General features: G+C 41.0%; 2 protein-coding genes across 4 annotated transcripts; one reads left to right on the top strand and one right to left on the bottom strand.

Annotated features, from left to right (window-relative positions):
- Positions 1-24,680: 24,680 nt before the first annotated feature.
- Positions 24,681-64,503, bottom strand: LOC137257843 (ubiquinone biosynthesis protein COQ9, mitochondrial-like). 2 transcript variants are annotated; one of them, XM_067795322.1, is made up of 9 exons: positions 64,366-64,502; positions 51,295-51,385; positions 50,385-50,497; positions 48,811-48,961; positions 43,380-43,464; positions 37,098-37,202; positions 36,449-36,604; positions 30,692-30,745; positions 24,681-25,032 (listed from the first exon to the last, which is right to left on the bottom strand). In XM_067795322.1, the coding sequence occupies exons 1-9, from the start codon at positions 64,412-64,414 to the stop codon at positions 24,994-24,996; spliced, it is 843 nt and encodes a 280-aa protein (XP_067651423.1). In that variant the 5' UTR covers positions 64,415-64,502; the 3' UTR covers positions 24,681-24,993. The 2 variants fall into 2 exon arrangements, with proteins under 2 accessions (XP_067651423.1, XP_067651422.1); XM_067795321.1 differs by lacking the exons at positions 24,681-25,032; positions 30,692-30,745; positions 36,449-36,604; ... (3 more) ...; positions 50,385-50,497; positions 51,295-51,385 and adding an exon at positions 57,758-59,805 and having other exon boundaries at positions 64,366-64,503.
- A 10,091-nt stretch (positions 64,504-74,594) lies between these two features.
- On the top strand, positions 74,595-117,547 carry LOC137258718 (cysteine-rich secretory protein LCCL domain-containing 2-like). Of its 2 annotated transcripts, XM_067796411.1 has the most exons (9): positions 74,860-74,960; positions 88,358-88,488; positions 90,037-90,258; positions 93,009-93,109; positions 112,828-112,913; positions 114,601-114,633; positions 114,795-114,896; positions 116,539-116,664; positions 116,954-117,031. In XM_067796411.1, the coding sequence occupies exons 1-9, from the start codon at positions 74,915-74,917 to the stop codon at positions 116,974-116,976; spliced, it is 870 nt and encodes a 289-aa protein (XP_067652512.1). In that variant the 5' UTR covers positions 74,860-74,914; the 3' UTR covers positions 116,977-117,031. The 2 variants fall into 2 exon arrangements, with proteins under 2 accessions (XP_067652513.1, XP_067652512.1); XM_067796412.1 differs by lacking the exon at positions 114,601-114,633 and having other exon boundaries at positions 74,595-74,960; positions 116,954-117,547.
- Positions 117,548-125,956: the final 8,409 nt, after the last annotated feature.

Here is a 125,956-nt window from a genome sequence, read left to right as displayed (position 1 = left end):
CATCAAAAGTTCATTTATCCATTGAAACAAAAACAATTGCAAGAAATGAAAATATATTTTATGGCACTAGTAATAAACAATATTACATGTATTGATGCAGATTATGGAATGAGGGATAGATGTTGGATCTATTAAGAAATGTATGATTTCAGTGGTGACCATTACAATTTTTAAAACAATTGACCAGGCTAGCTTCAGGACAAGCTGCAAAAATGACTCCACTTCATGTTTCATTTCAAATACAGTACAACCATACCTCACTATCATTTCCTCATAGTTTTCAGCAAATCAGAACTACACTTGGTGACTTGTGAATCACTGTATCAGTTTTAAACCTTTCTTGTTAGAACTGAGCAATCATCAGTTATAATGATTAACAACATGTTTTTTGCATTTTTAAGGTGTTGCCTATCAAATTCAAAGCATCTTTATGATCATAATAGGAAATGTCTTTAATACATACCATTGTTAAATGCAAATTGGTTTCTTGTGAGTATGTTTGTGTAAAAGTACTTTTAACATATGTGATTACATATTGCTGAATCTGTGTTTATATATTGGATCGAGGTATCTGTTATTGGTACAGGTATGATATATGGATGGTTTCATGTTTACCTGATACATATCTATGGTGATATTGGCTGGGGATGAAACAATACAGCCATTTTCAGAAGTGAATTTGAAATGCTAAATATGATTCTATTTGTGATACTAGATTGAAGTGAATGTTTTTGATTGCGGGTCATTAAACAAGTAAAATTTTAGAACTTGTATCATTTTGTATCGATTAAGTAAAAATATGGTATGCATTGTTTCATCACATGAAAATTCAAGATCCATCTGTGTATCGTTACATCCCAAGTGTTGAAGGGACTCTGGACCAGTACAGTGTTTTCACTGTCTACTGAGCCTGCCACGGTCTAACACCTTCCACTACAGCTCTCCTGCATACATTAACGGCAGATGCAACCTACCAAGGACCAGTATAGCCTGTGCAAGGCCAATACAGCCTGCCCTAGTCCAATAAGGGCCAGTACAGACTGCCGGGGCTAAAAAGGGTCCATACGTGAAAACACTTAAGTAATGTCATCTCGCTTCCATCCACTATCTTTGACTCAAATGAACGTTGGAGATCTCATTCATCTGCAGTTACTCACTTCCTCCCATCAAAAGCTCTGTTTAAAAAGTCAATATTTTAATTAACTTGTAATGTTTAGTAAGTATGGTTATATCAACATGAACATGGTATATTTCCTCAAAAGAGTATTTTGTTTTGTTTGTTTGTGTGTGTAATTTTACTGTTAAGAACCATCCATCTCATCACATCGTTATATCTAGGACTTTGTAACTGAATATTTGTTTGTTTTGCCCATTTGCAGCATCTGTATTCTACTCCAGTTGACTATATTTAGCATGTGCCAAGGTATAAATGGAATGATTAGTTGTTTCATAAACCAGCTCTCTTTAATGTCATTTATCATACTAGCTATATCATGCTGGTGGTCTGACATCAGGGATGTCAATGCTTGCATCAGGGATTCAAAGACCCAGAATCAGTGAAGTCAACAAGGTGTTTTGTCACTTCTCCAATCAAGGGTACATTTCTGGAATACTAAATACATCATGGGGTTTTGTCAGATAGTCACTGTTACTCTCTGTATTTAAAACTGTTCAGTGGTTGGCATCTCAATCATGTGGTACTGTAAAGTGTATCATCTAAATCTGGACATGGGGAAATTCTTGACATTAAGCACTTACGCTGCAAGTCAAATCTTTAGAGTCACTTGCCCCAGATCTGTGACAGTTGAATGTTGCATTATAGGTGGGGATTTGGTCATAAAGCTGGTAAAATGTATCCTCTGTAAGGACAAGTAAGATGTTTTCATTAGTATCACATACATAATTTTGTAGTTATGAGATATGACCACCCATGAACCATAAGTAATGACAATTTGATGATAACTGTAAGAAGCCCAGTTACACACTGCTTGAAGCCCCCTGAAGTACCAGTATGATATCTTTGTTGTTACTTATTACATTAGGGGTACATTAGGTCCACTGACTGGACTCTGCAGATCCTACTGTGATAATTGCGAGAAAAGATAATGTATTGAGGTGAGTCTTTGATTCTGAAAAGTGTGAGACTGGGACCACATCTACACATTGAAGTGAAAAGGTCTTCTCATCTGTTACTAGGAAAGGAATGCAATGTGCTAAGCATAAAGCAAAGCATGTTCTCCGAGATGAGAGATGTATATAGCCTGCACTGAAAATGTTCATAAGACAGAATGAATGATTGTAATATGGTGATATAACCAAACATGCCAATAGCATCATTATGTTTTTCTGTCTGTATTTATGAATTAATAATCAAATCCATATATGTTAAATGAACATGGCAGTAAACTGTACAATACATCAAACTGTCTGAACATGTATCATTACAGGCACAAAGTAACAGTCAGGCACAAAAGGTTCACTAGCAATTACATGATGATGTCATCACTCTCAAATCATCAAATATGATCTCATAATACCTTACCAAATAGCTCAAGTACCAGAAGTCATCAGTTGCGAAATAGTGTGATATGTTGTACAGAGGTTTATGAAAAGTTCGGAGCCTAACTGTGATGCATTTAGATGCACCATATCATGTCATGTTGACAAAATATGTGTGCGCATTTTGTATTTTCACTGAGGAAATCCCCAGTCTGACCTTTCAGGAAGTTTGCTGTCAATGTGCTTCCTTTGAGAACCCAGAAAACCGAAGTCATCATCATGCAATGTAACTGGCACGTCATCATGCTTTGAGCATCTGGCTGCCCCCTTCAGTTCAACCCAACGCCCCACCTGTCAGATGGGGCAAAGAAAGGAAGGTTGAGCTGTTGCTTGATAGGTTGGACATACTCGAAGGCAGAGTGTTAGCACATTTTGTCTGCCATTATCATCTCAGATTACCAAGTCCCCTTTGGTGCCTGCAGCATTGTTGTAAATGCAGACAGACAGACAGACAGACAGACAGACACACACTTAAAATATGGAACAATGTATCGTTACTTTTCATAGTATCCATATATCACTAACAACATTAGCAAGGAAAATTATCCAAACTTCAATTTCACTTACAATCTGGATATATGGAATAATTCATAGCAAATTTAAACGCTAGGAAAAAAACACACGAAAATCTGGTTTATGACTTCCTGTGTAGTGGTAACTATGGTTGTGTGAGGTTACCAAGTGCAGTCATCTTTGGGATCCTGGCATATTATCCCCAACAAGTATCAGTAACCTAGTTCAATGTTAATATTTGTAGTAACCTCTGCAGAATACAATAACATTTAGTCTTCCTACCCTTGAAGATCCAGGTTAGAATTGACCTTGAGCAACCCATGCTTGTCATAAGAAACGACTAATGTGACTCGGTGATCAGGTGTTTATCACTTAATTCATTATGAATAGTCATATTACTGATTGCGGCGTTGGACAACAAACAAACAAGAAAACAAACCCTCCCCACTGACGGCATCGTACGTTGCTTTGATGCTGGGCGATTGCGTTCCATTCTTGATGGGGTACTTTTTCCTAAAGATGAAGATTCTGTACTGTTGGATCTCTTGGGTGATCTTTCCGAAATCTACAATGTGTCAAACATGGGATTTAGATCTGGACTCCAGTGGGTCCAGGATAGAGTTGCTACCACCTGCTCACATAATCACGAATCTGATCTGCACGACGTGGCCAGTGAAGACTCAGTTGTGTTCAGACGATTGTCATCGAAATGTGGTAGAACAATTCCGTTTTGGATATCAGAGAAGTATCATTGTCGACCTAAACGCTTGGAAGGGTGCGTCAAATCGCTGCTTTTGATTTCCAAATCAAGACATTTAAACTGATCTCTGGCATGGTTCGTTTGCCACCAAAATAGGAACGTCTAAAACGAATGTAAAGGATCATCATTTTGTTTGAAATTGGGATTTGTTTAAAGAGTATGCGTGCACTGATTTTTTATTCACTAGAATGTTTTTTTTATATTGGAGCAATGTAAAACATAAACACTACATCACCTTCGGTGTTATTTACCAGTTATCAGTGGTAATTATATATTATACAGCCATATCACTAGCTACAAGTTAATAATTAATATGGATTATATGAATCTAGTTTATAAACCACTAAATATTAATGACAGATGCTTGACGTAAAATGAAATGGAAAAATCAAGACCGCAAGAAAATAAATATTTTAAAGGACTGTCATACAGCTACCGATATGGGCACAACAGTTGTCAGAATTGAGGTAGGGGAGCCAAACGGGGAGAGGGGTTCAACGTAATGGAAACTGGACCAGTGCATGTTCAAGTTCGAAGACACGTCACATCAAAAGTGTGTATGGCGGCAGCTACTGTTGAACGACGCGAAAATCGGTTGTCTCATACGAGGATACGTGGCCCTGTTCTTGGAAAGCTGATGTGCTGGGATCCTCAGGCGATCCTTGGCATCTCGGAGTTCTATGGTTATATGTCTCCACCCAAATCCCGCTCACGTCATAATACCCCCTTCACCATACCGTCGGACGCTCGCTATCGGAGGGAAGCACGACTTTTTGTCGATTAATCATATCGTCAAAGATATCATGAAGACGTCACAGAAACGATTCCGGAGATGCAAAGTACGCAAGTACCTGCCTTCGTTGGGCATAGCAACCCTGGGTCTACCCGTTCTTAGCCTATGTGATGTCTGCCCAGGAGCAACCACGCGTTGCCACAATGTGGTAGCCATGACCTCTAGCTGTATCTTACCCAGGATCAGCTAGCGTTACTCGGGTGTCAGTCTTGACATTTCAGTGATGATTTCTACCAGGGAGACTGTCTCACATGCCCTCCCGATCAACAATATACCCTGACTGCAGTTTCCACTGCCCACGCGGCAACTGTTCACAATTTCTTAACAAACACTCCAAACATATTAAGCTTGGCGTGGATTTGTATCACTTTCTGCATGAAACAAAGTCGCGTTTGGATGTTATATTTTGCATTATACGATGGTTTTATGATGGTGAAATGATTAATATATCCGATCAGTATACTTTCCTAGGATTTTTGTTTTCAAATAGAATGAGTTTGTTTAAATGCACTCAGAACTTAGCTTTACGTGGAAAAAAAGCTTTAATACACGTTTTATCGGTTTTACATCAAGTTGGGACCATGTCACCCAATGTGTATTTTAAGATATTTAATACTCAGATCCAACCCATTCTGCTATATGGATCTGAAATAAGGGGTTTTTGGCAGTTCGGTTGTATTGAGAGAGTTCATCTTTTAGCCTGTAAAAAGTACCTCAATGTAAGCCTAAAGACACCCAATTGCATGGTATATGGTGAATGTGGTAGATTTCCTTTATATATTAATTCACAAGTAAGATGTTTAAAATATTGGTTTATGATTCTAAATATGCACGAACAACGTCTGCCTAAATTAGCTTATAATATGCTCTTAAATCTGGACAGTGTGGGAAAACATACTTGGGTAACTGATATCAGAAATTTATTATTTTCTCACGGTTTCGGTTTCATATGGTTGTGCCAGACAGTTGGCGATATGAATGGGTTCATAAATGAATTTCGCGTTAGATTAATAGATATGTATAATCAAGAATGGAAATCCACCTTAGATTCAAGCTCTTGATATGAATATTACAGGATGTTCAAAACGTTACTCCAACCAGAAAAATATTTATCAATAATTACAACGTATAGTTTACGAACAATGTTCGTAAAATACCGTTTAGGTTTATTATCTTTAATGATTAATGAGGGTAGAAAAACCTCTGTCGAGAAAGAAAGTCGATACTGTCCCTTATGTAACATAAGGTTAGAGAATGAAATCCATTTTACGTTAATATGTCCTTGTTATCATGAATTAAGACAGAAATTCATACCGGACCATTTTCTTGCAAAGCAGCCCGAATATGCTTATATATCTTTGTTACAAAGTAATAACGAAAATGTTCTTGTTCAGTTGTTTTTCATATGGTACTTTCATGTGATATTATAATATGGATGGACATGTTGCAGGATGTATGTAGTCCATGGGATATTTAGTCACGTGGTTTCTGGAAACTACAAAGAATACACAAATCGGTTATCACTATTCATTAAAAGACAAATTGCAAAAGGTTCCTACCTCAACACTTTCTAGGTATTGTATTCTCTTTCCCCAGTTTCTGACATTGTTGCATAAATATGTTGATTAATAGTAATGTCCTCAGATTCATGTTTGGCTACATCTGTCATTATTGCTGACCAGATACAATATCTCAAGTGTGGTGATAACCAATCTATGTGATCCGAATATGTCTGTTTCATCCCGTTCATGCGTATTGAGACAATAGGTACATGTGACCTCTTTTTTCTTTTCAACTACATGTCCGTGTGTAACTCAGCATAAACAGGCGACACAGAAATAGAGGAAACTGCTGCCTTTTCAAGGAAATTGGTAATCGGGTTATTCAGCTGCACATTTCACTGTTACGTGTAAGTTGTATACTTGTATATACACTGAGGCCGCTTGATAATGTACAATGGAGGATCCTGCTCACATAAACTCCATTATATATACACTTGAGCATGATAGGCAAGCTTGCTTCAAAACAATGATTGCAGTTGTAATACAGAATTTCTAGATTAAAGAGACAATAACAATACACACTGTTTTGTTTTCTGAAACCTGGACAGGTACTGGCATACTATCTTCTAAAACGATTGCATTCGATCATGAAGACAATGGTGCTTTCATCTTTATCTCCACGCTGTTCAGCGACATTTCTTGCTGGTTGGTAACGACAAGGCGTTGCTAATTTACCCGAATACTGAAAGACGCGGCATAAAATCCCTCACGCGTGTTCAGGGATTCCTTATTTATTGCAAGAATCGCCTTTCCGAGCTGACAATGAATGTGTATAGCAGTCCGAGCGAGTGGGTGGGTGAGTTAATATCGTCATGTCGGCAATATATGTATTTCAGCATAAAAATGCATAAAATTAAATAAAATAACAAACAATACAAATACTAGAGCATCACAGAGAAGGTAAAACAAGCATGCATTTATGAAACGACATTATTATAGAGAACAGTACAACATAAAACTGGGCTACAGATCACCAGCAACTAAAGGTAGATCACCATACTAATTTTTATAGTTTGATTTACATCATCACTAAAGCCGCTGGGGATATTAGGAACAGTTAAGTCCAATGTTAGAAGAACAAAAATACTTCGCTTGCAAATCTGGTAAGTTTAAATTTAACTTTGAAAGTTTTGGGACTTAAGTACCCTCGCAGGAGGACAATAACTTTACTGTTCCTTACCCCCCTTTGAGGATACAGCCTCTAACAATCCAAGCTGATAACCCGAACTAGCAATTATAAACCTGCATCTATTTACAAAACATATATCAAAATTCAGTTAAATGTAACATGCAACGTAAAACACAACTTTGCAGATTCTGGTACCTTTCGGTATGCACTTACCGAAACAAATCATCAAAAATGCCAATTCAACCTATAAAGTTGAAAAAATCGCGATGAAAAAAAAGCCCGCGAAATCGGAGTTCAAACTTTTCACTAAATTCCCCCCAGCGCTGGGGGAAAACTGGTTTCAATAGCTTTGCTGCGCTGCGTCCATTACGCATGCGCAGTGAATAGGTTCGTGGAGCTTGAAACAGTATGCATGCCCAGCGTCTGAGGTTGTGAGCAGTAGTCTAATGTTGGTTGTGTACACAAACAAGTAAATAATGTACTCGTTATGTAAAAAAAATTGTTGATTGTGGTAAGCAGTCTCTGTCACAGAGAAAGCCCAGTGTCTGGATTATTCACGCCTATATGTCTGCCTGCCCGTCTGCTAAGACAACATGCAATACACAGCTTCAATCATTGACCACGTGCAATTTGAACTTAAAGGGGCACTGATGCGAGGCAATTTCCGTGGACTGGTGTAAACTTTTGTTATTGTTTTTTTCCCCGTGAGTACCCGGATGATATCCCAGAATTCGTGACTGGTTCGTGACCTCTGCTGCGCAGTCCGTAAGCGCAATTGATAGTTTAATTATAGACAGATCAACTGAGGTGAAGTCATTTGTACTTCATTACAAATGTATTATGAAAACAAATGAAACACTTTGAAGGTTAATCATCTGCCAGTGGTAGAAATGGTAAAAAACTATTAGGACAGAAAAATAACGAAGCCAATGTACGTCTCTATATTTTGTCTCATAACCCTGATTAGTTTATTGTCATATTTGTATGATTCTGAAAATTAATAAAAGAACACACGATTTGCTTATACTCATAGTAAATTTCTAACATAACAGCAACATTTATACATTGTCAATGTGGATCCTATTTCACACACATGCGCGATCTAGTGTGTGTTTTCTGTCATACAGATTCTGCTGAATGCTACAACAAATAAATTAAAACAAAATGCAAATAATGAATGTAAAACAGACTAATTTTATAGCAACAATGTCAGGCTACTACCTTGTTAAGGAATGCATCCATCAATATCCACGTAAAAGAAATCGTATTCCATTCATCTGCAGCTGGTAAATAATCATGCTCTGTGTCGCGTCTTACAACTGTCTAGTTTGCGAAAAAGTAACACATCGTTTCACGTCTTTCGTTAGTGAAAACCAGATAAACCTCTCATTGGTCTCCCAAGATAGCACACCTGGCAACTAATTGTATGATGTCCACTATTCTAAGTAATTTAGTTAACCAATAATGAACAATCAATCAATGAGCGCAAGGGTGGTTAATTCTTTGAAGGGAGGATGTTGTTTTTGCACTCACTCTTTACGACAGGGTGTAGTCATCTACACACACTGCCTTTTGACAAATCCGCTAGGAGATAAAAGTAATTAATCAATCAGTGTGTTATCGGTTAATCCTTTGATCGATGTTTGTTTTTGCAACTCAGCTGATAAACACTCTTGCATCACTTACATGCACATATTACATAACATACAATACATTTGCAATTACAGACCTTAATTTATAATGTTGAGTATTTACTCCAGACAGGAGAAATGCCAAATGGGAACCTTTGTTGAGTAACCGAAGTGGTGTTACTACTAATTATACCTGTTATAAATTCGTTAATTGACCATCAAGAGAAGGATGACAAATAACACGTGTAGATTCAAACGCGAGTTACAGCAAGGAAGATGTAATCTCTGTGTCGCATGCAGCCTGAAAACACTTATGGGCCGAAACTGTTTTGCAGATACCGACGGAATTTCGTTACATAAGGAATACACACAGGCATTTGCTGTGTACTTGGGTAAATAGGTGAAATAAGGGGTTTTTACGTAAGAAAATTTTCAGATTTCTCTACCAAAGGCAAAGTCATCGTTTTTTGTTTACGAATTCAAATAAATCAACCGTGTGTTTTTATTATCATAAATAATAAACCATTGTAGCTACCATAGCTACCAAAATTGACGTATGATATTTGCTATCACAGCTGAACCAACACTCAAAACTACCTATATGTAAAGCTTTGCAATCTTCCATACTGAAACAAATGGCTTGCTACGTGCCTGTAGACATCATATTTTCATGTAACATGATTAAATATCGAGGTTAAAAACACAGAAATAGGATGAAATTGGATCAGTAACTATACCATCCAAGCATCCGAAAAGAACTACACTGCTGGGATATTTGGTTACGATCAGACAAGGAATACCATGGATGCAACATATGTCATATTTGGGATTTCACTTTCTTAGTAAAGTACAAATTCTAGGACTTTTTTCGGTTGAGTCCCATCCGGGATTCGAACCCGCACCCTCAGAGTCAGGCACCTAATCGCCAGCACACAAAGTCAACCGCCTAGCCCGCTCAGCCACCGCGACTTCGGGCTGACTGACTGTTTAGGCGAAGAAATTGTGCTAATATGGACAGGAGCCCAGTTCCTTTGTCCGTCACGGTCGAAGGAGCGGGCGCTGACCAATTTGCGGTTTGGTTTCGTAATTAGACCGTTGGCGAGAAACATTATTCGTTCCGCATCAGTGCCCCTTTAACACCTATCAGACTATACGACATAAAGAAAATAAGATGATTTATGACTCGTGCACCCGAGTCCCGTGTCAGCCACATTATGTAACTAGGCACGTGTGATACACATGACATGTTTTTATGTCTGTGGGTTGCAAAGAAACTACATTCATTTTTTTCGGATGACTGGATCTGACGGAAACTGGTGCAAACTCTTGTCAGCTTCAAGTCCTGCTTTGTACTTGGACGAACGACAGTTTCCAGTTCACCATCTCTGCTGAGATAATTTTTGATTGGATCGAACGAAAATTCAGAGAACATGTATTTTCCAAACCCAACATCTCTATATACATTCTTCATGGATAACGACTTCTTTTAGTGTATATGATTTTGTTTGACAACAGTGTATGTATCCATACTGAAACGACGCATCAAGTACACAAAAAGAAGTTGTTATCCATAAAGAATCTTACTTTCTGGTGACTGGCTATACTTCTAACATGCCCATCAAACAGATCATCTTTCTGTACACACAATGAACCCTCTGCATATCAGCAAATGGAACAGCCAATCGGAAGCCGTCGTTACACTTGAGTGCATATCCACCCGCTATGACTGGGTTCGGTCTCCCGAGGGCTTCGTTTCGGGGGAAGTAAGCCCAAGTACAAAATATTGCACATTTGAATCGCGATTGTACGCTTATAATTTTGTTTATTTGTTTTTTTAAAAGCAGCAATGTATATTATATGTCATGAATAAGTGAAAAATGTGTTTTAATTATGCTTGATTTTTTGGTTGCATGTGGCCTTTAAGAAAGCTATCTCTTTACAGAAAAAACCAATGATTATATAATTAATATTATAAAAAATGTCCTTGAATGTTTTGTAATATTTGTCCCTTGTGATGTATAGCATTCCGAATGTTTCGATGTTTATATATACGATTATTGATAACACCTTTCGTTATCATCATGCTAATACATATAATAAATCTGCAATTTATTGAACGTAATATATTTTTATGGCATGATGGATAGAGAACACAAATTACAGAGGCGAGATGACTGGAAGATGGTGGTCCGTGAGTACTTTGTAGATTGACAGGAAACAAGGGCCTTGATCTCTGTTTTCCTGATGACTTGCCTCGGAGACTCGGCTATCTGCATCTGCTAGTTTTCTTTAGCGATTGTTTTGAGGAAGGTTTTAAAGTTGTTCCAATCTCAGATGTTGAGACTGGGACTGTTACTGATATGGTCACTCAAAGAAGACTAACAGAAACAGCCCAGACTTTAGGCTGATGCCTGTTACGTGGAGCTGTCGGTCTAAACGCCTACAATGTCGACATGATCACTATCCTGTAATCTCCAAAAACAGGAAGGACCAGGTATCATTTACAGTAATGAAACGCAAAAGTAATGCGATAAAAACATATTAGATCCCATCACGAGACCAATCAATACCTGTAAACAGTCTCAAGTTTCCGCGAGAGTTCTATTGATAGTTGTCACAGGCCGTGACTTCAGTAGAAATCCCATATTGACACTGTTAGTACCGCCGGCCAGCTATATTCTGTAGCATGGAGAAACAGTGCATAATGACATGTCATCAGGTAACATCCACCTTCCTTGAGCAGGATGATTATATAATGTTTCTCAAAGGAAGTCTAGATGAAAATAAAGAGTTAAGATTTAGTAAATCAGAGACTGCTCTTGAAGAGGGCATAGACAATTTTAGAAAGTGTATTTCAGATTCGGCAGCTTGTATGAGGAGACAGTTTATATAAGTGATCTAAACCGTAAACCGAAATTCAACGAGGAGTGTATTGTAGCTAGATCGGAATCTCGGAAGGCCCTTAGGCAGTTTAGACGTTATCGCTCTGTGCAGAATCGTAGAAGGTATTGTAAAATCAGAAATAAGTGTAAGAGTGATTGTAGAGTTTTCAAGCGTGAAGTGCAAAACACGAGGCTATCTCGACTGAATAGTACCTCCACAGTCCAAGACTATTTTGGCAAAATATTCGCACCCTCCAAAGAGGCTCCCCACCCTTATCGGGTATATCAGAGGCAGAATGGTGTTGCCACTTCAGGGACTTGTTTTCTAAGGAAGATATTATCTATGATGCACATGATGACTCAGTAGATACAGATAATGGATGTGACGAGTTTAGTGATGTTGATAAGTCTCTACATGAATTTCCTATTGCAGAATTAGAAATAGTTAACGCTCTATCTCGTCTTAAAGCTGGGAAGTCTGCTGGTGCGGACAGTGTTATTCCAGAGATGATCAAAATTGCCTTGCCTGAGATAACGACGCTCCTTGTTAAAAGCTTTAACCTGGTATTTGACTCTAGATGTTTCCCGTCTGAATGGGCTAAATCAATAATTGTTCCAGTATTTAAAAATGGAAACACAAATGCCCCTGACAATTATCGGGGCACCTCTCTGACAAGTGTCGTTGGTAAAACGTTTGTATCTGTTATCAATAATAGGCTAACACAGTGGTCAAATATGAAACGCTTGATTCCAGATTCACAAGCTGGGTTTAGAAAAGAATACTCAACCTTTGATCATATTTTTACTCTATACTCAGTAGTTGAGCGATGTTAAACATTTAGGTAAAGAAAATTGTATGTAGCTTTTGTTGATTTTAGAAAGGCGTTTGATTCTGTAGATAGAAATAAACTGTGGAAATGTCTTAGAAATAAGGGTCTTAAAGGCAAAATGTTTGATATTATCAGATCAATGTATTCAAATGTAAAGTCTTACGTTCGATGTGATAATGTTTTCAGTGACTGTTTTGACTGCCCTGTTGGTGTACGACAAAGCTGTGTTCTAAGCCCCATACGCTTTTCATTCTTTATCAACGAACTATATTTTGACATTATAAACTCTGGCATCCAATTATCCCCTGATCTTGTTGAACTCTTTATTTTAATTTTTGCCGACGATGTGTCCTAAAGTCAAGCGCTGTTATGGGCCTTCAGGGGCAAATTAATAGACTATCACATTATTCAGATAACTGGCGACTTGATGTTAATCTTGAAAAGACCAAAATTGTTGTTTTTCGTAAGGGTGGCCCAACGGCAGCTATAGAGAAATGATACTTTAAAGGTGAAGGTATGACCGTTGTTAACGAATATGAATATCTAAGGATTTTGTTTACACATACACTAAACCTGAATAAATATATTATTAATTTGGCAAGTAGAGGGGGGAAAGCTTTACTACAATTGCTCTCTGTTATACCGAAGTTGGTGGTTGTTGGTCCCAGCATATTTTTAAAGTTGTTTGATTCCCAAGAGCAGCCTATTCTCCTCTATGGACATGAAATCTGGGGCTTCAGGGAATTTTATGTCATTGAAAAGGTTCACCTTCTCGCATGTAAAAAGTTTTTAAATGTTGGTATGTCTACGACAGTATGGTGAATGTGGGAGATTCCCTTTGTACATAATTTCTTACTCATGCTGTATAAAGTACTGGTGTAAAGTAATAAATATGCCAGAACGTCGTCTGCCTAAAAAACCTACAATATGACTGTTCATCTTGATAATATTGGTAAAAACACTTGGGCGACCCCTATTCGTAGTCCTTTGGTTAGATGCGGCTTTGGATTTGTCTGGTTATCCCAAACCCTGGGCGATGTTAATACATTTGTCAGACATTTTCGTACCAGGGCTATCGATATCTTCAAACACATCTCTATCTGAAAGTTCAAGAAATGTTATCGGGAGTTTAAATCTCCACTTGAACCTGAGTCGTATCTATATATACAACCTACGTAATGCAAACCTTCGTAAAGCTTTCATACGCCTGGTCTAAATGAGTTCATCTATTATAAAATCACAAAGGCTCTGTCCATTCTGTAAAACTGTTGAGAATGAATTTCACTCTTTATTTATTTGTCCTGTATATAATGATTTAAGGCAGATATATTTCCCGCGATGGTTACGATCATACAAGAATGCTAGAAACTTTAAGAATGAAGATTTTATGGATATCAACTTCTTTATATGAGAACACAACGTTTCGGAGTTAATGCTTACTGCTTCATCAGGAGTAGGAGTAAGCATTAACTCCGAAACGTTGTGTTCTCATATAAAGAAGTTGATATCCATAAAATCTTCATTCTTATGCATTTCACTTCTAAATGCCCTTCAAAGACTTGCTAGAAACTTTATTCAATACTTTCAAGTAAAGCATCCCTATTACAACATGAGGCAGCTCTATTTATTCACCACGCGCTCATACTGAGAAGAGATTCACTGTAACGTGTGTCATATGTTGTATGTGTTGTACATACTATACATATATATTTTGTATATGGGCTTGGCCTTCATGCAATAAACTGATTGACTGATTGATTGATTGAAGGTTGAGGGATGATCCTGAACGTTGTCCCACATAACAGGATGAAGGTGTGAATCAGACCTCTTAAAGATCACATATACTCTAGAGGGTGCAAATGCATAAATCATTCATTGACATCGTTATAAATGAAACCCCGTCATCAAAACTGCTCATTTCGACCTTTAATTATCTAAAATCGACCTTTTTGACAACAGTGCACAATTTTTAGCCGCAAACGAAATTCCAACAAATCAGAACGGCGCGTCTCGGTGACGTAATAGTAGGTATAGCTATGAGGGTCTGTGCAGTATTCATCTATATGTCAAGGGGTAAACTATTTCGTTTACAGGTTGTACAAACCTGAAATCGCGACAGCTGTTGTGAAAAATGAAAGCTTTATGGTCTCACAATCTACTATCATTTAGTTTTGTCTCCTGCTTTGCCTAGTTTCCGAGTTACAACCCTTGTTTTCATTTACGATTCTGTCAAAATCACTTGGTGTTGCTAGGTTGTAATCTGTGTTAGGTGGTATAAACCTACACGTTATTTGTCACCATTCACTTGATGCTCAGTTAAGGAATTTATTACAGGTATAATTAGTGGTAATGCCACTTAGATTAATGACAAAGGCCCCCATTTGGCATTTTGTGTGTCTGGATCAATCAAAGGATAACACCGATAACACGCTGATTTATTAATTACTTTTATGCGGATTTAAATGGGGATTTGTCAAAAGGTAGTGTTTATGTATGTACATTTACTAATCTATACTGAATACACTGTCGTGTCTGTGTCTATGTAAAAACGACACCCTTCTTTCAAAGCATTAGCCGCCAATACATTGATTGGTTGCTCATTATTGGCTAACTAAATTACTTTTTTAAAAGCATGACACACATTATGCAATTAGTTGCCAAGTGTGCTATCTTGGGTGACCAATGAGACTATACAGCAATGTGAAAAACCTGAAACGATACATCACGTTTTCGTATATTAGGAAAACACTTGGGAAATCTGCAGATGAATTATGTATCACTCGTTTTTGTGGATATTGCTGGATATATTCCTCGAACAAGGTAATAGCCTGACATTGCACCTATAACTTTAACTTTCCTAAACTTTGCTTTAATTTTAATGTTTGCATTTTGTTTTTATTAAGTTGCCGTAGCTTTCACCAGAATCATTGTTTTCGTCGTGAAGTGTAATGATACAGATGACACACACTAGGGCGTGCGTACGAATTATGATTCATATAGGCAAACTACAAAATGTCTACTTCTTTGATAGGTATTCTAGAAGTTGAGCAGATGAAGAGTGAGGGCTATGATTTATGGATATACAACTTTGCTTGACAACGACATTAGTATCTATGTGGAAACGTGCTTGACAACGACATTAGTATCTATGTGGAAACGTGCTTGACAACGACATTAGTATCTATGTGGAAACGTGCTTGACAACGTCATTAGTATCTTGTGTCATGCAAAATCCTTTTGGTCACGATTCAAATACATATTTAACTACTAGTAAAAAGTAGTTTTGCTTTTCTAACTTGATGAAAACAAACCATAATCTCATTAATTCAAATGGACTGTTTTCACTGACGTACAAAAGCAAAATTAATTACCTTCTACTGGTAGTAAAACATGTATTTTATTGATGGACAATAGGAGTTTGCATGACATTGGTTATAACATACCAATTTCACTTTTGGAATGCGAGGTGGAGGTCAATATAATATTACGTACTTGCAATATTAATGTCACTTCGACCTCCACCTTGCTTCCGTGAAAGAAGTCGTTGTGTTGCAAGTTGTGTTATGCAAAATCCTTTTGGTTATGATTCAAATACACATATGACTACTAGTAAAAAGTAGTTTTGATGTTCTAACTTGATGAAAAAAAAATAATCTCAACAATTCTATGTGACTTTAGTCCGTGACTTCACGATTTTCAAAAATGGCTGCGCCCTGTCTGAGGGTAAATGCCATTTAAGATTGTTTTCGCCGACTTACAAAATCAAAATTACTTTTCACTGGTAGTAAAATATGTATTTTATTGATGGACATTAGGATTTTACATGACATTGCTTATAACATAACAATTTCACTCTTGGAAGCGAGGCGGGGATCGATATAATATTACTTACGATAATATTGTCACTTCGACTAAACCTCGCTTCCGAGGAAGAAATCGTTAAGTTCATGCAAAATCCTTTTGATCAGCAATGTGTAGTAAGTAGTATTTTATAAACTTCTTTCCTGAAGTGGTAGGGGGCGAACCATTTAGTATATACCACAGGCTTCCACTATTCTTACAATTATTAGACATTCAAAAATGAAATGCTGTGCTTGTTGTATCTTTGCTCTAAGCATTTTTTTATACTTTAAACGGTTTTTTGTACTTATTAAAGTTGATTCAATTTTGGGATCATTATCAACGTTAATATTCAAGATGTATGTGTTATGTTAAATGTTTTGGATTACAGCGTTGACTCATCACACAGAAAATCCTGGTTGGATTCCATGGTGTGAAGTCCATTTCTGGTTTAAACTCCTGTCCACTATATTACTAAATACAATCACACGTGTTCAAGTGTCAGGGCCACTAAGCCTGTGCAAGAAGCTTGTTTTGAAACACGAATCTCGAGCCTCGAGTACAGAGATATGATATCATATTATCTAGTACATCTAGTTTATCTGTTATATCAAGGGTTAAGCGAATCTCCACTGTTATTGTCAGATAGTAGAAAACTTTACAAGTTAAACGACTCAAGAATCATTCACTGATAAGAATGAAACTTTGTACACGTTATTTGTAGGAATGATTGAATGTGTTAAGCTTTACGCCACATTCAACAATATTCTTGCTATTTTGCTGCGGTATGTAAATAATCGAGTCTGGACCAGACAGTCCAGTGATCAACATCATGGGTTATTTGTAGGACAGAGTCAAGATGGATGTGAATAGATGAATACTAGGTAATTAATCTACAAAAGAATGTTTACTTCATGCCTTTTCCCAGAGGGCAGTCTGGACACTCACCCTATAATCGACAGGTCGTTTTTACCTTACTTGGTAAATTGATAGCGAACTGAAATATTGGGTTAATATTCAAGAGAGATGTTCCTAATTGTTCGTTTTAATCTTTCGTTGTTGTTACCAGAGACACACTTGTCTTGTCTTGACTAAGCGTTGTATGGGTTTTGAACCACCATTATGTTTCTGACGTCATCGAACACATGCGTGACCTCATTTTCACAGGGGGCCAATGGTCTTGGACAACACCACGTTGGTGACTCGTCTGACTGACACCCCCATAGGAAACGGCTCTGGGGTGACTCATGAGGACTGAGGGGTAGATGACGCATAACTGAGATATGTGTTGTATGATTTGTATGAATGATTCCCCATTATAATTATTATTCGATGTGAGCATGAAGGCAGGCACAATGTGACTGCTATACGTCCAAGCTCTACTGTTTGAAATGCTATTTCCCCATTATCTTTTATGTATATGTATTTTGTGTATAATACATTTGACCTCACAATAAATGTTGAAACATCTCCTTGACTGATCACTGCAAGACTTAAGGAATTCTGCGTTTTCTTTTCAGATTTAAACTTGCTACCCCATAACTAGGCGGGTAACAATATATGTAAGGTAAGTATAATATTGCTCATTGGATATGATTGGAAAAGCATCTGCTTTCTTTCACCCATGTTTAATTGGGACAAACACTACGTGGCCAATGTAGATTGTGGTAAAAACTCCTGAAAAACACGCGCACCATATGGTCTGGCGTCGTGATGCTGGTACAATCTAACGTTCATGTTCTTGTGCGGTATGACGCGTTATTTGGAACGATGTATCCCTCGACTAATGTTACAGTTTGCTCGGCATTCTAGAAGTTGGAGAGTCAAAAATGAAACGACGTAGATTTGAAACGTCACTGTATGCAGCAAACAAGAAGTTGTCATCCATAAAGTTCTTTCATTTTTGTGTTCTCGACGTTTGTAGACACGTGGACGTTGTGCAGCGAGCCGCAGGAGAAAAAAGAGAACAAAACAGTCTTCCAACTGACGCATGTTAATCTCGCCTTTGCTTGTATCACTGCAGACGCAAGTATAAATGATGTGGGATGAGATTACTGAGTACCCCTTGTATTCTACCGAAAACTGATGCCTCTCTCAGCCGATTCTAACTGTCTAGTTGGAGATTCAGTCCAGGGATTTGTGCTGGCTTTGTGACTGCTGTGGTTCGATTTCGGGAAAAGGCACCAGGATGTATCGATCTTGTATCGACTGGCCTGTCACTATCAATTTGGGAATTGTTGTCTTTGGGCTTATAAAGCAGAGGTCACCTGTCTGGAAACGCCCTGCCACTGCCTGTTGCTGAGGCGCCCCAGTTGCAAAGTCCCAATTACATTATTGATTGAACTGGTGATCATTTTACCTGCTGATAGTCACTGATGATGCCCCATCAACGGACATGTGTAGATACAGATCATCATGATTGACTAACTTCTCTTAGGGTTGTGTTTTATGACCATACATGCAACCGTGGAGTAAGGTTACTACATTGTCTTCGCAATATACATGTATTAAATTCTCTAGCAACAACTTCATAGCATGAATTTTCCTTCGCAGGGGTCTTGTTGAAGAACGATATTTCCTTTTCATGGTATTTTTCATTTTCAAGCATTTGTATGGTAGGACCACAACTTTAACTGATTTTAGATGACATTGAGAATATTGACCTAATGTTAATGCCATGCGATGATATCAAAATTGGACACTGAGATTCATAGTAAACCAAATTTTACAACAGTCACTGTCTGTTACTTTGTAATGACACAATTGACGTCTCTTACTCTTCCCCCTTGGATACAAAACATGACTAGAGGAAAAAAAACAATTAATTTTTGATGCATGTCAAGCCACCTCTTGATTCGCCATGTCCTGTGCTGATTGTATCCACGACTAACGAAAATAATAACAATAAGAGTACTTACATGGCGTCTCATCCACATCACTAAGGGGCATGCTCCAAGCGCATAACATACTGAACATCATTAAGATATGTCGCATCTACAAACATGTAAACAAGTATATACCCACAGTAAACAATTTATTCACATAACTGCGTCATTTTCTTTCGACACCTACACAGCTGTTTATTCACTATTTGGATTCACAACTGGAGCAGTGATTATAGCCTAGCTCTCTTTGTAGACAGATAAAGTATAATAAATGACCTTCCGTGCGATATCATTTTTATTAAATGAGTTAATGATTTTGTATCAAACGTTACTAGCGAAAGCGGATTATTAAATCTGTATATATCTTATTCTTAAAAATCACATGACAATTAATTCGTCGCTTTGCTATATGAAACAAATATGAACCATGAAGCTCACCAGGAAGAAAAACTTGGTTTTTCATAATTTGTGCGCATTTGATAAATTAGTTTTGTTTTTATGTCTATGATCTTTCTACAATCTGAACAGGCTTGGGGAGCTCTTTGAAGATAATATTTCAAAACCAAGGTACTGGATCTCCTCGTTTTGCCAGGATACCTGCACCGACATTGCTATTTGTCAAGGGCCAAGTTCTTCCATTTCACCAGAAATAGGCTTCACATATTGTACCCACTCTCTTACGAGACACAAATTCTCAGAGACCTCTGCATCGGTGTTCTATTTCACCTCTCCTTGAACTGAAGATCCAAGACACCCCATCTCTTCTCTGGATTTTCTCTCACCACATCTGTTATCAGTAATATGCAGGTTCAACTACAATACTGTTGTCTTCATACACATTTGACTTGATATGCGACAGTTTAATGTCATTGGAATTCTTACTGATGATCGACATAATTTCTAAATTTTACGTCAACATGATCCACTTCGGAAGGTGAGTATTTTTTATTATCAATATAAACCCTAAGACTGGGTTATAAATATGATGGAAGTGGTAGAGTGTAATCAAGCTTGTAAAGTGTGACCTTCACAGCTTCAAATGATTTGACCCTAGTAAATCTATAACTCCTGGTGTATCTCCATCTCTTCTAGTCCTAGGGCTGTTCCAGAAAATATGACTTTCGTTGCACCCCTGTTTCAACATAGGTTTTTTGACATTTTCATAATATTTGGAGTGTATATATATGATTTTAAAACATCAACCAAAAATAAAAGTGTCTGTTCTATTAAAAAATCAGTTATTATTACTGAGGGCACAATACAAATCACCAACTGATGAAAAAACACTATGTTATATGTAAATCAATTTGCTAAGCATCTGCTCAGAGATTAGCAGAAACCTGTAAAATTAACCTGGAAACATAATGATAACATTCACACAGATGTTTAAAGTTAAATATTTGCAAAATAATTTTATTCTTCACAAATTCCTTGTGTTGTTACAGCAATTTGCTCCTGATGATTTTTCTTGTTTTACCTGATCAAATGTGTGTGGTTGCAAGTTATACCATATACTTATCAACATTTTCGCATATTCAAGAGCTATTGAGTAATATAAGAAGGTGTCTGCAGCTGATTTCCATTTGTGCAACACTGTGAATAGTTGGTTCGCTGTCTTTCTGAGAGGACTAATGGCAGCAAAAGTCATGTGCATAACAGTTTAGTGCGATGATTCTCAGTCAAAATCCAAGTCATCTTCAGATAATAAGTTGTCTTCATCCATATCTGTAGTCGTGTTTGTCTGATTCTGACATTCGTTGCTATTGTAGTGACAAGCACCGGTGCATCTTAGTTGTTTGACCCTGCATGTGCAACGAATACTGGCACAATTCTGACATTTTCAGCTAACACATTCAAGGGCAGCTTTTGGAGCTGCTCGGGTATCCATCCAGTGTATTATATTGTCTCCATCAATCCTCCAGCCATTCAAATGGGAAGAAACCACTTCTGATTTTGTTTCTAAACAATGCCGCCAAATAGCTGCCTGGTAATTGACACGTTTAATGTGTTTCTCACATGCATCACTGCATGGCGGCAAATTTGCTGGATCTGTTGTGCGTGACCCGAACAGCGCTAGCCGTAGTTTGTTGACACCAAGTTCGGGTTTGCCTCCACATAGGACACAAACAGCCAATTCACCCTCTCTCAACAGAGCTTCATCGGTTACAAGTGATTTACCCAATTGTGCCATGCTGTGAAACCTTGGTGAGACTTTACCAATTTTAGACCCTTCGCCTTGCCACGCCCAACAAAAGCACTTGCTGAACCACATCCACTGAATGCATGATAGCCTATCAAAGCTTCAAACACATCTCGCCCAAGGATAGGCCCAATGGATGTGATACTGATGTACCGAGTTCTTTGTTTTGTGCCTGTTTCGAATATCATCTGTACAGGTATGAAATGGCTCATGCCTATGGCAATAACGGCAGCATCTGTGTCTGGTGACTTAAGTACTACTGAGCTAGAACCACGGCTGGCTACATGTGCTGCATGTAGAGGTAAGCGAGTATCCACTTCCTCGTGGCTGCCATACAGCTCATGTATGCTTTCCGATGTTATCTGGTTTCTCTCATCATTGACTCGGAGTCGGTGACACTCTTCGCCATTAGTTACAAACAGTGTCCGTTTGTTTAGTTAATATGCATAGCTGGGGTTTTGCCATTCTGTAACCAAAAACTGTGTCAGTTCACGCTTGAACTGTGCATAGATTTTCTGATTCCTTGAATGAATGGTTGTCCCCAGCGATCCTTGCGCAGATGCAGTTCTGTGTTCTCTCTCTACGTTCTTGATTGAAATAGCTGGATATGTGTTCACAACCCAAGCAATTCTTGAACAGATACCAACACCTCTCAGAATATAGCTCAAGACTAGCTGTGACAACTCCCTGTAGGTCATAACTGTATCTAGCTTAAGTGCCTGTAGGACGGTCATTGCATCAATAATCCATGTACTATCACAAGGTACTACATTTACAGGTTCAGAATTTTCTCAAGCTCTCTCTTCCAGTTGATTTTGAAATACAATGTCCAAAGATGTTTAATGTTGACACTAGTTCCATGCTACCTGTGAGATGATGCACTGAAACAGCCAATAATACATGCTTTGGAGTATTGAGGCCCCTGCTTCAATATGCATGCCTTCTGGGACAATATCAGAAAATATCATCTCAGATTCACTTCGAGACTTTGGATGCCAGGAAGAAATTGTCTTTCCAAATGTCTTAATGATACGTTTCTTCAGTTTTTCTGACCTGTAATTTGGCTGATTGATGCCCACATCTTGAAGAATTTCAATAAATCTATCTCTAACATCTGACATCTTCCAGACTTCACAACCATCAACGATTCCCTTTTTAATTTCATTTGAAAGACGTTTGAATGCCTCATCATAAGCATTGTCTGTGGATGTGTTTTCTTGGACAAAGGTAAGACTAAATTTACTGTGGGTATAAGAACTACGACATGATCTATGCACAAGTACATCACCAGCAATACTATCGGTTCCTCCTCTTGCACCTCCTGACAGCTGCATGAGTACCCTATGTTCATTTCTAATTGTTGCAGCTTGCCGTAATGTTTCAACAGCTGAGTACAAAGTCATTGGGCTGGCAGTTTCCAATTTGCTGTCTCCACGTAGACGTTTGTCCTTCTGGCAAATGATACCATTCAATATATCTGATTGAGAAACACTGGATCGTGTCAATGGTGTTACTGTCACATCAGGCACAAAACCTCAGCTACACTTTGATGTTTCACTTTGTGTCTGTGACTGTTGTTGCTTTTGATCAGAGAGTTGAATACTCTTGCCTAAGGTGTATATAGCAAAACAGTTGTGATGCTTCACCAACTCAGTCACAGCGTTTGGTAACTCATTTTCGCCATCAATATACCCCTTCAACTTGATGTCAACAGAATCTTTTCGACGTTTTGCAGCACTTCAGAATGTGTTCCACGATGTTGGTGTAAATCTTTCCAATTTTCCCGGATTTCGTAAGTAACCATGGCATAAACATTCACTCGATTTGCCAGTACTTGCTGTACGACGGCGTTTATCTTAGACTCCATCATTTAGATCTTGAAATCACAACCAAACAGTAATGTAATCAAGATTCCATCCTTTTTAGTTCTGCAATGTTATCTAGCACACTTGCTGTAAATACATTGCAAAATGTCTAAATGTAGCATAAGTTGCGTTTGCTCAGATTCCATTACTCAGTGTTCTTGTCCACCGTTCACTCACATCTGCTGGTGTTAGGGGTAGGGATATTGAAATGGTAATTAATTTCTTCAGGATTATTGGATCTTGATGATGCCTTTTCTGTGTGATAGAGTTTAAATATAACAACATATGAATATGCATGTATCATGGTATAAAAGAAAAAAAGTTGTCATTATACAACAAACAATGTCACTGCTAGAGTTAAAATGAGAGATTCCAGACACAAATGTGCTAATTTTTCACATGTGCACTTGCAAACATTATTATAAGTATATAATTGTTGATGTTTGTTATATCCGGCATAAACTAAATGGTATTAAGGAAATATTTGTAATCAATTCATCATTTTTTAGCATGTTGCATGTTTTCTTGATATTTGGTAATTTCACAACAACCACCAACAATAAACACGCATTTTTTAACACAACAGACAGATTTATTTTTGGTTAATGTTCTGAATTGATAAATTTACTGTTCAAACTAGAAGAAAACACCAAGAAACCTATGTTGGAGTAGGGGTGCAGCTAACTCTAGATTTAAGGCCTATATGGGAAACAGCCCCAGGACTATTCCTGTATTTCTGTCAGTATCTTCCTTTCTTGAACTCTCGTTTAAGTTATTATTGGTAAAGAGAAACTGCAAGATATCTGTACTGTGACCAGAGAATGAACACAGAAGTTTTTTTCAAAATGCTTTATCATCCTGTAACAGGACACTCTCTAAGACAATCAGGGTTTTTTATCTGACTCAACCACTGGTCCAGTTGTACACCATCTCACCAACTGCTACGGTAGTATGAGCATTCAACCACTGATCCAGTTGTACACTATCTCACCAACTGCAGTGCTTTCAACCAATGGTCCTGTTGTACACCATCTCACCAACTTCTGAGGTTGTGTCTGCTCCATGAAATACAACTTTTGAACCCCTAGGCCCAGATTTTAGAAGCTCTTTTAGCGTCATGGTAGTTGTATGTGCTATTCACCAACATTAACTTACTACTATCTTAGCACTAAGAGAGCTTCGAAAATCTAGGCCCAGACCACTATCAACAGAAATACACAAATATATGACATTGGCTGTGTCCCTGTTCCGGAGCATCACACTTTCTTTATTGATACCTCATTCTTGTATGAAGCCAAATATGACATACATTTAATATTTGTTTTATTAACAATTATTATTGTTTATATACACAGTAACATTAAAAAAAATTCAATCTTGTACAATGTACATGGCAGCTCTTCAACATAAAAGTTTACCAAAACTAACATCAAAAGAACAGTTGACATTATTTGTCTACTGAAGACGTACAGAAGTTTATGGACATCTGTGACATCAAGTGTGCTTGTGATGGTCCAGATGTCCTGTTTGTCTGCTGAGGGATATCACCGGTTTCTGGAGTTCATACCAAGTATGTTCCTTCCCTGTAATACAGACAGAATATAGCACATGCCCAGTACGTTCCTTCCCTGTAATACAGACAGGATATAGCACATGCCCAGTATGTCCCTTCCCTGTAATACAGACAGGATAAAGCACATGCCCAGTACGTTCCTTCCCTGTAATACAGACAGGATATAGCACATGCCCAGTACGTTCCTTCCCTGTAATACAGACAGAATATAGCACATGCCCAGTACGTCCCTTCCCTGTAATACAGACAGGATATAGCACATGCCCAGTATGTTCCTTCCCTGTAATACAGACAGAATATAGCACATGCCCAGTACGTTCCTTCCCTGTAATACAGACAGGATATATCACATGCCCAGTACGTTCCTTCCCTGTAATACAGACAGAACATAGCACATGCCCAGTATGTCCCTTCCCTGTAATACAGACAGGATATAGCACATGCCCAGTACGTTCCTTCCCTGTAATACAGACAGGATATAGCACATGCCCAGTACGTTCCTTCCCTGTAATACAGACAGAATATAGCACATGCCCAGTACGTCCCTTCCCTGTAATACAGACAGGATATAGCACATGCCCAGTACGTTCCTTCCCTGTAATACAGACAGAATATAGCACATGCCCAGTACGTTCCTTCCCTGTAATACAGACAGAATATAGCACATGCCCAGTACGTTCCTTCCCTGTAATACAGACAGAATATAGCACATGCCCAGTACATTCCTTCCCTGTAATACAGACAGGATATAGCACATGCCCAGCATATTACTTCCCTGTAACACAGACAGAATATAGCACATGCCCAGTACATTCCTTCCCTGTAATACAGACAGGATATAGCACATGCCCAGTACGTCCCTTCCCTGTAATACAGACAGGATATAGCACATGCCCAGTATATTCCTTCCCTGTAATACAGACAGAATATAGCACATGCCCAGTACGTTCCTTCCCTGTAATACAGACAGGATATAGCACATGCCCAGTACGTTCCTTCCCTGTAATACAGACAGGATATAGCACATGCCCAGTATGTCCCTTCCCTGTAATACAGACAGGATATAGCACATGCCCAGTATATTCCTTCCCTGTAATACAGACAGAATATAGTACATGCCCAGTATGTCCCTTCCCTGTAATACAGACAGGATATATCACATGCCCAGTACGTTCCTTCCCTGTACTACAGACAGGATAAAGCACATGCCCAGTACGTTCCTTCCCTGTAATACGGACAGAATATAGCACATGCCCAGTACGTTCCTTCCCTGTAATATAGACAGAATATAGCACATGCCCAGTACGTTCCTTCCCTGTAATACAGACAGGATATAGCACATGCCCAGTACGTTCCTTCCCTGTAATACAGACAGGATAAAGCACATGCCCAGTACGTTCCTTCCCTGTAATACAGACAGAATATAGCACATGCCCAGTACGTTCCTTCCCTGTAATACAGACAGAATATAGCACATGCCCAGTATGTCCCTTCCCTGTAATACAGACAGGATATAGCACATGCCCAGTACGTCCCTTCCCTGTAATACAGACAGGATATAGCACATGCCCAGTATGTCCCTTCCCTGTAATACAGACAGGATATATCACATGCCCAGTATATTCCTTCCCTGTAATACAGACAGGATATAGCACATGCCCAGTACGTTCCTTCCCTGTAATACAGACAGAATATAGCACATGCCCAGTATGTCCCTTCCCTGTAATACAGACAGGATATAGCACATGCCCAGTATATTCCTTCCCTGTAATACAGACAGAATATAGCACATGCCCAGTACGTTCCTTCCCTGTAATACAGACAGAATATAGCACATGCCCAGTACGTTCCTTCCCTGTAATACAGACAGGATAAAGCACATGCCCAGTACGTTCCTTCCCTGTAATACAGACAGAATATAGCACATGCCCAGTACATTCCTTCCCTGTAATACAGACAGGATAAAGCACATGCCGAGTACGTTCCTTCCCTGTACTACAGACAGGATATAGCACATGCCCAGTATGTCCCTTCCCTGTAATACAGACAGGATATAGCACATGCCCAGTACGTTCCTTCCCTGTACTACAGACAGGATAAAGCACATGCCCAGTACGTTCCTTCCCTGTAATACAGACAGGATATAGCACATGCCCAGTACGTTCCTTCCCTGTACTACAGACAGGATATAGCACATGCCCAGTATGTTCCTTCCCTGTAATACAGACAGGATATAGCACATGCCCAGTACGTTCCTTCCCTGTAATACAGACAGGATATATCACATGCCCAGTACGTTCCTTCCCTGTAATTCAGACAGAACATAGCACATGCCCAGTATGTCCCTTCCCTGTAATACAGACAGGATATATCACATGCCCAGTACGTTCCTTCCCTGTACTACAGACAGGATAAAGCACATGCCCAGTACGTTCCTTCCCTGTAATACGGACAGAATATAGCACATGCCCAGTACGTTCCTTCCCTGTAATATAGACAGAATATAGCACATGCCCAGTACGTTCCTTCCCTGTAATACAGACAGGATATAGCACATGCCCAGTACGTTCCTTCCCTGTAATACAGACAGGATAAAGCACATGCCCAGTACGTTCCTTCCCTGTAATACAGACAGAATATAGCACATGCCCAGTACGTTCCTTCCCTGTAATACAGACAGAATATAGCACATGCCCAGTACATTCCTTCCCTGTACTACAGACAGGATAAAGCACATGCCCAGTACGTTCCTTCCCTGTAATACAGACAGGATATAGCACATGCCCAGTACGTTCCTTCCCTGTAATACAGACAGGATATAGCACATGCCCAGTACGTTCCTTCCCTGTAATACAGACAGGATATAGCACATGCCCAGTATATTCCTTCCCTGTAATACAGACAGAATATAGCACATGCCCAGTACGTTCCTTCCCTGTAATACAGACAGGATATAGCACATGCCCAGTACGTTCCTTCCCTGTAATACAGACAGGGCATAGCACATGCCCAGTACGTTCCTTCCCTGTAATACAGACAGGATATAGCACATGCCCAGTATATTCCTTCCCTGTAATACAGACAGGATAAAGCACATGCCCAGTACGTTCCTTCCCTGTAATAGAGACAGGATATAGCACATGCCAAGTACGTTCCTTCCCTGTAATACAGACAGAACATAGCACATGCCCAGTATGTCCCTTCCCTGTAATACAGACATGATATAGCACATGCCCAGTACGTTCCTTCCCTGTAATACAGACAGGATATAGCACATGCCCAGTACGTTCCTTCCCTGTAATACAGACAGGATATAGCACATACCAAGTATGTTCCTTCCCTGTAATACAGACAGGATATAGCACATGCCCAGTATGTCCCTTCCCTGTAATACAGACAGGATATAGCACATGCCCAGTACGTTCCTTCCCTGTAATACAGACAGGATATAGCACATGCCCAGTACGTTCCTTCCCTGTAATACAGACAAGATATAGCACATGCCAAGTACGTTCCTTCCCTGTAATACAGACAGAACATAGCACATGCCCAGTATGTCCCTTCCCTGTAATACAGACAGGATATAGCACATGCCCAGTACGTTCCTTCCCTGTAATACAGACAGAACATAGCACATGCCCAGTATGTCCCTTCCCTGTAATACAGACAGGATATAGCACATGCCCAGTATGTCCCTTCCCTGTAATACAGACAGGATATAGCACATGCCCAGTACGTTCCTTCCCTGTAATTCAGACAGAACATAGCACATGCCCAGTATGTCCCTTCCCTGTAATACAGACAGGATATAGCACATGCCCAGTACGTTCCTTCCCTGTAATTCAGACAGAACATAGCACATGCCCAGTATGTCCCTTCCCTGTAATACAGACAGGATATAGCACATGCCCAGTACGTTCCTTCCCTGTAATACAGACAGGATATAGCACATGCCCAGTACGTTCCTTCCCTGTAATACAGACAGGGCATAGCACATGCCCAGTACGTTCCTTCCCTGTAATACAGACAGGATATAGCACATGCCCAGTATATTCCTTCCCTGTAATACAGACAGGATAAAGCACATGCCCAGTACGTTCCTTCCCTGTAATAGAGACAGGATATAGCACATGCCAAGTACGTTCCTTCCCTGTAATACAGACAGAACATAGCACATGCCCAGTATGTCCCTTCCCTGTAATACAGACATGATATAGCACATGCCCAGTACGTTCCTTCCCTGTAATACAGACAGGATATAGCACATGCCCAGTACGTTCCTTCCCTGTAATACAGACAGGATATAGCACATACCAAGTATGTTCCTTCCCTGTAATACAGACAGGATATAGCACATGCCCAGTATGTCCCTTCCCTGTAATACAGACAGGATATAGCACATGCCCAGTACGTTCCTTCCCTGTAATACAGACAGGATATAGCACATGCCCAGTACGTTCCTTCCCTGTAATACAGACAAGATATAGCACATGCCAAGTACGTTCCTTCCCTGTAATACAGACAGAACATAGCACATGCCCAGTATGTCCCTTCCCTGTAATACAGACAGGATATAGCACATGCCCAGTACGTTCCTTCCCTGTAATACAGACAGAACATAGCACATGCCCAGTATGTCCCTTCCCTGTAATACAGACAGGATATAGCACATGCCCAGTATGTCCCTTCCCTGTAATACAGACAGGATATAGCACATGCCCAGTACGTTCCTTCCCTGTAATTCAGACAGAACATAGCACATGCCCAGTATGTCCCTTCCCTGTAATACAGACAGGATATAGCACATGCCCAGTACGTTCCTTCCCTGTAATTCAGACAGAACATAGCACATGCCCAGTATGTCCCTTCCCTGTAATACAGACAGGATATAGCACATGCCCAGTACGTTCCTTCCCTGTAATACAGACAGGATATAGCACATGCCCAGTATGTCCCTTCCCTGTAATGCAGACAGGATATAGCACATGCCCAGTATGTTTCTTCTCTGTAATACAGACAGGATATAGCACATGCCCAGTACGTTCCTTCCCTGTAATACAGACAGGATATAGCACATGCCCAGCATATTACTTCCCTGTAATACAGACAGGATATAGCACATGCCCAGTATGTCCCTTCCCTGTAATACAGACAGGTTATAGCACATGCCCAGTACGTTCCTTCCCTGTAATACAGACAGGATATAGCACATGCCCAGCATATTACTTCCCTGTAATACAGACAGGATATAGCACATGCCCAGTACGTTCCTTCCCTGTAATACAGACAGGATATAGCACATGCCCAGCATATTACTTCCCTGTAATACAGACAGGTTATAGCACATGCCCAGTACGTTCCTTCCCTGTAATACAGACAGGATATAGCACATGCCCAGCATATTACTTCCCTGTAATACAGACAGAATATAGCACATGCCCAGTACGTTCCTTCCCTGTAATACAGACAGGATATAGCACATGCCCAGTACGTTCCTTCCCTGTAATACACACAGGATACAGCACATGCCCAGTATGTTCTTTCCCTGTAATAGTGACAGGATGTAAGCTAATGGAATCACTAGAAAGGTATTTAATATAGAATGGAAAAATGACACTAACCAAAATATACATGGTGATATATAAATAAATGAATGGGGTGATGCTTACCACAATATACATCCCCAGCAAGCCTTCAGACATCACAGAAGTGAACTGTTCCATCTGCAATGTAACAGGGTATGCCCATAGTTGCACACTGATGAGTGGACATGGAGGAAATGTGATTCACTATTCAGCGATTCATCTTTCAGCAACACCTCCACTGACTAAACATCACCATTCACCAGCACCTTCACTAACTTCACATCACCATTCAGCAGTACCTTCACCAACAACAGACCACCATTCAGCAGCACTTTCACCAACCAGACATCGCCATTCAGCAGCACTTTCACCAACTAACCATCACCATTCAGCAGCAACTTCACCAACAACACATCACCATTCAGCAGCACTTTCACAACTACACATCGCCATTCACCAGCACTTTCACCAACAACACATCGCCATTCAGCAGCACTTTTGCCAACAACACATCGCCATTCACCAGCACTTTTGCCAACAACACATCGCCATTCACCAGCACTTTCACCAACAACACATCGCCATTCAGCAGCACTTTCACAACTACACATCGCCATTGAGCAGCACCTTCACAACAACACATCGCCATTCAGCAGCACTTTCACCAACTACACATCACCATTCAGCAGCACCTTCACAACTACACATTGCCATTCACCAGCACTTTCACCAACAACACATCGCCATTCAGCAGCACTTTCACAAACAATACATCGCCATTCCGCAGCACTTTCACCAACTACACATCACTATTCAGCAGCACCTTCACAAACGCCATTAGAGCAACAACTTCACCAACAACACATCGCCATTCAGCAACACCTTCACCAACTAAACATCACCATTCAGCAGCACTTTCACCAGCTACACATGCCATTCAGCAGTACCTTCACCAACACCATTAAGCAACAACTTCACTAAACATCATCATTCAGCAGCACCTTCACCAACTAAACATCACCATTCAGCAGCACTTTCACCAACTACACATCGCCATTCAGCAGTACCTTCACCAACACCATTAAGCAACAACTTCTCCAACAACACATTGCCATTCAGCAGCACCTTCACCAACCACACATCACCATATCACAGAACCCAGGTGACATCAAGAGCATGTAGTTCACTCACCCTAGTTGCCGTAGCCAGTGCTAGGAGAAAAAATGTCTTCTTAGTGAGGATGTAAAACAAAGTAGCATGAAGAGGTTCAAATGGTTTCTGTGGCAATAAACGAAGCACCACAGTCTGGTCCTAGACAGAAGACCTAAACTTGGCCCTCAAGACTGAAAGACTGCAACAAGTCTTGCAATTCTGGAATCTTGGACATCTTCCTGTCCTTAGGACCAAATTCAGGACCACCAAATACGTCATAATGGTACTGCCCCTGAGGTGTCTACAAGAACGCAAAAACAGAAGAAATTCAGCAAAGAATTGACGGGATGCAGACATCGCATCCTGATGTTTATCCCTGCAAAAACTTCAAAAGGACCTCCATTTGTCATCATATAACCCACGAGTAGATGGTCTATGTGGAATACCCCTATGCACTCAATGCCCTTTGCAAATAAACCAGGCATGCAGATGAAACTGACCTGGAGCCGGATGCGGTTACCTGCTTTGTGGGTGCACCAGTAGATTTGGCCAGTGTGGTAGCTCTAGAGGATCATGGGGGACAAGCTTTCTTAGATCTTGTTGGCCACCAAGGTGCGATCAAAATCAGAGCAAGGCAATGATGAATATCCCTGATTTTGTTGAGAACCCTGGAGAGAAGTGCTTCTGTAGAAAAAGTGTACACGCTCAGGTTTTCCCCAAAAACGCTGACTGTGTACACTACCTAGCTTGAGGATCCTGAATCGGTAATATGTAGGTTCAGATCTGGCAATTCTGACTGGTGACAAACAAATCTATGTTGGGATGACTGAGATGGTGCCAATCAATGGCGAACGCTTCTGTGTGTAGCATCAACTCTGTGGGCACCAACCTGTCCGGTTTGGATTGATCGTCCGGCGGAATGTTCCTGCAACCAGGAGTGAGTTGGATGATGAATTTCAGGTCCAGGCGTTATACCAGAAGAAAAAACTGAAAAGTCTAGCGTAGCAAAGATGGAGAGTGGGTCGTTTCTTGGTTGTGAAGACACCAGGCCACCATGGAGACGTCTGACGAAATGCTGAAGACCAATGAGACACAGCCAGAATCACTGCCTCCAATTCCAAACTGTTGATATGCCACTGGCTGAGATTGGCGGACCACTGCGGAGAAACCATCTCTCCGTCGAGATGGGCTCTCCAACCGTGGACAGACGCGGCGTAGTATAGACATTCAGTGGATGTTTACTCGGTCACAGAGACACCGCCTAAGATATTCCACTCAATCCTCCACCACTGAAGATACCGCTTGAGGTGGGATGGTAGCGTGATGGAAACTAATTGATCCTGTTTCCTGATGAATGGAGCCAGTAAGATCTGATGAAGAGACAAGATTCAGATTCAGTCCAGTAAGGACTGGAGTGTGCAAGACTTCTGCTCATTAGCAATCCACCCAAGCTGATGAAGTAGGCACCTGGTGAAATCCCCTGTGATGTTGCTGATTGAGGAGACAGTCGTTGATGTAAGAATCAAATTGGATGTTCCTCAAGTGTAGGAAGGTGCTATGGGTTTGTTTATTCGTGTGAAAAGCCAAGGGGCTGAAGACATTCCAAAAAGGGGTACTGCCCATTGGTAATGGACACCACTGAAAATGAACCTGCGGAAATGCCTGTCTCTGGGGTGGATCGGCACATGCAAATATGTATTCCAGAAGTCTAGATCAGGCAGTCATGGGGTCTGATTCTGGTTCTCGGCATGTTCAATGTAGTCATTTGAAAATGAGGTTCCAGGTAACGTTAAATTGTGCATCATTCTGAACTTGTCGGAGTCCTTTAGGGGAATCAAAAATAGCAGAAAAATCAAAACCTTGGTGTCAACAATGGCCCTTGCACCACCTCTATAGCCCTCTTGTGTAACATAATGTTGATATTGCAACAAGATTTGCAGTTGGTTTGAGGGATAAACCTCCACATAGCGTGAGACTGTTAATGGAGGATTGTCTATCAGTGATAGTTGATAATCGTGATGGAGAATGTTGACGACAAACTGGTCTCCTAACATCAGGTGGGAGTTCCCACTCGCTGCGGTCCAAAACTTCATTGTTTACCTCTCCGGGATTTCTCTCTACCTGAACTCCTGTCCCGGCAGGGTTCATAGTTCCCAGCGTGTTTCCCTCTCTCATGACCTCTACCCTGGAAGAGCTGGCTAGAATGGGGTTGCAGGAAGGAATGCCTAGGTTGATAATTTCCTGTCCTAGAAACCTTAAGTGCTGAATTCTTTGACACTTGTTCCAAGGCTTTCAGAGCCATTTCATCATAAGCATGAGCAGATACCCGCGAGTGAGTATTAGACACTTCGCCATGAAATAGGGATGTAGCTGACCAAGGTTGACATAGCAGACATTGTTTGAACTCTGATTCCCAATTCGACAAGGTCAATTACCCCAAATTGCATGTGACTGTGATTTCCACCAATGCTGCCTCCAGATGGTTGCTCATATGTTCAATTTGCTGCTGCTGAAATGGCATCATAGTTCGTAGATGATGAAGCCGATTCAGATTTGTTGATTGAATGTGCCAACAAAGTAGAAAAAAATATTTTGAGCAAACAGAGGCTCTGAGTGTATCAACAACAGATAAAGCAGCTGTATGATGCAAGGGCCAGGCAGGTAATACTGAAGCAGAGGAGATAATGTAACATATGAAATATCTAGGATATTACTTTGTCTGTAAAGTACTGATTCCAGTACTTTTGTTGGGTTGAGTCCCATCAGGGATTTGAACCCACACCCTCAGTCAGGCATCTGTTTATCAGCACACAAAGTCATCCTCCTAGTTAAGACTTTAGAGGCAGAATGAACTATGAAGATTGCACTTAAATAAACAGTTGATTTAACATTTGTAACCACTAAGGTTATATACACAAAATGCCAAAAGATATCTTACCCACCATGAATTATTTAAAAATTATCAAAGATATGTTATAAGGCATTAGTTTACATGACAGCTTAACAACACAGCTTTGTGCAAATCATGAAAAATGTTCTCAAACACATTTGTCTTTAGGTAAAATGCACCTTTTTCAGAGGATTAAAATGTACTATTTTTGAAAATGCAAAAATAAACCAATAGCAGTGATTTAGATGTCCAAAAGGAAGGTTAAAATAAAATTCTGCTTTGAGACAAAGATAAACTATTTAATGTCACCATTTTCCAACTATTAAAGCAAGAAGCAACTGTGGTAGAGTTTGTCAAATTGTAAAAGAGAATTATTCCTATGATTTCAGTCTTTCAAAAATATGTCTTTGATATTGTGAAGAAGTGTTTAGGAACTCTTGAAATTATCTTTCGCAACCTTTTCACTTGCAAAGTAACACTTTTCTATTTTCTGTTTTCACACTGCTGCCATATAGCTGGAATATTGATGAGTGTGGTGTAAACCTTAACTCACTGACTCTGTTTACACATAGTAATATCAATTGCCAAAACAGAAACATTCAAGCAGTATTCACTTCAATTTATCATGTTGAATGATTCTACAGGGTATAAAGAGCACCTAGAAAGTGTGATCTGATGCACAAGCACGAGAAATATGTCATAATTAACAGCTGAAGAGAGAGAAAAAGCCAATGGGATGTAGTAGATGGGGGGGTTGCCATACAATGCTGTTTGTGCTGCCACAAGTGACAGTGAAACCTTTACATATTTTTCTCTTAGGACTGTGCAGACGGTTTGTCACACCAGTGTTGATACCTGGTTTTGGTTTGTCCAGTACTTGCACATGCAAGCTGATTGTAAGAGACATTTTCTGTTGGGTCATTTTGGTCAATTTTTGTACTACCAACCATCAGCAGTGTAACTGTCTGTGACTTATACCATGAATAAAGGAGATGAATGGAAGCGGATTTTGGGGTCAGTTTTCTGTTGACAATGCCCTCAGATGCCACATGGTTATAAGACTTATCCAGTGCTACAGAGAGACCTTGAAAGTGGGTGTCCATGCATCAAAATGTAGCAGAAAGTTCACTGAGTAGATTTCATGAAATTCTTTAAGGAAGGAGGGTAACGTTTCTTTTGGCAGTTAGTGTGTGTCTAATTATAAGCTTTTGAATAATTTCAATGCACAATCAAAATGTAACGGCCAACACAAATGATTCTATTCTTGACACCTGCACACAATACTTCCACTATCTGCACAACTTCTCCACGCAACATTTTCACTATCTGCACAACACCTGCATACAACAACTTTCACTATCTGCACTACACTTACATAAAACACTTTCACTATCTGCACTACATCTGTATACAACACTTTCAGTATCTGTTCTACAACTACATACAACACCAATTTCACTATCTGCACTACACTTTCATACATCACTTTCACTATCTGCATTACCACTTGTACTATCTGTTTACACCTACATATATCACTTTTACTTATCTGCACTACAACTACATACAACACCAATTTCACCATCTGAACTGCACCTACATACAACACCACTTTCACTATCTGCACAACACCTACACACAACAACACTTTCACTAACTGCATCACACCTACATACAACAGCACTTACTATTTGCACCACATCTAAATAGAGCATACTGGTTTTGTTTCTACGATCTGATCTTTTCATACTTTTATATATGCCCTTATGATGACTGAAAAGAAATGACCGATGACTCACATTTTTTACTGTTTTGCCAAAGGCTGCTACATTATTCAAGCGTCTGTCTAGGAAGGCCCAGGTGTCTGTGTAATCCTCCGACCGATCTTGGATCATGAAGATCTCTGTGGCCTTGTACACTGCTGCCAGGGATGCCCGTTTTGTGTACCAGTTAAACTACAATGATAGACAGTACAAATGGTGTCAGGTGAACTACAGTTTCAGACAGGACATATGGTGTCAGGTGAACTACATCATCAGAACGGACAAATGGTTTCAAGTTGACTACAGTGTCAGACAGAACAAATGGTTCCAAGTGGACTACAGTGTCAGACAGGACATTGGTGTCAGATGAACTATCGAGTCAGAAAGGACATATGGGGTCAGCTGAACGGCAGTGTCAGAAAGGACATTGGTGTCAGGTGAACTGCAGTGTCAGAAAGGACATATGGTGTCAGGTGAATGGAAGTGTCAGAAAGGACATATGGTGTCAGGTGAACTATAGTGTCAGAAGGGACGTATGGTGTCAGGTGAACTATAGTGTCAGAAAGGACATATGGTGTCAGGTGAACTATAGTGTCAGAAAGGACATATGGTGAAGAGAAGGTGGACTTTACCAAGGTGAAAGAAAGGTGAAGAAAGAGTAAGACTAAGAAACAATGGTCCTTACATCTGTTGATCGATCTCCAACATGATACCAAATGTCATCGGTGAGAGTGGCTAGGTTACACCATGACTCCTTTGCGTTCTGGGGTAGCGCTTGCATAGCCATAGCCTAAAACAGGAATACATATGTAATGAAAGATGAAGAGCTGCTTTGCCAGCTTGACCCTGGTTAAACACAGCATATGTATCATGCAAAGCAAACACGGAAAATGCTAATGAGAGAGACGGAAGCACTAAACTGAGAAACAAGAGTCATCAGAAGAAGACATAGCCCCCTGGCCCCAACATATTTGAAAGGACAAATCATCTGACAGTTGCTTGACATTTTTTTAGACTAAGTTTGAATCTTTTCCATGTAAATCATGAAAAATATAAATGCCATATGTCTGTAAACAGCAAAAGGGACCACTTAGAGATCTGTCTCATATATCTGCCAAGATCTGTTGAAAGATATCAAATCTTCGAGTTGTGCGCTGGAAACGAAGCCCTCCCTCCATTTTGAGACTATGTCTGAATTGTTTCCATGGAGTGAGTGAGTGAGTTTAGTTTTACGCTGCCCTCAGCAAAATACAGGCTATATGGCGGCGGTCTGTAAATAATTGAGTCAGGATCAGACAATCCTGTGATCAACAACATGAGCATCGATCTGCACAACTGGGAACCGATGACATGTGTCAATCAAGTCAGTGAGCCTGACCACCCGATCCCGTTAGTCGCCTCTTACGACAAGCACAGTCGCCTTTTATGGCAAGCATGGTTTGCTGAAGGCCTATTCTACCCGCGACCTTCACGGGTCTCTTTCCATGGAAACCGGGAAAAATAAAAATGTCAAAACTTTGTAAATAGCCAAAGACACCACTTTTGGTCTGCAACAAATATCTGCCAAGTTTTGCTGAAAGACATTAAATATTGTTGTGCTCTGGAAACGAAGCCCATTCCTCCATTTGGAGACTATGTCCGAAACGTTCAATGGAAGAACAAAAAAAAATAAAAATGCCAAAAATCTGTAAATAAGAAAAGGCACAACCATAGCTTCATATTACTGTATCTATCAATTATAGGTCTAAAATCACTGAACGTTTTTTGAGTTATACTGCAGAAACGAAATTATTTCTGAGGGATGGATGAGGCGTCGATTATATCCTCTAACATGCTGGGGGGATAAAAATGAAGAAAATGTATCAGAATAAGTGACATAAAAAGTTACCTTAAGGTTCATAGAAGAAAATACACTCAATAATATCACAATTCAGGATGTTGTTTTGGAAAGTGTGTGAGTGAGTGAGTGAGTGAGTGAGTGAGTTAATAGTTATCGTCAATCGGCAATATTGCAGCATATTGTGACGAAAACAAGTAATAATGACATTGTAGAATGAACAAATATAAGAAACTAAAACCCTGTTGACAAAGAACAGTAAAACCACTAATATGTATCACAGATATCCATTTAAGACTAGCAATTGAATCTAAAACAGTTTAACTATAGTGGACAATACAATATAAAAATGGGCTATGGATTGCCAACAACTGAAGGTAGATCACCACACTAGGAACTGTTTTGGAAAGATATGAGATAAGTATTATATCACCTTCACTCAAAACACATTAGATGTTAGTTTTTCTGAATTGGAAGTGGCAAAATATAGCTGCATGTGGCAACAATTGCTAACAATGAACGTAATTTTTCCTAAATATGTTGTAAATGTTATGACTGACTCAATCCCATATAAAGGAGTGTGTCCTCACATGATGAATATAGGAATACCAATAATTATACCGCCATAGTCTCTATTAGGATAGCGATGACTTTGCTGACCAATATATAACATTGGCTATCTAAATAATTGCTGGGGTGCACACCCCCTGATTTGTCCTTAAATTTTGTTAAATGACCATTTAAACTCGGGTGAAAATGAAGTGTGTACCCTTTCTCAACAGTGTGCAGCCCCCTATCTCAAAAAGCTGTATCCTACCCTAAGAGGATATACCAAATGCACTAACTAGTGATAAATATTACTGGATAAAATTCTTCAAAGAGCTTCACTCTTCAATTTACTGTTTCCTCCCTCACAGTCCAAGATGAAGTCAGAGACGTCTCTCTGCAAGGGGAAGGGGAATCAGGTGGAGGTGAGATGCTCTGCTGCCACCAGAGGTCCCAGAGGATTGACTGACATCTTGCAAATAATAGGTGGAGTATGTATTGGACATTTTCCACTGGTATCCTGCAATACCTGATCTTCGATATCTCCAGGATATACGTTCCGATAACTCTCCACTATACCCTGGATGCATCTACAGGTTGGTCTGATAATTTATTACCTCCCTTACCTGGCTCTGCATTCTCATAGTAACCAATCAGCTAAGCTGTCACTACAACTGAACATGCCAGTGTCAACACAGATAGCAGTCACAGCTGCAAAGGTTTGTTCGCAGTGTGACTCAGATTTTTGGGAAATCATACACACAAATTGATAGGACTGAAACTTTAAAAAGATATATGCAAGAACTACTTCTACCACTTTAAGAGGACCTCTTTATGGTGTGTGTTGCCAAGTTTAATTGGTCAGATAATTGATAAAAAGTGAAAGTGAGATGTGATTGGTTCGCTCAACTTCCCTGCATAGACATCTGATTGGATAAAAAGCCAGGTAAGGGAGGTAAAAAATGACGGGGCTGACACATGGATGCATCAAGGGTATAGTGGAGACTTATTGGAATCCATACCCTGGAGATAGCTAGGATGGCAATACCTGATCTACTGGAACGGAGTGACAATGACCTCAAGGTCACAGCTCTGATGAAGACTAAGTGGCAGACTGTCTGAACCAGGATGAGACAGTATATTTTGAGATCTCTGTACCCATATTTGACTTGCACAAAATATATAGCAAGCAGCAATTATATCTGATATTGAGAGTACGTTGAGTATACCATCTCAGATCTAGGATAGGACAGAGCAGTCTAGTTCTGTCTGCTCTAGAGGCAGAGGAGGGTAAGGCAGGTATCTGGTACACTCTCTGGCCTAAATGGCCACTAGCAAAAACATGATTTATGGCAATAAATTCTGGTCAAGTTCTACATGACATCTGTCTATACTGTTCTATGAAGGTGATTGATTTAAAGTCTATGAGACAGGCTGGAAGCCGTAGTGAATGCAGCAAGCAGAACAAGACAACACTGTGTCCAGGGACACGGACGACCCTGCTGCTGTAGGAAGCATTCCCTACACTCAGTGATTAATTCTACTAAACAAGTTCATTAAACACCTACGCAGCTATGAGATGCAGACCTTTCGAGTCATAATGAAACACATGTATAAGCTTAATCAATTCTGTTGAGAAGATTTTGTGGAGAAGTGGATAGACTTCATCCCCTATATCACTATCATTAGAGAGATATTAAACAAAGTTTATCTAAGTTCAAATGTCTCTAAACATACAAATAAACTATATAATGTAGAATGATATAATAATATAATAAATAAGTTCAAAATATGAGACACACATTTTGAGTCTCTATAAGAAACATATGTAAAATAAATGAGTTTTGTGCAGCAGTTTTTGAGGAGAAGTGGATAAAGAACATCTCCTGTTGTATGGGATGAACACAATGAATAGAACCAAATTCATATTAGTTCAAACATAAAAACTGTCTTGAAGGATACACATTTCAGTGAAGCTTGATGCACAGGTTCATAAGGGGAATTCTGGAGTGACTGTTAGAACCTACTGCTTATCCATGTATATCACAGACAGAAGCAATAGATCTGTAGTCCTCTATAGTACTGTTTCAATTTCTTGACATCAGCTGACTGAGAAGAATGTGCCATAGTGGAAGACGCAGTGGTTTGTCTGTCAAAAGATGAAGAAGGATGGTGAACCATGACTTGGTCGACCAAGCTGGAGCCACTGGGTACATCATGTAGTGGGGAGGAAATATCTATGTCAATACTTCAAATGTCATCTATAAGAGAGGGAAGGCATATGCAACCATGTTGTCCCAAGATATGGACATGGCATCCATCCCCGATACTGAGGGTTCTGGAATAAGTTGAAAGCTCCCCTTTGCAGAGTTCATTCCGTGGAGATTACTCAGTTCTGTCTGGAGAGTGAGATGGTGAGAATGTATATACAGCCTGGGATATGGTGAGTTCTTACAAGATACTTCATGGTGTCTGTTGTCGAGGTCAAGTGTTGGGTCGTCTGGTCATCTGAACCTGGTTCCCCCTTGCTGGTTGTTTGTAGCTAGAATGATAGTCTTCCTGTGGTGTAGCCAAGCCCAATGGAAGAATACCTTGGTCATTTTAAACTCCCCTCAAGTGGCAAGATTGTTTCTATAGCTGTCAAAACAATGTAACACATTCACATAAGATTGATTGATGTCGGAAATAGTCTGGAGTGTGCAAGCGTCCCTTATGGTTGATGTGGCCACGCCGTTATCTTGCATGAAAAGATATAATCCTACAAGCCTTGGGGACAAAGCTGCCTGACACCCAAGACAAAACCAGGAAAGGATATCGATGTAGGATCTAGCTGCATGGTCTATATCCCTGATCTCTCAATGAATCATTTTGAGTTTTGGATAGTGAGAATCCCTATCAATTTCCTGATCACTGGCAGGAAACATCCTGTCACAGATAACATAAACCCTAGACAAGGACTGCTATGTCTTTAGTTTGGGCAATTTTGGGATTAAATTGTCCAGCGATGTTGTTCATGACTGTGGGATTGCAGAAATCATGCAAAAATAAAAAGATAATTATATTTTCTCATGACACAGAGAATTCTTACAGTATGTTTCTAATGGCACACTTGATTTCTAAAGAACCTACCTTCATACATCCTTATTTCTCCGGAGTTAATGTTTTGATAAATCTCCACTATCCCTTTGGTGCACATACGGTTGGACCCGACCTCTCTTTGCTGGCTCCTCATTCCCACAATCAGCTAAGCAGCCGTTACAACCAAGTTTGCCAATGTCAACATAGATAGCAGTAGTCAGCCAAATGGTTGATGCTATTAGTGTGCGATGAAAACTTTAACTGATGATAGAAATACACCTCCAAATGAGCTGATAAAATGCAGAGACCATAGGAGGTTGGGCCCCGTCTCTGTCACCTGGTCCCATTGGGGCACAGGGACATTCATGTGCTACCCAAGCTGCCCCGCCTCATGAACATGGTAGTCAGCTGTACAGTGTAGAGATCCACTGGGAACCATGGTCTTGGAATAGCTGCTGAAGTTGTAGGTGAACTTTTATAAACTTTTAAAAGGCTCAGATGATGAATATCCACAGCTTCCCTGTACAATGCATGTGAAACAGATTGTCGAATTGGGACAGCACTGACAAGTCCTTGACTTCCATATCTATCTATCTATCTATCCCACCTCTGACCTGTCCATGAGAGAAATAGTAGGTGACCTAGTGGGATTTCTATTTGTGGGATTAGCCGTTAACAGTGCCAGTGACTGAAGGCAGGGACCATGTGACTCAAGCCATGGGAAAATCCTGCCTTGTATTGAAGCTGTTGGCACAGTCCCTCCTGCTTGGAGCGTTCTGCATCTTCTGTCGTGGGGATCAGCCACCACCTTCAGACTGAGGGGCACACCTGACTTTACCAAGTACAGCATCACACCAGCCTATAGATAACACTTTGTGGCCTAGGTTCTTGCTGTCATAGGAGTCCATGCAGCTGACATCCAGCTGGCTAATTATCTCTGCCTGATTAAGTTGCCTCTGCATATCTATGATCATACTGCCTCATAATTCATGAAACAATTGATTAACTGATAATGATGCCAGAAAAGTAACTAGCAGTAGCAGCTGATTTATCCAAGTTTTGATTTTATTTTGAAGGGAACAAAGAGGGCCAGTAATGCTGGAGGCAGAGAGCGAGTAGGGTTCCTAATCTGCCATAAACCTTGAGATTGTAAAACACTTGCTTTTAGATATGGCAAATTTTGGCAAGAAAATATTCAAAGTCCAATAAGGTGATTTAACCACAATAAACAATCACAAAATAAACAATCTGATTGACAAACAAAGATCACTGTGACACTATATACCAACTACACTGAATTTCACTTCCAACTCTGTAAGGTATGTTGCCCATACTGAAAACTTATGGAAGGTTTTTCAACAAGGCTGTGATGTCACAGCTCAGAGAGTTAACTGTGTACCACTTTAGGCATACCATAGCTATGACTTTTCATTTCCATTCTGAAAACATAATCCAGAGGGAATGTCTATGACATAATTGTTTACTGGAGGAATGAGTGACTGTTACCTGCGGCCAGTGTTCCATGTAGGGGATGAGCATCCTTAGCCTGATCTGGACAGCCCTTGCAATGAAAGGTCTTGTTTGAGGTTTCCTGTGTAAGAAACATTTCTCAGTATGATATTTTTCAGACAAAGGTCTATACATTTTATTACATGGTTAACAGATCCACAAAATCAGCTTGACAGAAAGAACTTCTGTTGTTCTGTTCAGTAAATAAGCTCACAATCTGTTTCCCTCTCACAGATCAAAACAGCGTAGTCAGACACACCGATGTGGTTGTTTCATGACATCATGTCCCAGTTGCATTGATTTATGTTGATCACTAAATAGACTGGACTCAGCATGATTATTTATGGACTGCCAAAGATATAGCTGGGATATTGCTGAATGTGGTGTTAAAATACAAACAAACAAATAGAAATGTAATTTTCTGATGAAAATTGATATTTTATACTTATCCTGACTCATGCCTATTATACTTGTCTCCATCTTCAATCTGAACATAGTGGAACTCTTGAATCCCTTGAAGTTCCCTTCATTAAAGCGGACGTAAAATCATTACTCACCCATGAGTAGACTCCCTTGAGTCGGTACATTTTGGCGCCCAAACAGTCACATGCCATGCCATGCTTTTCACTCTCTGAATACTTGCCTGGCACCCGGATTTGTAGGGAAAGGGAGTGTCATGAGAGAGGAGGACAGGAGGGTTGACCTCATGAGTCAGGATAAGTATATAATATCAATTTTAATCAGAAAATTACATATTTGTCCTTATCCTGACTCATGCTTATGATGTGGTCATTCCACATCTCTGGATTCTCTTGTTGTCATGTAATTTACTCCCCATGGGAGCTTGAAAATGGCACTGTAGGCTTGCAAACTTTCGTTCTGTATCTTGGAGGTACCACAATTGTCAAAAGCCTATCCAAAAGTTTATTTATGACATCTTTCTGTGGTTTTTAGATAGTGTCCTACTCATTATCTTACAGCAACTTCATCGACTGACACATATGTCAAGTGAAGATGCGATCCCTTCTTCAAGTACAAGTATAGCATACAAGTACAGGGATAGAATCACTCATGATAGTCTGTTCTGAGACATGCGCATGGACTCTCAACCATTTTACTCCACGGAGTGCATTGGCATTGACAAACCACATAATAAAAAGGGTGAGATTTTAGGAATTTTAGGAATGGTTAGTTGTTGTGCTACAACTAGTGGACCGAATTGGTGAATGTCAGCGACAACTTTGGTTACGATATCTCCTAGGTACTGGTTGGCAAACACTGTATCAGATTTCCAAAAGCAGCCCTCCATTATAGTTGCTATTGAGCAGTTCCCATGTAAAGCGAGTGTTGAGGCTATCTCTCGTACTTCATGTGAGTTGGAGGCTTGTGGTGGTGCAAAGCCTGCTGCTTTCTCATCCACACCTATAAAATATTTCTTGAAACTTCTGTGGGTGTTTCAGTTGATATTTGGATAAATAGACACTTGAATGTCTGTCTCCTTGTTTTAATCTGTTGCAGGTAGATTTTCAATGCTCTGACAGGACACAAGGATAAATCTTACATGTCGTTTGGACTGAGGACTGTTGACAGTGCTGGGATATGAAATTGTCAGCTTGAATATCCTTGTTTCTTTAAACAAATCTTAGTATGTTCCATAGGTGTTGTTGGAATATTGACGGGTTTCAATGCGCTTGGTTGGATGAATTAACAACCATTCTCATAGTTTTCAGGCAGGATTTCCAAACTCTTGTAGGAGGTCGGGAAACCAAACCCTTGCTGGAGAGTAAAGCATGACCTAAATCAGTTGTAGGCACCTTGTCTGCGTGATTTTCGGTAACACTTGAGGTATTAGTACTGGAGGCGGTTTAGTCCCTCCCACGGTATGCCGAGAGCATCTGTTGCCCAGGTTTGTAGATCCTGTACTGATGACACAAATGTCTGTATCTGTTTGTTGAACTTGGTCGCAAACAAATCTATTATTGGGGCTCCTAATGTTGTTATTATGAGCCGGAATGCCTTTGGATGTAGCATCCATTCTGTAGGAGATGGCTGCAATTGTTTAGAAAGACACTCTCTTTCACAAACATGTTCAGCTTGTTGATGATGTTGCACAGGTGAAATGTGAGTGGTAACAAACTTGGTGACCTTGTTGACCCTTGTTTGTTTATATAGAATGCCACCATGAAGTTGTCTGTGTGAACTCTGAGTTTGGCTTTAATGAGATGACTTGTATATTGTATTGACAATGTTGTATTACTGTAATCACTGCTTTTGTCTCTAGGAAACTGATGTGTAAAGCCTGCTCTTGTCTTGACCACTTCCCCGAGACTACTTTGTTGTCGAGATGAGCACCCCATCCTTGGAGAGATGCATCTAAGAATAGATGAACTATGCATTCTGGTTCTAATTAGGTAAGTTCCCCAGCAGACATTGTCTCTGTGCGTCCACCAGAGGAAATATGTCTTGAGATAATCAAGTAGAACAAATGGGTCAGTGTTGTCCAGGCAATTGTTGACAAAATCTGTATAATGGGCATAATTGTAACCTCCCCTGTGTGTCATGTCTTGGGCTGATGTCAGTAGACTGAGTAAACACTGAAAACTTGTGAAGTTTCAACGGAGAGAGTATTACTTGTGGTATCATGGCTTGCATCGTATCTCATCAATCTTTTCCGGTAATAAGTTGTAATTCTGTTGCTGCCTAAGTGCTTCAATCAACTGAATACTCATGTAAATAGTTACTTGTGTAAACAGATATATATGGCTGAGGTAGAATCAACTATGCACACGCTTCATCTGTAATGAAGATGTTGTTACCAGAATCACAACATGCAGTGATGGTGCATCAGCCTTCGATTTCAAAATCACCTCCGATCCATGAAGCGATGCTATCGATGGAAGTCCATTTATAGTAGACCTTTATTATGCTGGAGACTGGCTGCTCAAGTTGCAGGTAAATAGCTTTTAATCTGCTGACAGAAGACCTCTTTGACCCGTGAAGACAGTCGAACAACGCTGTACACTGCTATGTAGACTGTAAATGAAACCTTTCTCATACTGAAAGAATGGTTAACCTCTGTAGATGACTTCTTGATCTATAAACTGTGACAGAGTTATTGTGCAGGGCATTGTCAACAGTGGACTAATCAGATTCCAGAAAAGTAACGTCACTGGTGTTGCAGTCAAATGATCATCATGGAATCTTGTGCGGTCACTGTTTTTTTAACCAACACTCTGCCTTGTCTGTAAAGTCACTGTACGGCCTGTCCTGGAGTGAACATGTGTATAGGTGGCTCAATGGAGGCGCACGAAAAAAAACATTTGCTGCATAGTATTGATGTAATAAGACTGTCTCCTTTGCAGTTGTGTTTGTTCTTCCACTTATTCTTCATTGAAAATAATGTGGTTGCCATCATATACAGATGATGTGAAGAGGTTTCCACGCATCCTAAACAATGCTACTGGGTGACTCATTGAAGCGACATAAAATCCTCTTTAACCGAATGTGTTATAATGCACAGAAAGGTTACGGCAGAGTTGATCTGTTAGTTGATCTGTTAGTCTGGCTGGTGACGACTGCTGAACTGGCCTGGTACTGTGTACAGGAACAATGCAGATGAAAAATGGATATGCACCTAGCTGCAATCTTGCCAAGTTGATACCATCTTCTTTATGCAGGATTACTTTGTGAAATCTGTCTGCCATCCACAAATGTGCCATTTGTAACAGCATTTGTGTGATGAGGATCCAAATTAAGTGTTTCCTCGGACTTTATCCGACATCGTTAGTTTCACATGTGCACCTACTCTGTCAGCCACACATTGATCCAACATAGCCAAAATCTATGTTGTAACATGCTTCGTGAACACGGCTGGGATGAAATGTGGGCCAAAACTTGACGTGATATAGGGGAAACGTTCCAAAAATGCTAAGGTGTAGTTGCAAAGATGCCAAACTCCATGATTTCATCTTAGTCACTATGAATTTTAACTTCAAACTACGCCAATATGATTCCACTAAAAATCCTATGAAATTTGAATAACATTCATTAAAATTCGGATACACAGACAAAAACATATATTTTCAACAATGAAATACATTATCGGACTTGACGTACCATGATGAGCGTATCAAAATTGTTGTCAGTCATCTTATAAGTATGTGCGTCATTACATTTCTTGGAAGGTGATTCTAATTCCAAATCATCAGCAATCCAAGAAATTACTTCTGTGTCTGGAAAAAAGGGCAATACCTTCATCCTCATAACAGTAGTAGTCTGTGTGTGCATGCCTGCATGTATGCCTGTGCGCCACCGTAATTGTAGTACTGCTACACTGGGTTGCTGACATCGGAGTAGACGACTGTGGAGCTCTGGTGGCCTTTTCTTCTGTGAAGTGTTGCTCTCCCATGGACAGCATCTTCTCCATAAATTGCTGCCTTAACAGACCCGGGTCGAAGCTCTGTGTTGAACCTTGTGGTTGTAACAGCTGTTGACTGAAGTCCTGTGTGAGAGTAGAAACTGTTGCTGTCGCACTGGCCGACATAACAGGTCGACTGAAGACTAGAATTTCAGCATCAGTTAACTAATGATTACTAGCGCTTCTATTAATATTTTCACCCGACATGACTAGGTTATTGCCTTCTATTATAATCTTTTGCATGCCTAGAACAACTAATATATAACTACTGAACTGTTGAATAGTTCAGTTTTGGTAAAGGATACAACGAAAGAGCAATCGTCAGTGCAAGAAGGACAATAGGAATGTGGGTCTACTGCCGACAACCGATATTTGCAATGCAAACAAGTTTTCATCAAATGTCATGAAACACATAATAATGAATACAAGTCAAGAGGCAAATAAATTGTGCACACTTATGTTATATACAGATCAAAAATCAAATACAGCTGTAATTTGGTGGCCGTAATTAGAAAAGGCTACTCGTGGGTGAGTAATGGTTTTACATTTGCTTTAATGAAGGGAACTTCAATTGATTCAAGAGTTCCACTATGTTCGGATAGAAGAAGGAGACAAGCATAATAGGCATGAGTCAGGATAAGGAAAAATTTGTGAATTCATACCACCAGTGTGTGAGTGTAAAGTCCCTCTCTCCATTTCTGATGCATTTCATTGATTTGTTGAACTTTCTAAAGAATGATGGCATTGAAAAACCATCAGTGTGCTCAGGTAGGATGTTGGTGTTAGGGCAACACATTCCTGTATCACTATGCTGCCTTGATGGAGATACTCATATCAAACAGATTTTGCAGCCAAATATAAAACAGAAATTCATGCACTATAAATAGGCCTCTGTGTATACCATGTAACAATTAAAAAAAAATAGAAGCAACATAGGCTGTGTCTAATTATAAAAATCTGGTTGCACCAATCATACAATAGTGGTCTAGAACTCTTAAAGATCACACTTACTCTGCACCTTGGGTGTGAAGTTCTTTCACTTCTGCAGCAAGAGTATTAGCCAGTTGCTGGTTAGACCGCATGTACAGGTAATGAACCAGCTCCACCCCTCCTCTGGGGAACATACCATGGGCTACTGGGGGCAAGCCCTCCATTTCTGCACCTGTAAAGACCACAAAATCATGTAGCTATGTGACATGTTGTAACTATATCATAGTTAAGTGACTGTGAAGTGGGAAGCAAGTTGTTCCTAGCTGACTGTTATATGAGAAGGAATATATATGTAGCTAGCTGACTGTGTAGTGAGAAGAAAGCTGTACCTAGTTGACAGTAATATGAGAAGTAAGTGGAGGCTAAGTTTTGTCTGTTGGCTTGCTGAACCTGCTATATAAACCTAAAGTGTGCTTCTCACTATACATTAGGTCATCTCTTGTTTTCCCAGAATAACCGCATTTGAGGTTTTTCTTTTGGAGTAAGATCGCTTCCTATGTTTTACTTTTTGTTAGTAAGACTGCGTGTTTGAAATCAATTGAAAAATATTGTTCAGGATTATAGTCAGAATACAAAGGTTTCCCGATGTGTGATTGGAACCGCAATTCTCTCATCCGTAGGCAGCCGCTCTACTGCACTGCCACTGGGCCAACGAAGGTGGAGGAGTTAAATTATCTAATTACAGTTACTGTCATTACATTGATTTTACACACACTTCAGTTATTGTTATGTAGCTTCATTAAATGATCATCTGTATTGTAATTACCCATCATTGACGATATATATGATAGAGAAAACACTTCTCCTCAGTTTTGGTAGACAATGTAAAACCATCAGGGTCGGGAAATCCGTCAGGGCTCCGCTCCTCGGCATTTCCCTCCCCATCTGGTTCTACATTGTCTACCAAAACCTCGGAGGCGTTTTCTCCAATACTTAATAACAGTTGAAAAACATGTAAGTATGTGTTGTAACCAAATATACAATATCATAATGCAAGACTGTAGTACGTAATGCTTGCGTAAATGTGATTGTCCATTGTCATGATAGATGATTGTTTTAAGGTAGTGTCCATGCAGACTCAAGATGGAAGATTGTTGTAGCCAAAGGATTGTGTTGAATAATGTATAGGATAGTGTTCATGCAGTGTCAAGTTGGATGTGTGAGTGAGTGAGTGAGTTTAGTTTTACGCCACACTCAGCAATATTCCAACTATATGGCGGCGGTCTATAAATAATCGAGGCTGGGCCAGACAATCCAGTGATCAACATGAGCATCAATCTGCGCAATTGGAAACCGATGACATGTGTCAACCAAGTCAGTGAGCCTGACCACCTGATCCTGTTAGTCGCCTCTTACGACAAGCATAGTCGCCTTTCATGGCAAGCATGGGTTGCTGAAGGCCTATTCTACCCTGAGACCTTCACGGGTCTCAAGATGGATGATTGCTGAATATAGAAGAGTGTGCTTTGTCATGGTTGGAGATAAGGTAGTGTCTGTGCAGTGTCCAGATGGAAGATTGTTGTAGCTTATTTATTGTGACATATCATTATACAAGATTATTGAAGCAGAGTGATTGTATGACACTGTGAGCCCACCTGCTGCTAGTGCATTCTTGCTCCAGCCATGTTGTGGGACAAAGGCAAGTGCAGCTTCAAGGATCCTCTGTTTAATCTGATGATCTTCCTCCTCATACTGGCCACTCCTGGAGCTGTAACAACATTTTCAGGTCTATTTTCTAAGAATTTACTGATTTTTATCATACGCAAACACCCTCTGACAAGGTCAGAAAATATGAAACAAATAGCTGCACTTTAATAAATGTAACCCTTGGCTATGAAATATAAAGGATATAGAAATAATACACGAGCATAGATTTGGATATATGGCCCGAAAAAACCAAGCAGTTCCTTGTATGATGAGAGGAATCCAGAAACCCATCTGGTAGGGCGAAAATGGAAAGTGAGTGAGTGAGTTTAGTTTTACGCCACACTCAGCAATATTCCAACTATATGGAGGCGGTCTATAAATAATCGAGTCTGGACCAGACAATCCAGTGATCAACAACATGAGCATCAATCTGCGCAATTGGGAACCGATGACATGTGTCAACCGAGTCAGCGAACCTGACCACCCGATCAGTTAGTCGCCTCTTACGACAAACATGGTTTGCTGAAGGTCTTTTCTACCCTGGGACCTTCACACAGCAGTTCAAGAGAAGAGGAAGCCCAGCAGAGGAACCGTTAGATGAAAATGTTGATATAACATAGATGATGACAGATGCTGAATGATGCTTAGAGCACATCAAACATAGCCATTCATAGTAGATATCTCTCGTGAAAGTAGTGAGAACAATAATATATGAACATGGCACGACAACATCAGTACAGGGCTTCCAAGCGTGATCAGATAAATCATCTCTCATAAGATTTGCCTTGCTTTCAAGCAGGTCCAGCTGATATTATTAAAGAATTTATTTTATAATGCCCCATTTATTTCAATACATACCTGTCCCCATTGTGTTGTTGGTTAGTTGTCTCCCCTTGACCATGGTTGTGTCTAACATGTCTACTGGAGCAAATCAAAAGACTTGTCCGAGCTGAAAAGAGAATACCTTGACATTGTATACATCTTTGGTCATATTGGCCACTACCAAATATTATGAATTGTATAAATTTGAATTTAAAAGACTTACTATGTCTCAGTTGTTGCATTTCTGTCAGTATCCATCAAGTTTATTCTCTAATGACATCTCACCCAAACAACCCATTGCAAATGAATCTTTCACATGCATGCAGCATGCTCAAGGAAAGCCTTGAGCTTCCCCAAATTCATTCACTCTCTTCCTACTGCAAAACGGCTCATTCCCACCAAACTGACTCAGAACAGCTCAGACAGCTCAGCAGAAATGAGTGAGCAAAAGGTTTAAATGAACTGAAAGTTTATTTCTATGAGACTATTGAATTTCATTTCATCTCATTTTTTGAATTGTCAGCTGGATGACTTGGCACAAAATTATGTTAATGAGGTGAATAGAACAATCTACAGACCTCGTTTGGTTGAAAACAGAACAAATAATGTGTTCTATTATGTGCAGTTTTAAGTAATATAATAATGTAATTTTCTGATTAAAATTGAAATTTTATACTTATCCTGACTCATGCTTATTATGCTTGTTCCCTTCATTGAAGTTCCCTTCATTGAAGAGGACATAAAATCAACACTCACCCATAAATAGCCTCCCTTTAGCCCATGCATTGGCATGCAAATTAGTCCCATGATCGGCCATGCTCTTCACTCTCTCCTTAATCGCCCTAGACAATGGATGTGAGTACACCTGGATCCCGATACAGCACCATACCTTCATACTTTTTCAGCTACAGCCAAAAGCAGATAACCCTAGACTATAACCTCACACCTCACTTTCCAAGCTGAACATAATCAGACAGATTGTGTTGAGGTAGCTGGCTGTACCCCAAGGAGGACTATATTCAAAGAATCTGATACCTCTTTAGGTTACTTTGATTCTTTTTCATTTATTCCTCCACATACACAGAGTATGTAACCCCAAACTCCAACTCCTCTCTCCCTTCTTTCTCCTCCATGTCAACCTCTTCACATACCTCAGGGACTGAAATTTCGTATTCAGGAGAGGTAGCCAAGGGTGGTATTACTAAGGCTGAACATGAAGGGCCCTGAAGGTCAAGAGGAGCCGAAAGTGTCGAGTCGCTCTGTCCCCTGGTAGCCCCATGCCAGGGCGCCGAGGTTGCATCACATGGAGCCTTTTTGAAAGCACCTGAACTGGATGAGGACTACAAGCTCATCAACAATGCTCAGACTCATACTCATAAAGTGGATGATAAACAGATGGTGCAATTGTACACAAATACCAGATGGACCTTTTTCAGACTTGCATGATTAATGAGACATGACCATCTCTTGCTTTCAGAATATGGAGAACAAAGAGGATAGTAGTATCTTCTCAGCTCTAATCACAAAAAGGAAGGATTAACAGTTTATGTCCAAGCACTTGGTCTCAACATCAGCTGGATTAACTCTCCTGAGGAGACAAGGCTTATTAGTGGCATCATCTTGGAGCAACAGGTTTACAAAGTTACTCACAAATCAGGGGAAGTCATTATGATCAAGTCCATTGATACTTTGGCCACCATCATACAACAGACGTCTCAGTGCTACTCCAACAAATCGAAAGCCAGGAAGCCAGGGAAGTATGCCAAGTAAGCGGCAAGGGATTCCTTCACCCCCGGAAACAACAAAAGCTCCCTGAAGAAAAACACGCTCTTCCAGCCATTCCTGTACAACCATCACAAGTGGATGGACGTCTGCAATGCTGCTGTGAAAGTTCGGTTATCCTCCATGATGACTATGTCTCTAAGACACAAAGGATGGGATAAGGATCAAACTAAAGGGCATACTGCCTCTCACAAGAGACCCAGCTCTCTTCAATTATGCAGAGAATCAAGAGGACAAACTAGCTGATGCCATAACGTTCTTAGAGGAAAAAGGCACAGTTGAAGAATTAAATCTGCAGGATCTTATGCCTGGATTCTTCTCCCCATGTTTTCTTGTACCAAAGAAAAATTCCAAGGAAAAGTTCAGGTTCACTTACAATATTACAATTCAACAAGGATAATCTACTCAGACCCAAGATGTTCAGGATGATCCACCTACGACATTTCATCTTTCCAGCGGATTACCTCACAAGCATTGCCCTACAGGATGTGTACTTACACATCTGGAATCCACAAAATATCTGCGCTTCCTATTCAACTGTCGCCACTTCCAGTAGAATGTCCTACTGTTTGGAATATCACTGTCCCCTTCAGTGTTTACTCTGGTAACCAAACCCATCATAACCTACCTACATCATCAAGAGCTATACAGTGCCTTTTACCTGGGAAACAGCATTCAAGTACATCATGAGATAAAGGCAGTTCACAGTGCAGTTGGAGTTCACCATCAGACTTCTCACACAACTTGGATGGCTTGTAAATCTATCAAAACCAGAGATGGAGCCTCCAAAAATATGTACAATACCAAGGGATTCAATTCATCACTTTATTGAACCGCACTGTAGTCCCAGGAGGACCAAGATTTAAGCTATGATTGAGAAAGCACTACTCTCTCCATTACCACTATGACAGTGGCAGTGTCTAAAACTCTCAGTCTTCTCACCTAAGCTCAGGATCTGAACCGAAGGGGAAGAGTGCAATTACACCCACTACAACAGTTTCTTAATACTCACCAGGGATTGGGAAAGGCAGGGGCCATGGGCCATTTTGCACATTAGAATACAAAATGGTCCATTAAAATTTTGAAACTTACTATTGATGCAAGGGCAGTGAACTCTTTTAAATTCTCAAAATGGCTAATAATCCTGAAAATGGCCCATTGTCAAAAGTCTCTTTCCTAATCCCTGCTCACCGGAACAGTTTGGATCAGATAGCCCTACCGGACTGGATTGGTGAAGAGGAGTCATTCCTATCCAACTCTGTGTGAGAATGCTTTTCTAATGCTCCATGTGGATTTGCTGAACGTCATCCTTGCAACTAATGTCAGAGTGTTCCTCTGACCTGCATGATCCTTTGGAGTGGTGATCATTCTGTTCATGCAATCGCACAGGCCTGTGCATGTGCTCCAAATCCTACAGCAATGATGATCAATATCTAGATCTGTAACATCCAGGAGATGCATGAGGTGAATCCTTCATGCTGGAACATGATCTGAGCATTCATGCACTAGCTCACTCGGCAAATGGTGGCTCCTCTGAACTTCAAGATGATGCAGCAGAATGTGAGGACTTCCTCAAACATGAGTGTTTGTCCAATGCTTCCTACAAGAGTGCATTCCCGCCTGCAGATCATGTGCACAAGGCTAACATCATCGCTGATGACTGAAGTCTCCTTTCCTCTGAGAAGTGGCACTCAGTGATGTTCATCATATGTTCCGTGAACCTGTGTCAAAGGTCTGGGGTGCAGATGATACATCCAACATGTTGAAGTTACAAGTTGAGGTTGCAGATGTCTCTGCATTGATGGAAGGCCATTCATTGAGTGAAGCGCTGATCCGGTGACAGTCATTGAAGGTCTAGTAGATACAGATCGATGAGAGTGAGATGCCTCACTGACGATCGGTACCTCGAGAAGCAGCAGAAAAGGCTCATCATATACATTTATTTAGAGGCTGAAGACTGAAGCCCTTGATGATGTAGATAACTTCAGCTTCTATGCTTGTGATGATCCCAACTCTGATGATGACCTTTTGTGGGACTAGGCTGATGCCTCTGTGCTGTCATGGCTCTGACCCCAAGGTATGCCAAACGATTAACGAGAAACATGTACATCAGCAGCAGTCAACACTCGGTTACTAGACGCGTTATTAACCGATTTACCAGACATGACTTGAAAGTGCCTTCCTGTTTTGTCCTTTGCATGTGTGTGAACAACAAACAAGTATACACTAAATTCAGTATCAGACAAATTCTTACAGAGTTGACAGCAAACACAGGAATAATATACTCTAGAGCAAGATGGATGTGCGGATCAGCCACAGACAGTCAGTTTTCACAAAATATTGATAAGAAATACAGACTGAAAGCCGTAACAACTACATTTTGATTAGGCACCTAAATATAAAAGGATATAAATGCTGTATAGGGACTCCAACATGAATTGAATCATCTTGCAGGGCAATGGAGGAGAGTCATGTGACTGATAAGGGTGCTACGGCAAAATTAGGCTACTCATGGGTGGGTGTGATTGTACGTCTGCTTCAAGAAGAACTTCAAAGGGATTTCAAGCGTTCCACCGTCTTCGCTTAGAGGGAGGAGATAAGCATAAAAGCATGAGTCAGGATACAGAAAAATAAGTTATTTAGTAGCCATAATATAGCAATTATTTATCAACTTTTATCAACTGCTTTTCATGTCAGCTTCATCCAAGACAAATGAATCTTTGGACCAAACTTAAGTGAAGAGAATAATTGTATAACGTCACATTTTACACTTGTCACCAACAGTATTTCATCCATAACATCACTAACAGTTATACAGCATTGTAAACCAAAAGTTACTGTGTTCTGTAATCTGATGATCAAATGGTATCAGATTCCCAGAAACTGCAAGACTGTTCACTGCGTATTGACATGTAAACAATTGTTTTGTGTCATCAACAGTGGTGACGTCATTCAAATCATATTGTGATGTAAAGTTAGAATGATGTCACAAATGAGCAACTCCAGATGCTACCATGGGAACCAGCTGAAACGGCCAGCTGATGACACTTCACTGCTGTACCCCTACTCGATGTAAACGAGTGCAGACAGTAAAACCCTTTTGGTTTACTTTTTTGTTTACAATGTCGATAAACATCATGTGTTGGCCAATTTCCGGCTGACGCCATCGGTTCCAAATGCATTCCTGTCCTTCAAATACTCAATAGCACCCAGAAATTGGCCAACACATGAAGTTTATCTCCTAAATATAATTATAGAGACTTTATATGAACCCATCATCGCCTGACATTGCAATAACTAGTTTAAAGAAAATTCAGAAACCTATTACCATATCAATCAAAAGCACAAAATGTAACTGGGTTTAACATCAGTAGCTACCGATTACGCCACAAACTGAGACAATGAGGACAAACAGTACTTCTGCTACCTACAAACCTACAACAGTTGGTTTGGCACCATCCCTCCGAGGACTTGCAATTAGAGTTAAAACTAAATTGTACACTACAATTTAAACCATGGAGAGTTGACAAGTTTTGAATGTGAAACTTATGTACTCTCTAACGGTACAATTATTTTATGTTACTGCAGTACTTCGAAGGTACAGGCACTAACAATATCAGCTATTGACTCGTTCAATCAAATTATAAGATTATTGTTACTTTTAATATTTACAACACATTATGATTACACGATGCCATTTAGGAAGTGGTCAAATGCAACATATGTCATATTTGGGATTTCACTACCTCAGTAAAGTACAAATTCTAGTACTTTTTGGGTTGAGTCCCATCCGGGATTTGAACTCGCACCCTCAGAGTCAGGCACCTAATCGCCAGCACACAAAGTCAGCCACCTAACCCGCTCAGCCACCGTGGAAGTCGACAAAGAGATTAACCAAGGCATACAGTCTCACAACCAAAAGTCATATAAAAATATGATGTTTCCATGCAGTGCCTGTCTTTTTCCAGATCATATAAGTGTACAGATGCATTCTTAACAACTGACACCTTGAAAAGTAAATGGCTAGTAGTGCTGCAATTCATACAGAAACCACACTGACTACTACGCATAAAATTACTGCGTGTGAGTATCACAACTATCTATTGCTGACCCTGCATTGCAAACATAGCATGGCAATGAAATGGGCGCTGTGATTTTAGGGATCACCAGTATCATCCCATCCAGGAACAGCTAGTGCAGCAGCAGAGCATCAGACAAATTTCACCACTTGACCGGGTTTCATGCTTGTCGTAAGTGGTGACTAACAGGACTGGGTGATCAGGCTCGCTGACTTGGCTGACAAATGCCATCGCTTCCCAACTGTGCAGATCAATGCTCATGCTGTTGATTGTCTCGTCCAGACTCCATTATTTACAGACAGCCCCTAACATGTGAAACAACACTAGGAAACTTACAAACATCTCTAGTTTAAACATGGTACCAGGAATACTCAAATTATTTTTGTGATTCACCTAGGTAAATTTACACATTTGAAGTTCATTTTAATAAATTTATGGCACATCTAAAACTAAACTGGCACACTTAAATTATCATGACAGTGCCCCTGAGGCACACTTGAAAAAAAATTAATTTTGATCCCTGAAGTTACTGATACATATTATAAAAGTGATGAAAGAACATCTTTTCATTGACATACAAACCATAAATGGTGTCAAACACACTGATCATGCTGATAAGTGAAAACAAGAATCTGAAAGAAATGATCTTATTCACTTTTATTCAGTATCTTGAATGTTTACAATTAGAGTGTGGACAAAAAGATAAACAAAGAATGCACAATTAAATGTTATTTTGCATGTAATGCTTTCTGTTGATCAAACAGTTCAAGTAGTCTCACTAGAAGGCTTTCAGTCATATCAAATGTAACCAGGGCTGACTGCAACACATTCATTCGCTGTGCTTTAGGCATACTAGACAGAGATTGTCCACCTACACACACACTGAAATCCAAGTCCTCAGGAAGAGGCCACTGGTCACCCTTGGCTTCCTGGAGGTTGGTGAGTTCCAGCTTGTAATGAGCTGTTGACATGTCCAAGCCTTTCCTTATGGCATCAAGAAACTCAATTTCATATTTTGGAAAGTAGGTCCATATTCCTGTAATGTTTTGATTTGGTTTGTCTCGAATGATCAGGAATCTTAAAAGGTTCAACACAGAGATTATTCTATCTGAATTCTCCAACAGGTCAGTTGCCGGACCATCAGGTAGTTTCATCAACAACTTCAAAATCTTGTCAAGATAATTTCCAATGAAAAACCTTTCTGGAACTTCACACAGAAGGTTATCTCTAATCTGTTCCTTGAGTATCTGTGTCACGAAGCCTTGGACACCTGAGTGTTCACATGATGCAATGATCATATGAAGGAGCTTGTACCGCCCTTCAGTAATAAAACACTTGATGAATACAGGTAACAGTTGTACACACATTTGCCTTAGTTTCTTAGCAGGGCAGTGAATCATGACTGCCAGCATATCGGAAATCATGTTCATATAAGCATTGTTATCTAATATATCAGCTGAAAGTGAACCTAGCTGAAGTACATCCAAAAAGCTGTTTAACAAGAGCAACCCTTTGTAGATTATGAGGAATTCCTGTCTCTTCAGACACAGCGAGATAAAGGGCAAATTGAACTCCAGAAGATAACCATGGCTGTAAATGCTTGGTAGTCTGTCAAGGCCGAGATGCTCCACATACATCAGGTATGACAAACAAGCTTGAGCAAGCTTAGGGACTGACTTCACATACTTCCAGTTTTCCACCTTATCATCCGTCTCCACAGCACTAGGCATCTGGCCATCAAGACGCCTCTCGTTTTCCTCATTCTCTCTCACCATAGCATCTGTGTCTTCTGTATCCTCAACATCATCTACATGTCTTCTGTCAGATTCATAGCGTGCCAGTTGAAGATACTTATGAAAATTTCTTTCTACATGTACAAGAAGATCAAGAGTTCTCTCAGCTAGGCACCTGCTTGTTGTCTTTGCCTTTTGTTCCTTTCTATTGTATTCCAAGTCTAAGTAGGCCAGAGGATGCTCTAAGAGAAAATAGAGATGTTTCTTCAGGGTTAGAACCTGGGGGTTATTCCCTGTCCTACATGCCTTGAACAGAGATACTTCTTCTACAAATGGTTCTAAGAAGTTGAGGTAAGCAGACAGAACACCCTCAATTCTGTGAACATCAGTATCAGAATCAAGCAGTTGTTGCTCTTCATCTTCAAGATCAGTAAACTGTGGATGTGGTAGAGATTTAATGTGAGCTGAAAGTGTTTCTAAAGCAATGTCCAAAGAATGAAATCTTTTCGAGGGCAATTTCATAAGGGTTGCTTGAGATAATCTTAAAAGTGTACTGTATTTTACATCATCATTAAAACAGTCTGCCTGCTCCAAGAGTGCCAGAATCATCTCTTTGGGATTACCATTACGAACTAGGTAAGACAAGCATCTCTCACATGCTTCAAAGAAGTTAGGATTCTTGTCAAGAATGTCCTTTGTAATATATTGTGTTAGTACTGATGTCAGTTCCCAGAATACACTCTGGTTTGACAACTTATGTTCAAGGATGTATGTTTTTAGTCCTTTGGCATCTCGGAACTCCACACATTCTTTTATCTGAGTAATTAACTGCTGACCATCTGTGATTCTTTCCATTAGCACAGGCTCACTTCTTCCATCCATTTCAAACTTCAGTATAAAAGCAATACTTTGTCTTCAACTTCTCCTTCCACACAAAGAATATCACAGAAAATCTGAAAAGGAAAAGAGACCAAGTTAGCTGCTGGCTTTTATCAAATGTTTTGAAACATTAATAAGATTTATATCATGCAGATATTTCAGAGGGAACAAAACAGAAACTTTAAAAAATATTGATCATATAGGACATAAATGTACAGACAGTTTTAAGATAAAAGCCAGCACATAACTTCACCTCTGGCTTAAATTCATTCAATATTCTTCCGAGTCTTTGAATGTCATTTAGAAGTGAAAATACATAAGAATGAAGATTTTTATGGATATCAACTTCTTTATGAGAGAACACAACGTTTCGGAGTTAATGCTTACTCCTTCATCAGGTGACCAAAATAATAAACATGATATGACTTAAAACAAATAACTCTCAATAAACTTCTGACTGGCACAGTTAAATTCTTAAAAGTCTATTAATCCTGTGCGATGGCAATCAAATTCTAACTCTCCTTTCCAAGTAAAGTGAAATTGTTCAAAATACAGATATATACTAGACACATAAAGAAACTGTACACAGAATATATAAATATCGGCACATAGAATCTCTATACATAAGTACAGGTGTGAACACAACAAGTATTGGAGACAATCAAATGCTCACGCACGTGCCCAATGAAATGACATCATTGGTGGTTGCCTATGGACTTGCAATGTGTCATTGCACATGCAGCTGCGCACATGTAAAACTCAGAAATTGCTGCCAGTGTCCTACGTTTCATCTTTGGTCATTCAAACGTTCACAAATTCTCATAAGAAATCACATGCACATCATGCCAATATTAACATCTGCCACTGTAATGGTTTAAGCAGGAATGAGCCAACAACAGGTGTCCACATATTTCTAATGCCATCACAACCCGATAACAGCATTGGTCATTTGTTATCACAACAAAGATGACGTTGCCGACCACCCAATTCTGGGTGTCCCTAAGTAACGACATCAAGACAGGACATATGGAATCAGCTGACTCGTCTCAAATACAAATTCCACACAGCAGTGACCTCTCAGACCATTCCAGGACTGCGCCGTATCCATCCCATCACTGTCAGTTACATGAGTTTTGGGTTTGACCACAACGCACTGCCATTCTGACACAAAGTCATAAAAACAACTATATACAATGGTCACACCCTTCCGTGATTTCGTTGTGTGACCCCTTACTTTATTCTGAAGTTCTGATGGATATTGATCATTATGGATATTGATCATGTTCTTTTGACATTTTGTAGTGGTGATTGAGTGAGTGACATGAGAATCGATCTGCGCAATTGGGAACTGATAACGTGTCAACCAAGTCAGCGAGCCTGACCACTCCATCCCGTTAGGCGCCTCTTACGACAATATATTCCAACACTGAAATAAATTCATTGACTGTTTTTTATACCTGTTGCAGTTTGTTGAATGTATATTTAGGGTGAGGTATGGGTAAGAGTTCCACTCGTACTCCCCCTCCCAAAACATTAACTTATGAACTGTCACTCAAAATAATCACTAGTTATACCATCAATAATGTGTGTAAGGCATGAAAAACAATATATGACCTGCAATAACTGCCGTTCCCGTATTCAGCCTCGGAAATCGAATGGGTGTCCACATCGGTTGAGGTCAGCATAACAACATTGCCATTTGTAAGCTATATTCCACACAACTAATCAATACTCAAGAAAAGTACTATGGACCTCTACTGGCCTCCAAAGTAAACGGAGCCAATGTCCTCTAGGATTTGCATAACAATGTCTTTCTCGGCACTACAGCGATACATATATTTGGCTAGATGTAGAGCAAAGTAGTGTCGCCGAGTGTGTGTTGTCGGTACTTGCCTTTTGATGCACCACCACCGGTTTTCGATCAGGTTTGTACAGACACCTGTGGGGGGTGGGGGAGGGATTTTGCACTAAATACCAGTAATCATTACTGGAAATGGTGGATTATTTGTAAATCATTCGCGAGAAATAACTAATGAATACACTTACCTTAAAAGTTCTCTAAATGGTTGACTGTACTATGGGTGTAACCCAGGTCAGACAGCCTTCCAACACTCTGTAACAATATAACTACTCCCCCACCACTTTCCTACAAATCACATCAAGTCATGTCCGTCGGTCGTGCGTCTCTACAGGAACAAGACAGAACTGTCTAGTCTCCCTACAAATAGCACACAAAACCCACTGACCCTCTACCATCATACCTCTATGATACTTGTGTTTCCCAAATTTACTTTCGTCAATTCCCATCGTCAAGCCAGCCCCACCAATTCTGTCCAAACCATTCTTTTCAGAGCATGCCTCTCTACAATACATGAAATAGTCCAATATATGTTTCTCTTGGGGTTTCTAGGACTTCCCCATCACCATCACAATCAATACTCATTTCTCTGATTATGTCTGCATATGGCATTTTATGAGCAAAGCAGTAGGTGAGCAAAACAGTTTTTCTCAGTGACAAATTCGACCCAGAATACCATGTATACCTCCTGTGATGGAATTTGATTTTTTGTTACTTTTTTAACATACTTTGCGGTTACACTAGAAACGATAGTCAGGAACCTTACCCTTGCAATTAACTGCATAAGTGTGAGTTAGTACTTGCTGACAGTAAAAACAAGTTGCTTGGGTTGCTAACACCCTGCACCGCTGGCAAAAAGAAACAGCGCTCTTGGTGCTATCTAAATGTGAAATTAGAAAGAAAAGGTACATGGGCAGGGGTGTTTAGCATTGTCCAGAACGTGTAACAACCCGAGGTGCTGGGTAGACGTTACGAGGGTGTGTGGGGTGACACACTGCATCGACAGGTGAAAGTATGGGAGAGCGTGGAGGTGAGACAGACTGGAAGGGGTCTGCAGGAGTTACACTGCACTTATGGGGGCGACTTGTTTCAGATGTTTTAGAGAATGCAATGTTTAATAATGCATTTACAACGTGCTTGAACGTGAGGAGACAACATACTAGGATTTGCAGGAGGTACGAGAGCAGAGTTAGTACTATTACTGCTGGTGTTATTGTTTTGAGTGAGGAAAAAGATACACCTGTGCTGGACACTGAACAATTGCCAGGCTGACTGTCACTCATTCATCGATCAGTTGATGGGTCACTAACACTTGATGAATCCGGTGAGTCCCCGTTCATGTCGTCAATCACTCTCTAGTCTGGGTCGATGTCACCATCCGATGAGGGAGAAAAAAAATCCAAAAGTGGGTCTTGAGAAGAAGAGCGCTCATGATCTCTTACTACGTTAGGGGTAATGTCTATAATAGAGGATGACGACATGCCTTCTAAATTTTGTCTTTCTCTTTCACCGGGAATGTGTACCACACTCAGTCAGCGAGGGTTTCGCATGGGAATGACGACAACATGTATGTTTTATCCAAAAATTGATTGAGTTTTAGTTTTACGCCACAGTCAGCAATATTCCAGCTGTATGGCCGCAGTCTGTAAATAATCGAGTCTGGACCAGACGATCCAGTGATCAACAACATGAGCATTGATCTGCGCAATTGGGAACCGATGACATGTGTCAACCAAGTCAGCGAGTCTGACCACCTGATCCCGTTGGTCGCCCTTACGACAAGCTGAGTCACCTTTTATGGCAAGAATGGGTTGCTAAAGGTCTATTCTACCCCGTGACCTTGACGGGTTCATTCAATCATGGGACGTCATGACATACAAGCAACTCGTACCAAAATCATCATATGCACGGGAAAAGCTCACCAGGTGATCTCTCATTCAAATTTCGCACCCACCCACCAACAGAGTATGACATCACAATTTCTTTTCTACAATTAGTTTTTATGCCAGTATTACCTCCATATGTCAACACAGTAACGAAAATTTTTTTTAAAAATTCACGGGGAACGAGGTTCGATCTCTTGAACTCACCACGCTCAACTCTAACTGTACCTCCGCTTTCCTGGGAGCCATCGAGTCTTCTGAATTGCGCCCGGTAATTAATACAATACAACCCACGCAAAAGCATACAAACCAGCGTTCTGCTCTGTCACCAATCTCACTAGCACTGAGGTAAGACGGAGGACTCTCGACCAGACGACGGGTTCGGTTCCCAGAAGCAACATCATTTCTTTCAGATTTAGTTAAGTTCTTCATTAAATTGTTAGCTATGTAGTTCACTTGAATGCTTACACCACTAACATTAGATGTATTAAAGTAGTATGTTAATTCACTGGAAGTTGCTTGTTACGAGAACAGACAGGCGGAGCAAAGTCGAAGGAAGTAACAAGGAGACAAAGTAAAAGGACAAAGGCGTTTAATTTTTGCTCACTGCCCTAAATCCCCCCCCACCTCGGGGTATGCATGTCAGATTGTAATTTTGGCTTTTGATTAGGGTGGGGGTACAGACACGGAAATCTTACCATCCCCTCACCACCGTTGTCTGTACTCAGTATCGGAACTAATGCTAGTCTATTGTATGACATGCATTCGATTGAGTCATGGAAACAATCATAAACTATTACAAATGTTTAGCAGTGCTCAGTACCAGAGTCTGGTGAATGGTCGTGGTAGTCATACATCGTCAAAAACTGAAATATCTTGTTGACAACTCTTACCTATGTGGGTGTAACTGTCGAGTTTCCTGAAACAACGAACACACGCCATTCTAACTTGGTGTAAAATAGCGACGACCTTCTAACTTACTGCGGGTGAAGGGCTCCTCACAGCGACAGCGCGATGCCTTGCACAACACACTCTGGCGCAGCGATGACTTGGCATAAGTTTTTGTCAGACTGGTTCTCCCATCCTCCTTTCATTTCACCTCGAGACTGGACCCTGTCTCTTCATGCCTCAAATGATACAGTCCACAGTCGGGAACCAGCCAAAACAAGCCGGAATGACACGAGTAGTTACGAATGGCTGGGCTCTGTCTTCTCAAAACGGTTCGGCGTCAATGTTGTGGCATGAGAAGCTTCGTGCACATACACATGTATGATGAAAGTTGTGAGGGCAGAATCATTTCTATGTTTTTTTAAAGTACTAGTCTGTTGACAATGTGTATCCACTCTGTGATTTGTAAAGCAAAAAATCACTTTGGTAAAGTTGAGATGATCTAAACAATTACAAATTAATCTTATTCGCGTTACGTTTTCATTGGGATCTTTTTAAAAATATGCTTACCCTGCATGGCATGACAAAAACTGATACGTCACATAATACTTAATAAAACAATTTTGCTTTGAATTATTTGGTTAAATATAATAAATCCAATTTTAAGAAAATGAATTATCTGGATTAACTGAGAGAGGTGCACGGGACGCACTCCCTAATATCCAAATAGTTACGTTCAACAGAATCATGTAGTGGATTCATGCATGTTGTCTGTTTTGGCTACCAGAAATTGTTTTAATTGTTTGGTTAAAATGTCAAAAAATAAAAAATAAAAAAAATAAAAAAAAATAAAAATAAATAAAATAAATAAATAAATAAATAAATAAATAAATAAATAAATAAATAAATAAAACAAAAAACTGAAGAAAGAAAGAAATATAGAATAATTGTAATTCACGCCGAATGTTCGTAATTTTACTTCCTCAAATAAATTACTTTCAGGTTTGGGAAGAGTTTTTGATCACATTGCAAGGTCTGACCTTGTTAAATACCACCAGTGTGAAACAACAATGTATCTGACGGCGTACCGATCCCTTCAACAAACAGCCATAAGCAGAGTGAAACAACATTGTATGCTGAGTCAGAAAAGAAACTTCACAAAATGTAATTTTTAAAAATGATGAATAATTTTTCTCTGATGATACATCTATGTATCCGAAATGGGATCCCCATCTTTCGACTCTAGAAAGACGTTAGGAAAACCCATTCAAACCCATCCATTCTTCGTGCAAATGACGTTAGTGCCAAATCAGAGTTTGCACGTGCAGTCGATCACGTGATCTTCGTATCGACGTTTTCTTCATTTGCACGTGATGGCATTGGCTTCAAGAATTGAAAAACACTTCAAAATCACATTTCTAACGGTACTTTAAATGCCACGATTGTCAAATGTGCAACGTGAACGTGCGGTTGGCATGCTGCAAGCGGGAAGATCAGTTATTGACATCGCAAGAACAATGGGATGCAGCCGTCGTACTCTATATGGCTTGCGAGGTCGTCTACAACAAACTGGCACCACTTTTGATTGCCCACGTGTGACGTCAAGAGCAGAAGACCGTCAAATCGTCCTACGTCGCCTACGTGACAGATTTCTGCCGGCTACACGAACTAGGGTTGAGATGTTTAGAGGTCGACTGTTCTCACAGACCATTCTAAATCGTTTGCGGGCTGCCAATCTCCATTCTCGACGTCCATATCGTGGGTCAATATTGACGCCGTTTCATCAACGTCAGCGTCTGCTGTGGGTCCAACGTCACCTCCGATGGACCCAGAGAGACTGGAATCGAGTCGTCTTAGCGATGAATCCAGATTTACCCTCAGATTCGTGGAGGCAGCACAGAGTCTGGAGAGGACGTCGTGAACGGTATGCCCAATGTTGTGCACAGAAAGTCGACAGATTCGGGGGCGGAAGTGCATAGTGTGGGGTGCTTTCAGTGGGAACAACCGTTCCCGACTTCTGGGCATTCGTGGAAACCTCACAGCTGCTGCTTACTGCGACCAGGTGCTCACCCCTGAACTCGTTCCTTTCATGGCCCAGGTCTACAGTTCCAGCATGATAACATGCTCGGCCGCATACCGCAATGTTGACACGAAATTTCCTTCAAAACTTTGGAATCAACGTCATGGACTGGCCATCAAGGACCCCTGACCGTACTCTATTAGAGCACGTGTGGGATGCACTTGGCGCTGACTTGCATGAGCAATGGCGCAGAATTCCCAACCACGTGTTCACAAGCATCAGGCAGTCGATGCATCAGGCAGTGTTTGGCAGTGGTGAATGCGCGGGGCGGCCATACACAATACTGAACTGAGAAATTTCGAATTTTTTTTCTTGTGACCTGACATTCTGTATACCCATGTTTTGGAACGGCGGTGTAGTCTAATGGAACTGATTGTGGCACTGTCAGTATATCGAGTACATCACACCGATCTCAGCAATGAAATAATAACAATTTAACCGTCTTACCATCTCTTGTTCTTTCATAGTGTCCTGAAGAAAGAATGTGGAGTTTCTTTTTTGACTCAGCATATTTGACGACGTACCACTTGCTTCAACAATCAGTCATAAGCAGTGTGAAACAACAATATGTCTGACGACCTACCGATCGCCTTAACAGGCGGCCATGAACAGTGTGAAACAACATTGTATCTGACGACCTACCGATCGCCTTAACAGGCGGCCATGAGCAGTGTGAAACAACAATGTATCTGGAGACGTTCCGACCCTCTGAAAAAGCGGCCATGAGTGAGTGAGTTTAGTTTTACGCCACAGTCAGCAATATTTCAGCTATATGGCGGCTGTCTGTAAATAATGGACCAGACAATCCAGTGACCAACAACATGAGAATCGATCTGCGCAATTGGGAACCGATGACATGTGTCAACCGAGTCAGCGAGCTTGACCACCCGATCCCGTTAGGCGCCTCCTACGACAAAAGCAGAGTCACCGTTTATGGCAAAAGCGCCCATGGGCACTGTGAAACAACAATATATATGGCGGCGTACCGATCGCCTCAACAAACAGTCACAAGCAGTGTGAAAACAACAATGTATCTGACGACGTACTATTTGCCCCACAAGCAGCCATGAGCAAAGTGAAACAACAATGTATCTCACGGCGAACCGATCAACAGGGAGACAAAGGAAAGAAGATGGGATTTCATCTAATTGAACAGAAGGCTAACGAAACGCTCGTAAAATACACTACCAGTGAATGGTTAATGGTCCAGTGGATACACTTGACTATTGCCTCTTGGAAAGCGGTGGTAACATTGACATGAAGTGGAGAACGGATTCAGAACAAAGACGACTTGCTGCATCTTGGAAAGGGGTGGTTGCCCATGTAACATGAAATTGAAGAGGAGGACGGATACAATACAATGACGTGATACATGTTGGAAAGGGGTGGTTACTCATGTAACATTAAACAGAAGAGGAGAACGGTTACAATACAGTGACGTGATACATGTTAGAAGGGGGCGGTTACCCATGCAACATTAAACAGAAGAGAACGGTTACATTACAGTGACGTGGTACATGTTAGAAGGGGGCGGTTACCCATGTAACATGAAATTGAAGAGGAGGACGGATACAATACAATGACGTGATACATGTTGGAAAGAGGTGGTTACCCGTGTAACATAAAACTGAAAAAAGTGGGCGGTTACAAGTGTTACATTTATCTGAAGAGGAGAACTGACAGCGCAAACAATGAGGTGCTACATCTTGGAAAGGGACACTGATCTGAGGAAGGGCACAGTACACATAGCGGCATAAGATTAGAGTGAGTTGGATGTATTCTGGTAACAGAAATAATATTACAAGTGAATCACATGTGAAGGCAGTTATTTACCCTCGCAGTTCTGCAACTTATATTTTCACCTTCACGCCATTACTCAGAAATAATCAGAAAACGGACAGATTTCCTTAAAGAGAAAATACGAAGATATTTATGGTGTTATTTAGTTTCTCTAAATGTTTTCGAGGAAAGCAACTTCTTGTCGTGAGGACAAGCATGTAGGGCAATGTTGAACATACTCAACAAGCAGCATTTGATAACATGAACTATATCATAAACTTGAAATAGCGGCCTACAAATTCCTATGTGATGGAAACGTGTTGTAGACATTTTTGGTTTTAGGGCGAGTCAGTTGATGTAGGACGTGGTGTAATGATATAGGCTGGAGCTCCTTTACCAACAAACAGGCATTGAAGAAAGAGTGGGTGAACATTACCCAGGTACACTGATCGGTCCACGGAGCAACATAGAATTATTTGACAGATTACTCTTTGTGCATCTATTAAGAAAAGTAAGTTAACTACGGCCTTGCAGTTCTGAATTCTCATAGGGGTCAAATGAACAAGAAGACAAAGTCATCAATATTCCCCGCAACGTCAAAATATTCTTCTTGAATATGTCTACTAATTATGATTACAGTATGTCAATGGTTTGGTGTGCATATGGCAGAGTGGAAGTAGAGTATTGTAATGTTTTACAGTTCTGCTCCGGAAAAGAACACTACCACCAAATTAAGTGGAGGTTGCAATGGAAACGTTAAACATTATTTTATTCAGAAATCCAAAACTATCAAGAGGCACCAGTATACCACCAGACCTATCTGTGTGCCAAGTTTGGTGCATAAGAAGTGAACGGTTTAAAGTTCAGCTCTGCGAAAGACCTCAACCCCCAATTTCAGTCAAACCTGTTATGGAAACCACAAAAAAATAATAATAATAAAATTCACACACTGGTGTAACCCCCAAAAGCACATCTAGGGATCATGGTGAACATGGCAAACGTGTGTATCAAGTTTGGAAAAGCGTGGGAGATCTGCGCCGGGCAAGATAACATCCTCAAAGATATAGTCTATGCCATGTTTCCATGGAAATCGCAAAAAATACAATGCCAGTCTGGGTCTAATTCCAGAAAGGTGCATCTAGGTTTTCAGCTTGACGCGTGTACCAAGTCAAGTATAGTTCAGGAGATATGCCTCGGACAAACGGTACGACGTATGAACTCATTTCTGTATTCCCCGCAACAAACGAACTAAACAGCCTTATCTGAAACCAGCCAGACCTACCAGCTACCTGTATACCAAGCAAGCGCGAATAAGACAGTACAGTACAGTAAGAAAGTTAAGTAGTTAGCAATTTTAGACTGAGAGGACAGACAATTCGTAATAGGTTACACAAATGGAACCTACATGCCCGACGGCCGTTTCCTATCCGTCCATATGTTATTGACAGGGCAGTACTACTGTGACAACAACCTGGAAGCATACGTGGTGAAATGTGCTCGCCACATTGACGTTATCTTTCAGGATGACGACGCAAGAACACGCTTGAGTGTTATTGTTACTGCGTACCTCCAACAGAAGGATCATCTTACCATGGCCAGCACTCAGTCATCAGTCTGACATATTTGGGATATTACTTTGAACAATCACCGACCATACTCAACAATCGCGGCAATGTCCCACAGGAAGCGTGGAATGAAATGAACCAAGTTGATATTTGACGTTCGATTAGGAGTATGTCTCAAAGGACTGTCTTGAGAATAGAGGCGGATTCATGTGACAATAATCAGTTTGACTTTTCTTGGCAAATGACATGATGAACTTCAGGGCTCTTGGGTCAATTATCTAACCAAATCTGTTGTCATCTGGCTGTTAACAACTGATGCAAATCTCATGTCTCTGTTACACAGTTAATCTATTTATCCTATTAAAGACATAAAATATCATACGTTGTAATACCTTTTCATTGAACCTCTCCACTCAAAATGTGCAGTTCTGATGGAAATGATGAAAGGGCAATATTTATCTATTAACACTTGATCCGAGAAGATCTGGCCTTCAGTAATTGTGCTTGGCGTATACAGCTGAGGCGAATAACGGCAGTCACCGCTGAGTCACAGTGACTTGATAGATACGTGTCTCTGTCACAAAGATCTGTGCTCACGATGTCAGTCACTGAATTCTCTGGTCCAGACGCAATTATTTACAGAACACTGTTCAAGAGCTGAACTATTGCGGAATGCATTGGTAGACTAAACACATTTTGTAAATACTGGAAAGTGGCGGCTATGTTGGCATGGGCTCTGTTGAGAACATCGCAACAAATTTTCAGTCGCTGTTCCCAAGGCTTTTGATTGCCTATCAGCAGGCACCATATTCATCGTCTCGCCGTTGATGGAAGTCAGACAGCTGATTTCGTTAAGTGATGAATCGTGTGTCCATATGTGTTGTTGTTGTTGTTGTTGTTGTTGTAAATCATTATGTCCAAAGTTTAGGGGGAAATACTCCACAGGCAGAACAGCTGACTAACATCTTTAAAAAATATTGCATGTGATGACAGACAGATTCATGAACAGACAATATTCACATTTTCTTTGTCTTATTGAAGTACCAACGCAATATGCAGATTTGTTTGCTGCATGAAAATATCAAGAAAAAAGCAGTTTATTACACATGTAATTTATACAATTTAAGAGGGAATAGCATGCTGAATGGTTATAACAAAATCTGGCGTAAAACGTTCGGGACGGACTGATCGCACACCAAGCATTTCGGTGTTTGTTTTACACGTTACAAATGGCATGCATTCAACAAACTATGATCTGGTTAGCACATTCATAGGTTTTCATGGAGCATTTGTTGAAGCTTTAAACTCTAAGTTTAACTTACGTATTCGCAGCAAGTTCTCATTTTGCATTTCGCTTCTTTGATAAATAATTACCCTTAATATATAGCAACCGAATACCCGAATATTGATAAAATACTCGAAAAACAAACTCTGGTAAGAGGATATAGGCGAAGATGTGATTTTATCAAATACAGTCTATCACTAGTTCTACTGGTAAATGTTTAATGATATACGTCATGGAAATCAGCTCCCTACTTCCTCCCACACACTTCCTGCTGTCCTGGGAGATTAATACGTCGCTGATGTTTGCTGATTAATCATACCAGACTCATACTCTTCCTAGTTTATTTCTATTTTATGTTCGTAACTGCTGGTATCGATGTTTATTAACGTCGCCGAACCCGTCCTGTTTTGTTTGGTTATTAAGGGGAACGTATAACGTCAGTTACATTCCTTTAGAGCGAGATGGTGGTCATGTCCTGTCGTGTCCTGAAGACAGAGTCTGTTGTCAGGGATGGCTTAAGCGGGCTTTTACCTCACACGCCATGATTGTATATTAAATTTTAAGTTGGATATCTTTCTGTAGACTTCGAATAGTTTGTATCAGGCATCATCACACTCGTTTAAAAAATGTTGATTCCCAAGTAATGGGACAATATATGAAAATGGATCATTTGAGCTTTTAACAATATTTCATTTAGTTTTGATGTGGTGGAACGTCCACTGTAGGTAACTGATTTTGACAACTTTGGTGAGCCAACACTTGTACGGCTCTCCACGAGATAGGCACCTCTTCCCACAATACATGTTTCAGCGTTGTTCCTCCCGACCGGCTGTGGACCGTTGGCTCTCCAACACTCTCTCGCCTGGAGGCTTTGGGGCGATTTCAGCATTTAAAGATGTCGATTGTAGGAACAGTACATGCTTCCCTTGGTAAGCAACGACGATTACACTGAAACTAAAAAATGTTAATTTCTAGTCTCCAAGGTCAGGCAAATCCCTCTTCGCTTCGCCTAGCCATCGGAGTTCTTAACAAGCCAAACTGTATGCTCGGCGAAATTGTGTTGTTGTCGACTCCACCATTGATGCTATAGAGTGTAGAATGTTGGAGAATACCTAATGCTTTTTATTATTGTTTTCAAATGAGTATAAACAGACTTGAATCGGGGCAGGTGTCGACATTGTCTAACGAACATTAGACGGGTTCAGGGGTGTGTAGTGGTGTAGAGTGGAGAGTCTAAATTTACTTTGAATCGTTTGATTCGTATTCTCTCAGGAAGGCAATAATTTTACTATACTTCACACACACACACACACACACACACACACACACACACACACACACACACACACACACTTACACACACTTCATGATACAGCCAGTAACAATATGAGTTACTGATTCAGACTTCCAACTATAAAATATTTATCTATTTACGAATCATTTAACAAATTTAATTCTTTTAGTAATGCCATAATTAACCGAGAGCTGATATTGTTATAAAGATTGTTCATAGTTCGTGATTTAAAATAGTTATGCCTTGTGATGGAATATTCAGTCGTCACGCATAAGACCCGAGTTCATCAGTGTGTTAACATTATTATATATTTGGTAAGGTTCTTGTTTCAACAAGTTAAGAATATTCTCCTAAAGGATTATATATAATCAGTATTGTTCAGGTGAGCTGGAAGGAAGTGTTCAGTATTAAATGTTAAGAACCTGTTGTTCAGCTACAGTTCGGTTGTGGGTTGATCAAGATGTAGGCTGCAGTAACAGTTTTATTTAAAGGTTTAGAGAAAGGTGTGTTGATACAGATGATCATTTTTTCTTTGACGGTATCTGAAGTTATTCTACACTCCAATTACACACACACACACACACACACACACACACACACACACACACATACATACATACATGCATACTATGCTCAAACCACCACTTACATATTAATCGAGGAGGTGACTTATAATACTCATAGTCAGAACCTGCTTCCTAAAAATTATTATTCTCCCCATGCATTTGTAAATTTGTAAAACTTGTGCGCAACACTTCTTTTATTAAAACATAGCCAAATATGTATTTCCACCTTTCAAGACAGGTTCAAGTTTTTCCAACTGTAATTAACTACAAAGTGTCAGCTAACTACACGTGAGCATCCATTAATGTATACCTGGTACTTGTATAATGCGCCGTACTGCTTACCTGAAAAGAAGTAACCTGCTATGCTGTCACTGAAGGCATGCAGATGACACCCTTTACCCAAATGGAAACACAAGCGATTTTATGTGAACCGAAAATTATTTGTATATAACATTTGAAAAATTAAAAATCTGTAAATCCATTTGACGGACAGGTTGTGTAGGTGGGTATCGCCATCTGTTGTATATTATGGCAGGTCGCATGAATCGATGGCACGTGCTAATTATTGTGAAGGTTTGGTGACTTTATCTGTTTACCGCAATAGGTTTTCGACATTCCTAATTCATTTCCAGTTTATCTATTGTCAGATTTGCAAACCGCACGTCCACATAAACACAGATATAAACGAAATCCATTTATATGAAAGGTTAGCAATGGGCAGATTGACATTCTTATCATAGCATGATTTGGTAGAGGATAAACGTATAAATGTTGTTTTTTCCATTGAACAATTGTTCACGGTAACAAATAAATATGAGCGTGTTATTTTTATTGATTTCAAATCTTCATACTTTATGACAATCCTGATAAGAGTACAACCCACTCAAACCAAATAGTTTGTCACTACCGAACATGACACTGCGAATCGAAAGCAACTTGAACTCAGCCTTTCTTTTGGTTGTTTGACGAAACGAAACCCAATCAGTTCTTCAGATGTTTATTCTTCTAAAGGTGTTTGTCCCCAAATGTCCGTCAAACCCAAACGTATTAACCCCTTTGATGTAGATCTACTTACGGCTTATACTTTACAGACAGATGGAGGTTTACCAGCAAAACCCCAACGTTCCTTCATATGGTGAAACGACATTTACTTTCTTCCTATACATTTTATATGAGTTTTCGCTACTATGCGACCACTCTGTTTACATAACGAATACGATAAAGACGCTATTTCGGCTGCAACAGAAGACTTGTTGAGTCCGGACCAAGCCACATTGGACAGGTGATGAACCAGCTTGTAGGCATAACATAAATATGAACATTTCAAGAAATGTCATGCCTTTCAGAGCCTGAATAACAAAACAAGAGAATAACTGACAACATTCACAACGAGACTGAAAAGACATAATATGTTTTGGTATAAATTGTCTTTTAACAGGAAATGCATGAACTTCTATTCTTTCAGAAGTCCAAATGATTTTTCAGAAAGCTAACGCACAGAATAATGTAAAAAGCAGTTGGTGCGTGATCCATCCAGTTCCCTGCCCGACATTACTGATCTGTGACATGCCCCATGCTGGTGAAGTGGCGGCTCAGATGTTAGTCAGGCACGTGCCGTCCACACAGTCGTACACACCCAACGCAGATAATATCAGCTTACACCAGACCTTGCTTGTATCGTTAGACTATGATGGACTAGCGAGCTGACGGCGACGAGGTTACTCTTCCTATCATTCATGACCATTCCTCCACCTTGCCGAGAAACTGTACATGCCTAAAGTTCTGGTGTGAAAGATTCAATCTGTTAATAATGAAATCCCACGCCCTCGCCCAGCTGTACAACAGTGAGACCTGGCGGGCCGCCCACACAATGGCTCTCATCGGCGAGAGGCAAGACACTAGATGCCATATAAGCTACAATCATGTGACATCCTACAAGTAACTTCATACACACACTGGGTATCCCTTCCATCAAACATCTGGCTATGCCGCACCACTTTCACCTTATCATACGTCTTTCTGCTATACAAGGTAAGAAGCTTTCTGTTTCGCATCTCATAGTTAAAACTAAATATACTCACTGTGTATATTGGACACCTGGACACAGTTGGACAGTCGGCAGCAATGGTGAAGTTGGTGATATAGGACGAGTCATTTTTGGGGGTATTTTAACACTTTTGAGATAATCGTGGGTTTATAATGTAGATTGTTTAGCGGTGATTTAATCCTTATTATTGACGCTTGTAATATGTGCGCTTGTACATGTTTGTTTTATGTCAATGTGTGCATATATGCACAACATTTGAAATTATATCTCATCTGGTTGCGTTTTTATCTTATCAGTTCAAACTACCTTCACTATGGAAACATTCTTAATTGTCTCAATCCGAACCGGACGACAGACCGACGTTCATATAAACAGGAATAAATGTTTGACTGACTACGGACAATACATCACCGTTCAAGCTGAATAACAGTGAATTACAAATGTCATCAGTAATTCGAAGTAGAAGACATACTCAACAAACTGAATTTGCATCAGAGAAGTGACGCTGAACGTACCGCTTACGTTTCAGGTGTATGGAAATATTTGGTTCACTTTGTACTTGTTCATTGCATTATGACCAACCAGCCATATATAACATCCCCATCAGACAGGAACTGTCTGTGAAGAACTACATCAGTAAGTAAGTCATCACAGATCACTCGGCCGATGAGATTCAAATATGGTAATGAAGAGAGGTACAACTGTCAGCGAAAGCATTGCTTTTGGTCGATATTTTAGGTGTGCATTTCTTAGTTTTGTCACTAGTGAAATTGTAGCGATATTCCCTGGGTTTTCCCAAGGAGTGTAGGAATATACGGTCGGTGTTTGTGTCATTTAACATTTAATATATGTGAAAAACGAATTGGAAGTCCAAATTTGTCGATCATACTCTTATCAACGTCAGTTTCGTCCCACCAAGTACCAATCATCAAATACAGATTCAGGATTTATCCGGTCTGGTGTCAGTAACACGTGTGTTTGAACGTCATTATACTGATGTAAACCAAGAAGTCACTAATTACTGGTAGGTATAAAGAACATATTAAAAAACTTCCAATAGCAGCTGAACAAAGGTCTTCTGATAATTGTATCTCTTCAAGCAATGCTGATACGTACATGATTCGGACGAGGATAGTACTGCCTCTGAGGCGTAGCAATACTGTGTGCAGCATAACTGCGTCCCAGATATGGGCAAGCAGAAGCCTGTGATTGTTGGTTCGAATGCCAGTTTCCCTCGATCATATTTCTTGGGTTCGTTTAATCAAAGTTTTTTTTTATGTCTAAGACCTGCCTGATTTCAAACCTTCTCACATCAAAGTTCATGGCATTAAGAACCTATTCTCATTTGCCTGTTTTGCAATCGTAATTAAATTGCCGATATCATGTCCATAATTTGAAATGTACTGCAGCTTCGTCAGCATACGATGAATACCATCATTTTATTGCGTGAAATAGAAGTTTCATTCCACACTACTGATCAAAATTTGGATAATACGCAACTACACTATCTGTTCAATAAAATACATGATCTCATTTCGGCACACACATGAAACATTTGAAACATGCTACAACAGTCATATTCTTGCAAATTCACTTAATAACGCAGTGTTTCTTGAAGAAATCAGTTTTTACAGAAAAATATCAAGCCAAAGATACTTTTTACAAACTGAGTAAACAGTGCATTAAAAACAAACTTGGAATACTTTCTGTTGCCTCACAGTTTATACCCAAATCGTCATTGCATCAGACATGTGCACGTAAAGATCCCTGGCCTCATAATAACTAAAGACATACCAAAAACCTTATGTAATGTTATACCTCTGGAAAGAGGTGCTAAGAGACAATTTCCTGAAATATTTATCAATTCATGATTCAGTACACCTCAGTCAGCATTTAACCAACCTTGTATGTAGCTTAAACATATACCAGGATAATATTTTGTTCATTAAGAACAGATCATATCGAACCGCTGTTTCCCATATCACGGTGGAATTTAGTTTTAACAAATTCAATGTTCACTTTTCAGAATCGATGAGTCAGTGATTTACGTTAATTGGTTTATTGTTCCTTATGCACTGTGAGATGAATGAAACATCGACGATTTGTCAGTTCCTTCATAGCTGTCATCTAATCATTACTGACATGAATAACATCTACACAATTGTCAGATCAGTTATCATTCTCGGATATTCATTACCCTTCTTGAATATTATACCTTGAATAAGGACGATATTATAGATTATATCCATACTCCTTCCAGTGGACAAATGGACGCTTGCCTGATTAATTAGCTTTGATTGTATGAATGTGGGTGTCACGAGGGTGTCTACAGTTCCCCTCTTACGTGAGGACACAGTTGGAAGGCATCAAGTAACATAGCGAGGTGCTGCTGGTGCCTATTGATGGGTGATAAAGAGAGCTGTCGTTGTCTAGGCTCGAGCTGTTGAGAGTCTTCTTCGTGTTTTGGCGAGACTAGGTTGGCAGAATGTTTGTTGAAGTAAAGGATTTCTTGAGTTCACTGCTGAAGGTATCCGAGAGGCATGTTGCCCCAAGAATAGCCTACCCGACCAAGGCCCCATCAGTCATAAGAGTTACTGATTAATCTCCGTTATCTGAATGTATCCACTTGCATGTATAGACATTAGCTTCAATTTCATGCACTAAAGCCTATTTGTGGACGAGTTATGCATGTTTGAAAATACATTTCTCGTCTATGCGTTCCTTTTTTGGATAATATATATGTTGCGTTACAACACCCATGTTACACGTCCCAGCCCATCCTCCCGATCACGTGTCGTCCAATCAGCCAAAACAAGCGTTTGGCGTCCTTTGTTTCGTTTCCTTCTTCGTCATTGTGTTACTTCGTTTTTTCCTAAAATGTGCGAGCGCAGTCAGACACCTTGGAATACTATGCCTGCTGGGTATTCTCTGAAACGAAATGGGCCACTTAGATGGTAATAAACTAAGAACGTATAGGCAGTTTAAGTCAGCTGTATTTCTTGAACCATACGTGTCTATGCAACTATGCCACTCACACGACAGTATTATGAGCAAGCTCTGCTCTGACATTTTGGCCCTAGAAATAGAAATTGACAGACTTACCTGTCCGAAAACACCCTTGTCCGTATTGTACTTGTTACAATGTGAGTGAGTTCAAATTTGAAGTCACATCAACAATATTTCAGCTACGGTGTGACTACATCAAGTTATAGATATACAGTGAAAAAAAGGCGACTATAAACGCCTGTAAACGAACGCTAACTGTATAACAACTGTCATGTAACAGATGGGAAAGAGTTCCACCCGTACCTCCATCTTTTTACATGGAATATTCCAACACTGAAATAAGTTCATTGATTGTTTTTTTAAATATATCTGTATCTGTCCTAGTTTACTGAATGTATCTTTAGGGTGAGGTATGCATGTCATTTTGTAATTTTGGCTTTTGATTGGGGTAGGGGGTACGGGCGGATCCCTTTCCCACAGGGGTTACGAGTGAAGGTGTCATAAAGGGGTATTACACACAAATTCACTCGCACGATGAATGGATCACACAACAATCTGACTAATTAAGGAAGACTTATCAATACTGTCCTAACAGGAGGCTGGTGCAAGATACTGGTTTACATGTGTGATATGTGAAAGGGGTATTCTTTTAGCTATGATATTATGAGCAAAGCAATATGGTGTAGTCACCTGCCAAAACAGTGTACATAATGGATTCCTAGTTTCTCATTTTCCATATTTGTCACAGTCCCAATGTGGGTACAAGTTCGTGAATCACAATTGGGTACAAAACAACTGGCAAAAAGCGTAGTCTCAAAACTACACTGACCCAAAAAAGAAACGCATAGCTGAAATCTCATTTTTAAAGTAGATGTTTTCGGAAAATATGGAATGGAATGACAATTAATGTAAATATTAAGTGTTTTTATAGTCAATACAACCAAAACAGACAAACAAACACAACCTCTGGTGATTATTCGCCACACCACAGCACCTTGAAAACGCTTTGTATAATCTGCACGTGGGAAAATCTGAAAGCATTATGCACGTGCAAATGCAGGATCTCAATCTTGATTATGATGGCTATAAAAGGGGACAGGTCCTGTTGCGATTCATTCTTCGAATTTCTTTCTATGCGACGCGAAAAATGCCAAGGTTAAATGAAGAAAACAGAAATAGAGCTATTGGACGTCTGGAAGCTGGGGAAAGTCAGTCATCAGTTGCCAGACGTCTGAATGTGAGGCAGAGCACGATTTCCCGTCTCTGGCAACGATACACGCAACACAACTCGACCAGAGACCGTCCAAGGAGTGGGAGACCAAGGGTGACAACTCCAGCACAAGACCGCTACATCCGGGTGCTTCATCTGCGTAATCGGGCCGTCACTGCTACGTACACCGCTGATCACGTTCCTGGGCTGCGTAGAGTCTCTCCACAAACCATCAGGAATCGCCTAAGAGAGCATGGAATTCGACCTATGCGACCTCATGCAGGACCTGTTCTGCATCCCCATCACCGTCGTGCACGTCTTCAGTGGTGCAGGAACGTTCGGGCATGGAACCTCTTGAATTGGAGGAGGATCTGGTTCAGCGATGAGTCACGTTTTCTGCTGTACAGACATGATGGAAGGATGCGTGTTTACAGACGTCGAAATGAGAGATATGCTCGACAGTGCGTTCGTGAGGTCAACAGACACGGTGGTGGAGGTGTAATGATGTGGGGAGGCATATCTATGAACGGCAGGACACAGTTGGTGCATGTGCAAGGGAATCTCAATGCTGTACGCTACCGGGATGAAATTCTGAACCGTCATGTTGTACCTACAATTGACGCTAGAAGGGAAATTTTCCAGCACGACAATGCAAGACCGCACACAGCACGCATTACCACGGATTTCCTTGCCAACAACAACGTTACAGTTCTTCCATGGCCCTCAAAATCGCCGGATTTGAACCCGATTGAACATTTATGGGACCAATTGGGTAAACGGTTACGACGTCGACAGCCGCAGCCACAGACACGTCTACAGTTGGTGAATGCGTTGCGAGATGAGTGGGGAAGAATCCCACAAAGGCGGATACGACGTCTTATACAGTCAATGCCCAGGCGATGCAGAGCAGTGATTGATGCCCGTGGTGGTCACACCAGATACTGACTTTCTCACTATGCCATGGAAAATAGAGACGCTTAATACCACTGTGAATGATTGTATATGTCTTGACACACATTTGTTAATACCCGTGTAAATTATCATTGCTCAAGTTCCATTACTTTTTGTGCAATTTAAGTTAATAAATCATCTCTCATAACATTGGATTTTCACCTATGCGTTTCTTTTTTGGGCCAGTGTACATCCCAACCAGATCACAGCAACACTGAGCTTCTCCCTATAAGCTGGTCGGTATCTTTCAATTAACTGACAAAAGCTGAATTCATCAAACCCCGTGGTGTACCTCGGTTACATAAGACTTCGTTTCGCGGAAGTGAAGGCCGCCTACCTCTAGCTTAAGCTAACTACACCAAGTACATTCATTGCTCCCTGATATTGTACACAATACTTGCAAAATATGTTTCAGAACGTATCATACACCACGCTCCCCACACACCCTACAAAACATGTTTTCATAATTACAATTTCTGGAAAACTTGTAAGTTATGAGTGAGTGACTTAAGATTTAACGTCGGGAATGTTTCAGTCATGTCATAACGAGAACATGTTTGATATTGAAAAGGACTTTTTCTATATTATAAAAAAGCTTGTTGTCAAAGGATAGCAAAACAACCACAATACAGTCACAGTTAAAACTAGTGTAAAAATGTAAAACTAATAGCACTCTTTGGACTAAACAATATAAAAGACGGGCTGTACATCACCAACAACTGAACGTAGATCATCACACTAGGGACCATGGGAACTTACATTACTTTTGCTACCTGCATGGTCCCTACCTGGATTTACACCATCCCTTCAGCCGCTGGCGATGGTAGGAAGATTTAGCAAGAATTTAAATGAACAGCAATGCTAAAGTATGGTTGATTGAAATTGACTTTGAAAGTTTGGGGGACTTACTTACCCTCTCGGGAGGACAGTAGTTTTCTGCTGCGTGAATCCCCTTAATTTTGAGGGTACAGCCACTAGCAATCGCAGTTGCTAAGTTATACTACCATGTTTAAAATATGAATTGTCTATGTACAAAACATATTCAAACACTTATCTAACAATTCTATTTCCTTTAATAATTCAGTTATTAAATGATGATTAACATTATCTAATCTTTACAGTTTTCACATTGAAATAGTTATCCCTTGAGATGGTAAACTCAGTACAGTCAAGCAAGGACATGTCTGACCGTGATTTTCACAACGAATACGAAACAGAGGATCTTCGCCTCTCAATAAATATTCGTGGGTATATCTTGCGTCGCCAATACATCGTCGCATGATAACCTCCAATCTTGACTGACAACCTAAGTAAGTGTAACCGATATAGGATTTTATTTCATGTAATCATGGGTGTCCCACATCTTCTTCATCACCTCAGGGGTGCAGGTGTTAATGCTAACTTCGCACTAACCAGAGCATGAAATAAGAAGTGGTGCCACAGATTTGTTGAGTGCTCCCTTAGCAACGTGGCTGGGTAACCGAAAGAGAACGATGTTGTATAGCCCAGGAGCAAGATCATTATAGACTTCAATAATTTCAATTAAGAGCGGATGTTTGCAAGATAGATTTGTAATCGCCAGAAGGCAAGAAAGAGAGTCAGAAAGGACTATATATTTAGGATGTGTATGAAGTATTTGTATTTTATGTGTATTTTAAGGCTGTCACTACAACGCTAGCCTCAGCTGTGACAATAGAACTGTTATCAGGCAGTCGAGAAGAGAGAGTGCGTGACTTAATATTTAACGTCACATCGGTAATATCTCAGCCATGTCGTGACGAATATAATTCATATAATAAAAATGAAAACACGCTGAAAAGTGAAACCTTTCGACGATGGATAGTAAAATATTATATATCACAGTTATGAACATAAAACTAGCATGAAAGACTAAAATATTGTAATGAAAGAAGAAAATACGATATAAAACACCGTCTATAGATCGCCAACAACTGAAGGGAGATCACCATACAATCGAGAAGATAATTTTCTGGATCCAATGACCGTGGCACAAGTAACTGTGCCACCATCCTTGGATCCTTCTGTAAATAAGAATTTATAAGTGTTATATTAATTTTATTTCTTAACTGACTTAATTCTTGTTTATACTGTAATTCATTGGTTTCTGATTTTTTAAATGTGGTCAGTTTAGGGCCCAACCAACTGCCAAGGAAGAAGACGGGAAGGAGCTATATTTTCCAGCTCAATGCCGGCAGCAGAAATACATGGTTTACTTATTAAACTAAAAGGCGCAACAAGAGAAGATTACCTATTTATAAATCTTCATAGAGGGAACTGAAGACACAGTTAGATGCAGGGTTAGATTTGTTACAATATGTTGTAATACATGTATATTGTCCTGATAATTTTATACGGAGTTGTGTAACAAATGGCTCATCGACTTTAACATTGAGACTGTCATCAGGAGAAGTTCAAATCTCAGACCTTGGTTGTAGAAAGAATCTGATAGTTCCAAACTGCTTTTGCAGGATCCACCATATACGATGGAACGAACCATGATCAAGTTTTGAGCGAATGGGTGATCTGTATATGTGAAGTAGGGTAGTTTGATCCCCTCCCCATTTTGAATTGGCAACAAATTTTAACAAGTCGAGTGCCTGGAGGCACATAGGATTCAGGGAATTAATATACGACAACACGTCACGTGGGAGTTGAAAATGAGACCCAGAAACTTGTCCTCCTTGACAACGTTGATAGATTAGCAGTTTAGAAATAGTTTAGGATATTTATGTGGTTTGTATTTACGGCAAACATGTATCCAATTACGTTTTTAAGGCCATTTACTAGACACTATTTATTTGTTTTGTTTAGACACAACTGCAGTTGTCGTTCAATAGTATGCATATTTTTACCGCAACAAGAAATAGTAAAACCATCCACTAAAGGATCCATCAACTGAACCGTTTAAAACATCAGATGAACTGTTGATACTGACACTAAATAAAGTTACAGACAAAATACTGACTTGTGGGACACCCTGATCCCGACAGTAGTGATCAGACTGGTTAGCACCCACACGTATTTAACATTGTCTGTCATTGAACAAGATGGCTATAAGCAATCGCAAGCAATCTAAGGGCATGCATATCTTAAGATGCCATATTTCCATGTCGTGCCAAACGCTTTTTCAAGATAAAAAAGGTAGATACAGCGTATTGTTTATTAATGCGAACGTTTTTAACAATTGATTCCCAACGCACTAAGTGATGGATAGTACTTCTGTGTTTACGAAAACCACATATATTCTGTTATAAGGTTATTAGTTTCCAAGTACCACACGAGTCGATTATTTATCATAAGTTTCAAGGTTTTACAAACGCAGCTAGTTAATGAGATCGGTCGATAATTCGAAGGATCGGTATGATCAGATCCAGGTTTAGGGATGGGTGCAATAACAACATCGCGCCATGAAGAAAGAAATTGTCCAGAAGTCCAAACCTCCCACCATACGATATCCAGACACAACGTCATCGACAACCTCGCTGAATGTGGTGCCGAAATCATGTCAGCAGACCCTTGTTTTGATGGAGAAATGTTGTTTTTACAGATGAGTCCAGGTTTAACATTTCCCATAGTGATGGACTTCAACGTGTCTATAGACGCGTGGGTGAACGTTATGCACAGGCCTGTGTTTTGGAGAGGAGTCGCTTTAGGAGTGGATCCGTGAATATTTGGGTTGGAATAACAGCACGCCAAAGACCTTAACTGGTGTTGGCTACCTGGACCAGATTCTTCGACCTGTGGCAATTCCATCTGGACAATGCCCGCCCTCATACAGCAAAGGTTGCTATGGATTTCTTGCAACAACACAACGTTGACTTACTGCCTTGGCCTGCAAATTCACCGGATCTCCACCCGATAACATGTTTGGGCCGAGATGGACCGACGTATACGCCGTCTTCCTCATCCACCAGATAACGTACTTGACGTTGCAACAGGACTTGACATCCTACAGGCCTTCTTTGCACGTTTGACAGGCTCTATGCGTCGTCGATGCACTGCTGTTCTCAATGCCGATTGTGGACATACCCGTTATTGAGCTTGTGGCATAGTCGTTTGACCCCTTTCCCGTTTGTGGACTCGTGAGTGAGTGAGTTAGAATTTAACGTTACATCGGCAGTATTTCAGCCATATCGTGACGAATCAAGTTTCGATCGAACCAGAGATCTATATAAGTGAAGGAGGGTAGTTCGATCCTCTTCCCACTTTGAATTAGAAACAACTTTTAACAAATCGAGTACCTTCAGGCATTTGGCTTTTGGGGTATTTAATATGTGGCAGAAAGGTTAGATGCGAGTCAAAGATGAGACCAAGACATTTAACTTCCTTCACAACTTTGATGTGAGTGCTATTTAATGATAATTCGGGGTCTTTATGGGGTTTGTATTTCCATAAAAATGTATACAATTAGTTTTAGTTGTAGAAAATTTAAAGCCGTTTTATGAATTTTGGTTAGACAGATTTGTAACTGTCTCTCAATAGTTCGCATATTTTTACCTCGGCAAGAAATATTAAAATCATCCACAAGTAATGATCCATCAATTGAATCGCTTAATCGCGACCTCGCAAACCGGAATCATGTAAATCCTTTAAAATGCCATGCTTCCAGGTAGTATCGTATGCTTTCTCAAGATAAGAAATATAGAAACTGCGCATTGTTTTGTGATAATAACATTTTTGGGTTATTGGTTTCCAGATACCAAATTAATCTGTTATTTACCATTCGTTCCATGGTTTTACAGACGCAGAAATCGGTCTGTAATTTGATGGATCTGTGTGATCCCGGCCAGGTTTTGGTATTGGTACTACAATGACATTACGCCACGAAGGAGGAAAAATTCCAGACATCCATATTTTGTCAAATATATCTAAAAGTGTGACCAGGCATGGTTCAGGCAAGTGTTTCAATAGCTGTTAATATCGCCATCACCCGCTGCAGCATCATGAGCTTGATCAAAAGCAGTGTAGACCTCATGTAATGAAAACACTTCATTATAGTCTTCACCATTATTGGAATCGGAACTTTTGTCCTTTCCTGTTGTTTCTGGTATCTCTGAAATTCAGGGACATAATCTGCCGAGGAAGAGTTTCACCAATTTTATTGGCAATGTCGGCTTTGTTAGTTACTAATTTGTCACCATGTATAAGATGGTGAACAGCAGATATTGTACCTTTGCCTTTTATTCGCTGAACCATGTTCCACACCTTAGACATGGGTGTACGTGAATTAATTTTTGAAACATAGTTCCTCCAAGATTGGCGCTTGTTTTGCTTATACGTACGTCGTGCCTTAGCACTAGTAATTTTAACATTGTTGAAGTTATGAACAGTATGATGTCTGCGATAATATTTTTCTGTTTTCTTCCTACATTTTCTGGCCTGTTTGCATTCGTCAGTAAACTATGGTTTACTAATATGGGGAGTTGCAGAGGAGGTAGGAATGGTTTCATCAGCAATTTCATTCATTTGTGTTGAGAACATCTAGATGGGATCTGGTACATTAGTGAGTTGATCAGGTGTTACATTTTTAACACATACATGTATACAGGCCAATTTGCCTTCGTGAAATTACACCGTGATGAAGGTAGATTGTCATCTGGTTTTATAGACTTCAGGAGAGTAGGAAAGTGATCGCTTCCACAAAAGACATCATGTACAGACCATTCAAATTTATTGAGAATGTTTGACTCTATGCGGGCTAGATCAAGTACAGAATACGTTCCAGTGGCTGGATGCAAATAAGTGTTGGAATCATCATTAAAATACATAAATTATTATCGGAAATAAAATCTTCAAAGACTTTTCCTTTATTGTTTGTATTTGTACTACCCCATAGAGAGTGTTGCCATTTACGTCGCCCACGATGATGCAGGGCCTTGGGGGCTGATCATACAAACTTTGAAGGTCAGTTCGACGAAGAACTGATGAAGGTGGTACATACAAAGAGCTCAAAGTAAGAGCAATGTTCTAGGTAAGTCGGATAGCAACAGCTTGAAGATTAGTATTCGGCGGAACGACACTATGAATCATGGCCCGTTTGTCCAGGATACTAGATCATCCAGTTGCTTTGTCCTTCTCTGGAGAAAATGAATGGTAACAACTGTATTGTCGTAAGTTAAAAACATCAGTATTTTTAAGATAAGTCTCCTGGAGACACAATGCTTATGGTTTAAAGTCCTGTAACAATAGAAGAATCTCTTTTCAGTTTTAATACGTTGGACACTCATATCAAATTGCCATACAGGACATGTGCGAGCCAGAACAGTTAACACATTTGATATCAGACGAACACGTGCTGCTTTCGTGATCTTTGCCAGCACAGCGAGAACAAGAAGCATGATTTTTACAACTGTTCTGCCCATGGCCAAACTTCTGACAGTGAAAACATTTCAGTGGATTTGGAACATACATGTCAATTTTCAGAGAGAAGCATTCTACTTTAATTGAGTGAGGTAAACTGGGTACATCAAGTACGTATTCGAGGGTGAATGTATTCCATCCTTCTTAAAGCTGAACCGCTTAGCCTGAACCTTAATCCTTGCATACGTAACTGACTAACTATGTCATTGGTTGACAGATCAGCAAGACTCCTATCTCGGTCTCGGATGATTCCTTTGCTAAAATTTAAAGACTTGTGAGCATAGCATTTTACACAGATATTTGTGAATGGTTCCGCTTCCAGAAGATTGGCTGCTTGCTCTCTCTTTAGACGTTGTATGAGAATTGAACCCCATCTAGTTTTGGTAACATTCGTGACAGTCTAGTGGAAAGGGAGAACAAGAAGTTGACTTTTTTCTCTCTTGATTCAGCGACAATGAATCGAGGCCATGTGGTACGTTCAGAGTAACAAAGCCTGGTAATGACATCCTCCTCCTCATCAGCATCATCAATGTTATAACGTTTTTGCTTTTTTGGGTTTTGATTTGCCATGGTAATAGATTTGCGTTTTATCCTCCTGGCTCCCCACCCTCATTGGAGTGTCAACAAGGACGATACCTAATGCCTGTGGGCCTCCAACAGGCGGCACCAAGGATACCATGACGGTATACTCTAGCAGTAGCATTATTGATATGCACCACAAGATGTGCCCATGAGGCACCGCCTTCTGGGCATAAGACTCTAGGCAAAGTTCATGTAAACAAAATTCAAGTTAAATAATATTCTATAAACCAAAGCATCAAGACCAAACTTTAAACAATCCCAAATCACATTATGTGCAATTACATAAAATCCATGCACAGGGTGCGTTGAGCAATAGGTGTGTTGAGCAAAAGGAACACTGGCCCTGCTCCTACTCCCCTCAACCACCAGGATCCCTTCCTGGACCAAATATCCCCCCCCCCCCTTGGGTCCATAACGGGGGTGAACGGCTCTCAGCGTTACCCAGCTCCCACTAAGAGCAGGTGGCCGTTCACGGGTACCTGCCCGGTGTCTGGACTGTTGGATGGGTGTGGAGTTAACCGAGCATCTGACACGCACATATCTTCTATGTCTTGTCCCGTCGTTATGAGTGTTAAGTGCCTGGTCTTGTGATCAGTTTACCACTACTTGTCTAGGAAAGTAATTGTGGCTCAACGCTTTTCTAGCCTGACCTCCTGCACAATTCCGACGAAATGCTAACAGATACACTAGTATTTGCTAAATGACCATGCACATCTGTCTGCTTACATTGCTATTGTACACACATTTAGAACGCATTCTCATTGTTTCAGGTTTCACAAAGCTACCCAATCGGGTAAATAAGCATGTATAATGACATATGGCTCTGTTGTATGCAACTTGACTGTATGTTGAGCCACATCACTGGTTTTAACACGGTTTGGCAGTGTGGGAATTGACACATTCAATGTTGCTTGTCAACACTTAAGTAAACTGACTACTATGCAGCGAACGAGTATATCGATATGTGGATCTAGCCTTGTTTGATATATACCAATGGCAGTTTTAAGATTCAAACATAGCATTTACTTTGTGGTCGGAACATAGAAATATAGAATAATGCTGAATTAGAACTGAATGGCGAAATACCTCTTCTCAAAGTTATTACAGAAGTTCAATTTAGCTTCAAACACGACTGTAATAGACAACAGGCTCGAGAAATGAGTCACAGCATATTTGGTAGTGTGACAAACCCGACATTTCTTTGTTTACACCTGTCTGTCTGTCTGACTCTGTATTGTCTCTAACTTTCAGTTCTGATGCCTTTAATTTGCACGTCGCTCAATAGTTCACAAAGGGAGGAAATCCTCACACTACACAACAGGTTCCGGCACGACATCGCCACTGGAAGACAAGGAGCTAACGTTTCCAACATGAATGAACTGGTGAGAAGACCTATAGATTCATTTTGTGGTATTGTGGTAACTGTTACAAGTGGATAAATACATAAAATTCAGTTAAAATCGGATCACTTTTTGTAGTAGATATTATCAGTATTCTCTTCGACTATTTTCAATGTACCCCACTTACGAGCTACGAGTACATTTCTATGTACCCCGTTGCCAATAGCAACTCACTCGGTTCTTCGTGGTATTAGTTCTATATCTCGAATAACATTAAATCATGCAAGGTGCACGGAAGTTACCGATGTTTTGCTAATGCAAATCGATGGAAGGGAGCTAGCTCTAAATCTGTTTTTCTTGTGTCGTTTGCAGAATCTAGCAATGGCTACGAAAAAAATTGCCTCACATTGCAATAACAAATTTTTTGGAAGCGTTCAAATGTAGTCCGTGTGAATATTCAGCCGCGACATTACTAAGACAATACCGGCGGGAACAATAGCATGATGCAAGTGTTACGGTTAATAAATTACCGTGACTGAAGGTACAAGAAATTCCCTCTGAACCCACAAAATATACCACAGACATGCCTGAAATATTCAATAACATATTGAGCTATCAATGAGCCAGTTACAATGAATCACAATACAGATTTCCAATACAATGCACTCGAGTCACAAGTCTAAGGTAATGAGTCACACATATCAAATATTAACTCACCAGAATATTGGCATTTACAATGAAAGCTTGTTTACAAAGTAAGTAGTCTGTCAGACTGTGTCAAACGATGGTGATGTAGATCACATGACGTTGTTGACAAACAGTCAGTGATAGGCAAATGCAAACTCCAGTAATAATTCCAAGTGTAAGTCCGTGTGTGTCCGTCAACACAACAACCAGCCTTTATATATGACACACAGTCGTGAACATTCCAGTAAACCGTGTCTGTTTCCCTATTCAGTCAGATCGTTCATGAACAGGAAGGAAACAATAGATTGCCAAGGGCAGGTACACTGAAGAGTTATGAAAAAAAGGCCTGCCGCAAAGAATATTATTGTCATTGAACAAATATGATATGAAAAGTGACCCACATTTCACACACAGAAGTCTTAATATTGTGACCCAATGATAACTATCACTTAATCAATATAATAATAATACAAATTACAGAGAACAGAATCTCGTAACAAAAGACTCGAATCGTTTCATTCACACAGGTGGCTGAAGTGTATCCGATACCCATACTCCAAACAATTCAAAATTAACATTGAGGTGTTCGGTAAAATAAATACGTTTTTCAGTGCTCCGTCGAGGCCCATTGATTGATGTACCCTCGATGTTTCGAACCTTTCGGGCTCTGGGAACATAATAAAACATCGAGGGTACATCAACCCATGCCCCCCTCGTGACCAATTTATATGTCGTACCCCTGGTACTTTGACGTTCACTTTAAGTTACCAGCATATTTACAGGTATATTCTGTATTCCAAATGTGTTTTTTGATATACCGCTAATATATAGCTTTGCTGTTTGAAATCATTATGAAGATAGAAGCAAAAGGTACTAATTGACACTGTTGGTTTATTATTGAAGGCATGGAGTCAGACTCTGGAACAAACTGCTGAAAGCCTACTGACGTGCTCAAGAAACGTTGTACACAATGACGACAATTTCCTCATGCCGATGATTAATTATGGAAGATATAGGATGTTAAACATCACCAAGATATTGAGATTCTGGCATCGTGAAAGCAGACATTATGTCCCAGAAGCGGCAGACTGTATACCCTGGGACAGCTGCAACAGGTACCGCGCGGTGAGTGGACAACAACACCTCTATATCCTTAACATTGTACGACCATATAATGTAAGATGAAATGCTATCAAATGTTATCAATTGGACTTTGAACTTGAGTATTTCCTGACATGCCCTAATCAGTTGTTTTACACATGTCCTCGTACTTTCATTGTCTAATTCTGACTTACTGTAGCACACACGCGCGCGCGTCGATGCTTGGATATAAGGAAAACAAAAATCATATCTTAACTGCACAATTTCATTCTGTCTACTCACTGATTGTTTTATTGAATGATTCGGGCAGTTGACAATGCCTAATATTTCACACACGAATGAAACGTTTGTTCACCGAAGCCACTTGCAGTCATCAGTCAGTCATGAGCCCACAAAACGTGACGTTAGGTAGTTTGTAGCTTTCTATCGCTATGTACAATGACCCACTGCAGAAAGTATTGACATCTCAAGCGCTAACATCATTCGCTAGCGATCAGCATTATTACCTCGGATAACCCAAGCTGCCTGTTAGGCGCTAGAAGGTTATATTCACATAAATCACCGGGTACCCATTTTCTGCTGGGTGAGACTACTTGTTTCACATGTGTTTCCTTGTGGGGCTGGACCGACGTCCCTAAAAATTCTCAGGAATCAAACTCCCAAACACGGCTACCCATCCAAGGACTGTCTCGACGGTGCTTAACTTCACCTGATTTTTGACCTGAGCACTACGCACAGGACCACTCGCCACCATTAGTGATCTTAGGCTCTTTATCTGAGTGCCTGACAATTACACATAGGCTATTTATGTGTAATGCAGACATTCGGAACATTTTTGAACGCACCGCTTCGTGACATCATACGAAACCTAATTCACGAGGTACCATGATGAAGACCACGCGTGCGTGCGTACGTGCGTGTGTGTATGTCTGTATGTGTGTATGTGTATATATACAAGTACATACGACGAGTGACAGATTTCCTCATTCAAGGGTTGTTTCTGATGACAGCGTTACCAACGCTTCGGAATGAAGAATCATACTACTGCATAGGTGCATATTCTCATGATGAGGAATGGTGCCATCTGTTGACGTGCTTATTGGCTTTATTATTGCCAACACATTAGTTTGCGTCTGAGAAATCGGTTCGCGTTCGCATGCACTTGTATCGCCTGCCGCTGTCCAGTTCCTTCGATGCCTATTCGAGGATTTGGAATCGATCTGAACGTAAACCAAGGGAGCACGGAAGTGGTTGTTGGCCGATTTAACAGTCCCCTGCTTGATCGATAACAAGGACATACCCTTAGCGGAAATTTGCGTTCATGAGGGACCTCGTCCTAACGCCGACTACTCGAAATGAAATATTTCTCGACAACATCCCATCCTATTTCATGTATTTCTAGCACAAGTCCCTAAATGAAAATGTTCCTAGAAATAATTCTGAACAGGATCAATGTGTTGACACCTCAGTTTAAGGTGCTTTCTATCTTACACAAAAATGGCCATTCTGCTATGTATAATTTATGATGGTATTTTGAAAATATGTCCAGCACGTTATCGTAACATGTGAACAAATCATGAAGGCGACTCACAAAAACACTAAGCACTTTCCTCGAGATGTAGATATTCATCTTTGATGTTATTGTGCTGTTTTGAGTAATGCTACGATGCCTCAGTCAATATTGTAGATGTTAATGCCTTCAGCAGAGCAAGTGTAAGGAACATATCCACATTGCACTTGAGTTAATCGAGTTATTACAATGATTAACGAGTGAATGCTTTATTACGCCATAGTTTATATTGCGTCTTTCTTATGCAGTCTGTAAATAAAGGAAAGGTTGCCAGTGCAACCCATTCACTAAAGCCTGACCAAAATGACACAAAATCAGCTGAGGTACAGATTTTGTTTTTTTGTGGATTTCTTAATTACAATGCCAACTGAGTATATAACGCCTACCTCATAAGGTCGACTGTATGTTAAAACGACATGAACTCACCCTTTAAGTGAGGGAGAGAAAAACTGAGATTGCATTTATGTACCCCACAGCTGTTCTTTTTTGGAAGATATAATAACTACATTAAGATCCATACTTATGTTACAACTTAACATCTCGTACCTTTTTCGTGTCACCTACTTCAATAACATAACCACCTATACAGTGGCAGAGAAATAACCGGTGTCATAAAAAATGTAGACATCTACTTGAACACGGGATATGGCATTTATATCCAGCATACTAGCACACATTTATATCCAGCATACTAGCACACATTTATATCCAGCATACTAGCACACATTTATATCCAGCATACTAGCACACATTTATATCCATATCCAGCATACTAGCACACATTTACATCCAGCATACTAAGCATGTTGGCATACGAATCCTGTACAATACAACATTAACAGCGTACATTTGACATTCCTTTGTGACTGCTTCTGTCCTTGACGTCCTCCTTTTGTCGATACAAGCATAACATAGGTTGCAAACAAGGGCATACTTTAACATATAACATATGTGGCAGTTGGGTAGTTGCAGAACACATCAGACAGTTCTACAAACAAAAGTAAATATAGTTCTTGATTCGTCAACTTGATTCTATAAATTGAAAGTTGGACTCTAGTATGCAATATCAGTGTAGCTGATTGTAAGCAGAGTGAGTATTACAAAACAGATTGAAGTAGTGGTTATTATGACCACCGAATGTGTGACGTGTTTGCTTATGGTGCGGTTATCCTATCTGACAATATTTCTATCCTGTGCATTGTAGATGGTGGGAGCGGATCGGGAGCGAGTTGGCTGCAGCTTAAGGCAGTGTCCGCGGCGCCAGTCACAGACTGTCTACGTTCTTATGTGTTTATATGAAGGGGGGTAAGTGTACATATCATTCTGAGCAAAATGTTCTTTAGTGCACACTAGGAACGTTGGGATTAGGTTTCAAACTCCTGGTTCCTTACGGCAGAAGGGAAAGCACGATACTTCCTACAAAGCTTTGTGTTTGTTATTGAGTTCCATTTCAACATTTTGGTGAAAGCGAAGACCGGTTTGGATTTTACCATAGTTGTTACACAACTTTAAGAGCAGACCAGACCAAAACAGCTATCTTTCGCACATATCCTGTGATGAATGAGTGAGTATCGGTTTACGCTTCTTTCAGAAATATTCCAGCATTATCACCCCGGGGGACACCAGAACGACATCCTTTACGAATTATGCACATTTCTTCCCAATAGAAAACGAGGCGACTCAAGACACATTTAGTTTTAAATTTCAAGTAACATTAACAGCCCCCCTGTTGCCTGTTCCCTCCAAACAACGATGTTGATGCGAAGGTGATCGTTACCTTTACACTCTAACACAAAGTCACTGCAATTAAAGGGGAATACGATCGTATTTTTATATATGTAAAAGAATTATCCTAAAAGTCAGCTTCCGTTATTAAATGTCACAAATATGTTTGTAGAATCGCAATAAAAACATAAATAATATCCCCCGAATTACCGCCTATTACGGAAACACCCGGCAGTTAACGAGCAGAGGTGGGTATCACGTGACATTACGTCAAATATGCCTATTACCGGTGGCTTCCTCTTTGGTTATATTTGACTTGACTGTGATCATGGATTCTGAAGCAATAAAAGCTGCTCCCAGTGTCATTTTTGACCTGGATGTTAGACTCTACCAACACGGGCTGATTTCACATCATAAACGACAACACTTCAATTCATTTTTGACCCGTGAGTGTCCGGGGTAGACTAGGCCTCCAGGACCCCATGATTCCGATTCTTTATTGTCCACGGGAACACCAAAGGTACTATAAGAGTGAATTCCAAGGTATAAGAATACATTAAGATGTGCCAGATGGCAGTACACGTAATGGGTACAACAAACATGACAGTGACAGGCTATGACACTCATGTTAAAATAACATGTCACCGGTATAAGAGTTTTTCTATGACTTTCAAACGATGTACAGATGTATTGAAATTCGCCTGCTATGGCTGGTGAATTACAAAAGTTGAAGGTTCTATTTTCTTTTGGTGTATTGATAAATCGACCTTTTTCATTTGGTAGTTTATGATTTGTAGTTCTTAGTAAGGATAAGATATTTTTTAGATTTTGGTAGATAAATTTAATTTTGTCAAAAAAGGCGACTATATTGCCGGAAGAGGCGACTAACTGGATCGTGTTGTCATGCTCACTGGCTTGGTTGACACATGTCATCGGTTTCAAATTGCGCAGATCGATGCTCAACCTGTTGATCACTGGATTAGATTCGATTATATTTACAGACCGCCGAAATATATACGGAACAGTACTGAGTACGGCGTCAAACTAAACTCGCTCTCTCAATTCATTTATTCGGTATTTTGGCCATGTGGCCTAAAGTACAATTGATTGCTATCTTCATGATAAGGCCTAGGAAAATACACGTTTCATGAAAATTGCGAGAGAGTTTATGATTTGGATGTTATTTTGTATTCAGAACAGACAGACAATAATGATTTGAAAGTCGAGTGCATCTTTAAAAATGTAGATGTACAAAGTTAGTAGTGCCAGATCTGGGAATGTGTGTAAAAGTACTAATAAACATTTGTTTGTTTCCTGCATCTTGCGCTATCCAAACATATGAAAACAGAAACAGTTGTGAAAAGTAAGTGACAGATAACTGAAACCCATGCTGTGGGTTTGAGACTATATTCATTGAGTGCCTTGAGGAATAAATAACTCTGGTGAGGCACATATGGTCCATTCTTCACCAAAACTTTATACCATGGATTTGATTAAACTCATGCCCTCCGTATGTAGCACACCCGCCCACAACTGCCTAATGTGATGCATACTTGTCATTTAGGAATACTTTGTAGTATGTAGTGTGTTCCTTTTCTATGCATTCATAATACCTTGTGCCAAATTATGATATACGAACCGAATTCATAAAGTACTAATTGCTGTCTGGGAGCAATATTATTCTTACGTTCATCGGAATTCGTTTTCTTGTACCCAGTCGTCTTGTAAAATAACGGCTTATTGGACATTTGATCATAATATCATTGGAAGCAAAAAGCACAGTAGTATAGGGAATGACAGTTCTAAAACACTTTCAAGAAAAGTCTCTACAAAGCCTTATTTACTAAATAAGGCTTTGGTTGGGACCTTAGCTCTTGCTACTATTACCCCTACTACTTAACGTGTGTTGGAGGTAACACTGTGCCGTACGGTACGATTCTCTTACCCGGCCTATGTCACGTTTACCTCGATGAAACAGTTTAACGTGAACCGCCTATGATCTCTTTGGTGTTCATAATAAAGGCTTGTTGGGCTTTTTGTATCCCCTGTTCTATGTACTTTTTTTTCTCGTCCTCGCTGATAGCAGACTTACGAGACTTGGATCGAATATCTTGTTTCATTCCGTTATATTTTTTGAGTTCAGAGAGGATTGAACGAAACTCCTCTTCTGAGATCTTACTATCAGAGAGTGCCGTGGAAATACGCTCACTCACTGTGTTCAGCTTTGCTTCGGCCAGAACCCTGATCTCGTCGTGTTTCAATGCCTTACGATGCAGTCTGCGTGATACCAACTTAAGCGCCAACCCTAACACCCCCGCTATCCCAGCTGTTATTTCAAAACCTAGCACTATAGGTGCAGCCACGATGGTGGTTAACAACCCAACACCTGCAGCCCCTAGTCCCATGCTGGTTGCCATAAGGGTAGTGTCAGCCCCGTCCACGATATTGAAAGCTCTATTGTACTTCTTACATAGTGCTTTCCGCGTGTCACGGTCATGTTCTAGTTGACGTTTCACATCACATAACTGCCTCAAGCGGAACCCATCTACGGTTTCCAACGTCTTCGCTACTTCCTCTACGACTGGGTACAGACCCATCCTATAATATATATTATGAAAGATATTTTAATTGGGTTTCAGTTAATAGTCCATAAGTGAATTTGAAGTCTATAAGGTCTAGACCACTAGTCAGGGTAATAGGTGAGAGGTTAATAGACTTTCCCGTTGTAATCAAAACCCCACTGAGGCTTATTAAGCGGTTTATATGACCCGGGGTATCCCGTTGTATAACAATACGACAATATTGGCCTATGTGTTCGTCATACCAGCGTATTGTCACCCCGGATAAAATTTGGTGTACTCTTGAGGTGTTTTCATTGCTCAAATAAAAGGAGACTTCTATTATGAGTGTGGAAGGGGAGAATATATCAAGAATATTTATATTACTCAAACGATTGCTAAATGTTAATTTTTTTTCCCCTACAGAACTTAATTTATTTACGAAATTAATAATTATCTTGAATCCCCTCTCCGGAATGATGAAATCCCCGATCCAGCTACCGTTGTTACTAATCTTAGAGATCCACTCATTTTCATCCATTGTGATATAAGGTGAGGCGAGTGTTAAGTTGATCTTCCATTTGGGCTCTTTAAAATCTAATAACGACACCCGTCTGTACACGTTGTCTTTGAAGTGCAGGATATATAAGGCGTCTTCCTCACCAGGCTGATCGAATCCCTCCGTATCTCCTAGGTCGTTAAGCGTAGTGTTGGGATGATGACTGGCCATTGTTATACTATTACGATATAATTTCCAACTGGTTTTTTGATAATAGTTCAGGGGTGAACTTCATACCCATGAAGTGTATGTTGGCAGGCAGGAAGATATTGGTTAGTGATATCGTGTTTTCCACGATCACGTTGACCCCCTGCAGACTGGTGTTGGAGTCGGAACCCACCCGCACGTAAACGTTGCAAACTTGATACTGGTGTCGTTTCCCCCACCCGAGTTTGATCCCTTTCACGATCTGGACATCATTCCCCGATGGTTCCCCTAGGTAGACTTTGATGATTAGTGTTGAGTTTGCCGGTAGACTCTCTAATATAGTGACAACGCCTTCGAATTCAGACACCAACTGCAATTTCACGTTTTGTATGGTCAGTTTACTCGATAGCATGTGGGCTGCCATAGTGTCGAGTGGGCTGACGACTATGCTACGTCTCTGAGTTGGGACGTAAGCCACGAGCAGGGTTCCATTGTTCACGACTTTGTTTAGGTGGTTGTCTTTGTTATCCGTGAACACGTAGGGAGAGACGAGTCTAATATTGAGAAACCAGTCGTCGTTATCGGGTAACAACACCCACTTGTCATCTTCGGTGAAGACGAGCATATATGGTTTGTTTTGGACGACGGTAGTGCTCTCAACATCGTCTAAGTCGAACAGTTTACCCCCGAACGATGCGTATATTATCCAGTTATTATCACCGGTGTTGACAAGGGCGTACTTAGTGTTGACTTTTGCTCTTGTGGTATCTATTATATCACTTAGGGCTCCACCGGAGGGGACTTCAACGCGTTTGTAAATGTTGTTTTTCAGTTGAAAGGCGTACGATGTACCATCTACTCCGGGAGCGTCGAAACCGCGCGTGTCTCCGAGGTCGGAGATCCCGATATTGACGCATTTTTTAACTCCAGGCCCTTGTGCGCTGGTCATTTTACATGAAGCGTTAAGCTGAGGTATCCTATATTTACAGGATTATGATTTATATCTAACACCGATATTGTCAGCTCAGGTATGTTGCCCTGGGTTAATCTCTTATACTGCCGTGGTGAAAGCGACTCGGTTCTACCGTCGTTGAATTTCTCAGTTTTCACCGGCACTGCTCTCAGTATAGTGGAAGGGTGACCTCCTTGAATGTTGTACGTTGTGCTCACCTGGCCGAGATGAATGTACAGCTCTCGGTACGGTACTAGATCGGGTAACTTCGTGCCTGTGACGGTTGTTGTTGGTTTTATCTCGTCAGGAGACATACCGAGTATCCTCACTAATGGTCGGCCGAGCCTCAATGAGGTTCTTCCGTTGTTGATTAACACCACTGTACCGTTTGAGTCGTTCATCTTGAGTTCGGCTCCAAGGGGTTTGAAGACCTCGTCGTTTAGAGAGCACACGCTGTAGTAGCCGTCAGTTATCTGGCTGCGAGTTCCACTGACGAACAGCTTATTGTTGCTGATGTTGATGTTAGTCCATTGCGGTAGGTAGGTGATATCGCAGAGTGCGACTTCGAGTTGGCCTGACGTGTTATCGATCGCGTGCGTCAGCTGAACGGCCTCACCGCTCGTTATTCCTGGAAGTGTTATGTACATGTTAGAGTATATATGCTCATTATATAAGAGTTTTAAAATGTTGTTTTACCCTAAACTGGACGTAGATTTCTCCCCCATGAAGATCGTAGTTGCTCCTGAGTTGTATTTCAATGCCCAGCTTTTAGATGTGTTCGATAAGTATAAGCTTTCGGTGACTAACATCAAGGCAGTCCACGCTTGGTTCAACAACCCTATGCAGTTCTGGCAGAATGAATTAAACTTTGCCGTGTGGTGCGCTACAACGGGGTGTGGTGTGACATTGACCGACACTCGGCGTGGACCGCTGAGTCAGTCTGTGTTCAAGTTCCACGTGTACTACCAGGTCAGACGTATCCTTAAAGAGATCAGCGCCCCCCTCCCACAGGACAAAGCGTGGGACGCAACAAACAACCCGTACGATAGACGGGTCTACGAACGTATTTGCAATGAATTCGAAATAAACCCGAAGACGGATTGGCGTTTGCCGGGGCTGAACCACGGGTTGGGTATTCCTTACAGCGATGGGCTCTCAGTAAAAGCATTTAAGAAAGATTTACTAACAAACTTTATGAAACGAAAAATGTTTAGTACTGGGAATTTTTTCCATGCATTAGATGATATTGTTCCTAAACCTACCAAATATGGGCCAAAACCAGTGAAAGATGCAAGTGATGATTTAATGAAACAAGGTATACTTAGGCAGGACTTTGTTTTATCGAGTAATGAATGGAGGGATGATCGTATGGACTTTGAAGGTGGTGTTGCTTTCACAATCCAGAAAGTGGAGCAGTCAACCGCAGACGGGTGGAAAATGTTTATGCTGGACAAGTCGAAAGGATTCACTCGTGCCGGGGTAGTCAGGTTGAACGACTCGATTCGAACGTACGTGTGGGCGCTGTTGGGTGCGCAGTCGATGACGCGTTCCAACATCCTCGGTAAGGGAACTGCTTACGACGCTCAGAAACAGTTCGTTTCCAACGTTGAGGATGCTATCAATTCTCCAGTTGATCTCCCGCAGGCCATCGACCATTACCAAAACGTGTTAGAATACGCCAGATCGAAAGTCAATTACGTGTTCGGCGTGGGGCTGTACATGGCTCCGAGTGATATGCAACTGAGAGTAAAAAAAGTGGTGGGTTATAACAACAAAATAGTCATAGCCACGTCGGATCACAAGTTGGGTATCAACCCCGATATTAACACCACCTATATCCCACACATCCCACCACGTGAAACGGGTATAGTGACGTCAGCCCCGGAGTCTAAAGTTCATGTGGAGGTACCCCCCACACACCCTAATATGCAGGCTCAGCAGCATATTGATAGTAAAACGGCCCTGGTGGTTGGTGGGGTAGCTTTGGGACTTATTTGGTTAAAGATTTTTTAGCCGCTACGTACACCAGACCCGCCACGGCGACGATGGCTGCCCACAGGTTTTGACTGAGCCACATGGCAGTTTTAGACAGAGCGCTCAACAACCACGAGACGATGCTACCCAGGATGCCGGGAAGGGCTTCGGCGGCTTTACCAGCCAGTTTAGCTAGGCCTTCCCCGAGTTTTTTTATCCAGTCTTTAACACCCCCACCGCCACTTGGAGTTCCGCCGCCTGCAGGCACCACAGTACCCCCTGTCAGTGACACCACCAGGGTTGATATGATGAAACCAAATGCAGTCAGAATGCTGGCGATGGTGATCCCTTGCTCCCGGAACAATATCCGAATCCTGTCTGCTAACGTGGTGTCTCGGTAGAGGACTTGATTGATGGTTTCCCGCACACGGTTGGTCTGGGATCGAAGCTTTTCTTTGTAGCCGGACGCTGTCTCCAACCAGACCTGCCTTTCATCTTCCAAATTACGTATGCGTTCCTCGATGGTGGCTTTCATAGACTCGTCCTCAGTTTCACCGAGTTTTTTCTTTTCATAGGCGATTTTGTCGTCTATCTCACTCACTTTGGCCGTGCTTTTCCAGAGATGACCACGAATGGTTTGCATCAACAGGTCCAACCCCTTCAGTTCCCGAAAGGTAGTTTCGAGGCCCGGGAAGGGCTTGTTCTCGTAATCAGCCAACACCTTTTCAATATCATAAGTCATGTTTTGAACCGATGTGGCGTCCCTGATGCCTTTCAGATCTTGATTGACCTTCGGGGGAATCTTAGGTCGCGTGCCACCGTACTCTGTGAAACCTAGTTCCTTTTTGATAAAGTTAGTATTAGTTTTTCTGACCAATGTTGATAAAGCAAGCGGTTTTCTCGTTGTTTGATTAAAGATATCGATCCCTGGGTAATCATTCAAACGCAGCTTGCCCTCGTCATCAACAAAAAACTTGGTATAGTACCTTCCCAACGGCTTGATTTTGTATCTTTCTTCAACTGCGTTGTAATAATCGTCGACGGCGTCCTTCACGAGTGTGGTAACTGGCGAGAATGAGATATCCTGCTCGACAGCCGGCTTACTGAATGAGGTCTCCTGCTCGACAGCCTGCTGTAGGCTAGTACTGAATGGGGTCCCCTGCTCATCGTATGCCTGAGCAATAGCGCCCCGCATCTCCCTCATAGGTATGTCTACATCCATAGGTAAGTCTACATCCATTATTTAGTATTAAAAATATATTTCGTTTATATATAATAATGTACGGCAGAAAATTAGATCCTTTCAGAAGATTGAGAGAGCCATTAGGAGCCAGAGCTGTGCGTCAGTCGGTGACCATCACCAACAATCCCAGCAAGATAGACCAGAATCAAACTCTGCTGGTTAGATTTCCAAACCTTGGTGAGAATGACCTCATTGTACCAGGCACTGTTCGACTGGCGTTCAATATCACGTTGACCTCCGACAACGACAAACACGCGCTAGTGCGGAACATGGGTCGAGCTATCATCAAGAAAACGACCGTCAAGATCAGCGGTAACGAGGTGCTGAGCATCGACGACAGCGACGTGTTTCACTGCTACAAGGATCTCTGGAAAAGCGAGGGAGAACGAGTCAATGATGTGTACCAGGGCATCAGCAAATCAACCCGGGCGCGCATAGGGTATGTCTTCACGCAAGAACAGCAAGACAAGCTATCGGACGGTGAAAAGGCCATCGCTCGAGCATACGGGAATCGATTCTGCGTGCCGCTCGACTTCGAGTTGCTCACGGGACACGCGCCGTTTTACCAGGCCGCGCTGGGTGATAGGCTCGAATACGAGCTCACGTTTAACGACTATAGCAAAGTAGTGGTTACGTCGAACGGTGATGAGGCCAGTTATGCCATAGACAACATCTCTCTGGAGTTCGACATGGTCACTAGCCCGGAGCTGGCCAGGCAGGTTCGAAGCCAGTACTCTGGGAAGATGGCCATCCTGTACAATCGCGTACTGAGGCATAGATCAATCGTGCGAGATAAGAGCGACACTGTGTGGAATATCAACCTGAACGTGCCAGCGCGATCGATGAAAGGTATCCTGGTCGTCCCCGTGGAGGATTACGAGCCATTCCAGAGGAACAGCGAGAAGTTTTTCAACCCCGAGATTGAAAAGGTGGAAGTGACCATCGAGGGCGTGCCAAACCAACTGTTCAGTCATGGTATGAGGCCACACCAGCAGTGGGATGAGATAAAAAAGCTACCAGTGGGGAATTACATAACAAAGGACCTGGACCTCGGCTCCGTGCAGATCGGTGAATACCTGACAACCAAGTACGCCCTATGGTTGGACATGCGATCCACGGATGATGATAAACTGCACGGTAGCGGGCGTCGTATAGATAACGGCAGCGAAGGGATAACCATCCAGATTACTAAGAAAGCTCAACCCGCTGGTAAGTTGAAATTATATCTGTACGTTATTATGGACGCGCAACTTAATATAGACAATGGGAGATTCGTGCAAGCCATCTACTGATGGGGGAGACCCCCACACCCACCTGGGGTACCCACAACTACCCACTGACCCACACTGCGCCATAGTGTGCGGGCAGACTGGCTGTGGGAAGACCGTTTTCGTGTTGGATATGTTGGAGGGTTACTACAAGGATGTGTTCGATAACATCGTTATCATGTGTCCTACTCTGAGCATGAATAAAACGTACGCACGACCTTGGGTGATGACGGACCCGGACGTACACAAAATCGACCCTGGAACACGTCTGCAGGACTGGTTGAAAGCTCTTCATGAGAAATTTAAAGGGGAACCGAAGCTGTTCATACTGGACGACTGCAGCGCTAATCGCGAGATAACAAAAAAGAGAGACATGCTATCGTACCTGGCCTTCTCCGGCCGGCATGCAAATCACAGCGTCTGGGTGCTAACGCAGAAGTTCAACTCGGTGTTGAAAGACCTCAGGGAGCAGACGCGATGGGTGGCCTTATTTCACTGCAAGGACAGGGATTCGTTCGAGGAGTGTTTGAGAGAGAACGATGTGATGAGCAAATTAGAACGGGAACGGGTGAAGAAACAGCTCGCTGAAACTAAACACGCTAAGCTCGTGCTAAAGACCGACCAACCAGTAGCATATATAGTATGCTAAAGCTAAGCAAAGCTAAGCAAAGCTAAGCAAAGCTAAGCATATAGCTATGATATTTGAAGTATTTGTCGTGTGCAACTTAACCTTCATTTCTCTGTGTTTTGTCTGCATCGGGTATTATATACTTAAAACTAAATCTTACTTGTTATATTATAAGATGGAGTGTGAGGAATTGCTCGAACAGTTGGGGGTCTCCCCCACGCCGCCAGCAGGCCCCACTGATGACAAGCGAGAGAAACTGGTGGCGTTGGCTGTTGGCGGCAAAGCCAAACATTACTTTGGAGACTACACTCCGGATAAAATTCACAAAATGTCAGCCGAAGAAATCGATAAGCTGTACGCTAGATACGAGTCCCGGCTCGGAGCAGAAATGACAAAGACAATAGGATCGGCTATGACCCAGATATACACCGGTATTGTGTCATACTTCCTTCCCATTCCACCAGAGCGCCGACTTTACCTGTGGGAGGACCTAGATAAAGACCCTTTTATCGAACACGCCGTGAGCTCTATCAGCTGCGAGCTGTACCACAAATATGGTATGTTGTTGGCTCCAGTGACGGCGGCGATTATCACAGCAAAGCATTGTCAATTTGAGAGAAAGAATAATAATAATAGTATAGATGGATGCTGCACAGGAAACCCCAGTGGAGGTACCCCCAACAGTGATGGAGGAGACCCCAGTGGAGGTACCCCCAACAGTGAGTCCCGAGGTGACGGTGGAGACCCCTTCAACAGTAACCAGGCAGAAGAATCCTAAGAGAGTAGCTGCCGGTAAAAAACGGTGGTGTAACCAACATAAAGTGACCAACCCAACCCGACTGTTGTTGGCTGTAGGCGTAACTGCTGCCGTGGTTATAACATGGTTATACGTGGGGGTACCCTCCCACAGTGAGCCACCACCCAACAGTGAGCCCCCCACCCCCACGGTAGACCCGCATATCATGTTATAATTTTAATATTTTATATCATATACATAATGTCTGAGGGGAAAACGTTCGTCAACGACGCATACCACGCCACAGTGGTCGCCAGTCTAGCCGTAGGGTACGCTCGGTTGACTAAAATGGTGCTTAAACAACCAACTATCAAGCTAGATTTCAACCTGCAGGATATGGGTATGCTTATAATGAACCTTGGTATGGCGATGGCCACAAAAGACATCCTAGTAAAACAAGGGATAATACCTGAAAATATAATGAAATAAATATAGGATGGCCACGATAGCTATGATGGCCGGTGGGGCCTTAGTGAATGCCCTGGCATTTTCCGGGAGTAATTTCCTCTTCTCGAAACTACGAGATGATCACGCAATACAGGAAGAAAGGAAGCGGCACGATCTCGCTACTGAGAAATTACAAAGGGCACAGGTCGAGTACGCTAAAAAACGCCTCCAGAGGATCGATTTTATTAACGAACAACTCACGCGTGAAAACCATGCCGTTCAAACATTCACCGATGTCGATGAAGCAATGAAAGAATACTACCTACTAACTGGTAAACGATTGGAACCGCTCAATAAACCCACACTCGCTCAGTACTACACACCATCCAAGGGACAAATGAATTGTGAACTGGTCTTCATAGTGTTGGGTATAGCAGCTACTGCGTTGGTTGCTAAGCAATTAAATTAAAATACCTATATAAGTAAACATGAGACCCGCTCCATACCGATGCGAATACATACTTATGGGGAAGACCGAGGCCTGTGGTAGGAAATGCAGGAATCAGGGGTTCTGTTGTTTCCATATGGGAAGTCCTAACTACACGTGTTCTGTGTGTGGTATCGGGGTTAAAGGGCACTACTGTCTATGTAAAGCTCACGGAGCGAACGTAGTCAGACATCAACTCATCTACGAGAATAAAAAAGGCTACATAAAAGAACGTAGGCGACTGCTCAAGATAGACTCCAATTAAATGTTATCCAACAGTGCGTGAAACAGCCACTTATGGGTTACCTCCCTTTACTGTGAACGAATTAGACATTGGTTCTCTTAGGTGTAAACACTATGACTACTGTGCGCGAGCTGAAGCGGGTCGCAAAACAGAGAGGTGTGATCGGGTATTCTCGAATGCGGAAGTCAGCATTGTTGAGATTACTAGGTTTAGAAGCCCCCCCTACAGTAACACAATTAAAAGCTCAAGCAAAACAGCTTGGATACATGGGTTATTCAAACCTGGGGAGAGCCGGGTTAACCGCATTGTTATCACATGCCCCCGTAGCAAAACCTCCCACTGTAAAACAACTGAAAGCCGAGGCACACGATTTGGGTTTAGGCGGGTATTCTCGTATGAGAAAACCACTGCTTGTAGAATTATTACGAGAGAATAGAGCTATTGACCTACAGTTCGTGCGCACTGAGCGCGCTGTAGGCAACTATTTGAGAGGTTGGCGCATGCACGTTGATAGAAACGTAGACATTACAGATATCAAGCCTCTGATAGCTGATAAGGTCAACCAGGAACTAAATAACCTAGGAAGTATCAAGTTTCAGATCACAGTGAAAATGTCGCTCGATAAGCAGGTTGGGAGTACCACTGAGTATGTTCAGCCTTACTTCCGAGGTCAACAAGAGGTCGCCACGCATACAGAGACCATTGACACATCAATCGATACCAGTTTTCAGCAGATACGAGAATACCTAGAATGCTACACACACTTGGGGTCCGGGTGGGCTGTAGATAAAATCGATAATGTCTATCTAGACATAGCTAACTACGTGCCGTTCAGAGGCGGGTCATACCTAGCCTTGCCACCATACTATAGGAACAAACATGCCATAGTAAACGTTAAGAATAGAGGAAACGATTGCCTGAGGTTAGCTATCAGGTCAGCCTTATTTCCAGCTGACACTAATCCGAACAGGCCTTCTAATTATCCTCAGGATGATGGGCTCAACTGGGATGGTATAGATGAACCCACCCCCATATCCCAGATCACTAAAGTAGAAAAACAGAATAATCTGGCTATAAATGTCTTTGGACACGAAGGTAACAAAACAATAGTACACAGATTGGGTGGACCCGTGGGTCGCGTTATCAATATATTCATGATCCAACGAGGTGAAAAGTATCACTACACGTGGATAAAACATCTCAGCCGGTTGTTGCACGACCAGTCGAAACACGATGGGGAAAAACACTTTTGTGTATGATGCCTACACGGTTTCAGTCGAGCTGATTTATTAGAATCCCACCGGGAGGATTGCCAAAGTGTGGGGCAGACGGCTATACGAGTCGACATGCCTAAGGAAGATAACAAAATCCTAAAATTCAGTAACCACAAGAACCAAATGTCTGTGCCTTATATCATATACGCCGACTTCGAAGCCTTAGTTGTGGGTGGGGATTCCCCCAGTGGTGCCGCCGGCGAGGCTCCCTTCACCCACAAAACACAAGAGCATAAAACCTGTGGGTTTGGATACATTGTCGTCCGTTGTGACGGGGAAACGAAAGCTCCGGTAGTGTATAGGGGCCCTGACGCGGCTGAAAGGTTTCTAAAGTGTTTGCAGGAGGAAGAAAAAATTATTAGGAATGCATTGTATAAAATCGCTCCCATGCGTCTGACCCAAGACGACAAGCTAGCTCACAAGCGTAGCACTAAATGTCACGTGTGTGACTCACCACTTAACGGTGATTCGGTGAGAGATCACTGCCACATAACTGGTAAGTATAGAGGCGCCGCTCACAGCGCGTGCAACCTCAAGCTTAAAATCAACCCTAAGACAATAAACATCCCCGTTGTCTTTCACAACTTGAGAGGGTACGACTCACACTTGATCATGCAGGCCATCGCGAAAATCGATGGTAATATAATGTGCATCCCCAACAACATGGAGAGATACATCTCCTTCAGCTTAAACGGACTTAGGTTCATTGACTCGTTTCAGTTCCTCCTGTCGTCACTCGGCAGTCTGGTCAAGGCCAACAATACCTTCCCTATCACCGATCGATACACAGACGCCGAGACTAGACCCCTGCTTATGAGGAAGGGTGTGTACCCCTATGAGTACATGGATAGTTGGGTCAAGTTCACCGAGACCAGACTACCCCCTATTGACTGCTTTTATAGCAAGCTGAATGAGGCGTCCGTCTCACGAGATGATTACTCGCACGCGACTAACGTATGGAATAAACTGGGTTGTAAGAACCTGGGTGATTATCACGACCTGTACTTGAGGACAGATGTACTGCTGTTAGCCGACGTGTTTGAGACGTTTAGGCGGACGTGTTTCAAACAGTATAAACTCGACCCCGCATGGTATTACACCAGCCCAGGTCTGTCGTGGGACGCCTTGCTTAAAAAGACCGGAGTTAATTTGGAATTGCTCACAGATTACGACATGCACCTATTCATTGAGAAAGGCTTGTGAGGTGGGATTTCCATGGCATCCAAACGATACGCGAAAGCAAATAATCAATACGTGAAAGGTTACGATCCTAACAAGCCAACCAATCACATTCTCTACCTCGACGCAAACAACCTGTACGGCTGGGCCATGAGTCAGTATCTACCTACAGGGGGATTCGAATGGGTACCCCACGTTAATGTTATGGGGGTTGCACCAGATTCGAACAAAGGGTATATCCTCGAGGTTGACTTAGAGTATACCAAGGAATTACACACATCACACAACAGCTACCCCCTGGCCCCCGAACGTATGAGGGTTAACCCAGACTGGATGTCTGAGTACCAACATAACTTGTTAGGTGGGCGTGTGACAGACGTTGAAAAACTCGTGCCTAACTTAATGAATAAGACCAAGTACATCGTTCACTATCGCAACCTACAGCTGTACCTGTCGTTGGGTATGAGGCTGACCAAAATACACAGGGTGCTCATGTTCGACCAGAGCCCATGGATGGAGCCCTACATCAGAATGAACACAGACCTACGAAAAAAAGCCACCAGTGATTTTGAGAAAAATCTCTACAAGCTCATGAACAACTCGGTGTTTGGTAAGACTATGGAGAACCTGAGGAAACGCGTGACCGTGAAGCTGGTTCGGTCGAGTGAGGAAGACAAGCTCAGGAGATTGATAGCCAGTCCGGCATTCAACCGTAGTAAGATATTCACAGACAACCTGGTTGCCCTACACATGAAGAAAAGCCACATAAAATTCAACCGGCCTGTTTACGTGGGGATGAGCATCCTCGATTTATCCAAACACCTGATGTACGACTTTTACTACAACAAGCTCAAGAAACAGTACGGCGACAGGTGTGAAGTGCTGTACACTGACACGGATTCCCTGCTGATGGAGATTCGAACCGAGGACGTGTACGAGGACATGAAAAAACACCTTGATTTATACGACACCAGCGACTACCCTAAGACCCATGCCATACACAGTACGGTAAATAAAAAGGTCCTAGGTAAGATGAAGGACGAGTGTGCTGGCACGCCCATAGCCGAGTACATAGGTTTGAGACCTAAGATGTACTCCATACTGAAAGCCGACAATAGTGAGATCCGGAAGGCTAAGGGGGTTAAGAAGTATGTGGTGAAACAACACATCAAACACGCAAGATTCAAGGAAGCCCTGTTCAAGACCCGTACCTTTAGGCATAAAATGAACACACTTAGAAGTGATGGACATAAGATATACGGACTGACTATAAACAAGACGTCCCTGTCGCCTATGGACACGAAACGTTGGATAGCTATTGATGGGATAAACACATACGCGTATGGACATGAAAAAATTTGAGGCTATTTACTACAGCCCGTGTGGGTACTGGAAAGGAGCTAGCGCAGTAGATAAGCTAGCTAAAATAGCGCGAGTACCCCCGGAGGAAGCCAAAGCGTGGCTTGAAAAACAAGCCCTGTGGCAGATCTATTTGCCGGCACCACGCTACGTGCCTAGAAGGAGGTTCGGTATTAACATACCTAATAGCGTTCACCAGGCAGACCTACTGTTCCTACCCCACGACAAGAGGTACAAGTATGCCTTAACCGTAGTGGACGTAGCCAGTCGTTACAAGGAAGCCGAACCCTTGACCACGAAAGATTCGGCCCAGGTAGCCAGAGGATTCGAACGCATATACAAACGCAGCCCGCTGACGTGGCCAACAGAGCTGCAAGTTGACCCCGGACGGGAGTTCATGGGTGCCGTGTCACAACTGCTAGCCAAACACGATACAAAGGTCAGGCGTGGCACGGCCGGAGCCCATCGCAGCCAAGCCATAGTTGAGAGATTTAATAGGACTTTGGCTGAACGCTTGTTCGGATATCAGTATGCTAGGGAGATGGCCACCCCTGGAAAACGATCGACTGAATGGGTCACGAGGTTACCCAAGGTGGTGTTGGCAATCAACCATGAAGTCACCCGTCTCACCGGTAAGAAACCGGCAGACGCTATCAAACTAAAATCAATAGTTGCAGAGTCGGCCGCTCCATTGCGTGGGAAGGAGAAACAGATACCAGATAGGGCCCTAGTGAGGTATCTATACCAGCCGGGGGAACACGATGGTGATAGCCGTAAGCGGGCCACCGATCCTATATGGTCAGTCAAAACTTACAACATAGATAAAGTGGATATGAAAGCCGACGAACCTAACTTGTACTACTTGAGGGATGGGCCGGGTAGGGGGTTTGTAAGAGAAGAATTATTGATCGTACCGTACGGCACAGTGTTACCTCCAACACACGTTAAGTAGTAGGGGTAATAGTAGCAAGAGCTAAGGTCCCAACCAAAGCCTTATTTAGTAAATAAGGCTTTGTAGAGACTTTTCTTGAAAGTGTTTTAGAACTGTCATTCCCTATACTACTAGCACTTTTTCTGATTGATGGGTAATGGTGTGTAATGTGTATAGCCGACGATGGCCTCAACTGATTCTCATTCTAGATGTTTTCAATATACTTTAATACATTTCTTAGATGTGACTGAGGTGAGTGTGTATCCCGATGCCAATAGGTCTTGAAAGTAAGTGTTGTACTAATGTAGCGATTGATCTTTGGCAACATGGAGGACTCTCGGCACATTTGAGCGGAAGTCAGAGTGACTTCTAGCGGAATATGCATAATGGTCGAAGGTCAGATAACAGAAACTGTTTTCGCGACTGAAACTTTGGGTGTGTGTTTCTGATGACTTTTCCTTTCACCTAGCAAATTATTGCATTTCTCTCGTATTCTGTAATATCCCTTAAACTGGTGGAAATCAGCTTCAAATCAGTTCGACCTGATAGAACTAGTACACGATAGAACTAACATCAATAAGATTTTCTCAATAATATAACTGTCAGAGACAATCATTTTGTTCTATCTGAAAAATTTCACATGATTTCAGTTCTATACTGTTCACTCTTTGAACCCGGCAAATAAGGTTCGTGTTAACGTTCATAAGCCACGTATGCGACAAAATGTTATGGATGTCAACTTCTTCTTTTTTGTTTTCACAACGTTTCTGGGCTATTCCTTGCCCCTTCGTCAGGCGCATGCTAACTAACAGTTAAACAAGATATATATACTAGTAATGTACATGAAGCCATGTGATGATTTTTAGCATGTATATACAATTAAAACATAGGAGATGAAAAGATGATTAAAATAGACAAAAGCTAGTCTGGTGTTGTTACAATGGATTAATCAATAGAAGCCAATGTATTGATTGGTGTACAATGGTGAGGAGACTGACAAAGCTAAGATACTAAGGCTGGGATGATGCTGTAATAGTGGATTAGCAGATGATTGGTGAAGCCATGCGGCTAATTGATTTTCCAGGCATTGGGTAGGTAAACCCCTTGGTCTCTGTTCATCTGTGGGGCTAATCTCTTGATGTTGATGGCTTCTGAGAGTTTGCGTCGTCGCCAATCATGGATGTTGGATGCTATGATTGTTGTTGCTTGCCAGTCAGTGGAGTGTGACGGAGTGTTCACAATATGTTCAGAAAGGGCTGTCTTAAGATCTGATTTTTCTACTGAAGTTCTGTGCTCTTTTAGCCTAATGTCAATGGGGCGAGATGTCTCTCCTACATAGCTACTGCAGCAGTGGCACATAAGCTTGTAGATGCAGTCCCTGGACTTGTGAGTGGTCTTGGTTGGTGTACATCTGCCACTGGCCTTCAGAATGATCTTCAGTGTCTTCATAAGCCACGGTTTGAAAACCTGGTCTGTTAAAATGTTTTCTTCATTCTTATCCTTTTATCTGGAGAGAAACCTTCATATTTAAAAGATTTGTATTACAGCCATAGTTGGTACAGTAATTATTCCTCAGAACGGTTGATGGGCATGTTTAAGTCATCATGTTCATTATCGTACAGAAGTGGTAACAGGCCAAGGCTGACTTTCAACACATTTGCCTAAATCACTTTTATCCTTTTCATCGAACAAACTTTTGCGGAACTGCGATTATTCATATAATCTCTTGTTGTTGAATATTGTAAATATTTTTTAAAATTAAAAGTATTCACTAAACTTTATGTTACTCTTTGCCTCAAATATTAATGACACCTTTGGATAAAACAGACAAACAAATCCACGCAATGCTCACATTTGTTATCACGCATGCAGTCGATTATTTCTGCATTATAATATATTACAAAGATAATGAGGAAGAAAATAGAACACTATAAAACTAAAACTATGCTTTGAAAAGTACGCTCAAGCGTCCTGTCTCAAGTGTAAAATCCTCGTTTCCCCTTAAATTACGTTTAAATGAGGGTCAAGAAGAGTAGCTTTGCTAAAGTCACAAGGAATAAATACCCAACAAAGCCATTTGCAACGATATAATATTGAAAATTACCATCATGCCAAAATTTCAAACTCGAATATCCACAAATCTAAAAAATGGCGGATAGAACAAAATAATTCTCAATGAATGGTATTTTGTCAAGAGCTTCTGAGAACCTTGCTGACTTGGCAATGGACAAAGTAATGAGTTATTTCAATTTACTGAGTGTTAAGATATACTTTTCCTTCAGTGATAATGACGATATGTTGTGTAGCATGTTGTCCATGAGGAGGCCAGCACTTACTAGCACCAGAGTAAGAAAACGTGTAATATAGTCTTGTCGAAAAAAGCTCAGTCACAAAAACCTTTCAATGTTTTTGCCCGAGCACTACCCTTGACTTTGTAGTTTGATAAACATTTGTCTTATCGAGATTGTTATAAGATGTATTCAAACAGTTTAAAAAAATACTAAAAGTTTCCTTGGGCAGTTTTACTAATTATCAAGATTTTCAAACATCATGTCACTTTTCAATAAGAGCACACCGATGTTCTTGAAGAATATCTGGTGGACAAGCCAACAGGAGGGGGTGCAACTTGTATCACGGTTTTCCATGCGGTGCATGTCTGGTGACCGAGCTGGCCACAGTACACGGTGAATGGTGAATGGTGTCCTACATTTGTTAAAACGACATCAACTACCCTGACACGATGACATTGTGTACTATCGTCGATGAGGAGTTGTTGTCTAATCCGACTGTGTACGGTAAAGAATACCATCTCTGTGGCGCACACCTGCCATCGTGCCTCCATAAAAGTCATGCTGGGCTTCGCTGGACTCCTGTAGTTTGGGAAGCTTAGACATCAGCATAAAAGTACTGGAGACCATTGTTGATCTGTCCAGTTGATGTGATCTCCAGTCTAAAGAAGACGTGCCTGCCTGTGATGTTCCGGGTAGTGGGATACAAATGCATTTACTCGGAGACCGGAGACTAATCTTGCTGAGACGATAATGCATAATGTCTGAGAGGAACCATAACGTCATTTGTCTCCTGACAGTCTAATGGAAGGCTACCGACCATCTGCATGCCGATAGGTCATCACACCTCACATCCAACCTTCACATCACATTTTGGCTCACAAATATAAACGTTTGCTACTTCCATAGTTTCAAGTATTCCGATCCATCTACCTACAATTTTCGGTCGTCATTTGACTGACGTTTCTAAACGTGATTCCAAAGTTGAGTATTGTATGATTAATGTATTGTTTGCCTGTCGCAGAGATCCAGATTCCTTCAAGTACAAAGAGGGCCCAGCATGTACTCGATGTGGAGACGCTCTATCCTTCTGTCATCGTGACCTGTGTGGTAAGTGTCACCATTAAAAACTTATAAGGAAACAACAACGAAACCTTTTCTATACCGTCCCCTAGATACCTAACATACTCACCACCAAAAGAAACGCGAATAGTGTGACTTAAGAATAAATGAAAACATGACAGTTTTATACTAACTTTACTCTCAAAAGAGACAACGATAACTCGAAAGAACGCACTTAGTGTGTTATTCTCCACATGAAATTCCGCCACAAAACGCATGCCTTTAGTTATTCTCTTTACAGGGGAAACAAACGTTAACGTCAATATCGGATGTGACTTCTGTTTGCCTCAGCAACAGCTGCACATCTCCTCCCCATGCTTTTGGAGAGACGTCAAATGAACGTCCTGGGTATGTTTTGTAAGTGTCTTGCAAGTCAAGTGGACGTACTCACTGTTGGTGACTTTGTCTTTCCATCTCATCCCAGAGGTGTTCGATGGGATTCAAATCCGGGTTTATAGTCGGCAATCCATGGTCTGGATGTTGTTGTTCTGGAGGAATGTCTTCGCCAGTCTGGCTCTGTGCACTCTCTTGTTATTTTGCTGAAAGACAGGATAACGTCTTTGAGCCTAAAATGGTTGAATTACTGGTCTGAACACTAAGTCGATGTAGCGCTGCTCAGTAGCACACCTACCACGACCTTGCCGATTGCTCTGAAAGATTACATGTTGAACATGACGTCTCCAGCTTATGGCACCCCAAAACATAAGGGAAGGCTCTCCAAAACACGTGGTTCTGAGATTCTTTCACCTTGACGACGCCATATTGTCACTGCCGTCTGCGGTATCCATACAAAAGCGACTTTCATCTGAGAAGACGATGTTCTTCTGCCACTGTCCAGTTGCGATGGACTGCCGCCCAGTTCAGTCGAGCACGTCCTTGTCGTGGTGTCAAACGAACCAACGTATGATCGACGGCAACGTAAACAAGCCAGAGTAAGACGGCGACGTACACCATTGTCGTTGATGGGTCTGTTGTGTCTTCCTGTTTTGTAAGGGCTGTTGTGATAGCTGGTGTGAAGAGATTTCGCAAATGAAAGGTCACATTACAGCGGTTTTGCCGGTATGACACTACACGTGAACGTCCGCTGTGAGGGTGTTCAGCAACGGTGTATGTCTGCAATTAGCATACAAGCAGTCAGTAGATGGTGGACTGAATTCCATTATGCCTGGCAGCGTGTTGGGTGCTCCAACCTACCTCAGTATTCCCTATCGCGCTCTAACGTTCGTTAGTACTTAAACGCGGCATGCTCACTGTTGCATGAAAATGCGAACGCAGACGTTAAGCTGTATCCATTCCTTAAGTATCATCGTAAAACCAAGAACACCATGCAAAGAATGAAAACCACTCAGTTCACACTTGATGTGGATGTGTGACGTCGGGTACTTCTGGTACGTCTGGTATTTTTCTTTTGTCGTGATAAACAGAATCAGTTACATATTAGAAACCTATTCAACACTGTGGATTTACGTCACAGTAGATATTGATGAATTTCGCGTTTCTTTCGGCGATGTGTATTTGCCCAACAGTCATATTTAAATATTTACCGAAACGTGAAATAGGTATAGCGCACAGGGAGATATTTCTATCTTAAAACGAGTCGCCTTTACCAATTCATCATGTTATACCGTTTGTTATTCTTGACATCGCTCTCGTACTAACTAATGCCTTTCTTTAGTTGCATGCCTGCATTCCCAATACCGGACGTGTGGTAAGTTAGATTCTCCTGATCTTTGAAATGTTACGTGACTGGTTACCTCTTCCTCTTTTCATTCCAGCACACCATAATAAACAAAAACACAAAATCCACGCCGTAAGAATGCATATCCTGATAACATGTTTATACACAAACTGTATTTGTCCTTTTCCCAGAATGTCGGAAGACGTGTTTTCGAGAGGGTGTGGGCAGTGGAACTCTCAATAGGGCTACCTGTTCTTGCAATTGTACATATGGCCTTGGTCCAAATTGTGATGGTAAGTACCACTGCAGTTTCAGACAGATTAGTGGAAACTTAGCATGTTAGTTTAGTCTTTAATGCCGTGTGTACTTGACTTATATGTATATATTATTACCGTGTATGCATATTGAATTTAGCAAAGCAACATGACGAACCTCGAATGTGTTTATGGTAAGTGTCATAGACTAAATCATTTCAAGAAGTTTCTTTAATTTCATTCATTCAAATGATCAATTTGTTTCAACATATGTCAGTGCACCGAAATTCTATCCCCTTTGTCTATGTAATGTATTCAGCAATGCATGTCAGTAAACACCTTCCTACGTCGGCGAATCTTACGTATGTACGCGTGCAGGGGCCAGTGACCTTGTACAGTGTGGCGTAATGGCCCTGTGTATAAAAAACCTGACTGATATGGTCAGTCGTGGAGACCAACCAGCGAGACCAACTAAGGAGACCAGTCACGGGAACCAAGCAGGGAAACCAGATCATCGACAGAAGTGGACGGATTGTGCGACTAGTCGGGGTGTTGGCCAAGTCTGTCGCTCCGCCTACGACTACGTCGACGATGACGAATCGCCATCCGACTTCTCAGTGTGTGTGAGTGACAGAGCGGGTCTTCACATCGTGCGTTCGGTCACTTGTTTGGTGCTGTATGTACCATTTCAACCATCATGCGACCTAACAATAATAAAACATGGCTGCTGCTGTCTTCAGCTCTACCACTGACTCTTGCCTTACCCCCGTCTCTTGTCCACCACCCCGAACTACCACCCGAGAGCAACCACAACGAACGCTCTTGGACATAAGTGTGAAGTGAGTTACACATGTCTGTGAATTCAGACCTGGGGTACTACATATATTGTCGCTTTAGCATGTTCGACAACAAGTGTAAACTACGTGCTAATGCTGACCATGAGCCGTAATGATCAGGTCCGTCCATACGTTGCTGGATGAACCTACCACTAGCAGACACTCGGTGAAATGGTTTAATGTTGCGTTCTGCGTGTTGTCCCTGTTCAGGCACCGAGTTAGGTATGTGCTCAACACATGCTTACCTTGAACATGTACACTACTGGATCGATTTGGTAAATAGGGAGAGTCACCATTAGGTATTAACTGAAGGTGAACTGGTCTGATATATATGGAAATTAATCGGATTCGTGCAGCTGTTACGTTAGAGCTGGAGCAAAAGGGGGTCCCTCAGATAGGAATCTAAACATACTCGTTATTACGGTTTATCATGTCTCTGTGACTGCCCAAGTTAGTCGGGTGAAGCTAAGTGATGAAGCATTGTCAAGGCTAAAATATTTCTCAGACATGCATGAGTTCAAGGTCAAAGGTACTGTTTTGGAAATATTTATGATTTTTTCAGAGGCGGTCAGCTGGAATAGTCTTCATCCTTTTAACTGAAGCACAAGCAAAGCGAACGTATTGGCGTCTATCTTAAAATGAATACACGGAACATCTCATGCATGTGGTGACTCGTTTACGGAATGAAATAGTCAGATGCTTTGTCGTGATTGATGAATGACTGCTTAGGTCACAAGATGAAATAATCGGAAATTTAAAATATTCAAGCCGGGCAAAGAAACAGCAACAAGCAATAATCAAATCACCAAAGCAATTACTTAATTAGTAAAGGGTTTCCTTCACAGAGGAGTGTCGCAATCCGGAGCTGTACGCTGACTACGACTACTGTGCCACGGTCAGCAGGGAGGACTGTTCCCATCCAGACGTGGGCGAACTGCTGGGACAGTCTTGTCCGGAGCAGTGTGTTTGTCGTGAGTAGCTGCTCTAGACTGATTTCTGAGCTTCTGTGGGCCCTGCTTGCCATTACTATATATTTCAAGCACAGCAGTTATGGGAATACACGCACAAGTGAAACAATCATGATGGTCAGGACATTATGATTAAGTTTGGTACTTTCGATGCGTTTGTGCAGCAAGATATAAAAGTTCATCATATGCAGTGTACAGAATTTGAAGGTGCTATGATATATTTCAGTAAAGTGTAACTGTTGCACTCAAGAAGTCACGTGTGCATGTTATTGCAGCTCTTGTGTATCCACAGGGAAACATCCTAGTCAGACATAACCGTGCAGCCGGCTGAAGAGATGAATGGGCAAGGAACAGGGGTAGAGACGTGCCGGAGACATGGAAGGAAACCCTGTTAGATAACTCTTGTGTAAATGACTGTAAGGAGAAACCAGGACACACTGTGAGATATACCTGCCACTTGAAATGGTCGCCCACCTGAACATGGACTGTTACAGAACTGCCCAGGAAATATCATACCGATGTTTACCTTCTTCATATAGACGAATGATGTCCGAAAGAGTATTTTGGTATTTTTTGTAAGGTTAGTTATGAACAAGCAAAGAATATACTATTGTTATTATTTTCACACTTTGTACATAGTTCATTTCCGAATTGTATTTCACCACAATGAAAAGCAAGTGAATGCTAGATATACCAACGCTTAAAGCTTTCGAGTAACGGATGTAACAATCATGTTCGCGAAATGCGCAAGATGCAGAAATGGTAAAATAGGAAAAGTTCATGCTATGTTTTTTTCGTTGTATGTAACATGTCAAACCTAGACCTACTGATTATGATCACGAGGGATCTTTGTTTGTAAACCGCCATTAAACTACTGTGATACTTAGTGCTTTTGTGCCGTTCCTGTTTATTGTGGTATTGCTAGTGTCTCATTTGGTTTGTATTTGATATTTCTGTATTTATGTAGAAGGACTGGCTGATATTCAACATGGGCAAAACTTGCCTTTCTCCGGGGATATGTGCTAATCAATGAATGCAATAGTGTGTAAAACAGTGCAACGGTGACAATAAAGTACATAATATTCGATATATCAATGAGATATAAAGTTGTGCAATATCCAAATTCTCTTTTTTCATCAGTTCTACAGCTCATTTGCTTTATGATACCATCACCGGATAGATATAAACTATCTAAAAACCATATCATTTTTTTCAACATTTTGTAAAACACAATTCCTTTTTATGAAAACATACTTGAGTGTTCGATCGAAAAAAAAGTATTAATCAATTGACAGAAAAAAACACAAAAAACGCGCGCTTTGCCATAATGATGTAGAGCACGTAATGCTCGTGTAGGTCAACTGTATAAAACTGCTGAGTGGGCATGTTGTGATCACAGCAGCAAAGAGACCAATACAAAATGGCACGTTTGACAGCGATTGAAAGAGAGAGATTTCACCAGAAGATTAGGATGCGCGCACGTATATCCATCACCAAGTTAATGCAGTGGCTGCGTCAAACATATTAAAGACCGAGAACATCAGACCGAGAACAGTACATCAGACCGAGAACAGGCGATCACACCGAGAACAGATCACGAGTGACCACGCCTACTGTTACATCCGGGTACTTCATCCCGGAACCGCTTAATCACGGCTACGTTAACGTTCACCGTTTTATAAGATAAGGTTAGGTAATGCTTTATCGCCCGAAAGGGAGTTCAAGTTTCTTTATTTGGCATAAAGGCCAGCGGCCCATGTATAACATGATGCAAAAAATCATTATGACAGATGGGAGTTTATGAGAAATAGTTTCCTTAATAAACCTTGCTAAGCTTAATAAAATGTTTATCTCATATGCTAGAAGGGTTTTAGAAGTAAACATCGTGGGTGAATTATAATAATATATGGTATATATTTGGATGTCGGATAGTCATACAATGAACATGTAAGAAGGAAGTAATATTCGCCTTATATACAACCTAACGCACAAAATCTATATATTCTTTTGCAACGGAGGATGCCAAAATTTTTACCAATATTAACCATTAAAGGGAACTCACATATACGTAATAAACATAAAAGTCTTCTATATTATCTTTCTGGGATAGCAGAGAAAGATAATATTCAACTGACAATAAAGATTTGCATTCTTCTCAAATACATAATTTACAAATTTTAGAGTACAATTGTGTTGATTATAGTCTTCTGTTGATTATTAGTTCTGTTCTTACACAATATAATGTGAAAAAGTTCAGCATATACAATTTTGGATTTATCTGTCAAAAATCTGAAAACAAAAACAGTCGAAGAAGTATTATTTAACTTATACTGTAGGTCTTTATATGAAAGTAAAGTCTCATTGGCTCTCTGAACAAGCACATTAATTGCTCTAGACCAGGATAATCTAATAGAAAACTCCCAGATATTTATAACACCTTGATATCTTAACCTGGTCACTTCTAATTAAACATCCGTTTCTGTTCCCCTTAGCTTATCGCTAAACACAAATATCTCTAGTTTTCTCTGCAAACCAACAGCATTGTCATCAAACACACAAAAGTCATCTGCATAAAATAACAATAATATATCCATAAATTCTTGACTTTGGATTCATACAACATATTTTCAACTTCTACCACAAATAATGAGAACGGGCTGTGTCTACACTACTCAGTGTATCAAAACCACTGGGTGTTTACCATTTACAAACTTACCATTTTTACAGAAAGGTTTTAAATGCATATCAAACGAAACATTAAACAGTTTATCATGAATGCCCCTTTTCAATAGAGTACCATAATAATTATTTTCTATTAAAAGAATCGAATGTTTTTTTTAAAAAAACATAAACAAAAGCAAAACAAGCGACCATTGGTCTTTGTAAAATACTTTTGTACTAAACACTGGAAAATAAAAATGTTGTCTAAAGTGCTGTAACAAGCGCTAAACCCTGCATGTGATTCAGACAGGTGCTCATACAAAGAACACAACAGCGTTAATCTCTTATGTGAGTAAGGTTATGCTTTTATAGTTATTAACTTCTGGGACTCTCTCTGTAATGGTACCACTAATTCCTTGCTCCAAGAGATATACCACTAGTAGGTACAGTATTAAATAACACAGGAAAATCAGATACCAGTTTAGATTTACAACATTTAAAGCAAGCGTCCTCGTGCTTTAACTATAATAGCTCAGGGCGAAAGTGTGTTTTATTACACTATACATGGTGGTAGAACGAACTGTATTTCTCAAACAACATTATCTTTGCGTTTTTTGGGCGTGAGACTGTCAGATATCTTCTAGTCCATATCTTCGAAAATCAGGATGCATTTATCATCGCGCAGAATATAGTTCAATATAGCCCTCGCATTTAGTTCACCCATGATGATATAATTATCAAGTGTCCGAGATATCAATGTCGGATAAACACAACAATAAGCAGTGTTCCAAATAGTCAAACCCTTTGGACAATCTTGAATCACTCCTTACTGAAGAATTTACTGGATGAATGTTACATGTTTACTTATAGATGGGTGAACACATATAGCAACACCTCCTCTGCTATTAAACTCCCTTTGATAAACACATCATATTGTAGAAAGGCAGAATTTATCTCATCAATATTAACACTGTTGCAGATTTGAAGAAGTCATGTTATGTCGAAACGCAAACAGTATGTAATGTATTCGTTATCAATGATTTATGTTTTAGTCCACAAACATTCCATGAAGTAAATTTGGTCTCGGAGCTAGAGTCGTCAGAAGGTAAACACTGGATCGGCCACCCTGCTAGTCAGTCACATGACTCGTGGTTTCCCATGTACTCGCTTCCCAGTCGATACCGAACATTCGTCCTCGTTAAAATGAAGGTGCGTCTCAAGTTCATTCTCACGTGCTTTTATCGGAAATGGGATCACTTTTTATGCTTTTGCCTCACAAGCAGAGAAGAATCCTCTGTAATGTACGTACCGTTTTTAGAGTCTTTCAGAATCTTCGATGCTATGGAAATCGTTTGTTTTCGTCGTCGACGATTTTAACTATATTCGCCTTTTCCTTCATGACGTACACTGGTGTTCGGCAGTTTCATATCCTCCTTTAGAACCTTCTGCACAATACTTTCACAATCAGCCCAGGTCTCACCAGGTGTTGATCTCAGAACTCCGTGCACTGTAACGTTACATCTCCGGGATTTTCCAGATAGTCGAGTATCTTATCCATAGACTTAAGACTTAGTCCCTTCAACGCCAGGTTCTTCCCTAAAGCCAGACACCAAGTATTAGCGTTCAGTTTGTCAATAACGTTGTCGTGCGACAGCCAAACACAATCACAGTGACCGGACAGGCTGCGGACTTCATCTACCAACGTTGGTGAAATTTTTTCGCTGTTTTATGAAGTCAATTTCATCTGTTTTTCGGCACCATTTGACCCCGATGTTGACGATCTTGTCAAAACATCATAATTTGTCTCCACCCATAAACAACACCAGGATCAGGTTGAGAACAACAAACCGGGTGTGCCACCCTCCTGACACGTAATAACGGGGTATACAGCTCCGGGTAGCTTTTACTTGTCAAAATATTTACAGTGGTTGGAGCAAACATGTCAGTAGACTGTCGGAAACCGTTATAGAGACATCTCCATTGTACCGTGTTTGGTTTATAGACAGTTTGAATGAACTTGATGCGTGTAATTTTCACGATGATCTGTTAGCAGTCACCAGCTCGTATCGTATCCACCATCTTGTCAGAGTTGACAGTGTGTGAGTTACGTTAACGTCTCATTGGCAATAGTTCAGCCATATCGTGACGAAAACAATTTACACAATAAAAATGAAAACATTTTGAAGAATGAACCTGCCGACGATGGACAGTACCGATACTAGGGTATCACAGATGTGGACATAAAACTAATGATCTGTTTGATTGGCATTTTAGAAGAGGAAGGATAGTAGAAAAGCATAATGCTTTATGGATAACACCCTCTATATTTCTGTGATGCAACGTTTCGGTATAGCTTCTTATACCGTTTTCAAGCAAGAGTAAAGCAACACAGCACAGGACCGGCTTTAATACATACAACAGAGATTAACTAAGACAACATAAAAGAATGCTTCAAAGGAATAAACCCTTTTCACCAGCTCTCTCCCACTAAATAGTCTACTCCAAGCCAATGACAAGAACACTTCCAAACATCTAAAACCCAAAGGAGTTATCTACAAGATCAGTTCTGACTGTGGTGAGGCCTATGTTGGTGAAACTTCCCGCCCGATAAACCTCAGAATTATGGAACACCAGGTATCAACTAAGCTATCTCAATCAACTGCCCTGGTCACAACACTGAATGGGACGATGTCGGTTTTTTCAAAACCCTCCACGACTTTCCAAAAAGAAAACTGACAGGAGCAGTCCAAATTCGCCGACACAAGCCTTCAATCAACAGAGATCAATGATACCTCATTCCTTCCGCCTACAATGAACTCATAAAATTAACAGAGCAGGGCACTCCAGCCATCACTGCCAATTAACACCTGTCTGCTATGTATAGCTGGAACCTCTATAAAAGGTTCAGGTCCAAATCTGTTACTACACAGAGTACGATATAAATTCAAGTTAGCTTTTTCCAAATTCCATCTAGAGGATGAGGTAGTGTCAGATGGGTTTACAGGTTTTAATACCGTTGGAAATAGTCACTTCCACAGTCATCATGAACTCACTGTTCGACTTCACTCAATAGATCTGAATCTTCTATGTGATAATTCTAGAGCTGAATAAGCTCCCGTGCCAGGATGTGTTGGGACATAATATATGCATAAATCATTATCTGAACAGAACTCTTCCAATAGTTTACCTTTAGATTTAGTAGTTACGCCACCCCAGAGTGGGTTGCGGCCATTTAAATCTCCCATAATAACACAAGGTGTTGGGAGCTGGTCAGATAGATTTTGAAGTTCAGTCTTCTGAAGAGGTGAAGACAGTGAGATATACAAAGAGCACAATCTGAGCGTAACACGGGAAGGCTGGAATCCAGTAGTAAGTGTAACTGGGCTATGGAAGATCCGCCAGTGGCCTGATCACCCGGGGGTGAGAAGCAATGATAATCATTCAAATGGCGTAGGTCAAAAGTTGGTCTCCTGCAGACATATAGCTGACGGTGTAAAATCCTGGGCCTAGATTTTCGAAGCTCGGTTAGCGCTAAGACAGTCGTAAGTTAATGTAAATAAATGACTTACGACTATCTTAGCACTAAGAGAGCTTTGAAAATCGAGGTTCAGGACTAATAACTCTAACATATTGTAATCATGCCTTAGGCCTTTGCAGTTCCACTGTGCGATATTTTTAGAATAACGTATCTTTTCGGAGGAATTATTGGGAATCTACCCCTCACCATTTTGGGCCGTAAGCTCTGATCCCTAGACGGTTTCAGCCATATCCACATCCCCAAGAGGCCCGTATTTGTTGTATAACTGAATTCTGTTTTCTGACAAAAATGTGTAAGTAGTTAACCATGTCCATACTTCTGACATTTAATACACCTGAACGGACTGGGAATGTAGGTGTCAACTTGAATGTTGCCGTAACCTACCTACAGTGATTTGCGGGCTATCGGAGATGAAAAGGGAAACAGAGAAGTGTTGGTTTGAACAGTTTCATTGTTTTTACGGGTTGAAAAGAGTTTTACGTGCAGCACACCATGATCTCTCATTTCATACACGATGTCAAGTTCCGACATGGCAGCAAACAGTCGATCGCGGTCTCTGACGATACCTTTGCTTGCATTTAAAGTCTTGTGGGCAGTGAAAGTAACTGGAACGCCGACGAACGATTCAGTGCTCACCAGGTTGACTGATGGCCGTCTTTTAACGCACTCAATCAGTAGCGCACCTGAACGTAACTTTATAATTTTCTTAACGTCTCTGGCGATACCTTGAATACCCTTAGATATTGTGGACCCGTGAATGTGCGGGTTAGAATAGACCTCCAGCAACCCATTCTTGGCATAGAAGGCGAGAGGCCGCTAACTGGATCGGGTGATCAGGCTCGATGACTTGGTTGACACTCTTTAACTGAGCAGATCGATGTTCATGCTGTTGACCACTGGATTGTATGGTCCAGACTCGATTATTTACAGACCGCCGCCATATGGCTGGAATATTGCTGAATGCTGCGTAAGACTAAACTCACTCACTGTTGAAAAAGGGTTCAACTTTAATGGTGTCTTGTCAACAGTTTCAGTCATTGGAAAACGTGGCTAAAAGTATATTGTTTCGGACGGCCTGACGTCATCATCAAGAGGATCAGTTTCAAGAGGACGTTTGGATTTTTTTGTTGGGTTTTCCTAAGCCACGTTTAATGTTTATATTTCATCTTCTGAGCTCCCCACCCACGGAGTATCGCAAGGACAATGCTAAAGCAAGCACCACGGATATCCGGATGATATACTCCGGCAGAAAAAAATTAAAAATTAATGATTCCACCAGACTGGCCTCTGAGCCACCGCCTTCTGGGCATAAGACTGTAGGTAAAGTTCACGTAAACGTGAATCAAAGTCAAATGATGTTCTGTGAACAGAGGGCGCAAAGACCAAAATTTTAAACAATTCCAAATCAATAATATGTGCTATTACATAAAATCCATAGACATGGCATGGCATGATCAGATGATTGGTTGAAACAGGCCCATTCAACCGCCCGTCTAAGTCTGTGCCAAAGTGGTGTGTTGGGCAACAGGGAGGGCAGTCCCTATTACCCCAAACCACCTGGATCCTTTCCTCCAACGACACAGGGGCGCAACCCACGACAAACACGTCTTAGCATTATCCAGCACCCACCACGAGGAACTGGCTTGTCACAGATGCCTCAGAGTTAAGAACATAATAAAACAACATGTAAGACATGAACAACACTAATGACATTGAATGCATAGTAAACACCAATATTTATAAGACAAAATCTAACAATGAATATACATGGTAAATAACGTTTAAGACTAGTGCTAAGTGGCATGAAAGAGTGTTTGCTTCTCACTGACATTACATTTCGTAAATGATATCTACGACCAGATGGTTAATTTGTGTCACATGCGTTTAAACAAGAGTTGGGTCTTGTAACATCACGACAGAAAGACTTAAAATACGTGACATTTACAGGGTGTCTGAACTATCAAAATAACATCAAGCATTTTTTTCTGCACCTTTAACAAGCCTCTTTAATTTGTGTAACTTTTAAGCAACAGAGGCCCATACCAACACTGCATTGAAGAAGTTAAAATTGATTGAATACTTTATTAAATGTTGTAAAACAAAGACATAAAACTGGAATCAATGTGAAATGAGCGTATCTTTCTCAGCAAGTAGGTGCGAGATTGACATTTGTTGTTAGACTGCATTGGTATTTTTAGTGAAAGTTAGGGACAATCATTGATAACAAACTATGTACTCCTCTACAACCTCAACTTTTCATCGTCGATGATGACGACGAGTGTAACAGTCGATTTCTTCTTGCGACAGTCAATAATGAGTTCTTTGGTCTTCTTCACATTTAGTTCGGGGAAGTTGTATCTGTACCACTTTCTTGGTGGGCATTTTTAGAAATGCCGTGATCTAAACATCACCCCATAAGGCCTGAGATTGAGAAACCCAGTCTCCTCACCTGCTGCACTCAAAAGCTTGCAGCACCACCGCAAGATGAAATAGATGCGTAGAGCTACCGTGATTGTCCTGAGTGACAACTAAAGAACCTACAACTAAAGAAGGACTGCAGAGAGAACACTAAGCCCTGTTGAAACGTCTTCTAGATAAGAATGAGATAGGACCCATACTTCACAAGAAACGTTTCGTCCAGCACCCACGGCCACCCTATGCACGAGTTTCCACAAAGGTCAACAAAGATCCCATCAAAGCACGCCTCCTCGTCTGCTCCAGGAACACAGTCCACTACAGCATGCCCAGCACTTGTCCCGACTCCCACCCCCCTAGGGAAGAGAGCCAAGTCTTTCATCGCAGACTCAACCGAATTCTGAACGAAGATTAGCAGCATCAGGGAACCCGGCAATATGCTGCTTAGATTTATTCAGTAATGTCCACTGTGAAGAAGCCACTCTTGACGCCCGCCTTTCCCCTAACAGCACAATAGAACTCATCAACGCCTGCATCAGCTCCACCTATTGCACCTGGAAAGATCCCATATGTCATCAGACACGTGGGCTTCCCATACAATACCCACTTTCCCCTCTCTTCACCGAGCTCTACATGACCCACCTAGAAAGGAGAGCCCCCCAGACAACCCAAATCCAACCC

The sequence above is a fragment of the Haliotis asinina genome, chromosome 12, assembly GCF_037392515.1.
Source record: "Haliotis asinina isolate JCU_RB_2024 chromosome 12, JCU_Hal_asi_v2, whole genome shotgun sequence".
NCBI classification, from domain to species: domain Eukaryota; kingdom Metazoa; phylum Mollusca; class Gastropoda; order Lepetellida; family Haliotidae; genus Haliotis; species Haliotis asinina.
This window is presented reverse-complemented; position numbering and strand designations above follow the sequence as displayed.

Coding starts and splice junctions, on each gene's coding strand:
- LOC137257843 (XM_067795321.1), bottom strand. CDS start 59,734: ATGGATGGAAGAAGTGAGCCTGTGCTAATGGAAAGAATCACAGATGGT.
- LOC137258718 (XM_067796411.1), top strand. CDS start 74,915: ATGCCGCACCACTTTCACCTTATCATACGTCTTTCTGCTATACAAG. Junction 88,489..90,036: donor TTTCCAACATGAATGAACTG/GTGAGAAGACCT, acceptor TTATTATTGAAG/GCATGGAGTCAGACTCTGGA. Junction 93,110..112,827: donor ATGTGTTTATATGAAGGGGG/GTAAGTGTACAT, acceptor TGCCTGTCGCAG/AGATCCAGATTCCTTCAAGT.